Source organism: Engystomops pustulosus, chromosome 7 (assembly GCF_040894005.1).
Source record: "Engystomops pustulosus chromosome 7, aEngPut4.maternal, whole genome shotgun sequence".
Classification (NCBI taxonomy): domain Eukaryota; kingdom Metazoa; phylum Chordata; class Amphibia; order Anura; family Leptodactylidae; genus Engystomops; species Engystomops pustulosus.
The window spans coordinates 47,940,388-48,084,566 of NC_092417.1; the positions used below are offsets into that span (position 1 = coordinate 47,940,388).

Genomic DNA, 144,179 nt, shown 5'->3' on the forward strand with positions numbered 1-144,179 from the left:
TCAAACACCGAAGTGGGACAATTTATTAGGGGTTTGATTAGAATTAGGCAGAGTCTGCTGATTTATTTTTTTTTTACCTTTATTTCTTTTTATAGCTCAAAGTCATCAGGCACAGCACAAAATCCAGTTGTGTGCTGTCAGTGTAGGTTAGAAACTAGCCATAGCAATAGGATAGCATCGTTTTGTTTAAAAAAAAAACACAAAAAAAAAAAATTTGAAGTTTACACTTTAATTTTGAAAATGTTTAACCCCAGGGCTAGGGGTAGAGGACGAGGGCGTGGACGTGGGCGTCCACCTACTGCAGGGGTCAGAGGCCGTGGTCCTGGGCGGGGTGAGACACCACCTGCTGATGAGGGAGCAGGGGAACGCCGCAGAGCTACACTCCCTAGGTTCATCATGTCTCAAGTTACTGGGACTCGTGGTAGAGCACTGTTGAGGCCAGAACAGTGCGAAGAGGTGATGTCGTGGATTGCAGACAATGCTTCTAGCCATTTGTCCACCAGTCAGTCTTCCACGCAGTCCACCCATGTCACCGAAATCAGCACTCCTCCAGCTCCTCCACCTCAGCCTCCTTCCCCCCAGTCTGCCCCCTCCCAGCAAAATTTGGCATTTGAACCGGCATACTCTGAGGAACTGTTTTCTGGACCCTTCCCACAGTCACAAACCACTTGTCCGGTTGCTGCTGAGCAATTTTCCGATGCCCAGGTTTTCCACCGGTCGCAGTCTGTGGCTGATGATGACATTATTGACGTAGTGGAAGAAGTATGTAAAGAGGTGTCGGACGATGAGGAGACACGGTTGTCAGACAGTGGGGAAGTTGTTGTCAGGGCAGGAAGTCCGAGGGGGGAGCAGACTGAGGGATCGGAGGATGATGAGGTGACAGACCCAAGCTGGGTTGATAGGCCGGGTGAACACAGTGCTTCTGAGACGGAGGCGAGTCCTATAGCAGAACAGGTTGGAAGAGGCAGTGGTGGGGCCAGACGGAGAGGCAGGGCCAGAGCTGGTGCATCAGCGCCAAATGTTGCCCGTAGTCAAGCTCCCGTGGCGAGGGCTAGATTTTCAGAAGTCTGTAGGTTCTTTAAAGAAACAACGGATGACCGACGGACTGTGGTGTGCAACCTTTGCCAAACCAGGATCAGCAGGGGTTCCACCACTACTAGCTTAACTACCACCAGTATGCACAGGCACATGAATGCTAAACACCCCACTCAATGGCACCAAGCCCGTTCACCTCCGGCCGGGCACACCACTGCTCCTTCCCCTGTGTCATTTGCTAGTCAGCCCCCTGCCCAGGACCACGGCCCAAACACCTCCCGTGCGAAAACCCCATCTTCGCCTCCACGATCCTCCACAGCATCCACCAGCATTCAGCTCTCCATACCCCAGACGCTGGAGCGCAAAAGGAAGTATAGCACAACCCACCCACACGCCCAAGCCCTCAACGTCCACATCTCCAAGTTGCTTAGCCTGGAGATGCTGCCCTATTGGCTGGTAGAGACCGAGGCCTTTCGAAACCTCATGGCGGCGGCCACCCCTCGGTATTCGGTCCCCAGCCGCCACTACTTTTCCCGATGTGCCGTCCCAGCCCTGCACAAGCACGTGTCAGAGAACATCATCCGTGCCCTGACCAACGCCGTTTCTGACAAGGTCCACCTGACCACGGACACGTGGACGAGTGCTGCTTGGCAGGGCCACTATATATCGCTGACGGCACATTGGGTTAACTTGGTGGAGGCTGGGACCGAGTCTGACCCTGGGGCTTCTCATATACTGCCGACGCCAAGGATTGCGGGGCCTACCTCGGTCCAGGTCTCAAAGGCCTACTATGCCTCCTCCTCCTCCCACCCCTCCTCCACCTCCTCCTCCGAATTACCATCCGTGGGCATGGCGCCATCAGTCGGTAGCTCTAGGCACAGCGGCAGTGCCGTCGCTAAGCGACAGCAGGCGGTGCTCAAACTGCTGAGCCTAGGCAATAAAAGGCACACCGCCCAAGAGCTATTACAGGGCATCACGGCGCAGACTGATCTGTGGCTGGCACCGCTGAACCTGAAGCCAGGCATGGTTGTGTGTGACAACGGCCGTAACCAAGGGGCGGCTCCGCAACTCGGCAGACTGACACGTGCCATTTTGTAAAATAGACATGGTACAGTGTGTGGAGTTATTCAGAAAAAGTGGTCTAGGACGGGAGATTCTCCAACTCTCCCTTAAAAACGCAGTCTATGAACAATGTCCAACAATTGACCACATAAACAGGCTTGATAAACCAGTATTGTCTTTACTTCAAAACTTCTTATTGATACATTATTCTCAGTAGTTTTTCAGTTTGTTCCATAAGCGTTATATATAGCACATTTCTTTAAGTATTGCACATTTCTTTAAATATTTGCTTGCATAGGATAAATTAACCTCAGGGTCAGGTGAGTCACCAATACAATTGTGTAACATTCATAAAGTCCGATAATGCGATACAGATAGTATAATATGGTAAATAAGACTCACATTAATATGATCCCTGGGGCAGAGACACTACCTCACTTGCACGCCGGACAGCGGTCAGGTACGCTCCATGTTAATGACGTTTCGAGGGACACGCCCTCTTCCTCAGACATAGCAAAATCTCATTCGTTGACTCAAGTTATAGTGTCCGTAACCGGAAACTTCTGTGTATACATGATACTCGGTGCAAATATACAATTAAAAACATCATGGGTCGTATCTTACATGCATAGCCTAACTATAAATGTATAAATTTAACAATTATTAGTTCATTTCACAAAAAAATGTTAAAATTACATTCTTCGTTTAACCCTTTAGGGCTTTTAGTCTCCAACCTACATATCCAATACACCTCTCTTTGTAGGAGGCGTTTTTTAACCTGTTCTTTATCGCTCCCAAAAATTTCTTCCAATACTATCCATTTTAATTCTGATATCTGATGTCTCCATTCTTTAAAGTGTCTCGCTACTGTTGTTTCACCGTATTTCCTCATTTCTATTTTTTCTTTCTGCATGTTAGGGTCAGTACCTATCCCTCTATTTTCCTGTTTCCCATATGTTGCTGTCATCATTAGATAGATCTTTAATTGCTTGAAACTCAGCTCAGTCTCAGTAGTAGACTTACTACTACACTGTATTCTAAACCAACAGATAAGAATAACTTGTTGAATAGATTAAGTTTCCACCATCCGGGTACCTTTAAAGGGATCCCGAAGGGCCAATTTTTAAGAACTCGCCGCATTTGTAATGACGATAATGAATATAAATTACACAGCCAAGAGATGGTAGAGAAATTTGTTGAAAAAGGCTACTGTAGAAAAGAAATGATCAAGGTTAGTGAACAGGTGGCACGGGAGGATTGGCATCAACTACGACAACCAAACCCAAATCAGAAGAAAAAAGATAAGGGACATTTATTTGTCCTCTCCTATGATAATCATTCTAATTTAATTAAAAATACTGTCCTCAAGGATTGGGACATGCTTAAATGTGATCCACAATATGGACATATAAGGAAATATAAGGAAAAACCCAAATTTGTAATTAGGAGGGGTAAGTCATTGGCCAATCGGCTAATTCGAGCAGATATAGAAAAAAACAAACCTAACAGACAACAAGTCCTACGAACTAGACTTAATGGGACTCATGCATGTTTGTCGTGTCAGAACTGTAACTCTATTATCAAAGGAGAAAAATTATTACACCCTTTGTATGGTACAAATATAACGATAAAAGGATGGCATTCCTGTAATAGCAAAAATGTAGTTTATGCTTTAAAATGCCCTTGCGGCAAGATGTACGTAGGGCAAACCTCGAGACCAGTTAAGATAAGACTCAATGAACACAGGTCTGCAATTAGAACATATGGGAAACAGGAAAATAGAGGGATAGGTACTGACCCTAACATGCAGAAAGAAAAAATAGAAATGAGGAAATACGGTGAAACAACAGTAGCGAGACACTTTAAAGAATGGAGACATCAGATATCAGAATTAAAATGGATAGTATTGGAAGAAATTTTTAGGAGCGATAAAGAACAGGTTAAAAAACGCCTCCTACAAAGAGAGGTGTATTGGATATGTAGGTTGGAGACTAAAAGCCCTAAAGGGTTAAACGAAGAATGTAATTTTAACATTTTTTTGTGAAATGAACTAATAATTGTTAAATTTATACATTTATAGTTAGGCTATGCATGTAAGATACGACCCATGATGTTTTTAATTGTATATTTGCACCGAGTATCATGTATACACAGAAGTTTCCGATTACGGACACTATAACTTGAGTCAACGAATGAGATTTTGCTATGTCTGAGGAAGAGGGCGTGTCCCTCGAAACGTCATTAACATGGAGCGTACCTGACCGCTGTCCGGCGTGCAAGTAAGGTAGTGTCTCTGCCCCAGGGATCATATTAATGTGAGTCTTATTTACCATATTATACTATCTGTACCGCATTATCGGACTTTATGAATGTTACACAATTGTATTGGTGACTCACCTGACCCTGAGGTTAATTTATCCTATGCAAGCAAATATTTAAAGAAATGTGCAATACTTAAAGAAATGTGCAATATATATACTTATGGAACAAACTGAAAAACTACTGAGAATAATGTATCAATAAGAAGTTTTGAAGTAAAGACAATACTGGTTTATCAAGCCTGTTTATGTGGTCAATTGTTGGACATTGTTCATTGACACATGTGCCATGCCTGGCCCATGTGTTAAATCTCATAGTTCAGCGTTTCCTCAAGACATACCCCAATCTGTCTGATTTGCTCACGAAGGTGCGCCGCATCTGTGCGCATTTCAGGAAGTCCAGCACAGATGCTGCCACTCTCAGGGCAGCGCAGCGCCGCCTCCAACTGCCCGCTCACCGACTGTTGTGCAACGTGCCCACGAGGTGGAATTCAACATTAACCATGTTATCCAGAGTTTACCAGCAGCGCAGAGCGATTGTAGACTGCCAGATGTCAACTTCCACCAGAACTGGTAGTCAGGTCAGTCAGCTTCCTCAAGTCTACAATGAGGAGTGGACGTGGATGTCTGATATCTGTCAGGTGCTGAGTAACTTTGAGGAGTCAACACAGATGGTCAGTGGCGATGCCGCCATCATCAGCCTCACCATCCCGCTGCTTGGCCTGTTGAAAAACTCTCTGGTCAGCATGAAGTCGGAAGCTTTGCGCTCGTCACAAGAGACGGGGGAAGAAGATTCCCTTGTTGATAGCCAAAGCGCCCTTAGGTCTGTTTCTCAGCGCATATCGGAGGAGGTGGAGGAGGATGAGGAGGAAGAGGAGGAGAATGTTGGCGAGACAGAAGAGGGGACCATTGTTCAGTCCTTCACTGTTCAGCGTGTATGGGCAGAAGAAGAGGAGTTGGAGGAGTTGGAGGAGGAGGAAATGGGCAGTCAGGCCAGTGAGGGGAGTGAATTTTTGCGCATTGGGACTCTGGCGCATATGGCAGATTTCATGCTAGGCTGCCTATCCCGTGACCCTCGCGTTCAAAGAATTTATTCCAGCACCGAGCACTGGGTATTCACTCTCCTGGACCCACGGTACAAGCAAAATCTTTCCACTCTCATCCCTGGAGAGGAAAGGAGTGTGAGAATGCATGAATACCAGCAGGCCCTGGTGCACAAGCTGAAACAGTATTTCCCTTCTGACAGCGCTAGCGGCAGAGGGCGTACTTCTGCGGGACAAGTAGCGAGGGAGAGTAGGCGAGCAGGCAGCTTTTCCAGCACTGGCAGGGGTACGCTTTACAAGGCCTTTGCCAGTTTTATGTCACCCCAGCAAGACACTGTCACCTGTCCCCAGTCTCGGCAGAGTAGGGCTGATCTTTACAGAAAGATGGTGAGGGAGTACGTAGCTGACCATACCATCGTCCTAAATGATCACACAGCTCCATACAACTACTGGGTTTCAAAGCTGGACATGTGGCACGAACTGGCGCTGTACGCCTTGGAGGTTCTTGCCTGCCCTGCCGCTAGCGTGTTGTCCGAGCGGGTTTTCAGTGCAGCTGGTGGCATCATCACCGATAAGCGTACACGCCTGTCGACTGACAGCGCTGAAAGGCTGACGTTTATCAAGATGAATAAAGCCTGGATTTCTCCGCATTTTCATTCTCCACCAGGTGAAAGAAGCTCAACCTGAATAATGTATGCACTCCTCCTCCTCATTGTCCTCCTTCTCCTCCTCTTTGTACACTAAAGCATAGGAAACTGGCTATTTTTTGGCTCTGGCTCTAGCTATAGTACTCTATGTATTTAATTTTTCTGGAGGGCCACCTACCCGGTCCTCTGTTTTAAGCAATTTTTGGGAGTGCCACATACAAGCACTCAATCTATTTAATTTTTCTGGAGGACCACCTACCTGCTCCTCTGGTTTGAAAACTTTTTTGGACTGCCACATACAGTCGCTCAATTTATTAAATTTTTCTGGAGGACCACCTACCTGCTCCTCTGGTTTGAAAACTTTTTTGGACTGCCACATACAGGCACTCAATTTATTTAATTTTTCTGGAAGACCACCTACCTGCTCCTCTGGTTTCAAAACTTTTTTGGACTGCAACATACAGGCACTCAATTTATTTAATTTTTCTGGAGGACCACCTACCTGCTCCTCTGGTTTGAAAACTTTTTTGGACTGCCACATACAGGCACTATCCAAATTAAATTGTCTCCATAGCAGCCTCCACATGTCGTCTTTTTAGCTGGCTCCACACGTTGTCTCCATTGCTACCTCCACACGTCATCGCCATAGATGCCTCCAAAAGTCGTCCATATAGCTGCCTCCATACATGGTCTCCTTATCAAACGAACTGTGTCAGGCTGAATTTTGGGTTGTTTTCATGGCTTCCACATCAAACTTGTTAACTTTGTCGTCACCCTGCTGTGTAATCCACAAAATATACTGGCAAACTTTTATCATTTACCGATATTATTTCAGCGCTTCTTGCGCATCTGTTTACATTCCCCTCACCCGCCATATACTAAACTTATAAGAACGCTACTACACTTGATCTTATACAAAAGGTTCTTAGAAGTGCTGTTTGGGGAGTAGCCTAGAGACAGGGGCTTGGATTGGCGAAAGCTCGCCTGGCAGCGGAGCGCCAGCTCCATCTCAAGATCCAACTAACATAGTTTTAACTGCAGCACTAGAGATGAGCGAACACTAAAATGCTCGGGTACTCGTTATTCGAGACGAACTTTTCCCGATGCTCGAGTGCTCGTCTCGAATAACGAACCCCATTGAAGTCAATGGGAGACTCGAGCATTTTTCAAGGGGACCAAGGCTCTGCACAGGGAAGCTTGGCCAAACACCTGGGAACCTCAGAAAAGGATGGAAACACCACGGAAATGGACAGGAAACAGCAGGGGCAGCATGCATGGATGCCTCTGAGGCTGCCTAATCGCACCATTATGCCAAAATTATGGGCAACAGCATGGCCATGACAGAGTGACAGAATGAAGCTAGATAGCATCTAAAACATCCAATAATTGACCCTGACACTATAGGGGACGGCATGCAGAGGCAGCGGCAGCAGGCTAGAGAGTGTCATGGCGACATACCCTAAATGGACTCAGGCTTCAAACCAATGGGTGGCAGAGAGGAACCAAAGGAGGTGAGCAAGAAGCGCTCAAATAATATCGGTACATGATAAAAGTTTGCCAGTATATTTTGTGGATTACACAGCAGGGTGGCGACAAAGTTAACATGGAAGCCATGAAAACAACCCAAAATTCTGCCTGACACAGCTCGTTTGATAAGGGGACCATGTATGGAGGCAGTGAACTAGTAGTAGATTAAAGGTGCTGCAGTTAAAACTATGTTAGTTGGATCTTGGCATGGAGCTGGCGCTCCGCTGCCAGGCGAGCTTTCGCCAATCCAAGCCCCTGTCTATAGGCTACTCCCCAAACAGCACTTCTAAGAACCTTTTGTATAAGATCAAGTGTAGTAGCGTTCTTATAAGTTTGGGATATGGCGGGTGAGGGGAATGTAAACAGATGCGCAAGAAGCGCATGATGCGCATGGAGCTGGCGCCCCGCTGCCAGGCGAGCTTTCGCCAATCCAAGCCCCTGTCTCTAGGCTACTCCCCAAACAGCACTTCTAAGAACCTTCTGTATAAGATCAAGTGTAGTAGCGTTCTTATAAGTTTAGGATATGCCGGGTGAGGGGAATGTAAACAGATGCGCAAGAAGCGCTGAAATAACATCCCTAAATGGTAAAAGTTTGCCAGTATATTTTGTGGATAACACAGCAGGGTGGTAGCAATGGAGACAACGTGTGGAGGCTGCTATGGAGACAATTTAATTTGGATAGTGCCTGTATGTGGCAGTCCCAAACATTTTTCAAACCAGAGGAGCAGGTAGGTGGCCCTCCAGTAAAATGGAATAGATTGAGTGCCTGTATGTGGCAGTCCCAAAAATGTTTCAAACCAGAGGAGCAGGTAGGTGGCCCTGCAGTAAAATGGAATAGATTGAGTGCCTGTATGTGGCAGTCCCAAACATTTTTCAAACCAGAGGAGCAGGTAGGTGGCCCTGCAGTAAAATGGAATAGATTGAGTGCCTGTATGTGGCAGTCCCAAACATTTTTCAAACCAGAGGAGCAGGTAGGTGGCCCTCCAGTAAAATGGAATAGATTGAGTGCCTGTATGTGGCAGTCCCAAAAATGTTTCAAACCAGAGGAGCAGGTAGGTGGCCCTGCAGTAAAATGGAATAGATTGAGTGCCTGTATGTGGCAGTCCCAAAAATTTTTCAAACCAGAGGAGCAGGTAGGTGGCCCTGCAGTAAAATGGAATAGATTGAGTGCCTGTATGTGGCAGTCCCAAACATTTTTCAAACCAGAGGAGCAGGTAGGTGGCCCTCCAGTAAAATGGAATAGATTGAGTGCCTGTATGTGGCAGTCCCAAAAATGTTTCAAACCAGAGGAGCAGGTAGGTGGCCCTGCAGTAAAATGGAATAGATTGAGTGCCTGTATGTGGCAGTCCCAAAAATTTTTCAAACCAGAGGAGCAGGTAGGTGGCCCTGCAGTAAAATGGAATAGATTGAGTGCCTGTATGTGGCAGTCCCAAACATTTTTCAAACCAGAGGAGCAGGTAGGTGGCCCTCCAGTAAAATGGAATAGATTGAGTGCCTGTATGTGGCAGTCTCAAAAATGTTTCAAACCAGAGGAGCAGGTAGGTGGCCCTGCAGTAAAATGGAATAGATTGAGTGCCTGTATGTGGCAGTCCCAAAAATTTTTCAAACCAGAGGAGCAGGTAGGTGGCCCTCCAGTAAAATGGAATAGATTGAGTGCCTGTATGTGGCAGTCCCAAACATTTTTCAAACCAGAGGAGCAGGTAGGTGGCCCTCCAGTAAAATGGAATAGATTGAGTGCCTGTATGTGGCAGTCCCAAACATTTTTTAAAACAGAGGACCGGGTAGATGGCCCTCCAGAAAAATGGAATAGATTGAGTGCCTGTATGTGGCACTCACAAAAATTGTTTCAAACAGAGGACCGGGTAGGTGGCCCTCCAGAAAAATTAAATGCATGAAGTACTATAGCAAGAGCCAGTGGGCCCTGTCAAAAAATAGCCATTTTCCTCTGCTTTACTGTACAAAGAGGAGGAGAAGGAGGAAAATGAGGAGGAGGAGGAGTGGATCAATTATTCAGGTTGAGCTTCCTTCACCTGGTGGAGATTGGAAATTCTGAGAAATCCAGCCTTTATTCATTTTAATAAGCGTCAGCCTGTCAGCGCTGTCAGTCGACAGGCGTGTACGCTTATCGGTGATGATGCCACCAGCTGCACTGAAAACCCGCTCGGACAAGACGCTAGCGGCAGGGCAGGCAAGAACCTCCAAGGCGTACAGCGCCAGTTCGTGCCACATGTCCAGCTTTGAAACCCAGTAGTTGTAGGGAGCTGTGTGATCATTTAGGACGATGGTATGGTCAGCTACGTACTCCCTCACCATCTTTCTGTAAAGATCAGCCCTACTCTGCCGAGACTGGGGACAGGTGACAGTGTCTTGCTGGGGTGACATAAAGCTGGCAAAAGCCTTGTAAAGCGTACCCTTGCCAGTGCTGGACAAGCTGCCTGCTCGCCTACTCTCCCTCGCTACTTGTCCCGCAGAACTACGCACTCTGCCGCTAGCGCTGTCAGAAGGGAAATACTGTTTCAGCTTGTGCACCAGGGCCTGCTGGTATTCATGCATTCTCACACTCCTTTCCTCTGCAGGGATGAGAGTGGAAAGATTTTGCTTGTACCGTGGGTCTACTAGCCTATAGGGCAGCATCTCCAGGCTAAGCAATCTGGAGTTGTGCACATTAAGGGCTTGGGCGTGCGGGTGGGTTGCACTATATTTGCGTTTCCGCTCCAGCGTCTGGGGTATGGAGAGCTGAACACTGGTGGATGCTGTGGAGGATCGTGGAGGCGACGATGGGGTTTTTGTGGCAGGGTCCTGGGCAGGGGGCTGACTAGCAGCTGACACAGGGGAAGGAGCAGTGGTGTGCACGGCCGGAGGTGAACGGGCTTGTTGCCACTGAGTGGGGTGTTTAGCATTCATATGCCTGCGCATACTGGTGGTAGTTAAGCTAGTAGTGGTGGAACCCCTGCTGAGCCTGGTTTGGCAAATGTTGCACACCACAGTCCGTCGGTCATCCGGTGTTTCCTTAAAGAACCTCCAGACTTCTGAAGATCTAGCCCTCGCCGCAAGAGCCCTCGCCACGGGAGCTTCACTAGTTGACACATTTGGCGCTAATGCACCAGCTCTGGCCCTGCCTCTCCGTCTGGCCCCACCACTGCCTCTTCCAACCTGTTCTGGTCGAGGACTCTCCTCCGTCTCAGAAGCACTGTGTTCACCCGGCCTCTCAACCCAGCTTGGGTCTGTCACCTCATCATCCTCCGAGCCCTCAGTCTGCTCCCCCCTCGGACTTCCTGCCCTGACAACAACTTCCCCACTGTCTGACAACCGTGTCTCCTCATCGTCGGACACCTCTTTACACACTTCCACTACGTCAAGAAGGTCATCATCACCCACAGACTGTGACTGGTGGAAAACCTGGGCATCGGAAAATTGCTCAGCAGCAACCGGACAAGTGGTTTGTGACTGTGGGAAGGGTCCAGAAAACAGTTCCTCAGAGTATGCCGGTTCAAATGCCAAATTTTCCTGGGAGGGGGCAGACTGGGGGGGAGGAGGCTGAGGTGCAGGAGCTGGAGGAGTGGCGATTTCGGTGACATGGGTGGACTGCGTGGAAGACTGACTGGTGGTGGACAAATTGCTCGAAGCATTGTCAGCAATCCACGACATCACCTGTTCGCACTGTTCTGGCCTCAACAGTGCTCTACCACGAGTCCCAGTAACTTCAGACATGAACCTAGGGAGTGTAGCTCTGCGGCGTTCCCCTGCTCCCTCATCAGCAGGTGGTGTCTCATCCCGCCCAGGACCACGGCCTCTGACCCCTGCAGTAGTTGGACGCCCACGTCCCCGCCCTCGTCCTCTACCCCTAGCCCTCGGGTTAAACATTTTTAAAATGAGAGTTATAACTTTATTTTTTTTTTTAACTTTTTTTTGTTTTTTTTTGTGTTTTTTGTTTTTTTTTGTGTTTTTTGTTTTTTTTTGAGTTTTTAAAACCAAACAATGCTATCCTATTGCTATGGCTATTTTCTAGCCAAGTATCAAAGCACACTACTATGCCAGATGAGATGACACTGAGTTAGTGCCTAATTGAAATCCAACCTCTACTAAATTTTCCCACTTCGGTCTTTGCTATGGATATGTGCGTCACTAAGCGCAGAACACAGCGGTCGCAAGTCTCACTACAAATTGCTCAGAATTGCCTAGTACATGCACTGCAGAAAGTACAGCCACCAGCAGATCAACCAGAAATCAAATATATAGAACGCTACTGTAGGCGTAAGTAAGCTCTTTGTATTCTCCTATGGCTATTTTCTAGCCAAGTATCAAAGCACACTACTATGCCAGATGAGATGACACTGAGTTAGTGCCTAATTGAAATCCAACCCCTACTAAATTTTCCCACTTCGGTCTTTGCTATGGATATGTGCGTCACTAAGCGCAGAACACAGCGGTCGCAAGTCTCACTACAAATTGCTCAGAATTGGCTAGTACATGCACTGCAGAAAGTACAGCCACCAGCAGATCAACCAGAAATCAAATATATAGAACGCTACTGTAGGCGTAAGTAAGCTCTTTGTATTCTCCTATGGCTATTTTCTAGCCAAGTATCAAAGCACACTACTATGCCAGATGAGATGACACTGAGTTAGTGCCTAATTGAAATCCAACCCCTACTAAATTTTCCCACTTCGGTCTTTGCTATGGATATGTGCGTCACTAAGCGCAGAACACAGCGGTCGCAAGTCTCACTACAAATTGCTCAGAATTGCCTAGTACATGCACTGCAGAAAGTACAGCCACCAGCAGATCAACCAGAAATCAAATATATAGAACGCTACTGTAGGCGTATGTAAGCTCTTTGTATTCTCCTATGGCTATTTTCTAGCCAAGTATCAAAGCACACTACTATGCCAGATGAGATGACACTGAGTTAGTGCCTAATTGAAATCCAACCCCTACTAAATTTTCCCACTTCGGTCTTTGCTATGGATATGTGCGTCACTAAGCGCAGAACACAGCGGTCGCAAGTCTCACTACAAATTGCTCAGAATTGCCTAGTACATGCACTGCAGAAAGTACAGCCACCAGCAGATCAACCAGAAATCAAATATATAGAACGCTACTGTAGGCGTAAGTAAGCTCTTTGTATTCTCCTATGGCTATTTTCTAGCCAAGTATCAAAGCACACTACTATGCCAGATGAGATGACACTGAGTTAGTGCCTAATTGAAATCCAACCCCTACTAAATTTTCCCACTTCGGTCTTTGCTATGGATATGTGCGTCACTAAGCGCAGAACACAGCGGTCGCAAGTCTCACTACAAATTGCTCAGAATTGCCTAGTACATGCACTGCAGAAAGTACAGCCACCAGCAGATCAACCAGAAATCAAATATATAGAACGCTACTGTAGGCGTAAGTAAGCTCTTTGTATTCTCCTATGGCTATTTTCTAGCCAAGTATCAAAGCACACTACTATGCCAGATGAGATGACACTGAGTTAGTGCCTAATTGAAATCCAACCCCTACTAAATTTTCCCACTTCGGTCTTTGCTATGGATATGTGCGTCACTAAGCGCAGAACACAGCGGTCGCAAGTCTCACTACAAATTGCTCAGAATTGCCTAGTACATGCACTGCAGAAAGTACAGCCACCAGCAGATCAACCAGAAATCAAATATATAGAACGCTACTGTAGGCGTAAGTAAGCTCTTTGTATTCTCCTATGGCTATTTTCTAGCCAAGTATCAAAGCACACTACTATGCCAGATGAGATGACACTGAGTTAGTGCCTAATTGAAATCCAACCCCTACTAAATTTTCCCACTTCGGTCTTTGCTATGGATATGTGTGCCACTAAGAGCTAAACACAACGGTAGCAAGTCCCCCTGCTAATTCCTCACAAAATGGTACTAGATGCAAATTAAAATAAAAAAAGTAGAACGTTATTGTAGCCCTAAGAAGGGCTGTTGGGTTCTTTGAGAATCACTCCTGCCTAACAGTAAGCTAATAGAACACCCTAACGCTTTCCCTGACCAGCAGCAGCTCTCTCCCTAGCGGCATCCAGACACAGAATGATCCGAGCAGCGCGGGCAGCGGCTAGTCTATCCCAGGGTCACCTGATCTGGCCAGCCAACCACTGCTATCGACGTGTAAGGGTACCACGTCATGCTGGGTGGAGTGCAGAGTCTCCTGGCTTGTGATTGGCTCTGTTTCTGGCCGCCAAAAAGCAAAACGGCGGGAGCTGCCATTTTCTCGAGCGGGCGAAGTATTCGTCCGAGCAACGAGCAGTTTCGAGTACCCTAATGCTCGACCGAGCATCAAGCTCGGACGAGCATGTTCACTCATCTCTATGCAGCACCTTTAATCTACTACTAGTTCACTGCCTCCATACATCGTCCCCTTATCAAACGAGCTGTGTCAGGCAGAATTTTCAGGTGTTTCACCAGATACATAGTGGAACTTGGCCCATCTGTCGCCGCCATGCTGGAGACCTGAAGTTGCAATCATAGCAGCGCAATATGGATGCCCCATACTGTCGCTCTTAATCATGGAACCATTTCCGTAAAAACAATTAAAAATAGAACCACTATGCTATTCCATTATTCCTAGGTGAAATATTCAAACGACCCGGCCTGCTTTGAAAATTATAATTTTTTCGAAGTAAACGCTTCTGGCCCCCAGGCCCATTTTGGGTGTGGAGGAGCCGAGAGACAGGGGCTTGGACAGGCGAAAGCTCGCCTGGCAGTGGACCGCCAGCTCCATCCCAAGATTAGGCAGCCTCAGAGGCATCCATGCATGCTGCCCCTGCTGTTTCCTGTCCATTTTGCCTCCACGATCCTCCACAGTGTCCACCAATGTCTCATTTCAACTCTCTATACCCCAGACGCTGGAGCACGAGAGGATATGCAACACATCATCCCCTTATCAAACGAGCTGTGTCAGGCAGAATTTTCATGTGTTTCACCAGATACATAGTGGAACTCGGCCCATCTGTCGCCGCCATGCTGGAGACCTGAAGTTGCAATCATAGCAGCGCAATATGAAAGCCCCATACTGTCGCTCTTAATCATGGAAGTCGTCTCCATGGCTGCCTCCACATGTCGTCCCCTTATCAAAAGAGCTGTGTCAGGCTCATTTTTCGGGTGTTTCACCAGATACGTTATGGAACTTGGTCACTATGTCGCCACCATGCTGTGTTATCGACTAAATATACCGTCAAACTTTTGTTCACATAGGAAATCATTTCACCTCCTTTGGTGAAACCTGAGTCCATTTAGGGTATGTCGCCATGACACTCTCTAGCCTGCCACTGCATGCCGTCCCTTATAGTGTCAGGGTCAATTATTGGATGTTTTAGATGCTATCTAGCCTCATTCGGTCACTCTGTCATGGCCATGCTGTTGCCCATAATTTTGGCATAATGGTGCAATTAAGCAGCCTCAGAGGCATCCATGCATGCTGCCCCTGCTGTTTCCTGTCCATTTCCGTGGTGTTTCCATCCTTTTCTGAGGTTCCCAGGTGTTTGGCCAAGCTTCCCTGTGCAGACCCTTGGTCCCCTTGAAAAATGCTTGAGTCTCCCATTGACTTCAATGGGGCTCGTTATTCGAGACGAGCACTCGAGCATCGGGAAAAGTTCGTCTCGAATAACGAGTACCCGAGCATTTTAGTGCTCGCTCATCTCTAATCATAAACTAAAACCTAACTTATGTTTATAATTAGGCGCTGGGTTTAACCCACCAGCACATTTTGCCCCATTGTATTTATTCATCCGTACTAGTATTTATCAGCAATTTATGACTCATACATATACGTCCCCCATACACGGCAATGGACGCACCGTGACATACGAGAGTGATGGAGAAACCATTCCGTAGCCGGGAGGGACCCCTATTTCAGTGACCATTGTGGTCTACACTCTATCTATTATCCTGTGGACCACTTGTTACTTTAGCTTTTTAGCTTTCTTTGGTAAAAGATGCAATTCTTGAGAAAACCAGATGCAACTGGAGGAGATTTATCAAAAGTGTCTGAGAGCAAAACTGTTTTGGTTGCCATGGGCAACTAGAACAGTTCTGCTCTCAGACACTTCTGAGGTATCTCCCCCAGTTAATGTGATTTCATAATGAAAATCTACATGCTTGCCACTGGTGAACCTGTATGCCCTAAAATCAGTTTCTCAGTTTTAATAAAAATAGTATATGTTAGGTGCAGGTTTTTGCGAAATTGCAGATGCCATACCCAGTGCTTCAAGGCCCTTGCATTATAATATTTTCAAGAATACAAGGTGCATAGTGTTTAGTCATTGTTTAACTTTTTCCCAATTTCCCAGCAAGCAAATGAGGCTGACTTTTACATTTTGCAGAAACAAACATGACGACAACAACAAAACCTGGCCATGAACAAGTATGGCAATATGGTTGGAGAATGAAACACCTGAAACACCTGGGTCCTCCAGGTGTCATATCAGCCCCTGAGGCTCCTTTCAGCCCCCATCTGAATGACCTCTCCACCACCTCTAGGCAATACAGTTTGGTTATCAGTTTGTTAATTCACAGTTCAATCTGATGCACATGAGCAGATAGCTCCCACTATCCTGAACAATCAACATGGACTCATGAACTTCTGCGTCAGAGGATTGGAGCAGGTCCATGAGCCATTGGAGTAGTGTCTCACCCACCCTTCAATGAAGTATCAGAGAGGGTATTCAGCGCACCAGGTGATAACATCTAAGCAGATAAGATTGAAAATATTACATGTGTCAAGATAAATCGAACACGGATCCTTTAGGGTTTTCACACACCTCCAGCTGATGCCTATGTATAGCTTCTTCAGTATTTATCTTATAATCTCTCTAATACATTTCTACCCAAAATAATATGTGTTGATTAGACACAATCCTTATCCTAGTGACACATTCCCGCTAATGCCTGCCTGGTCCCATCTTGGTTCCTAGGTTCTCCTCTACATCCTTCCTGGAGGACATTTCTCAGTTTTCAAGAGAAACAAGAAAAAAAACACAAAATTTTACAAGATTGAACCTAAAATTTTATCAATCAAATTTTATCAATTAGGTCCTGATATTGTAGTGAGTGCACAATGCCTTGTGTAGTAATTCTGCCTCATTATCATTTTTGGTAATAATTAGAGATGAGCAGATATGAAATTCCTGTTCAGGTTCGATGCATTGCCGAACAGCCAATCCGGCAAATTATCTACTGGCTACTATGTACAGGTCGCGTGGGGAACAACCAAACCCCGAACCCGAACAGGAAGTTTGGGTCAGCTGATCTCTAGTGATAATGCCAGTGCTGCCCTTAACCTTATTGTGATGATTGACTGGCTGTCCCTCATGTTAAAATTTGTTGTCATAAAAATTCAGTATTTTCTGCATTTTGTAGCTTTTTCATCATTTTAGGTGATCATGCTGGCGCCGCCCCCAACCTACCTGTGCTGTCTTTGTTTCTTCTCAAGTTATGAAGACTATGAAGAAAGAAAGCAAGAGTGGGGGCCACACAAATGGTGGAATTATAAATCAGGACCCTTAAAAGTGTTGGTGTAATGAAAAAGTAGCATAAGTTGGGGAGCTCTAGATAGCGGGAATAGGTCACTAGTGTCTGATCAATGGAGGGGTCAATAACTGATAGGGGTAACGCTACTGAGTGTGGCTACTTAGGCAATGCTTGTATTTGGTCCTGCCAATAAAGCTTCTTTGAATTAGCAGTCAGTGCATAAAGAGATATCGGGATAGAGCAGGGATAGGATTGATTGACATTTGAATTAATAAAATAAAGACTAATGTTTTTTTTTCAGTGTCCGATTTTGAAATTTTTGACTAAAAAAGCATTTGAAATGGGAACCACAAAAAGTGGCATTAAAAGTGTGGATGCTTACATCATAAAGGTATCAGAAAGGATTCGGAAAAATCACACTATTTTTTAAAAAAAAGTGTCGCTTGACACGCACTTACATGCACCAGGAAGAGGATGGTGAACTCCGGTGGACCTTTGCGGACCTCAGCGCAGCAGCGACACCTAGTGGATATCGGGCGCACGACCTTAGTGAATCCCAACAAGCTCCGAATCCTTGTCGGAGAACATGCCGCTGGATCGCGACAGGACCGGGTAAGTAAATGAGCCCCAATATGTTGATGGCCTTGTGTAGAATATGACTAGCGAATTAGCTGAGGGTATAGTGTAATGTATTCTTTGTGACTATTAAAGATTTTTTTTCATAGGTAGGAAAGCTGAATAAACCTGTACCAAAATGTTAAGTTATTTTATTGAAAGAGAATTGTAAGAGAATATTCAAATTGTGGATCTTGCCCACAATTAGGGCATGTTAAGTAAGGTGGTACATTCAGGTGGAAGTTTTTTTTTTTTTTTAAAAACAGATTTGAATTTAACATGGTCCTTTTTTTAATGTAAATTCTTATGTCATGCAGGTATATAGCAGGAAAACTGTCGCTCATAAACATAAGGCATACAACAACAACATTACCATTGTCCATTTTACTGTAAATGTTACTATACTGTTCCTTAAATTTTTATTTTATTAAATATTCCATGCCATGTACTCAGAAGTGGGAAAAAAAATCCAAATGCAATGAAAATGATGAAAAAACGCATTTGAGCCATTTTCTTGTGGGCTTGGATATTACTTCTTTCACTGAGCGCCCCAAATGACATGTCTACTTTATTCTTTGGGTCGGTACGATTAAGGGGATACCAAATTTATAAAGGTTTTATAATGTTTTCATACATTTACAAAAATGAAAATCTCCTGTACAAAAATTATTTTTTTGATTTTGCCAACTTCTGGCGCTAATAACTTTTTTTATACTTTGGTGTACGGAGCTGTGGCTGGTGTCATTTTTTGCGAAATTTGATAATATTTTCAATGATATCATTTTTAGGACTGTATGACCTTTTGATCACTTTTTATAGATTTTTTTATATTTTTTTTCAAAATGGCAAAAAAGTGCCATTTTCGACTTTGGGCGCTATTTTCCGTTACGGGGTTAAACGAAGTGAAAAACCGTTATCATATTTTGATAGATCGGGCATTTTCAGATGTGTTGATACCTGATGTGTTTATGATTTTTACTGTTTTTTTATATTTATGTCAGTTCTAGGGAAAGGGGGGTGATTTGAAATTTTAGGGTTTTTTATTATAATTTTTTTTTTTAACTTTTTTTTATTTTTATTTTTACTATTTTTCAGACTTCCTAGGGTACTTTAACCCTAGGTTGTCTGATCGATCCTATCATATACTGCCATACTACAGTATGGCAGTATATGGGGATTTTCCTCCTCAATTATTACAATGTGCTATCAGCACATTATAATGAAGTGGTTAAAACGAAATAGCCTCAGGTTTTCGTAAGACCCGAGGCTACCATGGAGACGGATCGCCGCTCCCCAATGACGTCACGGGGAGCGGCGATCCCAGGTAAGATGGCGGCGCCCATGCGTTCTAGCACCGATCGCGGGTGTTACCGGTAAGCCTTTGCTGCAATATGCAGCAAAGACTTACCGGCTATGGAGAGGGCTCAGCCCGTGAGCCCTCTCCATGCAGCGCCACCCGACCGCCGCCGTGAATACACGGCGGGCGGTCAATTACCGGCGTATAAGATGACCCCAGACCAGACAGAAGATTTTTCTGTCTTCAAAAGTCGTCTTATACACCGGAATATACGGTAATTATTTTTTTTGTACTGAAGGTTTTAGTTTTTCATATCTATTAACACCTAGTAAAACCTATATAAATTTGGTATCCCTGTGATCATACAGAACCAAAGAATATATTACAGATGTCATTTGGAATGCACAGTGAAAGACGTAAAAAAATCGCAACCAAAATGACACTTGTGAACGCGGCCTCAGGGGCTCTACAAACACATCATGGCACCTGAAAACTATTCTGCCCTACAAAAGCTAAATAGCTCCTTCCTTTCTGCGCCCCGCCATGTGCCCTGACAGTGGGTTACATCCATATGTGGGTTGTCTTCTTACTGTGCAATACATTCGTAGATGCATTTTCTACTTTTATTCCGTTTATGTGGGTAAATATTAGGCCTAAATTAAAGTATTAATGATAAATATTAGTGAATTCTATATCAAACCTTCATTTCATTTGAAGTCCTGTCAAATAATTGTCAAATAAGCGTTAAGAATCTTCCTACTTGCTGTTTTGAATAGTTTGAGGGGTGAAATTTTTAGAATGGGGTGATTTGTGGGGGTTTCTATTAACAGAACTTTCAAAACCGCTATAGAAATGAAATGGTCCCTAAAATAATTGATTCTAAAATTTTCTTGAAAATTTGAGAGAATGCTGTTCAATTTGTGATCTTTCTAGCGTCATAATAAAACAAAAGGACACTTATAGAATGACACCAACACAAAGCCGAGATATGCTAAATTTGGGTAGTAAGACTATCAGTTTGAAAAGCAGAACATTTAGAATTTAGAAAATAGCTTATTTTTTCAAAATGTTTACAAAATTCACCTTTTTTCCCTAAATAAATGCTAAATATATCAACTAAAATGTCCCACTAATTTGAAATACAAAATGTCACAAAAAAACTAACTCAAAAACACCTTCTAAAGTTATTGCCGGATGCTGATTTTGAAAAATAGACCTTGGTCATCAAAGCACAAATGAGCTTTATCACTAAGGGGTTAAATGACAATTACATTACAGTACAATATAGTTACAATACAGTTACGATACAGTTGCACCTTCTCCTCCCCAGACTTTACTCCTCATTCACGGTAATGTAGTCTCTGCACTTTATCACATTGCACTTTACCTGTACCGGACCTTATGTTTATGCTGTACATTTGCATGTTATTTATTATTAATTCCTGGTCCTGGGTATTTTTGCATACTGATTATGTATTTTTTAGAACACTACTTACCTGGCTATAATTTCGTGTGACATCTTTTTTGCCATTCATCATGTGTCTGTTTGGGGAGTTCTTGTGATATGTACCCGCATTTTGGGTTTTTAAGTGTTTTTATGTTATTCTAAATAAAGTTTCATATGTCTTCCATACACATCTCTTTCTTTATTTCTAATGTATTAGTATTCTCCTAGATGTGTGACATACTTTCATTGTTTGTAATTTCCACCCCACCCCTCCTAAAAAAAGTGACAGTTGCACATACATAATACGTCATATACAGACATCACGTTACAATTACAAACAATGTAGCGTTATGAATACGGTTCTGCTTGCTATTGCTTACTTGCTTAATGTTACAGACATTTATGTGTCACATAATAGGGGGAGGACAGAGAAAAGAAAGAACAGCACAACCACACATTTTGGATGAGGGAGGGGAGGTTGTTGGTGGAGGTTGCTGGCACTGGACCTTCAGTGATGTGGTATTCGGTGGTTCGGATACAGGGCTTGCACTCTGAGTTGTTGGTTCAATGAGCGTCTTGACACCCAAAGCAGGTGCTATGTGCTGCTTGGTGTCGGTGCTCTGGTGCATGTCATTGGGCACTCCGATGCAGTCAAGTTCCGGTTCGCTGACCCATCTGGTGCATGTCGATGTGGGAAACCTCTTGGAGCTCAGATAGCACCAGCTGTTGCACTTAGTGTTCTCAGGTTGCTCTGATTGCGCCATTTCAAGTGCTTTAGGTGCTTCTGAGCTTCTGCCTGGGAGCAGGGTTTGGGCCTCACCACATATACTGATGGGGCACTGGTGTGTGGTGTGCACGAAGAGATTCTAGGTGTTGGGAGCAGGACACCTCTGGAGCAGGGGGAGCAACCTCTCCTAAGGACATCAGCACTCAGGGGAACAAAGCATTTTTATTTCTTAATACATAATCTTGATATCTATGATATCACCTGTACTCTTTGATTTACCATACTAGCTTTTGATATCATGTTACCATAAATACCATGGCATGTACAGACAATTTTACAGACATATTTTATATAGTTCTGGGGCCTGGTCCGGGATTCTATTTTAAAAAGTTGAATGGGTTATCTGAGATTGTGAAATTGAAAAACTATGATACGTGGCTGAGGAGGAGGGGGGATAAGAGATGATACTCTCCTCATATGGTAATTCTGTCCACTGATCACTGTAGAAGTCATCAGTGAAGAATTGTTTATGCTACAGCAGGAGTTTCAGGCTGTAGCAGGTGAACGGCTGTTGATGTGATGTTACCACTGGCCTCTGTATACAAACAGAGGAGGGACGGAGGCTGAATGGAAGCAGTAGAGAAGGTAAGTCTCAGCTCTTTATTATTTTCATTATTATATTCCCCCTAGAGCCACATATCAAAAGTTTTTTTTAACCCAGGACAACCCCTTTAATGTAGAGATCCTTTGGTTTCCTTAGGAACATAAGTTTGTACAGTTTGAAAATCCTACATGTACCAAGAAGTGTATACGATGAATAAATATTCCTTAAGATTGGTCTATCATTAAATATATTAAACAACATTTTGGCCATCATTATTTTTGGTTTTAGGGTATGGAATTTTGTTACTGTTTCATGCCATTTTATTTTGTATCTCAAATGTATTTCAATGGAGATACTTAGGTATTGGTGAATTGCTTTTACCAAGATATAAGAGTTAGAATCTTTGAAGCGAGATGAGAACATCCATTCATGTTGAATACATTTCCTTTATTTCTAAGACTATTGGTACAAATTAGCACAAAGTAGTTTGCCCCACAGGAATTAAGCCACTTTTTATCTGTACATAGTAGATGCCATGACTTTTTTTTTAACCTGTTAAAATTACGACCGCTTGTAAAAAGCAACTGCTTAAGAGACCACTCAAAAGGTTAAGTGAAAACAGTTAATTAGGAATTGAGCTGCGAAGGTGATTGCAACAGGATCAACCAGTGTCCAATGATCCTGCCACAACTAATCGCAGCATTAGCAAATAAGGCAATGACTCTTTCTTCACTAGATGACATAATCTCTTTAATTGGTGTCAGGAGGTCTCTTTATAATAGAATCCTGGAAAACACCTACGGACTATAATTTTGCTGGCCCCATTCACCCAACAAATGAAACAAGACTTAACAATGTACCAGGGGCTCATTACAACTCCTTGCCTAAGAAGACAAAGCCTTCTGCATCTCAGCTATTGACACAAGGAATTGTTAATTGTTTGTTCCTAGCTTTAAGTCATGAACTGTTCACCTTTTAAGTAAAACTTGGATAGGTCAAACACAGATAATCCTCTCTGGTAGAACTGTTAGATCTGTCCATACATTGAAAATGACAGAGGATCAGTTGTTATTGCCAAGTGGAGCATAAGAAAGCTGTGTGCTTAGTCTCTAGAAACCATTCAACTTTGTCACTTTTTTGTAGTTTGCTTAAACTAGGGCATACTACCCAGTAGGGCAAGTCGTATAGTATTTAATACTCACAGATCAAATGCATCAGATTTTATTACAAAGAATAATGCATCTAAATTCTAAATATGCACAGACTGAAGCTCTAAATTTGCATATTTTTGCTTCTATAGGCACAAAAGCAAATTTTATAAAATGTAGTTTATCTTTTGAGTTGCCTTGAAATGTAACTTATAATTACAAATATATAAACTTCTATTTTACAAGGAATCCGAAAAGGGATTAAGTGACTGGTTAACCCTGTTTATGCAATATTTACTCGATAAATATTAAGTGTGAAAATGAAAGTAGAAATATTTTTTAATAAAAGGATTTCTAGAGAAAAGCAAACATACAACAGCAATAGAGGTTGTAGTGGAATACCAATGAAGATATAGTAATCTACATAAGGAACTGAAACATGACGCAAATAAATAGTAAAAAATAGGGATATAAGAGTCAGAGACAAAGCACCGTACAGGGTCTACAAGAGGCGCTTCCATTAGCGGTCTATAGACCATACGTGTACAATATTAGTCTATGCATCCTGGAGCAGAAGGACATAATGTACGCTTACTGTGTTGGCCCCACTTTATTTCTTGTTAGAAAGCATTAAGAAACAATACAGAAGTGGCACAGTAGGTGTCAGGAGGGGGGCAGCACCCAGCAGAAGGCTAGGGACAGGTGCTTGATATAGCAGAGCCTGTAGAATTCAGTCAAGTGCTCCATGTTGACATCTGTAGCCGGCAGCTCTCCTGGCTCCTTCATAGCTGCTGTAATGATAATAATAGAGGTCTCTATTATATTGCACATAACAGATTTCACAACACTTTAAAGAGGAAGCAGTAAACAGGAAACATAAGCAACAAGAGGACATTTACGTATTGGCTTATCGTAAGAGTGTAAATGGTATTTTATTCCTCAATAGAGAATTCTGGCCTGTTCCATCTACAGGACATTTGTGAAAGGCTACGATGTCCTGTTGTATCACGATAATATTATTTCCTGTCTTGGTTTGCATGTAGACGATACAGAGCACCAAATCACCTGCATTGAAGTGTAACGTAACATACTGGGGCAGATTTACTATACCTGTCGCGATCCCCGCTGTGCATTGTCCGACAAGGATTCAGGTCTGCCCGATTCACTAAGGTCGTGCGTCCAAGTTCCTTCATGTGTCGCTTCCCCGCTCAGGTCCACCGGAGTTCACCTTCTTCTTCCCGGTGCATGTAAGTGCTTGATCTTGCGACACAATTTAGTTCAGCGGCTTTTCCGAATCAGTCGGGTTGTCCGACGGCACGCCCCCCGATTGGTGTCGCATGCAAGTCGGTGCCAATGCGGCACAATCCGATCTGGGGCAAGCCGGCGCAAAAAGGAAATATATGGGAAACCCGACAGAATCGCCGTCCGCGGACCCTTAGTAAATGTGCCCCACTGTCTACTGACGTCCGCCACTAGGAGGACCTTAGAGGGTAATTGCATACCGTGTTTACAATATATTCAATAAAAGTCCAGTATACAGAGAGTGTTAGTGTCCTGGCAGCCCCAGTGTGTGGCACCTCTTTTAGCTAGAATATACGCAGTTTTTATGTTCAATATACCTAAGAAACAACTATGCCCTTCCAAAGCCACCAGGTGCTAGGCGAATTGTCCCCTACCATTCACCCACTCAATGGACTTAGTGACACTGACTCTCAGGCATTTTAGTGGAAGGCCATGTATAAAGTTTTGGAGAAGTTTTTTTCTCATATTCTCTGAAGTTAAAGGAAATCTACCATTAGATTTCTTCCTTATTAACCATTAACACCATTAATCATCATAGGGTTTGCTGGGCTTTCTTGACATAAATAAATCACAAAAAAGTTGCATTGAGGATTTTTGCAACTTCTCACTGCACAGGACTATTTCCACCAATGCACTATGCAATAGTTGTAATCATAGAACTTCTGCTAGTGCCATCTGTGCAAAACCAGATTCATGTCATGATAAATAAGTCCATATATGTTTATTAGGAGCTGTGCTTCTGTACTTTACTTAGAAAATGAACATTATTAATGATGCACTTGTGACCTGCCTTATTTTGCCTTGTTTCTGCCTTCCCATTTTTTGCTCCCATAACTTTTTTATTTTTCCATGTACAGAGCTTGTTTTCTCTGAAACTGTGAAACAAATTGTACTTTCCAATGTCGGTATTTAATATTCCTAGCCTTGTAGTGGAAAAAAAATTCCCAATGCAATAAAATTGATGCAAAGCCATTTACTTGTGGGCTTTGCTTTTACAACTTTCACTGTGTGCTCCAAATGACATCTCCCCTTTTTTCTTTGGATCAATAGGATCACAAGATACCATATGTATATTGGTTTTATTATGTTTTAAAAGATTTTTAAAAATACATTTTTTGTTTAGCCACTTTGTGATGCCAATAATTTTTAATGCTAGGATGAGCATTGCTATCATATTGGGGGCCGTACAACCTATAGATTACTTATTATTTAATTTTTTATGTACAGGCGGTCCCCTACTTAAGAACACTCGACTTACATACGACTCCTAGTTACAAACGGACCTCTGGATATTGGTAATTTATTGTACTTTAGTCCTAGGCTACAATAATCAGCTATAACAGTTATCACTGGTGTCTACAATGAAGCTTTAGTGTTAATCCTGGTTCTTATGACAACCCAACATTTTTAAAATCCAATTGTCACAGAGACTAAAAAAGTTCTGGCTGGGATTACAATGATAAAATATACAGTTCCGACTTACATACAAATTCAACTTAAGAACAAACTTACAGACCCTATCTTGTATGTAACCCGGGGACTGCCTGTATTGCAAAATGGAGAAAAAGTATCGATTTGGATTTTTGGGCACTATTTTCTGTTATGAGGTTCACCAATAGGAATAATAATTTTAAATTTTTTGATAGATCGGAACTTTTGAGATGTAGCGATACCTAACATGTTTATGATTTTTTTTTCTTTATTTTTATAGAAGTTATTTACTGTTTTTCATGCTCCCATAGGGTACTTTAACCCTATGGGGTCTGATTGCTTCTGCCATATACTGCAATATTAGTTAATAATAGTAAATATTACAATAGATGGCAATTTTTATTTGTTACAGATATATTCAAATGACAGGCTCAAGGAAATGACAAATTCTCAAGGAGACTCTGGGCTAGGGGTGAAGATTCCAACAAAGGTCCAATTTAACAACTTAACACCCACATTAGCCTTGTGAGCACTCTCCATGCTCTCCTTGATGCCCGCTGACATACTATTACAGGCAGTCCCCGGGTTACATACAAGATAAGGTCTGTAGGTTTGTTCTTAAGTTGAGTTTGTATGTAAGTCGGAACTGTATATTTTATCATTGTAATCCCAGCAAGAACTTTTTTGGTCACTGTGACAATTTGATATTAAAAATGTTGGGTTGTCATAAGAATCAAGATTAACAATAAAGCTTCATTACAGATACATGTGATAACTGTTACAGCTGATCAATGTAGCCTAGGACTAAAGTACAGTAAATTACCAATATCCAGAGGTCTGTTTGTAACTAGGGGTCGTATGTAAGTCGAGTGTTCTTAAGTAGGGGACCGCCTGTACAGTGGTTTGCAGAATGTGATTAAGCCTAAACAGGTGTACTTTGAAACACATCTTTCATCAGCCAATGTTGTGCTATGATTCTTTCCATAACTAATGGATTCCACCCTCACTTTTCTACCTTTTAGGGCCTAATTCTGTGTGTTGTATTAATGAAGCCATCTGACTGGTATCAGTGCCTGAGAAGAGTACCCAATTTTGTGGGACCCTGCAAGGATTTTTTAGTATCGTATGATATATATTATAAGGTTGTAAAAAGTCACCAAATTACAAATCTTTTACTGTATGTAAGTAATACAGAAACTAATATATTTTGGTGTTTTTATGTTCTATTTTAGATACATTTCTACACACTTATCTCTGCTGGCATTGTGTTAGTATGACAAGTCTTTATGTTAATTATTTCCATAGTTTAGAGACTTATGTAAAAGGACTTATATACATTTTTAGCATCAAGTATATTCTTAATTTTCCATTTTTAAAAAATTCATCCATTTGATTGTTGAATATTATATGTAAGGTTATGAGTTTACTTAACAATGGCCAGAAATGACGGAAAAAAATTCTTTAAAATGTTTTTAACAAAATATACATAAAAAGTAAATGAAATTTTAGGTTTATTGACAGAAGAAACCCCAAAACATTGGGTGCAGTAGACTCCCAACCAAACAGAAATCATAGGAAACTATGTGAACATATCCACAAAAGATATGAATAACAATAAAATGGAATGTTAATAAGTATCTAAGTATTAGATCTATTTGGGTGGCTATTTTGACATTCTGGAATTGTAGACCTTCTAGTTATTTTTAGATATTTTAGTTATTAGAGATAGTTTAGTTTATTTAGATGTAAGTTACATGTAATTAATCGCTACAGAGTAAGACTTGGATCACACCACGCTCCGTTGAACACGTGCCCCAACTGAATACCTATACTGTTACATCTAGTTTACCATTTTTTCTCATTTTCCAAAAATTTAAACCACATATATATACATTTTTGTTTGCACAAGATCATGCCACTAATTTTCAAGGGTACACGTTTGGCTTTGGTATTATCTATGGACATATATAAATAAAAAGAACACACTTTACACGGTAGGATGTAAATCCATCCATGGGATTCATGTGATTCTCTGTGCTGTTGATTACCCCGATTGCAACTGGCAGCTGCAATGCTATGTGTGCGCAAACTGGCAAAATACGGACTTGTCTGTTGCCCATTGTCGGGGTAATGAATGACTTTATATGTTGCTGTTGGTTTCTTTCTCTCTTTAAACAAGCCTGTTGTAAATGCCTGCTATACAAGTTTTTTCCCTCTATTGCCTTTTCTTGTTTAAGTTCTGGGTAGACAGAGCCAGACATCTTGTTACAAAATGTGTGTTTTCAATGAAAATAAAAAGCACAGTTTTGAGTTTTTTCAATATTTGCCCCTTTTCCCAGCAGGGATGTGCTTTGAGTGCCAGTAGACAAAAAAGTGTGGCTTCAACAAGCAGAATTTAAAAAAGAACATCATTTTCATTATGTAGTCAATCTCAATTACAAGCTAATGTTTTCTCTGTTGAGACTTTTCCCTTTTCATAGCATTGTGCAGGGCTCTTTTGTGGGTTGAGAGAAAGGATCAGTGGTCAATAGGGAGCAGAGTGTTGTGTACAGTGGATTTTTGTATCCTTCAGTCTACTACATAATGCTTTTTGTCAGAAGAACAGCCCAACATCCTGAGCAGATTTGCTGAATTAAACAGCACAGCGGGGATAGGAAACTTGTTGCTAGGTGACTGACAACTGCTGCATGTCCGTGTCTCCATGCCGGAGGTTATTCTGTCCTTTTCTCCACTGCTCAGTCTTGCTTTTTGTATATTTAATCTGTATCTTTAATTAACTCTGTTAATTCCAAGCATCGATTTTTTTCTTTCTGCTAACCAGGATTAAACCATACTGTAGTGCAATGTTTTCCAGAGCATCTGCCCCTATAGTGGTGAGCCAGCAGCGCAATCACGGCTAGTAGAAGTAGTACAGTAAGAAATGGTATCCACCAACATGGGATATAATCTTATGTTGTTGTTTTCCTCTAAACTGGTCTATGGCAATCAGGATTCTGGCTTCAGGAATGCCCAGGCCTAGGTTGTCTCTGTGGTTTAGGTTAAGCTATCTTTAAATGAAATACATTTCCTGGTGGTCCTATTGATGGGAGAAAAGTCGGCAAAGGTCAAAAATAAAGCCCGTCGACTAATTCAATTCATAGCACTGGCAACTAGAATACACATAGCGGCAAAATGGAAATTGTCTGATCTGTTATTTACAGCAATCAAAAATAGAATTAACCTACTGATGATGTTTAAGTGAATCGAGTTGACCAGGACTGAAACCTTCCAGCTGTTTGAAGGGATATGGAACCCTTGGATTGCTGTGCTGGGCGCCCCCAACCTTGAGCAAGCTTTAGTACTGTCACTATAAACATTTATGTGTAACTCCATGGCTCGTATGAGTACTCTACAATGACAAACTTCTTCTCTTACTACAGTTACACAAATCTTGTGTCAAAGCCTTTCTCTATCTCTCCCCCCCCCCCTTGCCGTGTGCCCCTTCCCCCTTATGCCTTATTGCTCAAATGATACAGTAGCTGGCTATGTATCCGATAAGACAGTGTTATACTTGCCCCTGCATGGGACATATGTTTCGCTGGTTCTTTTGTAAGGCGTCTTTGGTTTTTGATCAATAAAATTTTGTTGAAACAAAATTCTATAAATTTGCGATACATTTATATTAAAGGAAATCTGCCATCAAAATCCATAATGATAAAACAGGGCCACTAACTCATAGCTCCAAGCACTGTGACTGTGGTAATCTTCTTATATTTGTTATCCATGGCCACCTTTCTTAAAAAAATCAACTTTTACATTTTTTTTTAAATGATTATAAGGGCTCTGGAGGGGCATTACCAGACCATTGCATGCTACAGCTTTACAGGTTGTTACACTGTCTCACCCTCCACTCCCTCGGGACAGAAAACTCCCTCTGTCTACTGTAATCATTCAATGCGGGAGGGGGAAGTGCTCCTGTAACAGTTTTTGAAGCTCAAGCACCAAGGGGCTTTGCTAATGCTCCCCAGAGCCTGTGTGGCTAATTAGCATAATCTTCATTTTAGAAGGAAGCAGATAATGAATAACAAATTTAAGAAGATTACCACAGTTTGGTAGTATTATTATAACATTGATCTTATTTTGTTTCCCATGGTTGGGTATAGGCCATGGGAAACATGGAATGTTTTTTGATGCAAAAACGGTCACCGCAAGTCTTAAAATTGGCCCAATTGACTTTAATGGGAAATATGCCTATGTATCTGATCACCGTATTTTCACCACACCTTGAACTACATTTTTTAAAATTTTCTTGTGGGCCGATCTCTCCATAGCAGTCTATGGAAGTGCATTTAAAAAAAAAATGTCCAGCGCAGACCGTTTTTCCAGTGGGTTGCCCAGGAGAACAGGCCACGTGGGTGCCGTCCCACCGTATATATTGGCTGCCTAACAACTCTAAAAGGGACTACCAAGTTACCTTGGTGCGCAGAGGTCCTGTTAAATATGCCCCTATGTCATCAGTTACTGTCAGTTTATCGGCCTTTATTTATCATCCGGCTTTCTTTTTTAAACGGATATAAAGAACGGATATGCCGACGGTAGTGTGAACTTAACCTAAGAGAGAGGGGGCTGGCTATATATTGGGGCAGGGGGATGGCTATATACTGTGGCAATGGGCTGGCTATATACTAAGCAGGGCGCTGGCTGTATACTGGGGCAGGGAGCTGGCTATATACCGAGGGCAGGGCTGGATGGCTATATACTAGGGGGGAAATGGGACTGACTAGCTATATATTGGCGGTGACCAATAGATTTTCCACACTAGGCTTATTCTCGAGTCAATAGGTTTTCCCAGTTTTTTGTGGCAAATCACATGTTCATCATGCAAAATATGTCATTGTATGACATGACTTCCTATGTTAACAGCTGACAATTCAAAACATACTATAAACCGGTATACATCTACAGGCATTTGTTTTTCACAACAGAACTAGACCTCCCATTAAGCTTTGTCTGCCATAAGGCATTCTGCTGATTTTGTGAGTTATTGATCATATTTTCTTCATTTCAACTCATCACTTTCAAAAATTCATAACTTTATTATTTTTCCATTTAAAGCACTGTGTGAGGGCTTGTTTTCTGCGTAACAAATTGCACTTCATAGTGACAGTATTAAATATTCTATTGCGTGAACTGGAAGCCCGAAACAAATTCCAAATGCAGTGAAATTTGTGAAAAAATGCATTTGCATAATAACTGTTATTATATTTTAATAAATCGGACATTTGGAGATGTGGCGATACCTAACACGATTTTTACAGTTTATTTATTTTTATATCAGTTCTAGGGAAAGGGGGTGATTTGAATTTTTATGTTTTTTAAATTTATTTTTTAACTTTGTAAAAAAAAATGTATTTACTATTTTTCATACCCCCTAGAGTACTTTAACCCTAGGTTGTGGACTGAGCCTACCATATACTGCCATACTACAGTATGGCAATATATTCAGATTTTCCACATCATCAATTACAATGTGCAAATCGCACATTGTAATATATGGTTTATAATGAGACAGCGTCGGGTCTTTGTGTGACCTGAGGCTGTTACAGCAACAGACCGCCACTCCCCGATGACATCACGGGGAGCAACAATTTTAGCCAACATGGCGGCGCCTATGCACACCGTTTGTGGGTATTACCAGTGGGTGTTTGCTTTAATGGCTTTTTGAATCTAAGGTTTCTAAGGTTTGTATTCAGTGAAGGACAGATAATTGTTTTACTTTATTGCAGCTGATTTCTTGAAGTTAAAATATATTTGCACACATAGTAAAGGACAATGTAATACGAGTACATTTGTGTTAGTATAAAGAACATGTCACATCCAGGCATAAGAACTATCATGAAGATGGAGCTGGCAATGCGATAGGCTCTCTACACTTGTCTTGAAAAAAGATAACTACAGCGGTAGCAGCCATAGCATCTGCTCTGGGGCCCGCAGTTTCAGGGGGCCTCAGGATTAGACCAGCCACACTAGAGAATGGAGGATGTGTACATTTTACAGAATAATATGTATATAACAGTGCACATCTTACACAGTAGACAGCATGAAATCTTGGGTAGGAGGGAATGGTCTAGGGACAGGCCTAGGGATCTCTCATCTCTAATTCCTGACATTTACTTCCCCCATGTGGTCAGCAGCTATTGGGACAGATCTGGGTAAATGTATACATGTATATATCAGTGCATACATTTGTGTGCATGAGTGTATAAATGGGTGAGTATACAAATATGTATACTTTCTGAGGGTGTAAGGGGGCCCTATTCAGAAGTCTGATATGAGGCCCTTTCTCTCCTAATTTTGCCCCTGATCTATACCACTTTCCAGAAGCTTTGCACTTGTTGGCATGACCGCATGCCTTGGTAGCTTTGTGTCCTTTTTTTTTTAATTGACCCCATAGAGGGGTTACAGAGTAGAATTTAAAAAAATGCAGATAATACTGATCTATGTAAAGTAATCAATGTGAAGGATGATAATATGATATTGCAGAGGGATTTGTGGGAGGCAAAGAAATGGCTAAAGAAGTTTATTTTACATAACTGTAAGATTATACACTTATGTATTGAACATTAAACCCTGAAAAAAACTTAATTGGAAAAAGTACTGTGTACAAATATGTGGACCAGGGGCAAAAGGCAATTAGGGAAATGTATGGATTACAATACAAAAACTAGGAGTTAATACTTTCACAAGCTTAAAGAAAACTTGGCACTCCTTATTTGCGTTTTGAAAAAATAGTGAACTTTATTTCACAAGAAAAAATTGTGTGGCAATCCTAATTCATACATGCAACGTTTCGGTCTACATACAGACCTTCGTCAGGCACGGATTGCATGGTATAGTGAATATGGAACAGGTGAAAAGTGATGTGGCGCTGTGGCCGCTCTGGCGCTGGGAGAGATGGCGGATGTGTCCGCCCAGGAGGAAAGCACTTTCCTCCTGGGCGGACACATCCGCCATCTCTCCCAGCGCCAGAGCGGCCACAGCGCCACATCACTTTTCACCTGTTCCATATTCACTATACCATGCAATCCGTGCCTGACGAAGGTCTGTATGTAGACCGAAACGTTGCATGTATGAATTAGGATTGCCACACAATTTTTTCTTGTGAAATAAAGTTCACTATTTTTTCAAAACGCAAATAAGGAGTGCCAAGTTTTCTTTAAGCTTATCGATGGTTTTGTAACCTATTTGAGCACCCGAGAGACTAACCAATTTCCTGAGAGTGACGTGTATTAACTCCGAAATTAATACTTTCACAATACTTATTTATATTTAATACTTACCCACGCTTGTCAGTTTTTATGCTGTGTCCAAACTTTTCAATAAAAATAATTGAAAACACAAAGACTAGGGTTAACTCAGTTTGGGAATAAAAGACATTTATGTTGTTTTCTAATTACAATGTAGAACCTCTAAAATGGACCCAAGGGCTTGGATTGAACTCCTCAGACCAAATGAAATGATTGTAAATAAGTAGCGTTCTTTTCATTATTATTAGCTGCACAATACATTTCATCTCGGAGCACAAATCTTCATTCGATATACTGAAGGCTTGGGTCCCCAGCTATAATATATCGTACAACTAAAAAAATATGATGTGTATGACATATATGGCGCGTGGTGCGGCCACTGTGCAAAACTACGCCAGGTTCGCTGGTCTCTCAAACACAGGCACAGGGCGGGGATTCCCCATTCCCATCCGCCCCTGGCCGCCTGCCCCTCTACGCCTGGTCTATGCCCACATTTGCAATTGTAATTGAAAAGTCTTGCAATTATTTCACTGCTTCTAAACCAGTAAACTGGACTACATGCAGTGATAAATCCCCTCCTATGTTTTAATTCACAATCAGCTCGTCTGGCAACACTTTGAGCATCCGGTGGAGTTCAGTCATTACCCTTGGGTCCATTTCCAGATTTTCTTAGTTCGCGAAACTTAAAAAAAAAACAGCCTCTGTCTGTCCTGCTCTTCATGTTGTTGTGCACGCAGCGCCTCTCTTAATATGCATTCATTTGTTCCTAAAATACTTAAATTGGATTTTGTGCTGTTTCATACTCCCTCTTGTCCTACCTTTCTCTCCAAACTCCTCACCCTCCTCTTTGGGAGAAAGTGAGTTTGTGTTCCAATTCTCATCTATTTCAACACTAATTGCAATGTTTGAAAACTTGAATGGACAACACAGAAATCTTTCTAATGATCCTATTGATGCACACAGTGCTGTGGTCAAGAGAAGGGGGCATCCTATCTGCCTAGAGAAAAGAGTGTTTAAAAAAGTATTCCCGGTTCAGCAAATTAATGTTAGTGTTTGTATGAGGGAAAATGATAGAATTTTTCAATATACTTTCTGTATCAATTCCTCATGGTTTTCTAGAACTCTGCTTGCTGTCATGCTATAGAAAGCTTTTATGTTTACTTTCAATGAACAAAAATCTGACCATGTTCCCACAGGTGCACTGCTCGTTATATCATAGAGAGTAATCAGATGTGTGATATAACAAGCCGTGCACCTGTGTGATTATGGACAGATTTCTGCCCACTGGAAATAAACAATGAAGCTTATAATGACAGCAAGCAGAGATCTAGAAAAACATGGGGAACTGATTTCCAAATTGTACATTTGGGCTCTATACAGTATGAGGGCCACAATAGGGGACATTTGTGGGGGTTACACATTGGCACATAATAGAGTTGTGTTCCAAAATGTGGGGGGTACTATATAGCATGTGGGCCACAAGATAAACATCTACCATCAAAATCAAGCATGATAAACCAGGGACACTTACTCCACACACTGTGATTTTGGCAATCTTATAATATTTGTCATCCATGGACTTCCTCTTACTAAAATCAACGTTTAAAATTATGCTAATGAGTTAGGAGGGTTCTGGGGTGTTACCAGTGCTGTAGCTTCACACTGCGTGCTGAAACTTTCTTTGCTGTGTAATTACGATACATCAGACAGAGGGAGGTGGGATGTGCTTAGGGAGCGGGGGGAAGGGGAGACAGTGTAGCAGCCTGTGAAGTCAGAGCATTTTTTTTCTTTACATAACTTTTTTAGTCTTCCTGTGGGACTTTAATGGACATTTATTTGGCTTACAATATTTATATAATAGAGTAGACTTCCTTAAAAAAAAGAATTATAAACAAAAAGTTCATGGTCTTATGGGCTTCTTTTTTATAGTTCCTGGATACATAAAAAAGAAGCCCATAAGACCATGAACTTTTTGTTAATAATTCTTTTTTTTTAAGGAAATCTAAAGAAGAGTGTAATGCGAAAGATTGAAATACAGTCGTAAAGCAATCAATAACGTCAAGTTACTGCTGGTGGTTCTACAAGCTGTTGTCTCAGATATTGATTTCCTAATCTGGCCTTATATTTGGTAAATTAATATTGACACAATGTAATGTATTATGTGTAATTGTATCATTGGAGGTTATTTGTAACTTATTTTAAGACAGTCTAAGGATCTGATTTTTTTTAAACATGTGCGGTTGTATTCCCTCTTTTTCCTATGACTATTCTTATAAGCACTGACTTCTTGGTTTACATTCTACTCTTCAGTTGTGTCACCGGTGACCATGCCATACATGTGTCGGATTTTGTGGTGTGCCCCGTCCCCGGACCCGCACTTGCCTCTCCCCACTCCTGGTCCCGATCTTCCTCATCCTGGCTCCCGCTCCCGTCCTGGACTAGGCCCATGCGCGGCCCCGCTCTCTAGGGCGCGCGCGCGCAGCAATACTCTGTCATTTAAGGGGCCTTTTATTGGAACCAGCTAATCTGGCGTGCCCTTACAATCCGGCACCTCCCTTGACTCTCTGCCGGATCTTCAAGTCATTCCCTGTAGTGAAAGCCCTTCTGTGTTTCCTAGTGTTCCAGCGTTCCCAGGTTTCCTCCATGTGTCTATTCTCCAGTGTTTCTCCGAGTTCCCGTGTTCCTGTGGCGTTCCTGAGATCCTGCCATCCTGAGGTCCTGCCATCCTGAGGTCCTGCCATCCCGAGGTCCTGCCATCCCGAGGTCCTGCCATCCTGAGGTCCCGCCATCCAGTGGTCCCGCCATCCAGAGGTCCTGCCATCCAGAGGTCCTGCCTACCCAAGGTCCTGCCTACCCTGCTTCCCTACCTTGGCTGCCACCACGGGCCTAGTCATTCCTGTGGAAAGACCTGGTGGCTTCCCGCCGCAGCAAGACCATCACGCATTGCGGCGGGCTCTGGCGAAGACCGGAGCCACTTAGATTCCAGTCCCGGGTTGCGGCTAGTGCCATCATCTCCTGTGGTGGTCCAGGGAGTCCACAAACTTTAGCCCCAAGAGACTCTCCCACACCCCCGTGGGTGACCGGTTGCTGCACATTATGCTGGAAAGTGATTACAAATGCTGTAGATAATTGCAATGTATTCATCTTTTATATTACTATTATAAATTTGTTTACTTTGATCTATTGTATCTTTTATGTGCCAGCACTTTTTGATATTGATAGGTTTATACAATATTTAAACTTCTAATTTTGAGGAAATGGTACAGCTTTTTTTCCCAAATTTAAGCAAATATTATTCAATATGTGCTTATATATAAATTCTCATATGAGCTGTTCATACTATATTTTAATGTTCTTTTAGAATTAGATTATACTTGTTGCTGTTATTTTATGTTAGAATATGTATATTGTTATCCCCTTCAGGCCTCAGCCTATTTTTGCCGCTAGGACAGGGCCACAGTTTTCAAATCTGCCCTGTGTCACTATAAGGCTACATTCACATGACCATAGGGGGAGGCCGGCAATGGGCGCATGGAGAAATATACAGTGCTGCACATGTGCGGCACCGTACCACTCTTTAGACGGGGAAAAGATAGGACATGTCCTATCTTTCCCTGTGTAAATGTGCCGTGCACCACAGATCCCTATGGAGAGGGGAGGGGTCACATATGCCCGCCCGGCCGTAGCCATGTGGGCATACATTCGTGTAAATGCAGCCTAAGTGGTAACAGCTTTGGAACGCTATAAGATATCCAGGAGATTTTGAGATTCTTTTCTCGTGACACATTGTACTTCAAATTAGTTTAAAAATTCGGATGATATCTTTTGTGTTTATTTATGAAAAAAATGGAAATTTGGCAAAAATTTTGAAAAATTCTTTATTTTCAAAGTTCTAAATTCTCTACATTTGAAGCAGATAATAGCACCCAAATGAATTCATCACTTACATTTCCCAAATGTCTGCTTTATGTTGGGATGGTTTTTTAAGATTCCTTATTTTTTTAATAAAATGAGGTTTAGAATTTGGGGGCCATTTTTCACATTTTTGGAAAATCTACAAAATCTGTATTTAGATGGACCTGCTCAACTTTAACCCTTTAAGGACCTCACCTTTTTTGTTTTTTCATTTTTATTTTTACTCCCCACAATAAAAAATCTCTAACTTTTTTTTTACACGTAAAAAGCTCTGTGACAGCTTGTTTTCTGCATAAAAAATTGCACTTCATAGTGATGGTATTTAATATTTCATGGCATGTACTGAGAAGCAGGAAAACAATTCTAAATGCACTGAAATTGGTGAAAAAACACATTTGTGGCGTTTTCTTGTGGGCTTGGAATTTACGACTTTCACTGTGCTGCACAAATGAAATTTCTACTTTATTCTTTGGGTCGGTGTGATCACGGGGATACCAAATTTGTATAGGTTTTATAATGTTTTCATACATTTACAAAAAATTAAAAACTTGTGTAGAAAATGTTTTTTTATTTTGCCATCTTCTGGTGCTAATAACTTTTTTATACTTTGGTGTACGGAGCTGTGGGTGGTGTCATTTTTTGCAACTTCTGATGAAGTTTTCAATTATATCACTTTTAAGACTGTACAACCTTTTGATCACTTTTTATTTATTTCTTTATGTTTTTCAAACTTTGGCCTTTGGGCGCTATTTTCCGTTACGGGGTTAAATTCAGTGAAAAAACGTTATTATATTTTGATTGATCGGGCATTTTCGGATGCGGCGATACCTGATGTGTTTGTGATTTTCACTGTTTATTTATATTTATATCAGTTCTAGGGAAAGGGGGGTGATTTGAATTTTTAGGTTATTTTCAGACTCCCTAGGGTACTTTAACCCTAGGTTGTCTTATTGATCCTATCATATACTGCCATACTACTGTAATGAAAGGGTTAAAATGATACATCCTCATGTCTTTGGAAGATCCGAGGCTATCACGGTGACAGATCACCACTCCCCGAAGACGTTATGGGGAGCGACTATCCTCGGCGAGATGGCGGCACCCATGCGCGGTCTTTTTGAAGACGCCGGCAGCTTTACCGGTGGCGATGTGTTGGTTAACACCGGGTGTTACCGGTAAGTTTTTGATGCGAAATGCAGCAAAGACTTATCGGCTATGGAGAGGGCTCAGCCTGTGAGCCCTCTCCCTGCACCCGCGGCCGATCCGTGATGTGCTATTACGTCACAGGTCGTGAAAGGGTTAAGTTGACTAAGTAATAGCAAGTAAATTACCCCATAATGGAAACTACACCCATCAACATATGAAAAAGCACTTTTAAGAAGTTTATTAATAGGGGTTAAAACAAAATGCAGTTGTGGTCTACAAATTGTAAGGGATTAAATAACAAAAGCCCCCAAAAAATTTGATACCCAATTACTCCTGAGTACACTGATACCCCATATGTGGTGGTAATCTACTGTATGGGCATACGGCCATGGAAGGAGGCGCCAACTACAGCAGATTTGCATTGTCAAATTGTACAGGCTCTAATTTTTTTTCTTTTATTTAATATGGACCCACAGGGGCTTATTTTTTTGTCACATGAGATGCACTATTCTGGTTTATAATTTTGGGGCATCTATAGCTAATTAATAAGTTTTTATTAACTTTTTGTTGGTGGATAAAATGTAAATCCTCAATTTTTTTGTTTAATTTTTTTGGCCTTCACCATACCAACAATATAATATATTGTTTTTATTCTATGGGTTGCCACAATTACGAAAATATCTCATTTATATAGATTTTTTATTTTCTTCCCAATGTTACTGATTAAGGGTTTTATTGCAAGAAGAATTGTTCTTTTTAATGGTCCAATTTTGAGAGAGTAACATTTTTAAAACACTTTTTAGAGCATTTTTTAAAGGGTAATAATTTAAAATGATCTTTGGGGTTTTTTTTACGGGGTTCTCTGTGCAAGTCCAGTAATGATTCTGCTTTATTATACAAATAGTCACAAACGCAGCGATACACAAAAATCCCCACATTTTGTATTTTATTCAATTTTACTGAATAAAAACTAATTTGGAGAAAATCTTGTTCATTTTAGCATCACCATCTTTTCATATGCATAATTTAGCAGTGTAAATGCTCACGCATGCTCAGACACTTTACAGTCAGACCCAGAAGGGATCTGACTGCTTAGGACACTGGGCAGTCACGAGGCACTCGGTAGGCCTCGGGGCTGCCCAGAAGAGGAGCAGATCCCCCAATAAACGACACAGGTGATCCGATCCCTCCATGCTTGACCGCGGCGTATAGGTGGTTTACACTTGCTATCTGAGCCGGGTCCAATCGCAAGTGTCAGAGCACTGTGTCAGCTGTAATGTGTGTAATGTGTGTAATGTCCCCCACACACCGCAATGGGCGCACCGCGCTGTACGGGAGAGGTACGGTGCCGCGCGTGTGTTCCGTAGCCTGTACAAAGGTAGGACATGTGCTATCTTTCGGTGGAATACATCTCCGTGCACGGTGTATTTCTATGCACATCCCCTCGTCTTCTCCCCGGCCCCACCTTGTGCCCGCCATGCTATGGTACGACAGACACACGTGTGTGTGAATTTAGCCTTAGTCATACTCTCTTTCAATAATTTGATTGAATTTTTAGGATTCTATAACAACAATCCAGCACCATGTTATATAGTTATACAGTGGCCTGATTTATTTGCAGGGGTAGCTAGATAATTTAGCAGCTTATGGTGCACACAGGGGCAGGGCCGATTCTAGCATATTTGCTGCCTGAGGCGAATATTAAAATGCTGCCCCCCCCCCCCCCGCTCCCTGTTAAGTAAATCCTTAAACTTTACTAACAACCCTACAGACAGCTCCCTGACACTGTGTGACTGACTACAGGATCTGAGAGGCATTAGTGGAATCTAGTACCTTATAGATGACAATCTCTTCCATCAGGAGGACTTTATTCCGGGTTCTCCAATCCATGACGTATCAAAGGTGAATTCACGGACGGATATCTTCAGCTCCGTGCAGCATCTCCACCCGGCGTCCCTAAAAATACCACAGTCACTTACAGTATGAAGTCTCCTGGATAACACACTGTGCTCCTAAATAATATATACCCCTCACAACACAACTGACCGCACTCTCCCCACATATAACACATCCCTTCAATATCCCTGCTCTCATATATTTAAAGGCCTCGTTATTCACCCCCCAATTAAATTATATACAGCTCCCATATACAGATCCCCTACAGCTTAAATAAAATCTTGCCCCACATATACATCCCCCCAGCTTAGTAATATACTGTACCCCATATACAGTCCCCTCCCAGCTTAGTAATATACTGTATCCCATATACAGCCCCTCAGCTTAGTAATATACTGTACTCCATATACAGCCCGAGCTTAGTAATATACTGTACCCCATATACTGTCCCCCAGCTTAGTAATATACTGTACCCCATATACTGTCCCCCAGCTTAGTAATATACTGTACTCCATATACAGCCCCAGCTTAGTAATATACTGTACTCCATATACAGCCCCAGCTTAGTAATATACTGTATCCCATATACAGCTCCCCAGCTTAGTAATATACTGTATCCCATATACAGCCCCAGCTTAGTAATATACTGTATCCCATATACAGCCCCCCCAGCTTAGTGATATACTGTATCCCATATACAGCCCCAGCTTAGTAATATACTGTATCCCATATACAGCCCCCAGCTTAGTAATATACTGTACCCCATATACATCCCCCCAGCTTAGTAATATACTGTATCCCATATACAGCCCCCCAGTTTAGTAATATACTGTACTCCATATACATCCCCCCAGCTTAGTAATATACTGTACTCCATATACAGCCCCAGCTTAGTAATATACTGTATCCCACATACATCCCCCAGCTTAGTAATATACTGTATCCCATATACAGCCCCCCAGCTTAGTAATATACTGTACCCCATATACAGTCCCCCCCCAGCTTAGTAATATACTGTATCCCATATACATCCCCCCAGCTTAGTAATATACTGTACCCCATATACATCCCCCCAGCTTAGTAATATACTGTACCCCATATACATCCCCCCAGCTTAGTAATATACTGTACCCCATATACAGTCCCCTCCCAGCTTAGTAATATACTGTACCCCATATACAGCCCCCCAGCTTAGTGATATACTGTATCCCATATACAGCCCCCAGCTTAGCAATATACTGTATCCCATATACATCCCCCCAGCTTAGTAATATACTGTATCCCATATACAGCCCCCAGCTTAGTAATATACTGTATCACATATACAGCCCCCAGCTTAGTAATATACTGTATCCCATATACAGCCCCCCAGCTTAGTAATATACTGTATCCCATATACATCCCCCCAGCTTAGTAATATACTGTATCCCATATACAGCCCCCAGCTTAGTAATATACTGTACCCCATATACAGCCCCCAGCTTAGTGATATACTGTACTCCATATACAGCCCCAGCTTAGTAATATACTGTATCCCATATACAGCCCCCAGCTTAGTAATATACTGTATCCCATATACAGCCCCCACCTTAGTAATATACTGTATCCCATATACAGCCCCCAGCTTAGTAATATACTGTGTCCCATATACAGCCCCCTCCCAGCTTAGTGATATACTGTACTCCATATACAGCCCCCAACTTAGTAATATACTGTATCCCATATACAGCCCCCAGCTTAGTAATATACTGTATCACATATACAGCCCCCCAGCTTAGTAATATACTGTATCCCATATACAGCCCCCCAGCTTAGTAATATACTGTATCCCATATACATCCCCCCAGCTTAGTAATATACTGTACCCCATATACAGCCCCCAGCTTAGTAATATACTGTATCACATATACAGCCCCCCAGCTTAGTAATATACTGTATCCCATATACAGCCCCCACCTTAGTAATATACTGTATCCCATATACAGTCCCCAGCTTAGTAATATACTGTGTCCCATATACGGCCCCCTCCCAGCTTAGTGATATACTGTACTCCATATACAGCCCCCAACTTAGTAATATACTGTATCCCATATACAGCCCCCAGCTTAGTAATATACTGTATCACATATACAGCCCCCCAGCTTAGTAATATACTGTATCCCATATACAGCCCCCCAGCTTAGTAATATACTGTATCCCATAAACATCCCCCCAGCTTAGTAATATACTGTATCCCATATACAGCCCCCAGCTTAGTAATATACTGTACCCCATATACAGCCCCCAGCTTAGTGATATACTGTACTCCATATACAGCCCCAGCTTAGTAATATACTGTATCCCATATACAGCCCCCAGCTTAGTAATATACTGTATCCCATATACAGCCCCCAGCTTAGTAATATACTGTATCCCATATACAGCCCCCAGCTTAGTAATATACTGTGTCCCATATACAGCCCCCTCCCAGCTTAGTGATATACTGTACTCCATATACAGCCCCCAACTTAGTAATATACTGTATCCCATATACAGCCCCCAGCTTAGTAATATACTGTATCCCATATACAGCCCCCAGCTTAGTGATATATAATATATAGCATCCCCCCCAGTATAAAATAATTATGGCCCCATATAATATATATAGCATCCCCCCAGTATAAAATAATTATAGCCCCAATCCCCAAATAAAATATAGCATCCCCTCCCCCTAGTATAAAATAATTATGGCCGCAAATGATATATATAGCATCGCCCCCCTAGTATAAAATAATTATGGCCCCAAATAATACATATAGCACCCCCCCCAGTATAAAATAATTATGGCCCCAAATAATATATATAGCATCCCCCCAGTATAAAATAATGATAGCCCCAAATCCCTAAATAAAATATAGCATCCCCTCCCCCTAGTATAAAATAATTATGGCCCCAAATAATACATATAGCACCCCCCCCCCTAGTATAAAATAATTATGGCCCCAAATAATATATATAGCATCCCCCCCCCCCTAGTATAAAATAATTATGGCCCCAAATAATATATATAGCATCCCCCCCCTAGTATAAAATAATTATGGCCCCAAAGCCCCAAATAATATATATAGCATACCCCCCCCCTAGTATAAAATAATTATGGCCCCAAATAATACATATAGCATCCCCCCCCCTAGTATAAGATAATTATGGCCCCAAATAATACATATAGCATCCCCCCCCAGTATAAGATAAGTATGGCCCCAAATAATACATATAGCACCCCCCCCCCTTAGTATAAAATAATTATGGCCCCATATGATATCTATAGCGTCCCCCCCCTCCCCCAGGATTAAACGTTTTCTAGCCCTATATAGTACCCCCCCTCCCAGTATAACATGAAACCTCCCCACATTTAATTAAAGTACATGAAAAATAATAAAATCTTACTCACCTGCAGGCAGCTGCTCCCTCGGCGCGGCTCCGGTCTTCACGCGGCCTTCACTCCGGTCTTCCTGTGTGCCGCGGCTCCGCACAGTGACACAGGCGCATGACGTCATGACGCCTGTGTCACTGCTTAGGACGGAGCGCGCAGCTGCCGGAAAGGCGCTGCGTCGCTCCGCATATAAATCGCGCCTGTGTCTTAAAGAGACAGGCGCGATTTATTTAGCTGGTGGGCGATTCGGGCGTTAATGGACGCCCGAATCGCCCACTTTAGAGCGGCAAATTTCGCCGCCCTTTACAGGGACCCGCATTCTGCCGCCTGAGGCGAGATTTTCATCTCGTCTCATGGCAGATGCGGCCCTGCACAGGGGTGTAACTACAGTGGAAGCAGCCATATCAGTCGCTATGGGGCCCACAGTGTCTGGGGCCCCCGACATCCGACCTGCCACTAAAGAATGGATGTGGACATTGTACAGCATAATATGTATATAAATAAATGCGTGTATCTGTGATGTGTATATGCTGTATGTGTATGCGGTGTATGTTGTGTTTATACTGTATGTGTGTATATATGCTGTATGTCTGTATAAGGCACTATATATGTGTGTATATGTGATGTGTATGTAATCTATATGTGTGTGTATGTGTGTAAGAATGTATAAATGTGTGTGTATGAGTGAAGAACTGTATGTTTATATATATATATAGGTATATAAATGTGTGTGTGTATATATATGAGTGTAATATGTGTATTTTTAAGTAGGAAGGGGGCCCCATGTAGAAGTGTGCTATGGGGCCATGCCTCTCCTAGTTATGCCCCTCTGTGCATATACTCTTAGACTACTGTTGCGTGCACCTAAATGAACTATATGTTTTTTCTCTTTGTTTTTCATTATAAATATTATATATATTCACTACATTGTTAAAAGCTATTCATTTTTTTCTCTTTTGTTGCTTAATAAACCCTTGACATTTATTATATTCTTAGCAACATATTTTTTTTATCCCCATTGTTGGTCTACATATGCATTCATCTGAGATCAACCTCCATCATTAAATTATTTATTGAGAATGTTATTATTTCTGGAAAAATCCATATGGTCAATGAGGTCTAATTGAGATGATGAAGATTTTCAGTAACAAGTATATAATCTAAACCAAATGCTCTCGGAGTATAGATATCCTGTTTTCTAGTCATTGAGAGGGCATAAGAGGGCTGTGATAAGCTGAAAAAAATAATTTTATTGTAATATAACATTACAGATGAAGATAATAGATTTAATTTTACATTGGAGTATTCCCTCATGTCCAACATCCTTGAGATGGGGATTAACATTAATGGCCTAGAATAAAGGTTCAAACCACTTATTTCCTTTAAGACATAGAAATTGGTAAATAATCTTGCTAATCAGTGTGGGTTTATGTGACCCTTTTCTGATCCATCCTATTTGTTCCATTGGTAGCATCCATCCTACAGATTGTTATTATTATTTCTTCTTAAATACAAAAATATAAGAATCGGGAACCACACATGACTTCAAATTTCATCTGGATTCATCATCTTGCTGCCAGTTTTCATGCTTTATTCTGAATAACTGTAGTGAAGAAAGGTGGTTGCATAGCAAACATCATTTGGACCAACCTTTTGAATGTTGATTTTTGTCTGTAATTACTTATGACTGCCCATTTTGGGTTACTCACCATCCCTCCTCTCTGGAGGAAATGTTATCTGAAAAGTCACACCATTACCTGTGTCCTCCCCCACCTACCTACTCTTAAACTTGTAGACTTGCAGTTGCGCTTAGGAAGATGCACTGTGAAGATGGTGGCTCACTGTGCATCTTCCCCAGCTTTTACCCCAAACTTTCACCCCTCATCGGCACTAACTTGGCACTCTCACCCTATCACCCCCCTTCACCACCAAGTGGATCATCAGCAGCTGGAGCTCCATGTCTCACAACTGGGTGCAACAGAGCACCGGAACCTGGCAACCGAGAGCACCAATGTAAGTGATCACAACCAGCGCCTTACCGCAAGTCAGGAGGAACACTGTAATAAGGCTCCAGTGGCAGCCAGCACCAAGCAGCTTAAGTGTGGGTACTTGCCAAAAGTAGAGGCCTAGGCCTCTTGATGTATCCGTCAGGCATCATAGATACCGGGTGAAGCAATGCCAGGTCTGACCTGGCATAGTTTTGCATGAAAACCTTTGTGCACACATGGGGCAGGAACTTCATGCCCGTCTACACCGTGTGCAGGCAGTTGCGATTATATCAGCGCTTCTACTCCAAAAAGTGGCATAGTAGCGTCGATAAATCTCCCCCTATGTTTGTAGGCAACTATGGAACAAGCAACATGTAAGAACAAGCCTCTCATAGTGCACGTATGTAACTGTAATGTTAAGCCTAACCCTTACTGTGAGTAACAATTGCCGATACAATGTACAGAAGAATTTCCTCCCAAGGAAATCAATAAAGTATTATTGTATTGTTCATTTCTAAACTATGGTTACTTATTTAATTCATGAAACATGTTTCTGGCACTGTCTACCACTAACAAATATTGTGTTTATTATTGGGCTTAAAAGTGCACTTGTCCTTTTTAAAGACTGTAAGACTCTAATGAGAAATTTCCTACCATACAAGTCCCTGGAAATAATCAAAGATTAATTTGTTATCACAATCATTCATTCTGTTTGGCACCCAGTAAATATATATTTATAATAATCACGAAAGCGTTAAAAATTCTTATTTCTTTCCTTTTTCTTTTGTATTATTTAATTTAATATATATTACATTTACCAATTATGTCTGGATTGAACGCACACTGACAACCACTTGAGTCTTTTGCTTGAAGTAAAGGTCATGCTAGTAAGCAAACACATTGAATAGGGCATTCTTCTTTCTATAGTCATCGAGATATATACTGTATATGACTCCCATGTACAATTTGTTATAGTGCTGTTTGTATAAAACAATGGGTATAGTTTCTAATACAGTAGAATGCCATGTAATAGTTTTAATGGATTTATCAATTGTTGAACCTGGTATCGCGCAATAGTGAAGACCACAATGACCTTCTGAACATAAAGAACTTAAATCTTCATCAAATAACTTCACTGCGCAGTTCACAGAAACGACCCAGCTCTTCTGACAGCAGTGACCTTTATACAGAGCTCAGTGATTCACTCCCTGTAACAATAATGCTCCTTGTAATAGGATGAAGAAACATCCGCCAGATCCCTATAACCTGCTACAAATCCATATAACCTGACAACAGGTAATCTAATAGATAGAAATCCCGTAGAAAAGTACATACTTACTAACCAATGATGTCAAGGCCAAACTGACATTAATCTGATTTAGATGCTCCCCTATATAGCTCTATGCATATGACCAGTGAAAGGGGTAGGACCTAGTATAACTGATAAACTGGATACATGAGAAAGATTAATAATTGGTATATGTATGTGTTGACAGACCATGCTTTAATCAGTCTGGTGCCTGAATGACCGAATCATAGCCATCATATATTGGCAAATATACACTCAGCAGTTGATTGTTGGCTAAAATGGCTGCTGCACCTCTTTATTTACAGCAGATCAGGGAAATGCTTTACAGCATGTTCAGAAGGAAAGGGGCTGTGACCATCATCTGTTGTCAACACTGTCACACCCTACCCCCTGCTTCCTTAGCACTTTTTCCTTCCCCTTCCCTGTGAATCTGCAGCATTGATGGGCTCTGGTAACTCCCCTTCTGGCTCATTAAAATAATTTTAAAAGTGGTTTTTTAGAAGGAAGGAGGCCATGGATAACAAATATAAGGAGATTACCACAGTTACAGTGACTGGATCTATGAGTAAGTGCCCCTGGTTTATCATGCTTGGTTGCCTATAAATTATTTAGGATCATTACATTGATCATTGTTTAGTACTGACTAAATCACTTTAATCACTTTTACTGCCGTAATAATTTAACAATTTTATTCTTTTTTAAATTTAGAATTTAAAAATAAATAAATCAAGATTGCAGGAATTTTTTTTTTAGAATACAGATTAGGGAATGCAAAATTACTTAAAAACATCACCAAATGTTTAAGACATATATGTAACATAAAATGGTAAATAAAAAAAATTGCACACATTCCCTATAATAATAAAATAATAAAAGTTAAAGATAAACAAGTGCATATCCTTACAAAGCTGTTAGAGAAGCAGTAATCAAGTGGTATCTGTAGAGAAATATCTTCTGTTTTCTTCATCAAAGTGATTATTGATTGGCTTAAGGAAAATCTGGTGACCGACCATATGGGGATCTCTCTTATCCGATTGGATTAGCGCTAGAATCCAACTATCCTTTATCTGAAGGACTTTAGAATCAATACTTTAACAAGGAGATGAGTGCCAGGTCAGAATATTAGCCTGGAAGATTTGTTTGCCATTCTTCCTGTTGCTGTGGGATAACTGTTGCTGAGGAATAAAGGAAAACCCAGCAATTGTCTCTACGGAGGGAGTCAAGATGGAGTTTTTCAGTTTTAATACCACTGAAAAAACAAGGTGGCAAAAACCATCTGCAGGGAAATTTGATTTAGCAAGATGTGTACAAATTGCAAACTGGAATCTATAATTATTGTAAGATTTTACTGTGGACCCAACAACATAATTTATTTTTACATTTAGTTTTAATTAGAACTTTATTGAAAAGCCGAGCAGGACTCCTCCATGAAGAGAGCGTGGATGTTCTTTGTTGTGCTTATTGTTTGTATGTAAACATATGTTGCTATAGGCGGGCCAGAATAGCAGGAACAAATTTCTGATGTGAGAAAAACAGTCTGGGATTACTAATCCCTATTACACAGAGCAGATGTTGATTGTCCTATTAATCAAAGCAAATCATTAGACATTTAATTACACTTTTGAATCTGTCAGTAGCTGTTTAATTGCTTGGTTTATCTCAACTCTTGTTAAGACTGAGGCTGGATGGTGCTGCATTACAGGTTAATTATAATGCCAAAAGTAGCAGTTAGTTTATTAATTAGGACTCTTAGTAATGAGGAATATATTTTACATTCTTGCACACTTTAGGGTTCTTCATGACTTAACCTTAGTGTATCATATTTTTAAAGTATTATATTAATTAAAAAAAAAGTTTTGTGTTCAAAGTTTTGTTCCTAACCCCCTTGTTTCACCATGGCATTTAGTGGGTTAACATTTGTGATCGGGTGTTAACCATGAGTTCTCTCCATTTAGGGTTTAGGCTACATTAACACCTTATTATTTTGACATGTACAGCGAGTACATCAGGGAATCTCCCGATGTGAAAACTGAACATATCCATAAACAAATATAAAATATAAGAAGGAGTCCTCCTTTTGGATTCCGTCTGATAATTATACGTTGCATACAACAGGAAACACAGGACTAAAAAGTGTAGTTGACTGCATTTTTTATACTGCTTCCTGCATTAAGAAAAGTGAGGTCATTATAGCCCATTGGAGATGGATACCACTGAATGGCATCCATCTCCAGCCTCCACATATACTTTCCAAGAGGGGTAAACACGTGGTATGAAAATAGCACAGCAACATGTACAGTATGCATAATTAAAAGGTTAATTACAAAACATAAATTTATTTGTAAACAAATGTCTAGAAAATAAACAAAATAAATAAACAAAAACAGACTTCTACTCCTCCCCATGCCTCCATGGAGCCAGTCAGAAATATACAAGTTCCCGGACCTGCGAGCATGGTCTACTTTTGGTATTGGTGAGTTGCGTGACCTCTACGATAATTCTACATTGTACTCATTTGATCAATTGAATACCTCTAAAGATATCCCACAAGCACAACTTTTTAGATACTTACAACTTAGGCATGCCCTGGAGGTACAATTCCCAGACTCCCCCCCTTCTTATATTTAGCTATCCACTTATTGGGGTGCTTAGATCACAAGGCCCCCGGAGGTAAGCGTCTACACTATATTCCCATCTTATGACTGATAAGGTTGTCGGACAATTCCCCTCCAGCATTAGGAAAATGGAGAACGCTTATACCTACTCTGACAGATGAGACATATGCAGAAGCCTTGGATTCTGCCTTGCATGTGTCTCCAGCAGCTAACAACAAATTAATACAAGTTTTTTTCCTTCATCAATGTTATTTGACCCCTGCTAGATTGTATAGAGTGGGTAGGAAACAAACCCCTGGATGTTCGCAATGCTCTGCGGTATATGCTCTATGGGAACCTGTCACTAGCTGTATTTGTGAAAAATATGGTGACAGGTTCCCTTTAATTTGTTGCCTTTTTCTACACCTGCCTCAAACTTTGTGTTTTGAACTATAAAATGTCATGTTTTTTTCAGTGTCTACTTTTTATATTCAAGAGTGTCATAGTTTTACATATAATTGTCTGAAGTCATCTCAAAATGTTCTCTAAAAATAACTTTAAAATTTACAAATTTAGCCATGTTTATGGATTAGCCAGTAGCTGTCACTCTTCATACGAGGTTATGAGCAAAGCCAGTAACTAGTTTTGATGTTCTGGATGTATTTACTATGCTACCAGCAATCCCTTGTCAAAATAATCACCGCAGCTGACAAAGTAGGCAACACGTAAACGACAGATAACACAGATAAGGTTCTCACAATATGTCAATAGGTAACGCACTGGAATTTGTAGCACCTATATCTACTCCACACATGCACTTTCCATATAATTATTTTATTGTTTGCCCATGGAAGCTTAGGAAAACAAATTCAAAGCGTCTATAATAATATTAGTAAAGCTTTATTTTTATAGCGTAATTGTATTCTGTCACGCTGTACAGATCATGGGGTAGAGATACAAATAAAGAAAAGACTTAACAGAGTAATAACAGTAGTTAGATGAAACAATAGAATTTAGGGCCCTGCTCGCGAGAGCTTACAGTGTATACATGAGGTGATACATTAGGTGACTTGTTAAGCCATTCTTTAAGGGATAAAATAATTAAATAAATAATGCTGAATGAACCAGTCACCAGTGGCTATTGATATTTACAAAAAAAATCCACAGTGCACCGTTCTGTCTATTTTATTTTTTATTTGAGGAGTGTGCTGTGCTCATATGTGTAGGATAATTGATTTTGCACCATCAGTCTCCTGCAGCTATGCTCTGGTTCCTCAGTAGTTAACCCACAGTAATTGACAGTTTTCTCTCCAACCACATTCAGACTATTCTTCTGCATAGTGATTTTTTTACTGTGTTTGCCCACTTTGTTGTGACCTGGCCCTTGAGTCTATTATTCTGTGTTTGTACCGTTATGTCTTCATCTCTGTGTTTTGCAGGTGCAGAAAGGGAATGTCTAATAGTTGGCCCTTACTGCATAGGGTATAGTGAGGCAAGTAGGTAGGGACAGCTGGGAAGGGGGTTTAGTCTCAGGACTCACTATTGGTGTCACCTGTCCATTCCCAGAACCTGCATTACACAAGTATATAGTATCCAAAAAAGTTTGTTGGAACAGCCTTGCCAGAGAGACTTAAGGCGTCCAGATAGCGTAAAAGAGGATTTATTGATAGTAAAATTTGCACATTGATGTGTCTCAATCTTAAAATACACAGCAGCAGATGCATACTGGGGCAGATTTACTTACCCGGTCCATTTGCGATCCTGCGGCGCGTTCTCTGCGGTGGATTCGGGTCCGGCCGGGATTCACTAACGTACTTCCTCCGACATCCACCAGGTGGCGCTGCTGCGCTGAAGTCCGCCGAAATGCGCTCAAGTACACCAGCCTATTCCTGGTGAAGGTAAGTGCAAGCTCCGCAACCCTTTTTGTTTTTTAAATGGGGCGGTTTTTCCGAATCCGTCGGGTTTTCATTCGTCCATGCCCCCGGATTTCTGACGCGTGCATGCCAGCGCCGATGCGCAAAAATCCGATCGCGTGCGCCAAAATCCCGGGGCAATACAGGGAAAATCGGCGCAAATCGTAAATATTCGGGTAACACGTCGGGAAAACGCGAATCGGGCCCTTAGTAAATGACCCCCACTGTGTCTAAATTTAAGGGATACTATTATTAGCACCTGCCCATATATGTAGAATAGAAATAGTAATATGTCTAAAGTAAGGTAGAGCAGTACTGTACTAGGTACAGATATGTAGGATAGGAGTAGTAGTACTGTGATGTGCCCACATAATGTAGTTATACTTTCCTATGTACAAAGGGAAAGAGTCACAAAGGTATATACATATAGAGAGACATAAACAAACAGACCAATAGGCAGACAAAGAGACACACTTATGCTTACCTCACACATGTGCTGTGCCTCCATCATGCAGTGCTGCCATTTTAGGACCTTTGTGGAGGACTGTCACAGGTCCTGGAAGGTGTATGTATACCACCCAATCAATTTTACCAGTGCTTTCAAACCATTTCTCCCATTGTAAGACTTGACAACTGCGGGGAGAATTGTGACTTGGATACTGTAGGGCAGTGATTTTCAACCTGTGTGCCGCGGCACACTAGTGTGCCGCGACACAAGGTTGAGTGTGCCGCGGGGGAAAGTTGCCCGAACTAGGCTGCCCCGGTGTCGAGCTGCCGCCGCGCCCCCGTATTTCTGCCCCATACTTACCTCCAAGTCCCGCGTCGGCGATCCGCCCGTCTTCTGTAGCTCCTGTACCGCGCGGCCCATGTCACGTGACTGACGCGACCTGACGTCAGGTCGCGTAAGTCACGTGACCAGAGGCGCGCGGTGCAGGAGCTACAGAAGGTGAGCGGATCGCCATTAGGAGTGACGGTACGCGGAAGAAGACATCAAGGGTAAGTATATAAGGTTATTATTTGTATAAGGAAGGTAGCAAGGGTTTTTTTTTTTTATTAGTAAAGGTAGGCTGGGGCTTTTTATTTGTTAAGGGGGGCCTCTAGGGCCTTTTAATTAGTAAAGGGGGGCCTCTAGGGCCTTTTAATTAGTAAAGGGGGGCCTCTAGGGCCTTTTAATTAGTAAAGGGGGGCCTCTAGGGCCTTTTAATTAGTAAAGGGGGGGCTCTAGGGCCTTTTAATTAGTAAAGGGGGGGCTCTAGGGCCTTTTAATTAGTAAAGGGGGGCCTCTAGGGCCTTTTAATTAGTAAAGGGGGGCCTCTAGGGCCTTTTAATTAGTAAAGGGGGGCCTCTAGGGCCTTTTAATTAGTAAAGGGGGGCCTCTAGGGCCTTTTAATTAGTAAAGGGGGGGCTCTAGGGCCTTTTAATTAGTAAAGGGGGGGCTCTAGGGCCTTTTAATTAGTAAAGGGGGGCCTCTAGGGCCTATTAATTAGTAAAGAGAGGCCGCTACGGGCTCTTAATTTGTAATGGGAGACCGCTAGGGCCTTTTTATTAGTAAAGGGAGGCTGCTAGGGGCTCTTGATTAGTAAAGGGAGGCCGCCAGGGGCTTTTTATTAGTAAAGGGAGGCAGCTAGGGGCTTTTTATTTGTAAAGGGAGGCCGCCAGGGGCTTTTTATTAGTAAAGGGAGGCCGCCAGGGGCTTTTTATTAGTAAAGGGAGGCAGCTAGGGCCTTTTTATTAGTAAAGGGAGGCAGCTAGGGGCTTTTTATTAGTAAAGGGAGGCCGCCAGGGGCTTTTTATTAGTAAAGGGAGGCCGCCAGGGGCTTTTTATTAGTAAAGGGAGGCCGCCAGGGGCTTTTTATTAGTAAAGGGAGGCCGCCAGGGGCTTTTTATTAGTAAAGGGAGGCAGCTAGGGCCTTTTTATTAGTAAAGGGAGGCAGCTAGGGCCTTTTTATTAGTAAAGGGAGGCAGCTAGGGCCTTTTTATTAGTAAAGGGAGGCAGCTAGGGGCTTTTTATTAGTAAAGGGAGGCATCTAGGGGCTTTTTATTAGTAAAGGGAGGCAGCTAGGGCCTTTTTATTAGTAAAGGGAGGCAGCTAGGGCCTTTTTATTAGTAAAGGGAGGCATCTAGGGGCTTTTTATTAGTAAAGGGAGGCCGCTAGGGGCTTTTTATTAGTAAAGGGAGGCAGCCAGGGGCTTTTTATTAGTAAAGGGAGGCAGCCAGGGGCTTTTTATTAGTAAAGGGAGGCAGCCAGGGGCTTTTTATTAGTAAAGGGAGGCAGCCAGGGGCTTTTTATTAGTAAAGGGAGGCAGCTAGGGGCTTTTTATTAGTAAAGGGAGGCATCTAGGGGCTTTTTATTAGTAAAGGGAGGCAGCCAGGGGCTTTTTATTAGTAAAGGGAGGCAGCCAGGGGCTTTTTATTAGTAAAGGGAGGCAGCCAGGGGCTTTTTATTAGTAAAGGGAGGCAGCCAGGGGCTTTTTATTAGTAAAGGGAGGCAGCCAGGGGCTTTTTATTAGTAAAGGGAGGCAGCCAGGGGCTTTTTATTAGTAAAGGGAGGCAGCCAGGGCCTTTTTATTAGTAAAGGGAGGCAGCTAGGGCCTTTTTATTAGTAAAGGGAGGCCTTTTAGTGTCATTTTGTGCTATTTTGGTTGGTGGTGTGCCCCAGGATTTTCTAAGTATAAAAAGTGTGCCGCGGCTCAAAAAAGGTTGAAAATCACTGCTGTAGGGGACACTGTGACTTAACTACTGTGGGGCAGTGACTTAGCTAAACTGGGAGGCAATGTGAGTTGGCTGCTGTGGGCCAATGGGAGTTGGCTACTGTGGGGGCACTGTGACTATTAGCTACTGTGGGGGCCTGTTCCTATAATTCCTACTGTGAAGCCCCAGTGACTGGTTACTGTGAGGAAATTGTTACTATACTGGCTATTGTTGGTGGGCACTGTGACTAAAGTATAGTGTTTGGGTCACTGTTGACTACTGCTCCTGTATTGGCTACTGTGTAGCCCCAGTGACTATATTGGATACTGTAGTATCCAGTTACTATACTGGCTACACTAGGCGGGCACTGCTACTATATTAGCTACTGTGGGAGAACTGTGAATATGTTGGCCCCTGTAGGGTAACTGTTACCATATTATCTACTGTGGCACCCCAGTGACTTTATTGGCTACTGTGGGGATATTATTAATATACTGGCTGGAGTAGGTTGCGACTGTTACTATATTGACTACTGTGGAGACGCTGTGACTTTATTTTCTCCTGTGGGGAACACTGTTCCTATATTGGCTAGTAACTAGAGATGAGCGAGCACTAAAATGCTCGGGTACTCGTTATTCGAGACAAACTTTTCCCGATGCTCGAGTGCTCGTCTCGAATAACGAGCCCCATTGAAGTCAATGGGAGACTCAAGCATTTTTCAAGGGGACCAAGGCTCTGCACAGGGAAGCTTGGCCAAACACCTGGAAACCTCAGAAAAGGATGGAAACACCACAGAAATGGACAGGAAACAGCAGGGGCAGCATGCATGGATGCCACTGAGGCTGCTTAAACGCACCATTATGCCAAAATTATGGGCAACAGCATGGCCATGACAGAGTGACAGAATGAAGCTAGATAGCATCTAAAACATCCAATAATTGACCCTGACACTATAGGGGACGGTATGCAGAGGCAGCGGCAGCAACGGCAGGCTAGAGAGTGGCATGGCGACATACCCTAAATGGACTCAGGCTTCAAACCAATGGGTGACAGAGAGAAACCAAAGGAGGTGAGCAAGAAGCAGAGGTATAGTAGGCCTTTGAGACCTGGACCGAGGTAGGCCCCGCAATCCTCGGCGTCGGCAGTATATGACCAGCCCCAGGGTCAGACTCGGTCCCAGCCTCCACCAAGTTAAGTGTAGTAGCGTTCTTATAAGTTTGGGATATGGCGGGTGAGGGGAATGTAAACAGATGCGCAAGAAGCGCTGAAATAATATCCATAAATGGTAAAAGTTTGGCAGTATATTTTGTGGATTACACAGCAGTGTAATCAACAGATGCGCAAGAAGCGCTGAAATAATATCGGTTAATCACAAAAGTTTGCCAGTATATTTTGTGGATAACACAGCAGGGTGGCGACAAAGTTACCAACTTTGATGTGGAATCCATGAAAACAACCCAAATTTCTGCCTGACACACCTCGTTTGATAAGGGGACCATGTATGGAGGCAGCTATGTGGACGACTTTTGGAGGTAGCAATGGAGACAACGTGTGGAGGCTGCTATGTAGACAATTTAATTTGGATAGTGCCTGTATGTGGCAGTCCAAAAAAGTTTTCAAACCAGAGGAGCAGGTAGGTGGCCCTCCAGAAAAATTGAATAGATTGAGTGCCTGTATGTGGCAGTCCCAAAAATTGTTTAAAACAGAGGACCGGGTAGGTGGCCCTCCAGAAAAATTAAATGCATAGAGTACTATAGCTAGAGCCAGTGGGCCCTGTCAAAAAATAGCCAGTTTCCTCTGCTTTAGTGTACAAAGAGGAGGAGAAGGAGGACAATGAGGAGGAGGAGTGCATAAATTATTCAGGTTGAGCTTCCTTCACCTGGTGGAGATTGGAAATTATGAGAAATCCAGGCTTTATTCATCTTAATAAGCATCAGCCTGTCAGCGCTGTCAGTCGACAGGCGTGTACGCTTATCGGTGATGATGCCACCAGCTGCACTGAAAACCCGCTCGGACAACACGCTAGCGGCAGGACAGGCAAGAACCTCCAAGGCGTACAGCGCCAGTTCGTGCCACATGTCCAGCTTTGAAACCGAGTAGTTGTAGGGAGCTGGGTGATCATTTAGGACGATGGTATGGTCAGCTACGTACTCCCTCACCATCTTTCTGTAAAGATCAGCCCTACTCTGCCAAGACTGGGGACAGGTGACAGTGTCTTGCTGGGGTGACATAAAGCTGGCAAAAGCCTTGTAAAGCGTACCCTTGCCAGTGCTGGACAAGCTGCCTGCTCGCCTACTCTCCCTCGCTACTTGTCCCGCAGAACTACGCACTCTGCCGCTAGCGCTGTCAGAAGGGAAATACTGTTTCAGCTTGTGCACCAGGGCCTGCTGGTATTCATGCATTCTCACACTCCTTTCCTCTCCAGGGATGAGAGTGGAAAGATTTTGCTTGTACCGTGGGTCCAGGAGAGTGAATACCCAGTAATCGGTGCTGGAATAAATTCTTTGAACGCGAGGGTCACGGGATAGGCAGCCTAGCATGAAATCTGCCATATGCGCCAGAGTACCAACGCGCAAGAATTCACTCCCCTCACTGGCCTGACTGTCCATTTCCTCCTCCTCCAACTCCTCTTCTTCTGCCCATACACGCTGAACAGTGAAGGACTGAACAATGGTCCCCTCTTGTGTCTCGCCAACATTCTCCTCCTCTTCCTCCTCATCCTCATCCACCTCCTCCGATATGCGCTGAGAAACAGACCTGAGGGTGCTTTGGCTATCAACAAGGGAATCTTCTTCCCCCGTCTCTTGTGACGAGCGCAAAGCTTCCGACTTCATGCTGATCAGAGAGTTTTTCAACAGGCCAAGCAGCGGGATGGTGAGGCTGATGATGGCGGCATCGCCACTGACCATCTGTGTTGACTCCTCGAAGTTACTCAGCACCTGACAGATATCAGACATCCACGTCCACTCCTCATTGTAGACTTGAGGAAGCTGACTGACCTGACTACCAGTTCTGGTGGAAGTTGACATCTGGCAGTCTACAATCGCTCTGCGCTGCTGGTAAACTCTGGATAACATGGTTAATGTTGAATTCCACCTCGTGGGCACGTCGCACAACAGTCGGTGAGCGGGCAGTTGGAGGCGGCGCTGCGCTGCCCTGAGAGTGGCAGCATCTGTGCTGGACTTCCTGAAATGCGCACAGATGCGGCGCACCTTCGTGAGCAAATCTGACAGATTGGGGTATGTCTTGAGGAAACGCTGAACTATCAGATTTAACACATGGGCCAGGCATGGCACATGTGTCAGTCTGCAGAGTTGCAGAGCCGCCACCAGGTTACGGCCGTTGTCACACACAACCATGCCTGGCTTCAGGTTCAGCGGTGCCAGCCACAGATCAGTCTGCGCCGTGATGCCCTGTAATAGTTCTTGGGCGGTGTGCCTTTTATCGCCTAGGCTCAGCAGTTTGAGCACCGCCTGCTGTCGCTTAGCGACGGCACTGCTGCTGTGCTTAGAGCTAGCGACTGATGGCGCCATGCCCACGGATGGTAGTTCGGAGGAGGAGGTGGAGGAGGGGTGGGAGGAGGAGGAGGCACAGTAGGCCTTTAAGACCTGGACCGAGGTAGGCCCTGCAATCCTCGGCGTCGGCAGTATATGACTAGCCGCAGGGTCAGACTCGGTCCCAGCCTCCACCAAGTTAACCCAATGTGCCGTCAGCGATATATAGTGGCCCTGCCCGGCAGCACTCGTCCAAGTGTCCGTGGTCAGGTGGACCTTGTCAGAAACGGCGTTGGTCAGGACACGGATGATGTTGTCTGACACGTGCTGGTGCAGGGCTGGGACGGCACATTGGGAAAAGTAGTGGCGGCTGGGGACCGAATACCGAGGGGCGGCTGCCGCCATGAGGTTGCGAAAGGCCTCGGTCTCTACCAGCCTATAGGGCAGCATCTCCAGGCTAAGCAATCTGGAGATGTGGACATTAAGGGCTTGGGCGTGGGGGTGGGTTGCACTATATTTCCCTTTCCGCTCCAGCGTCTGGGGTATGGAGAGCTGAACGCTGGTGGATGCTGTGGAGGATCGTGGAGGCGACGATGGGGTTTTTGGGCCAGGGTCCTGGGCAGGGGGCTGACTATCAGCTGACACAGGGGAAGGAGCAGTGGTGTGCACGGCCGGAGGTGAACGGGCTAGGTGCCACTGAGTGGGGTGTTTAGCATTCATATGCCTGCGCATACTGGTGGTAGTTAAGCTAGTAGTGGTGGAACCCCTGCTGATCCTGGTTTGGCAAAGGTTGCACACCACAGTCCGTCGGTCATCCGGTGTTTCCTTAAAGAACCTCCAGACTTCTGAAAATCTAGCCCTCGCCACGGGAGCTTCACTACGTGACACATTTGGCGCTGATGCACCAGCTCTGGCCCTGCCTCTCCGTCTGGCCCCACCACTGCCTCTTCCAACCTGTTCTGGTCGAGGACTCTCCTCCGTCTCAGAAGCACTGTGTTCACCCGGCCTCTCAACCCAGCTTGGGTCTGTCACCTCATCATCCTCCGATCCCTCAGTCTGCTCCCCCCTCGGACTTCCTGCCCTGACAACAACTTCACCACTGTCTGACAACCGTGTCTCCTCATCGTCGGACACCTCTTTACACACTTCTTCCACTACGTCAAGAAGGTCATCATCACCCACAGACTGCGACTGGTGGAAAACCTGGGCATCGGAAAATTGCTCAGCAGCAACCGGACAAGTGGTTTGTGACTGTGGGAAGGGTCCAGAAAACAGTTCCTCAGAGTATGCCGGTTCAAATGCCAAATTTTCCTGGGAGGGGGCAGACTGGGGGGGAGGAGGCTGAGGTGCAGGAGCTGGAGGAGTGGCGATTTCGGTGACATGGGTGGACTGCGTGGAAGACTGACTGGTGGACAAATTGCTCGAAGCATTGTCGGCAATCCACGACATCACCTGTTCGCACTGTTCTGGCCTCAACAGTGCTCTACCACGAGTCCCAGTAACTTCAGACATGAACCTAGGGAGTGTAGCTCTGCGGCGTTCCCCTGCTCCCTCATCAGCAGGTGGTGTCTCACCCCGCCCAGGACCACGGCCTCTGACCCCTGCAGTAGTTGGACGCCCACGTCCCCGCCCTCGTCCTCTACCCCTAGCCCTCGGGTTAACCATTTTGAAAATGAAAGTTATAACTTAAATTTTTTTTTTTACTTTTTTTTTGTGGTTTTTTTTGTGGGTTTTTTTTGTGTTTTTTAGTTTTTAAAACCAAACGATGCTATCCTATTGCTATGGCTATTTTCTAGCCAAGTATGAAAGCACACTGCTATGCCAGATGAGATGACGCTGAGTTATGAAAAAATAAACGTAAAATAAAAAGTAAAAGGCAGACTGTGCCTAATTGAAATCCAACCCCTAATAAATTGTCCCACTTCGGTCTTTGCGATGGATATGTGCGTCACTAAGCGCTAAACACAACGGTCGCAAGTCTCACTGCAAATTCCTCACAATATGGTAGTAGATGCACTACAGCAAGGCCAGCCACCAGCAGATCAACCAGAAATAAAATATATAACGCTATTGTAGGCCTAAGTAAGCCATTTGGATTCTCCTATGGCTATTTTCTAGCCAAGTATGAAAGCACACTGCTATGCCAGATGAGATGACGCTGAGTTATGAAAAAATAAACGTAAAATAAAAAGTAAATGGCAGACTGTGCCTAATTGAAATCCAACCCCTAATAAATTGTCCCACTTCGGTCTTTGCGATGGATATGTGCGTCACTAAGCGCTAAACACAACGGTCGCAAGTCTCACTGCAAATTCCTCACAATATGGTAGTAGATGCACTACAGCAAGGCCAGCCACCAGCAGATCAACCAGAAATAAAATATATAACGCTATTGTAGGCCTAAGTAAGCCGTTTGGATTCTCCTATGGCTATTTTCTAGCCAAGTATGAAAGCACACAGCTATGCCAGATGAGATGACGCTGAGTTATCAAAAAATAAACGTAAAATAAAAAGATACTGGCAGACTGTGCTTAATTGAAATCAAACCCCTAATAAATTGTCCCACTTTGGTGTTTGAGGTGGATATGTGTGTCACTAAGAGCTAAACACAACGGTAGCAAGTCCCCCTGCAAATTCCTCACAATATGGTACTAGCTGCAAATAAAATCAAAAAATGTATAACGTTATTGTAGCCCTAAGAAGGGCTGTTGGGTTCTTGTAGAATCACTCCTGCCTAACACTATTCTAATAGAACACCCTAACGCTTTCCCTGACCAGCAGCAGCTCTCTCCCTAGCGGCATCCAGACACAGAATGATCCGAGCAGCGCAGGCAGGGGCTAGTCTATTCCAGGGTCACCTGATCTGGCCAGCCAACCACTGCTATCGACGTGTAAGGGTACCACGTCATGCTGGGTGGAGTGCAGAGTCTCCTGGCTTGTGATTGGCTCTGTTTCTGGCCGCCAAAAAGCAAAACGGCGGGAGATGTCATTTTCTCGAGCGGGCGAAGTATTCGTCCGAGCAACGAGCAGTTTCGAGTACGCTAATGCTCGAACGAGCATCAAGCTCGGACGAGTATGTTCGCTCATCTCTACTATTAACCATATTGGCTACTGTGAGGCCCTTGTGACCATATTGGCAATGTTGCTGGATGAATCTGGCATCAAGCCTGATAAAAAGAAGATAAGGAATGAGATCTACTCCAATCAAAAACATAATCACTGGGTCACTATATTTACAGTAAAATGATTGTATTACCACACAATACTGCAGCATCTCCTCTGTGCTGTCACTAATTGTTGTTTTCTTTTGTGTGCAATCCACATGGATACTAATACATGCAGACTAATACTACAAACTATAGCAAGTCAAATTTATCATTCAGCATCAGATTCAGTAGAATTTGTCTAATTCTGCTAGTTTCTGGTCTGTATCTTGGTAAGTTTAGTTCCTGTTCTGTTTCTATAGCAGACTGGATCTGGTAACTGTCTAAGTAGTATGCTTGGTTCTGGTATAATATTTATTTAGAAAGCTTGGTTCAGGTGCTGTATCTGTGGGAGATACAAAGCTTGGTATGGGAACTATATCTATGTAGTAATTCTGGTCCTGGTAACATATCTATGACTACAGACTTTGGGGAAGGCCCCAATCTCTTGCAGGGTGGGGGCACAGAAGTTGCTAGTCAGGGACACTAAATTCTAACTGGAGGTCCTCTGTATAACAAGTATAAAGCATTCAGGAGTAGGACTTTGCTAACAATAAGTTAACTTTCCCATTTTCCTAAGATAAATGAGCTGAAATTTTGTTCTTGTTTTTTTAACAGGAAAACTTTAATTCTATTATTATTTATTTAGTCAATCTGAGCAACCAAATTAGCTTGATTGTTTGTTACTGGTATGTTTCTGTAGAATTTAAATTGGCCTATAAATTTTGGATGACAAGTTTATAAATGAGCAATTCAGTCTCTAATTCACCCGTTTTTGATGTATAATATTCTGACATTTAATCTGTTTTCTTCTAGCATAGGTTTAGTTACACTTGGTGAAAAAATCATGATCATGTAGCAGTTAATCCAATAAATAAAGATGGAGCTCTTCGGGTTGTATCTTGTTGGTTTAAGAGGGAACCAAATCACCTGTTCAGACTCATTAGTGTCTATGTGATTTTAATGACCTACTCAGTAGCAGTAAATGAAAAACTAATCCTTATTTTATTTCATTGGCCGAAGCGGATTAACTAACTCATACTACCCGTGCAATCAACCATGTAGAAGGGAGATTACAATTTCTAATACAGTAAGTCTACACATTTCAATCTGATACTGTAAGTAGCATTTAAGATGTATTTTCCTTGAATGCTTAATCACATTAAAGGAGTATTTGTTTCTCTATTGTAATAGAAAAAAGGGAGATTATAGCACTATAGACTGTAACATATTAATATGTTGAATAAATAAGACATACACACTTTCCATCTAGCTTTCTATTTTTTTTAACCCAATGGAATACACAGATACTGTACTATATCAAATTCGGCACCTACAGTATTTCTCTGTAAAGTAAGAATTCCAAAAAATTCTAGGGGAGAATGCCTTTGCAATATGACATCCAATGGATAATGCCAGAGTTATAATAAAAAAGATACAAAGCTCGAGTTGAAGCCCATAGTTTTGTATGGGTGCAGAATTAGGGCTGTGAACGATTTTCTGTCTTAACGGAGTATACTACAGCTGTGTATGCAAGTTCTTATTTATTTTCCATATTTTTTGTATAATTTATTATTTAAAAGTGCCATATAGGTGGTTATAGTGTCTTCACACAGTGGAGATCAAGGGTTCTGCTGCTCGTCGGACTGTGCGCCTTTTTCGGGGATTACACGGCTTGCACTGGTATTTAACAAGTGTCTGCACTGGGACTTTAGTGCATGCAATCCTTTAGTGCTTCGCTGGTTTCCATGCGACACAATTTAGGGGGTAGTGCCGGAGTGAGCGCAGGATTTAACATTCAAATTGTGCCACAAGCCCAAGCACTTACATGCACCGGGAAGAAGAAGGTGAACACTGTCGGACCTGAGCGGGGAAGCGATATCGCGGCACAGTGCATTATCATCGGACAATGCACTTTAGGTGAACTCCAGCGACCGGGTATGTAAATGTGCCCCAGTAATTGGGTTTTTAAGAACAGTGGTTTCCCCAATTGTAGTAAAAGTGCACCCACCAGACCAGACCCCAGACTTAATAAGAAGTTCAGGAACGGGGCTGGTTTCAGCACAACTTTCCCACTGTGGTTAACACATGTGAGTGATTGTGAGTTAAAAGTCTTTAAAGACCACTTACACAGTCTCTAAAGGCTATTAAATGGCTGTGGCCATGGGCTCACCTGCCGGCAGTGCTGGGCACCGTACATTGTCACTCTGGAGAGGATCATCAATCTACCATGTCATTGGGGGGGGGGGCCCAAAAAATTGTGTCAGGTTAGTGCCAATGCTTCTGCCCATAGTAGTTTAAATCCTGAGAGAATTCAAACAGTTAATACCCATTCGCACGTGTTACTGGTTGTGATTGGACCCAAATAGGATGTTAAAATTCGGGTCCGGCTGAGTTCAGCGGGTCCGCTCATAACTAATTAATGGTAGTGTTGGGGTGTTGTATCTTATAACAAACTACAATATACTGTTGAAATTAGTGCTGTATTTATTACTGTGTCCATCAAAACTGAAGCATATTTATTACATATTTGTTCAGACAGTCTATGACATATGCAAAACTCAGAAAGAACAATTATAAATACAATAACATTTTTGGGGAACCTAAATCTGATATTGCATAAATTGCATTGAAAACTATTTATTAAAGGGAACCTATCAGCAAACTTGACACTGTCCAAGTGAAGACACTCTGCTAAAGGTGAAAACACACTAAATCCAGTGCTTTAATTGGTATAACTGTTAGCCTTATCATTATTAAGAGTTCCCCCAAACACCCTAATGTATACATGCCAACCCTGTGCCTAGGGTCACATGGGCGTCTCCCTGTAGAGGGGGAGTTAAGAAGTTATCTTGTAAGATAACTTTTTCTCGTACACTACCTAGCCCACTGATGTATTTGCTTACACCATGAATATGCCACATTTCATTGTCAAAATTACAGGACACAAGGGGATCCCCCTTGACTCCAGATACTGAATTAACATGCATAAATGGAACAAGCTTAAATGTAAAATACCAACAATAAGGCTATCAGTTATACAAGTTACATTACTACATTCAGTGTATTGTCACTTGCAGCATGGTGCCTTTAGAGGTAAAATATGCAATTTAGAAGAGAAAGGATTTGCATTTAACTACTTATACAGCTGTAAACAAAATAAAATTTCAAGACCTATTTAGAACGAAAATTTAAAACAGATGTACATAAAAAGTTAAGGAACGTTGTAAATGTATGATCCAGATTATTATTTTATTTTGATTTTATCGGTTTATATTATAAATCAAAGCTATACTTACGTTGCAGCTGCTTGTTAGCAGGAACAATTGAAAATAACGTAAGTTTAGGGCAGCAAATAATCCTGGGAGGTTTCAGCTATGAAATTCTGCATAAAAATAGTGGGTCATACTTCAGACAGAATGTTAGGATCAGTACAAAAAGTATTATAATACATTTACAAAGTAGCTCAAGTTTTTAATGGAGATTTTATATTACTGTAACTAATAAATATTTTATATCAGTAGGTTGCTAAATGTTCTTAATAAACAACATAAATTGAGTGATGACTATTAGATGTCTCACAGATATTTAAGTAGAAGAAAAACATGAACCTAAAAAAATGAAAATGAGCTGCTTTCTGTAGATTCAAACTCCATAGAGTTTCTTCCTTCCTGTCCGAACGGTAACATAAAGTTGAAGTCATCTTTGTCATCATCTGAAGCTTGTGAAGACTTTGTGGTAAATAAAAATGGAAATTCTTCATCACCTTCCATATTCTGAAACAGATTTCCTGAAAAAGAGACAAAGATTTTTGGACTGAAAAAACGTAAAATTTAAAATTACCAGCACAGAATTCATAAATGTAGAAAATCACTGTAAGCTTTAGAGGCACTTTACAAAAACGCTAAAACTTAGCTTCAATTTATTGAATGTTAAAGTAAGCTAGCTGGGATAAATAAAAATCACACAAACACAACATTAAATAATAGGGCTAGTGTGGAGACATTTGTCTTTTAAGATTCATTACTCACAGCTCTCTTAATTCTCACACAAGCTGTAGGACTAATTGATAATTCCATGGATGGACTAGTATCTATTTGCTTGTTATATCAAAAGTCTAGCCATGCTCATCCCCATCCAAATTCCTGACTAGTGGTGCTACTACAACTAGACCCTCTGTCCCTTATTCTTTCTGTAACCCTATACGCATTTCACTCTGACCATGAGTTCATCAGGGGTTAAAATAGGTCTAAAGGCAAGCAAGCCCGGCATTATATTATACCCGTGGCGCCACCTGTGTAGCCTGCACAGCCACTCTTGTCCGGGATCTGGTTCTTCACCCGGTCGGGGGGGGGGGGGGAGTTATCCAACACAGAACCCTGGCCTCCGCGTCATCATCCAGAGACAAAGTCACATGAACGGGAGGGCGTATTTGGCAATACAGGCAGCCCCGGGTTACGTACAGGATCGGTTCTGTAGGTTTGTTCTTAAGTTGAATTTGTATGTACGGTAAGTCGAGACTGTATACTTTATAATTGTAAACCCACCCAATTTTTTTTTTTTAATCTCTGTCACAATTGGATTTTATAACTTTTGGCTTGTTACTAGAACCAGGATTAACAATAAAGCTTCATTGCAGACACCTGTGATAACTGTTACAGCTGTTTATTGTAGCCTAGGGCTAAAGTACAGGAACCAACTACCAACTACCAGAAATCCGTTTGTAACTAGGGGTCGTCTGTAAGTCGGGTGTTCTTAAGTAGGGGACTGCCTGTACTGAAGCAACATCTCAACACATCATCCAGGAAGTTAAAGCTTGGGCACAAATGGGTCTTCCAAATGGACACTGACCCACAGCTACTGCCAAACTGGTTACACGGTGGCTTAAGGATAACAAATGTCTTTACAAAACGCTTGACCCAAGTCATGCAGTTTAACGGCAATGTTACGAAATACTATGTGTGTAAACTTTTGCAGAAAGTTATAAAAATACATTTAAAAATTATCTCTCAAATTATTTTGGCAATTGCGAAATATAAATAATTTTGGTAAGCCTAACTGACCTAAAATGGAAAAGGTTTTTTTTTTATTTCATGTGAGACAAAAAGAATTTTTTATATAGAGTATGTTTCAAATTAATATGCCATCCATAGTGTGGTGTAAGGGGAAGTGTGTGCTGTGCATTGCTTGCGCATATAATGATACTAACCAATGTGTTTTGCCGGGGATGTCGGAACAGTATTTGCTGGTGTAAAGCTTTCTTGCTATAATAAAATGGTAGATAATTAATGATAAATTAACAATTAATTAAAATCTATTATTTTACATTTTTGTCTTCAAAAATGCTTGCTTATTTGCACTTGTTTATATGTATATGGTCCACTCTCTTACAAAATACCCACTGTGACACAGAACAGAATGTAAGCTATTTGCACTTTAATGTATTTCCATTATTTCTATCATTGTATTTCAACTTAGACCTCAAATATAAAAGTTTTATTTCCAAAAGTCATAGAGGTTACTCTGATATTTGCTATTATACCATATGGATATGAATGAAATTCATTTTCTGCTCAGGACTCCAGTTAGCCTAGCTGCAGAGGAACATGTGGCTTCTCAGCCTCAAACAGCAGACCCAGGTGTCATTGGTGTGTGAGGAACACTCATGCACTGATGACAAAAGGAAATACTGCCCAAACCGTAAATATGAACAGGAATAGGACCTACTCTGAGTTTTGTGGCTTGAGCAGTTGGCTCACAAATGGGTTGTTGAAACCACAGTTGTATGTATGAGCCTATAAAAATATAGAACAGATTGCAGAGCTTATCCGAACAATGGTTACTACTCTGGAAAAATGGGTGCCATAGAAAGTAAAATTTCCCTTCTACCACTTCCATAGTGTTAGTATGAGATTGATCTGACAGCACAACCACTTTAAAATTAAAGTGCAATATTTTTTCACAATTCAATAGGTTTTTGGATGTAGGGTAACTTAGTATTTTACAATATTACCTTCATACAGCAGTTTCTTTACTATCGTCCTCAGTTTAGACATTTTCTACAGTAGCTGTCTTCTTCGGCTGTGCTGATTATCTCTGTGACTGTAGTCACCAAGTATTTACTCAAGAAACTATACAGATTATAACTGCTGGAGGTAAGAGGCTGCCGATCCCTGCTCACTGTGGAGGGATGGGGTAGGTCATTTGATGATCTCAATATGTAGCTTGTAGAAGATTTGTGTCTGTGAAGAATTTTGAATGCAAAAGTCTCCTGCAAAGAATAGTGAGGTAGAAAGGCTCTCCCGTTTCCCATCAATCCCTCCATCTAAGTCTGTAAGTGTACATAACTTTCTCTGTCTATCTCTGCACCTCAAGCTTTATCATAGACTCTTGACATTTTGGGAGATTTACTATGCCAGTTTTCACTTTAGTGGTCACACAGCGCAGTCTAAACTTCATGTAACTATTTCACTGCTGGTTTCTACTACTTATGCCATGCTCCTTCATGTGAGAAAAGCTGCCAGATGCTTTATGTACACAATATAGATGCTTTATGCATATAATATACAGAGCTCAGTGGATTTACTTGCAGAAATCGCACTGTATCTGCTCAATTACTTCAGTTAATACTCACTGGTATCTTCAAAACAGAAAAATGTCATAATGCTAGAAATAAAAGGGCAAGCAGCACAATCTGAACATCGTTATGTTTGTTTGGTGGGGGAATCACATATGACAATTTGGTAAAACCCATTATGAAATGATAGTTACACTTTACATTTCTTATTATGTTTCATTAAGATGAGCAGTAATTGTAGTTAAGGTCTTATCAAGATGCATATTCATTTTACCTGGTCTGCAAACCTTACTGTTGCAAAAGAGTCAAAACTTTTTAGATTAGGAGTTTTAGGTGTGGAAGTCTTAAAAAGATTTAAACATGGAGATGCTTCTGTGGTTTTGGAAAATCTGCAAAAAATTATAACATAATTTTACAAATTAAAGAAATATATTGATATATCCCATTCTGTTAGTAAAATGTAAATTTTGATAAAAATATTATTTTAAAAAAGTGCTAAATTTACCAAGAATGTGTACTGATAAATTTACCTCAAATATTTGGTTTGCCAACATACATATGGTCATTTAGTTAGTGAGAGGTAATGAGATAATAGTGGATTACAGGATGGAAACCATAGGACAGGCAATGATGATAAAATGAGAGTCTGCTAATTGCCCCCTCCCCCTCTTCCTCATGAGTAATGCATGCCTGAGGGAATCTGACAAACAAATTAGGTCATTGGTGGATTCCCACTATAAAAGCAATACTCACTAAAGGAATTTAATTTGTGCCTAGAAAAAAACAAAAACAGCTATAATCAAACCCACCAGGCTAGTCTGTCTCCTCTTTGTTACGCCCAAAATAGGGTAAGCTCTCAAAGAAGGCTGTCTTACGGACAGTCAGTTTTCATTGAAATCATTGACCTCCATTTGATTTAATTGGGTATTGTGCAATGCTTTGTTTTCCTTTCAGTTGAAAGGACAATGATCGTTTACATTGTAGTTCCACCATTCCTAGCAGCTTATTATAGTCGTGATCAGGAACTTTTTTGATAATTTTCCAGCAGGGAAATGTGCAAGCTGAAATCGGAATATAGACTTTAACCTTTTATCCCTGCAGCTCTTCTCATTTATTGTTCTTTACCCCACTTGTCAAACCTATCATTTTTTATTTTTCAGTTTCCTTGAAGTTATATGAGGGCTTGTTTTCTGTGGAACAATAATACCTATTGGCACCATTTCAGCCTAAATGAGACATCCCCTGTATTCTCTGTGTCAAAACTGATACCAAATTTATATAGCTTTTTTAGGCACCCTAAAATTCAAGCACTTGATCACTCATACAATATACTGAAATGATATGACATGGGGGCGTCAATGGGTCCCGCTGCTATTTAACGGCCAATTTCAAATAAGCTTTTATATGTTGTCCAAGGAGGTCAAACTAAAAATTAAAGAAAGAAAGAAAGAAAGGATATCGGGATAAATTGGAGAATAAACTATCTGAGGGTGACCCCAGGGAAGTTTGGAAAGGTTTGAGAACAATAATGGGATTACCATCTAAAGGGGGGCAAGGTAGACGGAAGTGGTGAGTTAGCAGACGAGTTAAATTGGTTCTAGATTTACATTAGAGGCTGGAGTAGTTTGTGAAACAAATAGTGAGGTCCCTACATCTGGACCAGCCACATTTGGCCCTGATATAAAGCAGGGTAAATATGTGGTAGCAGATTCGGCGAATTGTAAAATTAGTAAAATAAAGGATTTTAAAACAACTGAACAACTGAACAGACTTAAATTGAGAAAGGCATCTGGTCCAGACAATATTTCAGCAAGAGTCCTACAAACATGCAGTTATGAACTAAGCCCGGTGTTTACCAGAATTTTTAATATTAGTCTTGATACTGCCAACGTACCAAAACTCTGGAAGATGACCACCATAGTTCCACTTGGTAAGGTCGCCTTAATGGCACTCATTATGAAAGTCTTTAAAAAGCTTGGTATTATATAGACTGAGTGCAGTTGTTTCCCCACACCTGGACCCGCTCCAGTTTGCTTACCGACCGGGACTACTGTAGGGACGGACGACGCACTGCTCTATTTATTAGAGCGAGTGTATTCTCATCTGGGCACTTTTAGGCAATGCTGTTCGGCTAACGTCTTTTGACTTCAGTAGTGCTTTTAACTGTATTGTGCCAGAGCGCTTAGTTGAGAAATTGGAAAAACTATCCGTGGATCAGAAAACTGGGTGAAGGATTATTTGAAAAACAGACCGCAAAAAGTGAGAGTCAGGGGCCACTGGTCGGGGGAGGTTCACCACTCCTATTTTCTGTATATACGTCAGATTTCCGCAGAAATGATGATCGGTGCTTTGTGCAAAAATACTCAGACGATCCGATTCTTGTAAGACTTATAAAAGATGGTGAAGACATAGGTTATAGAATATCCGTGACAGAATTTTGCGACTGGTGTGCGGTAAATAGTCTGAAATTGAATCAGTCAAAAAACAAAGAAATTGTAGTTGATTTTAAGAGGTAAAGGAAGGACTGGGTTGAACCACTGACTGTAGATGGGGTGGAAATCAAACGTGTGCGGGAGTACAAATATTTAGGCGTAATAATTGATGAAAAATTTAAATGGCAGTCTCAAGTGAACTGTGCATATAGGAAGGCAACGGGTAAGTTGACAGACCAACTTCACCTGTTGTATAATCAACTACAAGGGCAGTGGTAAACTAAATGAAATTAGATAGTTTGACCTGGGATCAAGGTGATGGGGAAGAGAGCCCCGGTGCCCAAGAGAGGAATATAGGGCAGAGGTGCAACGGAAAAAGAAGAAGAGGCGCAACAATCGTGTAAGTATGTTTGGAACAATGATGGAAGTATAAGGAGGGACTCTCACCTTGGTTTAGATGAAATGAGCGTGTAGCAATATAGATGGACGTAGCTGCCGACCTCAAATATCCACGTTCAATGATGGACCAGGACCCATGAACGATGTGTAAATATCCTTTTTGCCCGAAAGAGAGGTTGGGATGGCGCTGCGTATAAATTCCACGCGGAGGTCCAATGTATTAAAGGAATCCGCTTTATTAGTGCAACATAACATAATTTGTTGCACTAATAAAGCGGATTCCTTTAATACATTGGACCTCCGCGTGGAAATTATACGCAGCGCCATCCCAACCTCTCTTTCGGGCAAAAAGGATAAATGAAATTAGATGCAGGGCGGATAGATACAAACAATCAAACTTGCCACATTCTATCTATCTGTCAAACATTAAAAAGGTGGTTTAATCAGATGTATTAGCAGTGGTTAAGATCTAGCTGTTGTATGCGTTAGTATAGGACTGCAGGGTGGGACATGAGTATAGACTACAGTACAGGTTCCGTGATTAGTGATTTTATGTAGAATTTTAATATTTTTAATGTTTTTTACTGTATTGTTCTTCTATGTTGTTGTGTTTGTCAAACAGGTTGTGACATCTTCTTCTCCCCCTTTTCGGGGACAATAAATAATAATAATTATTATTATTATTAACATGTGCTTTTTTCTACTATGAATCAACAATAAATACATGTTTTAAAAAGAACTTACAGTGATAGATTTGTATAAAAATATGTTAGAATATGATTGTACTAGCATCATTTGAAACTGAATACTTTACATACAAGTCCATTGAAGATTTTGAGGGCTTCTGATTTTTCTTTCCTTTGTTAAGTTCACGTTTCTTAATAGATGTATTTGCTGTAACAGACGGCGTGTTAGGTACGATGAATGGTGATGGAACGCTTGGTGATGCAAATACTTCTTTTGGTGGTGTTTCATCCATTCTGCATTCTATGTCTTCAGAACTTACAGAGTTTCCCTACACAATTGAAATAAACATCCAATAAATTGGAAGGTGTTTCAAGCCAACCAAATATGAGCCATCCTTTTTGGCCCGAGGTTGCTCACAAAAATATAGACAACTTCAACGTTCTCAAAGACGTTTTGCAGTCTAACAAGAAAGACCATTTGGGGCAGTGGAACATGTATCGAAAAATAGGGTCATGATCAACTACCTCCTCCTGCTTGTTCCACCAGTGTAGCTCCTCTGCCTGAGTGGTCATATGTACAAGAAAAGTATGCAAATCAGGAGTGCCATCGAAGTTAATTTATGAGTAATTTCTGAGGCCAGTTAGTCTGGGAGAATGGGGCTGCACCAGTGAAATCGAGCATCAGGGGTAGGTTAGTATGCCTAAAGGTAAACCCTACAGGCTTACTCACCGATATTTATAGGTATGTTAATTATTGCTGGAGATTTCAAGTACAGTTTGGTGAACCCCAAATACTTTCACAATGGTAGGAAAATTGGTAACATCATTTCAGCCGTTTTATATATATACAGTGGACAAAAAAATAAGTTGGCATAAATACTTAGCTTTTAAATTGGAGTCAGCCCTTACAGATAGCATTGACTAATGACAAAAGCAAATTTTCACACATAAACACTGTACCTGAGAAAAATAACCTGAATCTTTAGAAGTATCGGGGAAGTCAGTGAATTGTTGTCTTCTGATTTCTGCTCATGAATGAAAAAGAGCAAAAGAAAAATATTTATATTATCTAAAATGGTCACTAACTTTTCAACAATCTTTGTATAAATCTAGATTAAAAGTGACTACCACAAACTTAGCGATACATCTACAGAGCAAAATCCTTCATCTTGCACTTAGACAAATGGCATATGTGAGCTAGCCACAAAAATGTCAGCTCGATTATTGTCCGCCGTAGACATACATTGTGAAAGTCTGAGCTGGGTCACCGCACTGCAAAATATGGAAAAGGTTCTCTCAACCTCCCCCTGAACACTTTGTTCAGCCTGCCATCATAGCAGCTTCATACTGTGGGAGGGGGAAGTGCTGCTGTACAGTGAAAAGGTCTGCAAGCTACAGCATGGAGGGGCTCTGGTAATGTCCCCCATAGCCCTTCCATCTAATTAGCATAATTTTCTAAGTTGATTTTAGAAGGAAGGAGGTCATGGATAACCAATATAAGAAGATTATTGCAGTCACAGCTCCTGGATCTATGGTTAAGTGTCCCTGTTTAATCATGCTTGACTTTCATGGTAGATTTCCTTTAAAAGAGTAGTCATGGATCATTCATTTTTGTAAGTGCCCTAGGTGCAGTAAAAATATCAAACAAATTTTACGTTCTTTGATCCTTACCACCAGTCCAATATGTTCATCTTGTCACCATTTGCCTCTATTGGTGGCGTTGTGTCGACAGTGTGCATCTGCTAAAGCTGGCAGCGATGCCCTGTATACCAACAGGAACAAGCAATGACAGGAGTTGTCAGAGGTAAGGACCGAGGTAAGAAAGTAAGTTGTTTGTAATTTTTCCACCATCAGTATGGTCTTTTAAAAATAACAATTCCAGACAACCCCTTTAAGGAAGTAGAGGGTAGCAGTGTTACAAGCAATTGTTTTTTTATTTATCTTTTTATTGTAGATAAAAATAGGTAAATTAATGTCAAATGTTAATTATACCAATAAATCTAAAATTAATAATTAAATAACTTTGAAATAGGAGCCATTCAGTATGATGGGACTGGAGCATACAGTCAAGAACTGCAACAAATCATGAATGTCAGTTCCATAGAACTTGAATGGAGCAATAAAGTAAGATGAGATATGGGATGGGCATTTTGGCAGTCACATTTAGCTGATAACTTGCTATGACAAGAGTACCCCTTTAAAAAGTCCAAGCACTGTTATGTTCATGTTCAGTTAGTACAATAATCAGAAATGACTTTGATACAGTACCAGTCACATGATACAGTACCAGTCTTACTGTATCAGATTACCAGATTACTGTGAAAATATACAGAGAAACATAAATTGTGTTTAATGTGTACTTACCTGTTTCTTTGATATTCAGCTTTGAATGGATTTTCTTTTGAATGAGACCCAACCTGCAAAAAAATAGTATTTACATAGGAGCATTGCACAGGTGAAATTATAAATTAATTTCTAAAAAAGGGAGTCTCAATTATTTTAAGCCCTTCAGTCATTTCCCATAGTTTTGCTAGAACAATTATGACAAAACTGATTGTTTCCTATGTGGGGTTTCCACACCATTTACAGTGCATCTACATGACAGTATTTTATGGTGTCTTTTTAATTGTTCTGTTTATCTAATTGTCGCTTGGCTTGCATGAAAAGAGTGCAATATGTCTCTGTGGGAGAGTTGTTTGATAACGTGGTTCTGCAATTTTATAGTATTTCATAAGTAAAAAACAGCATTAAACTGTTCTTTTAGATGGCTTTGAATGTCCTGTTACCGTGCATATCTTTTGAAATATGAAAATATGAAATATAAAAATTGTGATTTATATATTGAACAGTAGTCCAATATTCAATACATCTTACTGTCTTTGTTGCATACAATGGGGACAGCCAGTGTCGGACTGGCCCACCAGAGTACCAGAGGATCCTCCGGTGGTCCCTGGCTCAACCCAATACTGAACCCCTGAGGTCAATCAGAAAACACCACAATTTGGAGGCTTCTAGAGTACATTTCCTGGGGAATAATGAAGAGTGGGCCCCCAAATTGATTTTCTCTGGTGGGCCTAAGGAAACCCAGTCCGACACTGGGGACAAGACAAGAGTAATTTAAATTTCACTTCTGCTAAGGTGTGTCAAATTGATCAAACACCGAATGATGTTTAATACACTTACAATGTTTGTAAGACTGTTCTGAAATGGACTCTACTTTCTATGCCTTCTGGTTATTAAATTTAATTGTGAAACAGTTTTTGCTATTGATAAATCTAATATAGAGGAATCCCACCAATCTTTCAAAGAGGGGTATGTGGTTTCACAGATAAGCCTAAAAGTTGGAAAAACATTTGAAACTTAGTGATGCTAGAATTGTGATGTATGGGACTTCATTCATCGGTCCCATTGTGTCTTTGTTGAGGACTGGCAATCTATTATTCTTATGTCCATTTGTGTATATGGGTGTCCACCTTTGGTTACTAATGAACACAACTGGATAACTTAGAATTTGCATACAGCAGAGAAATAGACTCTCTTCCTCAACCTTGGTCCTCTAAGGTCCTCTATTCTCTATGTGTACAGTGTATTCTTTGACAAATTAGTAAAATACTTACCAAATGTACTATTATTACCTGAGCTGACCTTGACATTGCAAATCTGTTGCTGGTGAAAAGCCTTTACTCTTATTATTAATGAAAGGCTCCTAATTAAAAAGGAACATACATAATGTTATAACTTGTCATGCATCCTAGGGATATCCCACAGCCATAGTCAAATGTAGCCTTAAAGCTTAACTAAACTTTTGAAGCATATTTGTTTTATTTCAGAAATGAATAGTACAGGTGATAATAGTAATCTCCATAATATACTTTATTTACAGGGAACCTGTCACCACATTTTCACAAATACAGCTAGTCACAGGTTCCCATAGAGCCCTATTATCTAAAGGGTACCCTTCTTTTAGCTAAAAAATGTTTCCCTTATATCCCTATGAATCAACTTTATATTGTTTTCCCTGGAATCCCTGGCTGACCCCTCCCATGTACTCCCCCCATGTCCCATGCCTCTTCTAAGTATTCAGCACTTCTTGTCACGTGACCAGGATGATGTCATCTTAGGTCCTGTCTACCCCATGTATTTATCTGATCACATTAAATCACTGCATACCACCATGGAAGCATAGGGACAAGCATGCAAAGCCAAAGGACTTCTTTTAAACACCCATAGCCATTCAGTAGCATAATTTTAAAAGTTGGGTTTAGAAGGAAGGTATATCTGTACCAATGTTTTCCTTGGTCTGTGCTGTAAAACTGAGGAGAGAATGAAATTCTTCATGTCTCACCTTCTTTGAGCAGTGTGAACAGTGGTCTAGTTGCTAGGCTTTTGTTCACCACACCGATCTCCTCTATAGCCTGACTCTGGATCAGCAACAGTTCACACTCTATGACTGACAGAACTCTACTCCTATCATGTGAAACTGATAGCACTTAAAAGATTATTTATTCGGTTTGCCTCTTGCCAGGTTAAAGTTTGCTTTACCTGTTTTATTGTCTGTGTGAGTGTTACTCTGTTATCTATACTTCTGGTTATTAAATTTTGGCTCTTGTTTGTAACTATCCCTTTGTATCTGGGATTTTGTGCCTTACATGGAATCTCTGTTATAACCTGGATGGCTGATTACTGTATATACTCGAGTATAAGCCGACCCGAGTATAAGTCAAGACCCCTAATTTTACCACCAAAAACTGGGAAAATCTATTGACTCAAGAATAAGCCGAGGGTGGATTGATCACAGACCCCCCAGTATATTGCCAGTAAGTCTCCAGTAGTGTACAGCCTGCCAGCTCCCAGTAGTATACAGTAAGCCCAGCCTGCCCCCAGTAGTATATAGCTAGCCTGCCCCCAGTAGTATACAGCCAGCCCAGCCTGCCCCCAGTAGTATATAGCCAGCCTGCCCCCAGTAGTATACAGCCAGCCCCCTGTAGTATACAGCCAGCCCAGCCTGCCCCCTGTAGTATATAGCCAGACCAGCCTGTCCCAAGTAGGATACAGCCAGCCACCCACTAGTATACAGCGAGCCCAGCACTAAAAAAAAAAAAACTTATATACTCACCCTCCGGTGGCCCCAATACGCAGCGCTACTCCCACGATGTCCGCACGGGTCCTCTTCTGGCTTCTATCTTCTTCTATCTTCTTCAGTCTTCTGTCCTCCGAAACATCCAGCAGGGGCCGGCAGGCGCATAGTAGGACGTGGCCGCTGCTGACGTCATACTATGCGACGGCCGGGAGAAAAAAATGGCGGCGCCCTGCAGGATGTTACCGAAGAAAGATGACAGAAGATAGAAGAAGATAGAAGACAGAAGCGGACCCGCCCGGACATCGGGGGAGCAGCGCGGACATCGGGGGGAGCAGCGCTGCGCATCGGGGCCACCGGTGGGTGAGTATATAAGTTTTGGCCGGTTTTTTAAATGCTGGTTTGGCTATTGACTCATGTATAAGCTGAGTTGAGGATTTTCAGCACATTTTTTGTGCTGAAAAACTTGGCTTATACACAAGTATATACGGTATTCTTTTGTGTTTTTTGTCCGTTTGTTCTGTTTCCTGTCCCCACTTTGGACACAAAATATTGCTTAGGATACACAGAGACAAGTAGGCAGGGCATGTTGAGGGGATAAAGCTTAGGGCACATTGTCCTGTCTTGTCTGTCCTCCTTCAATCTAAATCCTCCCATTACAGGAGGAAGCCATGAATAACAAGTATAGGAAGATTACCACAGTCAGGTTCTATGTGTCCCTGGTTTATCATGCTTGACTTTGATGGTACATTTTCATTTAAAAATGACATGTAAAAAGTAAAATATATTACAAAAAAATTTTCAAATAAAATATTAAAGACCTGAATTTTCTTTACCAAACACGGAACTTGATTTGAAACAATGCTGTTGTTATTTTGGAGTTCACCAATGTTTTCTTTGTACCCTTTTTCTGTAAGAAAATATAGCAATATTGCTAAGAATACATCAGAACCATCCAAACAACACCTTTTTATCATCAAAATGGTTTATCTGTTTTCCCGCCTTTTTCAGTCCTTGTCAAACTGGAAGTGATCACTTTTTGTTTGTTGTCAAGTAATTGCCGCACACAATGGTAATTGTTTTAAATTTTACTCAATTTTATGTCTTGCAAAATTATGAAGAAGAAAATAGGAAGTCCAGAGCAGCACAAGCCGATAATAGATGGTTAGTTGCAAAATTGTGAGGTATAATATGTTGCTAAGAAGCAACAGTTCCCTTCTAAAGAGCCCTGATAACAGCTGAAGACATAAATAGGATGAAAATCAACCTAATGAAACGTAAAGAGTAGGAGAGTATTAGAAAAATAAGAGAAAGGAGCAGGAAAAGGAGAGAGGGGAAGGGATCCCGCATGGGTGAACCAAGAAACACTACACTGTCGGAAGGAAACAGTGAGCATAATACCAAAGGAAGACCAAATTGTCAAAAAACGTTTTGTGCCTATCATTAAAGATAAAGGTGAGCTCTTCATCAAACAGTTACTAATTTGATCTCTGTTTAGGAAAATGTTAGCGCAAAATTTTCTCCATGTCGCAGTTTTTGGAAACCAAAATAAATAAATAATCTGCAGCAAGGCATGGGGAATAGCAGAAATAATGAATTAATGCATTTATTATATATTGCCAAACAAACAAATATTTTATTAAGTTCATCAATATTAAAAATCCAGAAGAAAATGAGGGGGTTAATTTAAAATATAATACATATATGGGGAAACACATACAGGGGGCAAATCATTCATAGTATAGAAAAAAAATGTGTATATATTCTCAAGGTACAGGCAATCGCCTAATTAAGAACACCCAACAACTCATATTTAATATTTTTGCACATATAAATTTTATATTTAGAGAATACAATGAATACATGATACACCTTTTGTAAGAGGGGGATAAAAAAAATTGACACTTGGTATTATGATTTTTTCATGTTAAAGAGGTTGTATAGATTGAAAGTTACCTTCTCTCACACATTATTCTACATTTTTTTGCCACTTTGGTGCTTATATATTGGTATTCTACATATATTCAGTTTTATTTGGCTCTTTTTATGTATGGTGTGAGGCTGAATGTGTGATATTGATAATAATTTTTATTTTGTTTTTTCTTGTGTTGAGGTCCCCTTGATAGCAATATACTTTTGGAAATGTCACTGTTTTTATTGTATATTATTTATTTATTTATAGTATTGACCTTATTGGGATTCTTTCCATTCTTATTTGTTTCTTCATGATGAAAATATGACTTGATCCTCCTCCACCTTGGTTGACGCGTGCAATGGATCATTCAACGCATGGGTCAACCATGGGTTTACCCGGTCTTTTCCATCAGCCTTACCTTACCTTATTTTCTATGGTGGGTGGAAGTTGGATGCGGGCTGCGGCTGATTTGGCTGCAATTCTGTCCATCCGATCAGCTGATTGGCTGGGCGGGATCATTTGCAGCTTGGCTGTCACATGTCTATGCCACATGTCTGGAGCGTGACAAGTGACTGCAGCTGATCCCGGGTCACCGAGGTGGATGGAGGATGAGCAATGCATATGGTGGTGATTATCTCACCTGTATATTGTAATAAATTACGATTAATTCCCTCTCCATTTGGGACCTATAAGCGAGGAACATATAGTCAGTATGAATTCATGCCTAGACAAAGGCACTGCATTTGCTGAAATGCCCGTCAGGCTTGGGACTCCAGGTAGACATTTAGTATACTGGATTTTTAAATTTTTTTTTTGTGTGTTTAACATTAGAGCTTGGCAAATTTCCAATAGATATATATGGATATTTTGCACATTGGCTATAGCTAACATTACTTCAGTTTAATTGTGACTATGTCAATTTAAGCCTACCATTGTTTAGTCCAGTATACTTTACGAATATATACACATTTTTTCTATACTATGCATATATTGTCCCCTGTATGTGTTATCCCATATATGTACCATATTTTAAATGACCCCCCCTCCCCTTTTGTTCTGGATTTTTAATATTAATGAACTTAATAAAACATTAATTGCTATTAATTTTTTTTGTTTGGCATGAATTATTTGTAGTTTACAATGGTGGTGAGTTTCCTTTACAATTGCTTATTTAGTTATAAATGTATTATATATTGCTCTGAGCAGGACAACCTGAACCACAGTAGAGTATTCAACAAGGGCAGGTGTAACGAGACAATGCCTACTGAGAACTTCAGAATTTCAGTGAGTAAAGAATCCAAAGGGAATGCTTAGCAATAGGATTGATGGGATGGGATAAGAAGGTGGCATAAGAATATGGGTCTAACATGGTTGAAGCTTCAGCTAAGACTTCCAAGGGAAGCCAAAGTAGGGGGTTCCCTGGAGAATACAGAATGGAAAATAAAGCTGGGACACCTGAGCAAAACCTTTGGACCTCCTTTCAATCTTTTGTGATATAACATGGGTCTTTCCACATCATTGTTTTTAACCCCTTCCCGGCGCGTGGGCAAAGGCTTACCGGTAACACCGATCGCGGGTGCTTTCACGTCAATCTTCAAAAAGAAAGCTTTAAAAAAATCTTGCCGGGGATCTTCGCTCCCTAATGACCTCACGGGGAGCGGCGATCCGTTGCCATGACAGCATTGGGTCTCACGAAGTCCCGAAGCTGTCTCATTTTAACGAGTAAAATCCCCATATACTGCCATAATGCAGTATGGCAGTATATGATAGGATCAATCAGACAACCTAGGGTTAAAGTACCATAGGGAGTATGAAAAATATTAAAAGTAAAAATAAAGTTAAAAAAAAACTTTAATAAAAAAATCTAAAAATTCAAATCACCCCCCCTTTCCCTAGAACTGATTTGAATATTAATAAACAGTAAAAATCATAAACACATTAGGTATTGTCACGTTTAAAAATGCCCAATCTATCCAAATATAATAACGTTTTTTCACTGCATTTAACCCTGTAATGGAAAATAGCGTCCAAAGTCGAAAAAGGCATTTTTTGCCATTTTGAAAAATATAAGAAAATTAATAAAAAGTGATCAAAAGGTCGCACAGTCCTAAAAATTATAGCAATGAAAGCGCCATCAAAATTCACAAAAATGACACCACCCACAGCTCTGTACACCAAAGTATGAAAAAGTTATTGGCGCCAGAAGATGGCAAAATCCCCCCAAAAATGTTTGCACAGGAGGTTTTAATTTTTTTAAATGTATGAAACCATTATAAAACCTATACACATTTGGTATCCACATAATTGTAGCGACCCAAAGAATAAAGCAGAGATGTCATTTGGTGCGCACAGTGAAAGCTGTAAAATCCAAGCCCACAAGAAAACGTTGCAAATGTGTTTTTTCACCATTTTCACTGCATTTGGAATTTTTTTCCCACTTCCCAGTACATGGCATGGAATATTAAATACCATCACTACAAAGTGCAATTAGTATGCAGAAAATAAGCCATCACAGAGCTCTTTATGTGGAAAAATAAAAAAGTTATAGATTTTTGAAGGTGGTGAGTGAAAAATGGAAGTGAAAAAACTAAAAAAGGTCAAGTCGTTAAGGGGTTAATATATGGGCAGGGACTTGAACCTGAAGGGTCTCTAAGGACCTAGAGAGGAATAACATTTTTAGGTAATTTACTATCTACAAAATGTAATAATGCCCTCACTGTTCTTACCTTATATGGGCCATAACTAGTAGAGGTTGAACATTGTAGGTATAATAATTCATGTCCTGCATTACATTTTTTAACAATAACTTCGTACAATAACTTCTAATCAGACTTTACAATTTTAAGTGTGATAAAGCCAAAATGATAATAGTAAAAACAATTATACCTGCTGTTCTAAAATGTGAAGTTATTTCTCCAGATGGTCGATTGAACAAGTCCGGGAGGTGAAGCATGTGTGATCGCTTTTCTTTTGATTGGTTCAGTCTTGATTCTTCTTCATCGTGGCTCCTTTTTTAACAAATAAAAATCTTTGTCAAACTATACATAATTTTTTTTAAAAACATACATTTTCTGCATTGATCATTTTGATTTTACTATAAATGTTTACACCTTGCAATATAATGGGTGAAGTTCTTGGATGATGTGAAAAGGATTTTTTTTTAATAAAGAATCACTTACTGACATATCACTCTTTCGCTTTTACCAGATTTGACTTGACATGTATATGGTTATAAATCCCAGTCTAGCTTAGACACAAAGTTAAACCACTGCTTGAAGTGCCATAGTAGTTGTCCTGGTGCTAAAATTCGATGAGGCAAGTATCAGCTTTACCTTCACCTTATTTTAAAGCCCTTTATGATATGGTAAGCCTGCATAAAATTTTAAAATATATTTTTAAAATTCTACTTTTCATAAATGATTATTGAACAGTATAATACATATATTTCATACTTTTCATTGATTAGTCAATATGCCTTAACAGTCTAAAGTGGAAAACCTATTTATATTGTGGATACATATGGATGGAGATTTATCTTCATTTTTCTTTCAAATTTTAGTGCAAAAAAGTCAAACATTTTTGCTTTTTGCACATTTTTCTGTGACTTTTCCATATTTGCAACACAACTCTGTTGGATTTGTTTTATTTATCTAATGAATCTAGCTGTTTAGATTCAGGGTGCGGTCACACATTGCAGTTATAACTGCATCGCAATTAGTTTTGGGGTGGTTTTAGGTGGTATTACTTATTTTAAGTAAAAGACATCAAATCAACAGGTGAATGATATTTGTGGAACAGCTTTCTCCTTCAAAATCTAATTCACCCATTCAGTTCATGTCTTTCACCTGTGAAATTGACAAAACTGCACCAAAAACCACCTCAAAACTAAATGGGGGTCATTTACTAAGGGCCCTATTCGCATTTTCCCGACGTTTTACCCGAATATTTCCAATTTGCGCCGATTTTCCCTGAATTGCCCCGGGATTTTGGCGCACGTGATCGGATTGTGGCGCATCGGCGCTGGCATGCACGTGACGGAAATCGGGGGGTGTGGCCGAACGGTAACCCGACGGATTCGGAAAAACCGCCGCATTTTTTTAAAAAAATTGGTCACACGGGCCATACTCACATGCACCACGATGAAGACGATGAACTCCAAGGCACCTCGGCAGACTTCGGCGCAGCAGCGACACCTGGTGGACATCGGGCGCAGGACCTTCATGAATCGCCGGAAGACCCGAACGCTCGTCAGAGAAGCCACCGCTGGAACGCGAATGGACCGGGTAAGTATCATAGTATCATAGTATATAAGGCTGGAAGGAGACACAAGTCCATCAAGTCCAACCTTTAAGAATTAAATAAATGTTTTATCCCCATAACCCGTGATATTTTTGCTCTCCAGAAAGTCATCCAGGCCTCTCTTGAACATGTGCATAGAGTCCGCCATAACAACCTCCTGCGGCAGAGAGTTCCATAGTCTCACTGCTCTTACAGTAAAGAACCTTTGTCTATGGTGATGGTAGAATCGCCTCTCCTCTAGGCGTAGAGGATGCCCCCTTGTCCTGGTCACAGGCCTAGGTATAAAAAGATCTTTGGAGAGATCATTGTACTGTCCGTTCAGGTATTTGTACATGGTAATGAGGTCTCCCCTCAGTCGTCTTTTTTCTAAACTGAATAATCCCAAATTTTTTAATCTGTCAGTGTATTCTACTTCCCCCATTCCCCTAATAATCCTGGTTGCTCTCCTCTGCACCCGTTCCAGCTCTACTATATCCTTTTTATACACTGGTGCCCAAAACTGTACACAATATTCCATGTGTGGTCTGACCAGGGATTTGTATAAGGGCAAAACTATGCCTTTATCATGAGAATTCCTCTCTTGATACATCCCATTATTTTATTTGCTTTAGCAGCAGTCGCCTGGCTCTGGTCACTAAAATTAAGTTTACCATCCACCAATACCCCCAAGTCCTTTTCAGCTTCAGTTTTACTAAGTAATTGACCGTTTAGAACATAATTATACTTTTTGTTTCCATGGCCCAAAAATAAATGTGCCCCATTGTGATGCAACGTGTGACTGCACCCGAAGGGCTCATTACCATGTCCATTTGCTCACCTGGAGTGGATCTCAGGTAAGCATAGCGCTGGGAGGAGCACACTGATCTGCACCGCAAATAGGACACAGCCGTCTGACGCTGTAGAGGTCTATGGGGGCATGATTTGAGACCAGATCCCGGTCCCCAGTACATGTGAATGAAGTAAGGCCATCTGAAGTTAGTTGTATTGGTATTGGTATTATTTTAGTTGCAAAAAAGTGTGCAAAAGCTTTCCTGGTCTCAGGTGGCAAACTTGGCAGGAAGAAGCAGGACAACCAACTTTGAGATTTTTTTGTGCTAAAATGAGTGACTTTAAAAAAAAAAAGTTGCATCCTCCTTACCAAGCAGCAATTTTGGAATAACAGGCACAGGTGCTACACATTTGTGCTACATTTGTGCAGCAGAAACTTTTGTTTGTGTCGCTATCATTTTTAAGATATTAATACAAGTTTACAGAGGTCATCAGAGGTCAACCAGCTACCCCACCCCCACATCCTCCAAATCAAACAAAACTGGTGCCAATCAATTGTGCTGCATTTATGCTGGTTTGTGCTGCTAAAAATTTTGTTTGTGCTGATTTTGTTTTAAATATATTAACAAAATTGCAAAGGTCAAAAGGTCAACCAGCCCCCCCCCCCCCACACACACATTAACTGAATCAAACAAAACTGGTGTCAAATGTTAGTAATATGTTTGTGCTGGTTTGTGCAGCAAAGATTTTTGTTTGTGCTGCTATCATTTGTAAGGTATGTTTAGGTTTAATAAATGAGTCTCTATATGTCTTTTTGAAATCAAATGGACTGAAAGATGGAAAAAGCTAAATGCAAAGAATGAGCAACTAAGCAAGAAACAATTGCAATATATGAACTTAGGAAAGCTATAGTATACAGAGACGGTACCATCCCATGATAAATGACAAACAATATCTTAAGAAACATCATGTTCTACCAGTCTGCTGTTCCTGACCTTATGGGATGTGCAAGCACAGAACATTCTGCCCTTTATAATATGGGATTCTGGTTCAGGTAAAGTTAATTTATATATTGCCTGAACAGGATGAACCTGTTGCAATTCTTTCTAGTATAACATTTCTGAAGTCATATTGCTAAGTATTCTCCAGATATAGAAAGCACAAAAAGCCCTCAACAAGATCTAATAAGGAAATTGCTGAAGTGATCCAATACAAAGAAAACTATTATTTTCTTCTGTGTCAGATGAATGACATTTCAGCAATCCTCCCAAATACATACTACAGTGTGATTACCAAAATATTAATGGCATAGAAGCAGCAAAGTAAATCGATACTGTATTTATTATTACAAAATTAGAATTTAAAGCTCAATTTTGTAATGCTTATTTGTTGTGAACAAAACAAAAATAATAAATGTGCAGGTAATAATGGGTATTTGTATATTTGTGTATCCTGTGGTTTGGGTCTGAGATTTGTTTTGCTTTTTTTAGCAAAACACTTCAGGTGCTACTTTGAAGCGTATGGTAAAATAAATAATGTCATTTTTGCATTTTTGACCATTGTTTTAATTAAATTCAGCATTCTCTGGATATGCTCTTTTTCAAATAGGGTTATGTGGAGAAACCTTAAATGTGTTTTGCTACTATACATTTTATGGATTAAATATTCAGTGATTAGAAAAATTGTTCCGCTTGAGCCACAATTTATTCATGGGAAAGTGGATGAGGCTGTATGAAAGCAAGTGCTTTGGAATAGATCCCCATATTATAACAGAGTCCAATATTTTGTCATAAAGAAGGGACTGCTTCCCTTGCTATTACCAGCAAGCATGCTCCTCTAATTTCATCACCCCCATTGACTTGAATTGGCAAGTGCTTGTTCAGTCGTGACCACGATCCCATTCACAACTACATGCCAAGATCAGTGAGACTAATCAGGAGCAATCAAGATGTCTGAGGGAAGTCTGGGTGCAGGTAAATGACCAATGTATTGACTGAACTAGTTTAAGGGACCTGTGACTGTAGCATGAATGCATTTAGCTTGTTGTTAAATCTTGAGGCCTTCAGGACCACATCTAGAGTTATTATTTAGGTCCTTGAATAGGTCCATAGCCCTTACTGTGGCCCTTTCCCAAACTGTGCAATAAATACAGGCGGTCCCCTACTTAAGAACACCCGACTTACAGACGACCCCTAGTTACAAACTGACCTCTCGATGTTGGTAATTTACTGTACTTTAGCCCCAGGCTACAATAAACATCTATAACAGTTATCACAGGTGTCTACAATTAAGCTCTATTGTTAATCCTGGTTCTTATGACAATCCAACATTTTTTAAATCCAATTGTCACAGAGACCAAAAAAAATGTGTCTGGGGTTACAATGATAAAATATACAGTTCCGACTTACATAAAAATTCAACTTAAGAACACACCTGCCTGTATATTATGTCTCCTAACTGTTGTGAAGCTATTGTGAGAGTGCGCCAGTAGCAAAGGGGTGATAGGGAGTGGAGGACAATAGGTGATCCCTCTGATGACAACCTTTTGGCTCAAAGGCAACATAAGAGCTAAGCTGCTCCGTACCAGCTTTTCTTCTTTAGGAGTGCAAAGGAGTGCAAAATTACAGTTTTCTCCCCAAAAATTACTAGGGTACCAAGGGGCCACAGCTGGCCTGTTTGCTACTGAAAAAAAAGCTCTGCCACAGCATGAACTTCTTCCAGGTCACTGTATGCCTGAGGGGCAGAGCTGTGAACACCCAATGACACCAGCAAGAAACAGGTTGGCTGTGAAGTTACACTTGGTTACAACAGCTGTTTCTAGTTGGGAAATGCAGTTTATCCACACGTGTACCAGTTTCTCATTGTATATACTTCTCAAAATTTTTGAACACGGTGAATCCCCCATGATTCGAGTGACCATGTATTCACGTATTTAAATTTAAATAGATTTAAATTTAAATTTAAGTAGATAAATAATTTTGATCCTTACTCTTGCTGGAATTCATCTGTGTTATTTCTGCTTCTTTCATTTCTTCCTGTTTGCTTTTCAGATGTATTCTGGGTATGCTGGGAAAAAAATGTTTGACTTTTTGTAACATAATTTTATTTATTTATAACTAAATTTTCTAAACTTTGAATGCAGTTATTAGTGTATATTACATTTACTGCTTTTCTGGAGTCTGGCAACAATTGTATAGTATCGCAGGGAGGCTTATAGTTCCATCCTATGAAGTTGTATTGGTTTCCATTCTATACCCTACACCCATTCTGTATATCAGGACTGAAACCACATTTTAGATTTACTGCCCAATATTTAGTGGCAGGTGTGAAAAATAGAACACCCTTTTTTCAAAGGTAACACAATTATCAATTTGGCTCACATTATATAATAGATTTGGTACATTTTAGGTACATTTAGTTACTTTCATCAATCTGTACACAATAAGGTTTACTTTGTGCCAAATTGTTGCACCCTGTCCATAAAGCCATGGCCTCCTTGTCAAGCGATGTGCACAAAGGGTTATTTATCATTGTTTTTCCTGTAATTTTTTGGCTTAAAAAAGTCTCAAACAAGTCACATTGAGATTTTTTGGGGACTTTTTACTTCTAAAAAGTCTTACAGGGCTATTTCTGCCACTTCATTAATCTGGCATAAACACAGAACTACTGACTACACAGTGCAACACTGTGCACAGCCAGATTCAGCCAGACTGAATTTTGAGAAAATTCTCATAAAAAAGAGGGTCATTTATCCTTGGGACAGTTCTATGTCTATTTTTGAAGCACATTAATTAAAGTGGCCCTTTGACCCCTTAATAAATATATTTAGGATCTACTTTCTGCCTTGGACTTTTTCTCAAAAGGTCCCAAAAAAATCTCAAAATGCATAAAAACTATGAGACTTTTTGCAAAAATCCCAAGTCATGAATCTGGCTTTGCATGGAAAAAACCCAGGAAAATCAATGATAAATAACCAGCATAAGTCACTCTAGTCCCCTGTTGGTGTATATGCTGATCCTTTTTATGCATTTTGAGACTTTTTTGGGACTTTTTGAAAAAAAACCTATACAGCAATTAGAGCAAACAAACATTTATTAAAGGGTTAAAGCCCCATGGGCAACAGAGTTCCACAATCATACATAGAGGTGTTGCAAGGAGCTTGCCAAATGATAAATGATAAACCCTCAAAGTGATAAATAATTCAACTACGATACCAGCAAGAATTGTATTTCGGTATTGAATCAGAAATCTTTGGTTAGTATCTCCTCCCAATATTTGTAATTGCTATTCCATTCAAAAGTACTTACAGATTAGTATAGAGAGGGGACAGGTCATTTACATGGTATAGTCTTTGCCATACATAAAAGAGACTAGGGTACTGTTTTTCACTGTGTTCACACCAAACAGGTTGATTGTTTTTATAGCCTTTGCATAACCCATCTCTTAATGCTATAAAAAATTATGGACATTTACTACCATGCTTGTTACTTTTGTTTTAGGGGTCTGTGCTTAATCATTCATAGTAATTTTTTATCTATGTGGTTACCTCATAAATATACTTTATCTTCTTTTCAAGTTCCTCGATATTTTTCATCATTTCGGTTGTTGTACGCGATGATTGAGAACTCTGATAAATGGTTTCATTGGTGTCTTTTCTTAGGGTTGCACTTACAAGGTAAGTTAAAGTATAACCCACAAAATCCATCACAAGTCAATTATTTCACTAGCTTTAAAACTCAGACATAGTCAATTAAATTTAGGCCTTGTCAGGCTTCTTCGGTAGTGAACCCCCTGGACCACCGCGAAATAGGGAACAGGTTCGGGTTCACAACGGAGAATCCAATCACAAGCATGAGGCACAGGAAACAGCTTTCTCATTGGCAAATAGCACGAAGATCTGGTGGGGGATTCTGGGAGAAGCCGGCTTTTAAAGAATCACGGGAAGTGGCCAGTGCCAATCAGCAATGCACTGGCTGTCTAAATTTGTAAGCGGGGATGCGCGCGCTGGTAAGCCGGGATGGAAGCAGGAACGTGGAGAGGTAAGTGAGACCGGGGAGGGCAGTCACCATAGAAAGGGGCACGGGTGTGCCTGTGACCCGGGATTGGCCCCTCTCCATAGCGATGTATGGCACACAGCGCCGTATACAGGACGGTATAGTGCCGCAAGTGTGCTGCACTGTACTGTTCCCTCACGGCGCCGTGCGCCCATTGCCATCTATGGGAGACATTTATACGCCCCCCCATACAGTCGTTTGAATACAGCCTTACACTCAATTTTACCAAATTTTTTACTACCGTAATTTCATTTAAGCTGCATGTTATTAAGCATCTTAGGCATTTAGCAAATTGGATACAGCCTCAAGCCCCAGTCAACATATGATCCAAATAATGTGGGACCTACAAAAGGAGAGATTAGTCATTATTAGCAATTATATTCAATACAGTATATACTCAAATATAAGCAAAAAATGTGCTGAAAAACCCTAGCTCGGCTTATACTCGAGTCTATATATCAAAAAAAAAAGTTTACTCACCTTCCGACGCCACCCCTGGAGGTCCTCTTCTGTCCAACCAGGACGGCATCTGACATGAGGCGGGATGAGCGGCGGATCGCCAGTAGTACTACCAAAATAAAATCAATTATCTTGATGCCTTTAAGGCATCAATGTAATTGAGAGGCAGAGCGGCGCAGCAAAGACTTGCTTGTGTGCGTCCAGCAAGAGAAGACGAGGAGGAAGTGACAGCAGCTTCCTGCGAGCGATGGGGCTGGAGCCAAAAGGTAAGTTGTAAGTTCTTTTTTTTAATCTTCTACAGGGGTTTGCTATGTGCTGCTAGAGGAGGGGGAGCTGTATACCCTGTGGGGAAGCTGTATAACCTATGGTGGGGGGAGCTGCATACCCTGTGCTGGGGGAACTGTATACCCTGTGCTGGGCGGAGCTGTATACCCTGTGCTGGGGGAGCTGTATACCCTGTGCTGGGGGAAGTGTATACTCAGTGCTGGGGGGAGCTGTATACCCTGTGCTGGGGGGAGCTGTATACACTGTGGTGGGGGGAGCTGTATACCCTTTGCTGGGGGGAGCTGTATACCCTTTGCTGGGGGGAGCTGTATACCCTGTGCTGGTATATATGATAGGTTGTGGGTACTGTACATACTATAAATGACTAAGGGGATTGTATTAAGGATATTTACTTTTTTTTTTGGTGGGGGGAGGCGCGTTTAAATTTTCACCTCAGGCAGCAATAAGGCTAGATACGGCCCTGTGTCCAATGATGTTCCGGCTCCGACTCTCTCTCTCCATGTGCTGCTGTTGCTCGAGCTGTGACGTCAGCAGCACCTCGCTCGAGTGACGGCACCGCGAGAGGGAGCCGAAACTGGAACATCGTTGGACAGAAGAGGACCTCTCGGGGGGGGGCGTCGGAGGTTGAGTACACTTTTTTTTCTTATAGGCTGGGCAGGGGCTGTATACTAGGGGGCAGGGGCTGGCAGGCTGTATACTGGGGGACAGGGGCTGGAAGGCTGCATACTGGGGGACAGAGGCTGGCAGGCCATATACTGGGGGAAAGGGGCTGGCATGCTGTATACTGGGGGACAGGCGCTGGCAGGCTGTATACTGAGGAACAGGGGCTGGCAGGCTGTATACTGGGGGGCATGCACTGGCTGGCAGTATACTGGGTGCAGGCTAGGACCAATCCATTTCCTACCCTCGGCTTATACTCGAGTCAATAGTTTTTTCCAGTTTTTTGTGTTAAAATTAGGTACCTTGGCTCATACTCGGGTCAGCTTATACTCGAGTATATATGGTAATTTAAATACCAGTTTTTATGATCTAGATAGATAAAACAAAGATGATCCCGTACCTGAAATATCTTGAATGATCTTTTGCTTCCTCTTCTGCTGCTCATCATAGTCGGTGATATTGCTCAGAAGACTGTCAAGCTCTTCTTTTATTGCATGATATTTTTTAGCAAATGCAAATCCCTTATACTTTTCCTCATGTTGTTTCAATATCTCTGTACATTTGTTTATGGAATCTTGGTAGTTTTTTCTTTCAAAAAAAGAAAGGTAATGTTTAAGTACAGATTAAAGCTGGTGCATGGTATAGATGGAGGTTCATTTTCTGGAATGTATTTTATTTTATAATATACCCTGGTTAAGAGTGTAAAAATACCTACTGCTTAGAGAAAAAGCAGTACTGTAGTTTAATAAAAATGATTAAGATTTATATAAGTGAAGTACCTTTAATATGTTTTATTGAGGAATAACATAGGACAGAGAGTGCAGTGTAAAAATACCAGGGGTTAACATGCTCTGATTGGAAGCTAGAGCTGTCAGTCAAAGCAAAGAGAAGGGAGAAAGGATCATTAAGTGTAAATGACATAAGGAACTGAACATGACTTACATTCATGTACCTGGAGTTATTAAAACACAGATGGCTCAGGACTAAGAATGTTTGAGCGCTCAAAATAGATCAGCTGGAAACACCCTGTAGTGGGTATGATGTTATAATGTATCAATAAAGATGTGAATTTTAGCCTTGGTGCTCTCTTCTCCTGTTTCAAAATGTTGTATGACTGGGAACCCACAGCATATCAAAGTATTATTATGCCTCCCAGTTGGCTCCACTTGTCGGTCTCCTGATGATGTCTTACTGTGGCTGAGACCATCTTGTCCCCACTCCTTTCCTCTTCGCTAGTTTTAGTTTGTGCTCCGTCCATAGCACTGCGGCTCATCTGCTGGAAAACCCCAAATTCACCCTAGGATTACAATCAAAAGATTTCCGCTGGCGGCTACAAAAGGGCCTACATAGCATTGGTGACTTTTGTGAGAGACTTGTGATAGAGTCAGAATTCTAAAGATTTCATTAAAACCACTCACCTGATGTTTCAATTTATTCCCCATTTGATGACCTTTGTCTACAGGCATCACAAAGTAGACATTCCCTTATCTATCTATTCACACTTGAAAGGGATTTCACAGAAACTGGAATTTCTGTTTGCCTGGGAGAGAGGGCTAGGCAAAACCTATTCTCTGCGGGAATAGCAAAATATGGCGGAGAATACTGCAAGAGTCTCCATCAATATGGCACTGGTAGAAGTTGTAGGGAAATTCTCATTTTGGCAAATTAACCCTTTCAGGACCGCGCCCTTTTTTTCCCATGTTCATTTTTCACTCCTCACAATCAAAAATCTATAAGTTTTTTATTTTTACACGTACAGAGCTGTGTCATGGCGTGTTTTCTGCGTCACAAATTGCACTTCATAGAGATGGTATTTATTATTCCATGCCGTGTACTGGGAAGTGAGAAAATTTTTTTAAATGCAGTGAAAATGGTGAAAAAACACATTTGCGGCGTTTTCTTGTGGGCTTGGATTTTACAGCTTTCACTGTGCACCCCTAATGACAGGTCTACTTTATTCTTTGGGTCGGTGCGATCACAGGGATACCAAATTTGTACAGTCATGGCCAAAAGTTTTGAGAATGACACAAATATTACATTTTCACATAGTATCATAGTATCATAGTATATAAGGCTGGAAGGAGACGCAAGTCCATCAAGTCCAACCTTTAAGAATTAAATAAATGTTTTATCCCCATAACCCATGATATTTTTTCTCTCCAGAAAGTCATCCAGGCTTCTCTTGAACATGTACATAGAGTCCGCCATAACAACCTCCTGCGGCAGAGAGTTCCATAGTCTCACTGCTCGTACAGTAAAGAACCTTTGTCTATGTTGATGGTAGAATCGCCTGTCCTCTAGGCGTAGAGGATGTCCCCTTGTCCTGGTCACAGGCCGAGGTATAAAAAGATCTTTGGAGAGATCCTTGTACTGTCCGTTCAGGTATTTGTACATTGTAATGAGGTCTCCCCTCAGTCGTCTTTTTTCTAAACTGAATAATCCCAAATTTTTTAATCTGTCAGTGTATTCTAATCCCCCCATTCCCCTAATAATAATCCTGGTTGCTCTCCTCTGCACCCGTTCCAGCTCTACTATATCCTTTTTATACACTGGTGCCCAAAACTGTACACAATATTCCATGTGTGGTCTGACCAGGGATTTGTATAAGGGCAAAACTATGTCTTTATCATGAGAATCTATTCCTCTCTTGATACATCCCATTATTTTATTTGCTTTAGCAGCAGCCGCCTGGCTCTGGTCACTAAAATTAAGTTTACCATCCACCAATACCCCCAAGTCCTTTTCAGCTTCAGTTTTACTAAGTAATTGACCGTTTAGAACATAATTATACTTTTTGTTTCCATGGCCCAAGTGCATAACTTTACATTTATCTACATTAAACCTCATCAACCATTTCTCTGCCCATTCCTCAAGCTTCCACAAATCCCTCTGTAATGCTAAACTATCAACATCAGTATTTATTACTTTACACAGCTTAGTATCATCTGCAAATATTGAAACTTGACTGTGTAAACCCACTACAAGGTCATTAATAAAAATATTAAAAAGAAGTGGCCCCAATACTGACCCCTGCGGCACTCCACTGGTAACATCAACCCAATCTGAGAATGTGCCATTAATGACCACCCTCTGTTTTCTATCACTAAGCCAATTACTTACCCAAATACACAGATTTTCTCCTATTCCCAGCAGTCTCATTTTATATACCAACCTTTTATGTGGCACGGTGTCAAATGCCTTTGAGAAGTCCAGATATACAACATCCACAGCGTCCCCCAGATCCAGTCTTGAACTTACCTCCTCGTAGAAACCAATCAGATTAGTCTGACAGGACCGATCTCTCATAATCTCATGATCTGTTGCCCTCTGGTTTTTATGTGTGTTTGTCAGATGTTTCTATCACATACAGAAATACAAGAGCAATCATATTATGAGTAACAAAAGCTTTTATTGACAGTTAGAATGAGTTACTGCAGCAAGTCAATATTTGCAGTGTTGACCCTTCTTCTTCAGGACCTCTGCAATTCTACCTGGCATCTCTCAATCAACTTCTTGACCAAATCCTGACTGATAGCCGTCTATTCTTGCACAATCAATGCTTGCATTTTGTCATAATTTGTTGGTTTTTGTTTGTCCACCCGTCTCTTGATGATTGACCACAAGTTCTCAATGGGATTAAGATCTGGGGAGTTTCCAGGCCATGGACCCAAAATCTCTATGTTTTGTTCCCTCGCTATTTAGTTATCACCTTTGCTTTATGGCAAGGTGCTCCATCATGCTGGAAAAGTCATTGTTGATCACCAAACTGCTCTTGGACGGTTGGGAGAAGTTGCTCTTGGAGGACATTCTGGTCCCATTCTTTATTCATGGATGTGTTTTTAGGCAAGACTGTGAGAGAGCCGATTCCCTTGGCTGAGAAGCCGCCCCACACATGAATGGTTGCAGGATGCTTTACAGTTGTCATGAGACAAGACTGGTGGTATCGCTCACCTTGTCTTCTCCCAGCAAGCTGTTTTCCAGATGTTCCAAACAATCGGAAAGGATTTTCATCAGAGAAAATGACTTTCCCCCAGTCCTCAGCAGTTCAATCCCTGTACCTTTTGCAGAATATCAGTCTGTCCCTGATGTTCTTTCTGGAGAGAAGTGGCTTCTTTGCTGCCCTCCTTGACACCAGGCCTTTCTCCAAGAGTCTCCGCAGTCTCACAGTGCGTGCAGATGCATTCACACCTGCCTGCTGCCATTCCTGAGCAAGCTCTGCACTGCTGGTAGCCCCATCCCGAAGCTGAAACACTTTTAAGAGATGGTCCTGGCGCTTGCTGGTGCTTCTTGGGCGACCTGTGGCAACAATGGAACCTCTCTCCTTGAATTCCTTGATGATGCAATAGATTGTTGACTGAGGTGCAATCTTTCTACCTTCGATACTCTTCCCTGTTAGGCCAGTTTTGTGCAGTGCAATGATGACTGCACATGTTTCTTTAGAGATAACCATGGTTAACAGAAGAGAAACAAAGAAGCCAAGCACCAGCCTCCTTTTAAAGTGTCCAGTGGTGTGATTCTTACTTAATCATGACAGATTGATCTCCAGCCCTGTCCTCACCAACACCCACACCTGTGTTTGTGTAAGTGTTTTGGAAATTTACTGTAATTGGAAAAAAATCTGTTCTGCATAATAAACAGATGATCTCAGATTGTATTGCTTTCCAGCAGAACCCTCATATATGCATCTGATTGATGTCCGAGTTTCAATAGAAAGAGTTTAGAATCCATCTTTACAATTCAGAGCTTTGTTCAGCGTCATCTGAATTCCAACAGAAAATCCAACTGTTCATACAGTTGGTACAGAAAGTATTCAGACCCATTTACATTGTTCACTCTTTGTTTCATTGAAGCCAATTGGTAAGATAAAATAGTTATTTTTTATATTCATTAATGTATACTCTGAACCCCATCTTAACAGAAAAAAAGGTAAATGTAGATATTTTTGTCAATCAAGAAAAACTGAAATATCACATGGTCATAAGTATTCAGACCCTTTGCCGTGACACTTAGGCCCCTTCCACACTTACGTTGCAGATCAAGTCAGAGTCTGATCAGAGTCTGATCAGGGTTTGGTCAGTGAAAAACTGACATTTGACATCAGAGTTCAATCTGTTTTCAGTCAGTTTGTTCAGTGTCTCAGTTTTTCATGCGCATTTTCAATGCATTTTCAATGCAATCGCAATGCGTTTTTCACGTGCGGATAACGTGCGTGAAAAGGACACAGGACTGGGGTCTATCTTTTCTATGGCAACTGATGCGTGAAAAAAGCATTGTACTTTCATGTGTCTCAGAGTGCAATGCGTTTTTGATGCGTCTCCATAGACTTGTATGGTGCGTTTTTCACGCACGTCACTTGCAAAAGGAGAGCATACTGAGATTTAAACAGCATTTTAAAAAACACGCGTGTGTGCATGAAAAAATTGCATGTCTGAAAAAGCCCATTGATTACAGTGGGTCAGAGTGCAATGCAAGTTCTGCACGTCAAAAGCACGCTCAGAACATGCGTGTGAAAAACGAAAGTGTAGAAGGGGCCTTTTATTTCACTTACTTGCTGTCTTTTTCCTTCTTATCCTCCTTGCAATGATCTTACTCCTTCATCTGGAGATCAGCTGTGTTTAATCTAACTGAATGGACTTGATTAGGAAAGGCGCACACCTGTCTATATAAGACCTCAAAGCTAACAGTGCATGTCAGAGCACATGAGAATCATGAGGTCTAAGGAACTGCCCACGGAGCTCATAAACAGAATTGAGGCAAGGTACAAATCTGTCCATGGTTACATAAGACTTGCAGCACTCAAGTTTCCAAAGAGCACAGTGGCCTCTTCCAGAGTCCTCTGGACCTCAGACCAATACATATGACCAATTGATATTTCAGTTTTTCTTGTTTAATAAATTAGCAATAATATCTACATTTCTGGGGTGTATTCTGTCAAGATTGGGTGAAAAGTGTATATTGATGAGCAAAAAAAACTTTTTTGATCTTACCAATTGGCTGCAATGAAATAAAGAGTGAAAAATTACTGAATACTTTCCGTACCCACCATATACTTCTAGATGAAATTAGAGTCTGGGCCTATAAGTGCCACTTTGATTCTCTACAACTAAGAGGCTGCATTATATCTTAATACAGCTGAGATATGTTAACATTTTTATTAGTCAGAGTCCATCCTGCAGTGAATCCCCTTACATAGAAATCCCAATGTTTTTAAAAGTTTTCAAAAAGTCTTTTAAAAGTTATTTTTTTTCTAATTCAATGTTTTACCCTTGCCTGAACATATTTGCGAGTATACTCCACAATTGCTACACACTCCGCGGTTATTATTTTTAGGATCAATCTCTGTTTTGCAAAAGTTGATTGCAAATGTTAAGAGTTCAATAATGTTGTAGGCCACTCAAAGAAAAAAATACATTTTCCATAATAAATCCAGCCTCTCTTGGGATTCAATTTCCCTTTCACTTGAAAAAGTATGTACCATACTGAAGAGGCTCCTGAGTGGTTTGCATCAATTCCTCTACCACAATCAACCTCCTGAGACTCACCCAGCCCATGCCAAAAAAAGCTAGTTTGAAATTGCTCAGTATTATATATTTTATAGAGTGCAAAGGCATATATCTGAAATTGATGAAAACACAAAAAAAAATTCTATGTACTGTGTTTTGAAACCTAAATGTTAAAAGATATCAAACATTATATATATATATATACAGTATCAAAATCGTGTTAACATTCAAAACCAATATTAATGATATGTAATATGTTAAGTATATAACAGTATAACATTAATATGTTTTGATTCAATTCTGCTGGGTGAGCCACTCTACTACATGTATAAATCTTTATAATGCTACACATGGACTCAGTAGGTAAGGGGGTCCCCTGTCACCTTAAATCCACATTATTTTGTCTATTGGATTGTATGTTCATACCTTAACTAAGTTAACAAGTGCTTATAGATTATGACCATATGATAAAAGGATAACCGTTGAGTACGAATCATATATATATATATTTCTGCAATGAAATGGGTGGTTCTGGTGCTCAGTCGGACCGTACTCCACATTTAATATGTGGTCCACCAAAACAAAGTGGTGCATTCTTTTGGAGCAGTGCAGAGTGCACCAGATTCATGGAGAATGAGCGCTAGAAATCCTGAATTAGGCGCACCCTGCACACTTACAGTTTGCACTGTTCTTAGAAAATGTGGGCCAAGAAAAGTGAAGCCACAGTTAACATGTTTATTTAATGAGCGTCAATGGCAGGTATATACAACTGGACAGTTTAATATGTCGGTGGCATACATAAGTTATGAACTGATGCTATGTTACATACTTATCATTTTCTGTTGTATTTATTGCATTTTCCAACTGGCTTTGAAGAAATTTCTTTTCTCGTTCTAACACAGCTGATGTTGCCGAGCACCTAAGACAACAAGATACCAAAAAGTCAACTTCATAATTGAATTTACTAAGAATTTTCTTACTGGTGGCTTCATGGTTGTCAGGGTTTTGACATTGGAGTACTAGGTTATGATTCAAGCAAAGCAAGTAGCATAAAAGTTCACCGAATAATCTCATCTATTGCTTATAGCACAATTTACCTAATCTGGCCCAGAAATAGCTGAGGGATATGTTTGGCAAACATCAGCAGCTTTCATAAAATTTAATGTAATGGCGGATGCATGCTCAGCCAGCCGCCCCCCACATTAGTGAGAATGAGATGCCCCTTCTCCTAATTACTTGGGGGGGGGGTCTCATTATCAGTGGGCGCCCCAGATATCGGACCGCAAAGATTAGGAAGTCATTCCCTTTGCTGTGGGACAACAGTGAACAGTGAATAATGTATGGCATGTATTAAGGGGTAAAATGTTTAATAGTGCTAATACTTACATCACAAGGCTATCTGTGTTTCTATTATATTTTTGTAAATCCCAAATATTTTCATCACTTAAGCTTATATCCTTTTTTAAAGCTAGAATTTGTTGTTCTTCACATGAGATTTTGTCTACATATCCTGTAATGAAATATTAGGCAATATAAAACTGCATTATGAAAATGTAGCATCTATACATAGAGTATTTACAATCAAAATGTCTGTGAAAATATTGGGTTGAGAATATGTAAGTGAAAGACAGATTTGTAGGGAAATATTGAGAATGGATATTCTCAGTCTTATCATCTCATTTAATGTTTTAGCTTTAGTTTGTGTCCTTGAATAAACACTACATTATTTTGTGTTCAGCTGTACATCACAGAATGGTAGATATGCCTGAATGTAAAGTGTCCAGTTCAGATTTCTGTAATATCAACCACCTGTGTAGTAAAGTTAGCACTTTAGTGTTAGAAGCTGTGATCTGTTAAAAGCTTTTAATTCTTGCTGTTATTAAGCTAGGCTAAAATCCCACAGTAAGTACCAAGGCAGATTTGTGATTTATACACTCACCGGCCACTTTATTAGGTACACCATGCTAGTAACGGGTTGGACCCCCTTTTGCCTTCAGAACTGCCTCAATTCTTCGTGGCATAGATTCAACAAGGTGCTGGAAGCATTCCTCACAGAGATTTTGGTCCATATTTGTCGGCTGCACATCCATGATGCGAATCTCCCGTTCCACCACATCCCAAAGATGCTCTATTGGATTGAGATCTGGTGACTGTGGAGGCCATTTGAGTACAGTGAACTCATTGTCATGTTCAAGAAACCAGTCTGAGATGATTCCAGCTTTATGATATGGCGCATTATCCTGCTGAAAGTAGCCATCAGATGTTGGGTACATTGTGGTCATAAAGGGATGGACATGGTCAGCAACAATACTCAGGTAGGCTGTGGCGTTGCAACGATGCTCAATTGGTACCAAGGGGCCCAAATAGTGCCAAGAAAATATTCCCCACACCATGACACCACCACCACCAGCCTGAACCGTTGATACAAGGCAGGATGGATCCATGCTTTCATGTTGTTGACGCCAAATTCTGACCCTACCATCCGAATGTCGCAGCAGAAATCGAGACTCATCAGACCAGGCAACGTTTTTCCAATCTTCTACTGTCCAATTTCGATGAGCTTTTGCAAATTGTAGCCTCAGTTTTCTGTTCTTAGCTGAAAGGAGTGGTACCCGGTGTGGTCTTCTGCTGCTGTAGCCCATCTGCCTCAAAGTTCGATGTACTGTGCGTTCAGAGATGCTCTTCTGCCTACCTTGGTTGTAACGGGTGGCGATTTGAGTCACTGTTGCCTTTCTATCAGCTCGAACCAGTCTGCCCATTCTCCTCTGACCTGGCATCAACAAGGCATTTCCGTCCACAGAACTGCCGCTCACTGGATGTTTTTTCTTTTTCGGACCATTCTCTGTAAACCCTAGAGATGGTTGTGCGTGAAAATCCCAGTAGATCAGCAGTTTCTGAAATACTCTGACCAGCCCTTCTGACACAAAAAACCATGCCACGTTCAAAGGCACTCAAATCACCTTTCTTCCCCATACTGATGCTCGGTTTGAACTGCAGGAGATTGTCTTGACCATGTCTACATGCCTAAATGCACTGAGTTGCCGCCATGTGATTGGCTGATTAGAGATTAAGTGTTAACGAGCAGTTGGACAGGTGTACCTAATAAAGTGGCCGGTGAGTGTATATCGGTATTAGATTTATGTTATAATATTAGGAAAATCATAGCTACATGGTGCTGTATCAAGTCTAGCAAAAAATGTAATGCCATACAAGCAACATACAAAACAGACACAACATACACATCATTGGCACACCATAAGCATCATACACATTAGAGGTACGCTGAAAACCGCATACACATCAGAGGGACACTACTTACATCATACACATCAGTGAAACATCACAAACATCATATAACAAATAACAAACATAAACATTAGAGGCAAATACACAGGTACAAAGATACACTACAAAAATCATATACATCAGCGACACACCTAAAACATAGTACATATCAGAGACACACCACAAACATCATATACATCATAGAAAAACCACAAACATCATGCACATCAGAGGCACACTAAAAACATTGTACATACACATTAGATAAATGACACATGTACTTTAGGAAAGTCCAGCACACAATCTGGACATTGAGATTTAGGATTTCTGGCACACATTCTTCATTAATCTGGCGCTCCCTGCACTGCCTCAACAGAGTGCATCAACTTTTTTTGTGCACCTTTAACATAGCGTGCAATACACTTCAATCGGACTTTGCATGATAAATGTGGTGCACAGTCCAACTGAGCACCTGAGCCCCCTAATATGTATTGCACGATGACGAGCGCAGCTGCACCTACAAAGGGTCACGTGTGACACAATTGTGGTGCAGGCACTTCTTAAATACCTGTGCAAGCAGTTCGCACCAAAAAACGTGCAAAGTCCGACAGAAAACTGGTGCACGGCCCTTAGTAAACATGCCTCATTATTCACTCGCAACACATAGAACCAGATACATGCTATAATGCATTTCAGAAGGGCCCCGTTCCCCTCTGGGACCCCGCAACTACACAGGTTAAATAAGTTGTATAATAGATAGATAGATAGATAGATAGATAGATAGATAGATAGCATGGATATATAAAATTTGCTATTTAGTATTTTTTTAGACTTACGCTGGATGAGCTTCTTGGTATTTCTTCTATTTTGAGTCTCTTGGTCATTCTGAAAGACTAAAGATTGCAGTGTATTGGTATATTTGTATTGTACTTATAAGTATGGTCATAAAACATAGGAGGAAACATAGCTGTGCACACATAATACATACCGAGTTCCAGAAGGACCTTATCAAAATTGCTAAAATCCACTTCATTCATTTTGTATAATGAAAAGACTAAATTAAGCAATAAATGACATCAAGGCCCCTGCAAAGAATATCAAAATACACATGTAGTAAAGTAGTAACAGAACAAATGGTGTGAAATATAATTCTCATGTTTCTCAATTGAAGAATGAAATACTATCATGCACATAGTCATCGGAGCTTTGTACAATACACGGTTTGCAATGCTAAGGTTAAATGCAACAAAGAGGTAGTTTCCAAAGCCTCTAGTGATTAATGCCTCCCATAACAGTTAGTATCAACATTTACCTTGTTCAGAGTAACTGAGGCATTAAATAACATCAACTGCTGATTCATAAAAGAATTGTCCATGCTGTGGACAAGTCCCTTAGCAATGTGCTTAAAGGAAAAATCTTACAGCTTACCCAATGAACCATAATAATTGGTCTAAAGTCTCAAATTTAGAAGAGAATTTCCAAACCTGTACATCTGACAACACTGGGCTGCGCAGAAGACTAAGGCCTTGTTTACACACTGGGACTTCTGCAGACACTGCAGGCTAGATCACATAGTGTTTTTAACACCAATTCTTGTTAAAAAAAAAAAAAAAACACCTTACAGTCAATGACTATTTTTGTAGCACGAATAATTTGTGTGTTGGTTCCACAAGGAAACTCCCAATGATAAAAGAGGCTGAAACTCTATGGACAAAATCTGCTCTAAACAGTTTGATTTTCTGTAAGGGAAACATCCACGCCTGATTTAGGCTTAAATAAACTGGGAAAAATTAATTATTTTTGGGTGCTAGTTGGGTTTTTTGGCGTCCGATTTTAGCAGTGATTTTCACTGTGATGTTATATTGTGTGCCCCGCTCCTATCCTGTACCTATATTATGCCCCCTTGGACACAGACCCACCTCTTATAATGCCCCATTTCACTCAGATTGTCCCCCTTTTTTCCCTTTTCTGTATTTTCTCTTTACTACACCCCCCTCCCTATAAGGACAGGTCACAGAAAATCGGTCATTATCAGGAAGGGTCTAGAGAAAAAGAGATATAACAACACCATCTTTTCTATAGCCCCCAATATATGGTTATTATTGGCTTTGGCTGCGGCACAAGACCTGTTCATGGAGCACCCCGACCTGAGCCACATAAAATTGGGGGAGATTTTATCACAAGTTTCTGAGGTAAAACTGCGCTAGTTGCTAGTTGGAAACCAATGAGAGCTCAGCTTTAATTTTATAAACAGCTGTGGGAAAATAAAAGCCGAGCTCTGATTGGTTGCCATGGACAACTAGAACAGTCCTGCTCTCAGACACTTCTGATAAATCTCCCCCAATAACTTGATTATTTACCTTTCCCCCGGCCAGTGGTTGATGACTGCTGCTATAGAGCCCAAGATGGGTATGTCACAAGTACTGTTCCCCCTTCAGCTTCTAAATGTGACTCATCTCAGCAACAAAAAGTGACTCTTCACTACTCATTTACACATGACTTTGAAGCCAGTTTTTTAAGTTTGGTAAACTGGTGATTTTAAACATCAAAGAGGGGAAGGCTAGAAAGAATATTTAATACCCTTCTAAAGGGGGTTATGCCAACTTTGCCAGGCCCAAATGCCATCTGCTCTGGAAAAAATGTACTCAAACATTTCCCCTTTTATCCTAATTCACACCCTGCTTAGTAGAGGGGGACATGGAATAGAAAATAGAGGGGAAGATGGTCTGGGCCAATTAACTGCAAATGGCAGAATAAATTAATGGAAAATTTGGTGGATAAGGCTTGAAAAAGTGGAAAGGAAAGCGATGTCAATGAATGAAAATATTATTTTTATGGTTACCTTCAATGATTCCCAGAAGTTCCTATAAAGGATAAAAAGATTATTAATGAATATATGTACATATCATGTACAGTCACAACCTATATAACTTCTCCTCACAATAAGTACATGCAATGTGTGTACCACATCAGAAAACTTAACAACCCAAAATGGCTGCCCCAGGGGCTCATATTATTTGTGCTTATATATTGCATTATCTCATATTACATACATTTTACTTCATAGTTATGTAGAGGAGAGGAGAAGGAGGACTGCCCAGTGATTCCCCTGAGGTACCCAGAAAAGGCGGGAAAACTGAGAGGCAGCAAATGGTTCATTAATGCTGACAGAAAAAGCTCCCTCTAGTGTCCATTATTAGAACTACAATAACAAGCAATCCACATTAGGACTGCAGAAAAGCAATTTATGAAACAAAACCCAACCTTGTGGCGCCAATACAAATTATACATTAGGTTCACCCAGCTGGTGCTCACAATACATGCAGATGTGCCATCCAGAATAGATGGAATATACTTAAAAATGGCCATAATAGGGTATAAATTCCAGACAACTATTATCTACCTGTAAAATGGGATTTCTTAACCAATTTGAAGAAATATTCTTGTACTGGTTAAAGCAATTCTCAAAACATATTGGAAAATATGGCTTTCATTGGTAATATGACAATATGGTTGTTATAAATCAAAGGAGGGGGAAGAAAAATGGCACACTCTCTCGCTGCCTTATAATAAATCACCCCCTGTGTCTCAGAGAAAATGGTGCAGGGATTATATATATATTAATGTATTCTATAGTGTAGAATAAAATGGTCTAATAGAGAGTATAATAGAAAATGCCTCGCAGATAAGGTTTTACGGAGGAAACCAATGGCAGGTAGCAAACAGTGATGTCAATGAATAAGCAATGTATTTTCATTTACGCTTTTATAAACCAGAAATGTGATAGATTATCCAAAGTTTTCACAACTGCTTTTATACATCATAGTATCATAGTATATAAGGCCGGAAAAAGGCGCAAGTCCATCAAGTCCAACCTTTAAGAATTAAATAAATGTTTTATCCCCATAACCTGTGCTATTTTTTCTCTCCAGAAAGGCATCCAGGCATCTCTTGAACATGTACATAGAGTCCGCCATAACAACCTCCTGCGGCAGAGAGTTCCATAGTCTCACTGCTCTTACAGTAAAAGTTGCCTGCTTCATTCAAGAGTTCTCTGGTTTTTCTGCACTAAAAAACACATTTGCTTTGATATCAATAGGATCTAGTCTTCATATTCCTTCTTTAGATCCAGAACCTGAATATCCAAGCAGCCAAGTCACCTCTTTACTGCAGTTGTGAAATGATCTGGCACATTACAAACATTTATACTTCTGGCAATCCTTAGCTATGTAGGTTAAGTACAGATGACTATATTCTATGGTCTAAGTGGTCCTATATGATGTTCCTTCTAATGATATATTTATTTATTGGTATCTACTGGTAATGCTATATGTTGTTATATGCAGGGGCGTACCAAGCCTGTCCGCTCCCTTAAGCGAGCCATAGAAAGAAGCCCCCCGCCCATATATGATATATTGCAGGGAATGTCAAGACCAGATCCATCATATTGGTTTGATGTAAAAATAAAGCAATGCAAAATGCATACAGCTTGCCGTCATGTAGTATAAGATAGATAAAGCATATCGTACCGCCATGTAGTATAAAATGCATACAGCATACCGCCATGCAGTATAAAATGCATACAGCATATCGCCTGTAGTATAAAATTCATACAACATATCGCCTGTAGTATAACATACATACAGCATATCGCCTGTAGTATAAAATGCATACAGCATATCGCCTGTAGTATAAAATGCATACAGCATATCGCCTGTAGTATAAAATGCATACAGCATATTGCCTGTAGTATAAAATGCATACAGCATATCGCCTGTAGTATAAAATGCATACAGAGTGCCGCCATGTAGTATAAAATACATACAGCATATCGCCTGTAGTATAAAATGCATACAGCATATCGCCTGTAGTATAAAATGCATACAGCATATCGCCTGTAGTATAAAATACATATAGCATATCGCCTGTAGTATAAAATGCATACAGCATATCGCCTGTAGTATAAAATGCATACAGCATATCGCCTGTAGTATAAAATGCATACAGCATATCGCATGTAGTATAAAATGCATATAGCATATCGCCTGTAGTATAAAATGCATACAGCATATCGCCTGTAGTATAAAATGCATACAGCATATCGCCTGTAGTATAAAATGCATATAGCATATCGCCTGTAGTATAAAATGCATACAGCATATCGCCTGTAGTATAAAATGCATACAGCATATTGCCTGTAGTATAAAATGCATACAGAATATCACCATGTAGAATAAAATGCATACACCGTATCGCCATGTAGTATAAAATGCATACAGCGTACCACCATGTAGTATAAAATGCATACAGAATATCGCCATGTAGTATAAAATGCATACAGCGTGCCACCATCTAGTAGAGAATGCATACAGCGTACAGCCATGTAGTATAAAATGCATACAGCGTACTGCCATGTAGTATAAAATGCATAGTTCCCCCCATGTAGTATAAAATGCATACAGCGTGCCACCATGAAGTACAAAATAGAAGTCCTGATAAATATCACAAATACTCCATATACATACAGCATATATATACATATACAAATAGTAAATACAGCATATACACACACTGCACATATATACACACACACACATACACACGCATATACATATATACACACACACATACACACGGATATACATATATACACACACACATACACACGCATATACATATATACACACACACATACGCATATACATATATACACACACATACACACGCATATACATATATACACACACACATACACACGCATATACATATATACACACACACATACACATATACATATATACACACACATATACACACGCATATACATATATACACACACACATACACACGCATATACATATATACACACACACACACACACACACATATATACACACACATATACACACACACACACACATATATATATATATATATATATACATATATATTTATATATGCAAAGATAAATACCTTTCTTTTACGGTTTTGGGGTCTTTTCTGCCTTACAGCGGGCGGTTTCAGGCCGGGAGTGAGGGTTGGAGGTGGGGGAGAGTCGGGACCGTGAGCGGGGGAGGGGGGGTCGGAGCCAGATGCGAGGGTTTGGGGGGGGGGGGGTTTGAGAGCCAGGACCGCGGGAGCGTGGTCGTAACTGGGAGCTTGGGGGGAGTGCAGCCGGCTACGGGATCGGAGCTGAGAGCGGACCGGGGGGGGGGGGGGCGCTGGTGTCGGTCGGCGTCGAGACCAGCGGGGGGAGCGGTGGAGTGTGGGGGGCAGGAGAAGAGGTATGCGGGAGCGTAATTGTGCGGGGGCGGGAGTGTCCTGTTCTGCCCTGAGGTTCCTAATTGGTGGATGTCTGAAACTCCATCCAGGGTGGAAGTTAACTTATACTCCCTTTGTCTGAAGTTCCAGAGTCTTCTGTGAGTGCTGAGGAACAGCACACATCAATCTACATGACCTGCAGACTAGCAGCCTGCTGCTGTCTCATCTGAGGGCATTCATCAGGCCTGCAGGACTCTACCTTACAGAGCCTACCCTAACCTTTCTACCCAAGCAGCCACTATCTTCTCCAACCCCAAGTTCCTGAATCTGGGCTGTGAGCTGTTTCCAGAGTGCATCCAACCAACTTCCTCAGATGTTGGCAGCTAAGACCACTACCTAAGCATGTTACCATTGCTGCGTTGAAGTCTTGGAATAAAGAGACTGTAAGTTTGATATTCCCCATCTTGTCTCCACGTGTGATTCCTGGCTGCCATTAACGTTATAGGCCTCCCCTCTACCATCTACCAGAGGATCCGAACATCATGCATACACCAGGGTACTTCAGGGGAAAACTTAAATCTTCTTGTGGCCTCCCCCTCTTCTTGAAAGCCCCGTAATAGACAAGACCTGTTCCACCTGGACAATGCCACTGTGACCAGTCTGGTGCTAGTTTGCATTAAAGCAAGCCGCTCAGGTACCTGGGGAATCCAGCTGTCCCCACACCATTAGGTCAGGCCCTGGTGGGAGAATGTTACAGTCACACACTGCTATAACATTGCAGGGTAATCACGGTGACCTGTGGGATTCTAATGCAGTTGTAGGTCACTTTTATTGGCACAGCAGACCTCATAGATCTAAACAGAGTAATAATTCTGAGTGAATCAAGAGATTGTCCATCTGAGCCTGAAAAGACAGCCTATGGTGTACGCCATTTTGTGAATTCTGTAGTAGAAAGTGAATAAAAGATGTCTCTGCCTTCTTCTGTAGCATGTTGTTACCCTACATGGTGAATAACGCTATTTCATATCTGTGGTTAGTATGCAGAATCCATTGTTTTTAATGTGTTTATTCCCAAATGTGTGCAACATGCACCATTTTACATCTATTGAAGTCAATAGGAAGGATGTATCATTGCAGATATGTCCCTTTTTTTACTCAAAATGCTTCATAATTGTATCTTCTGAATTGCACCAACATTTGTGCAGTGTATTACACCAACTTTACTCAAAGACCATGCTGGTCCTAAGAGCTTTTGGCTATTTGGTAAATATAACTGTATTGCTAACTTTTAATTGCAGGTCGGACTGAAATAATATATGACAATTTGGGACAATGAATTTTCTCTTTTCAGTTTCGTATTTTCTTGCAATCTGAAAACTTACTTGAACCATGTTTACTTGAGATCTGGCTGAGATTCTCAGTGTGTCTTTTTTATTACATCACTTTATGTTATTGTATCATAGTATCATAGTGGAAAAAGACACAAGTCCATCAAGACGAACCTTTAAGAATTAAAGGTGTAGAGGATGCCCCTTGTCCTGGTCACAGGGAGACCCTATAAAAAGATCTTTGGAGAGAACCTGGTACTTCCTGTTCAGTTATTTGTACATTGTAATGAGGTCTCCCCTCAACCATATTTTTTCTAAACCGAATAACCCCAAGTTTTGTAATCTGTCAGTGTATTCTAATCCCCCCATTTCCCTAATTATCTTGGTTGCTCTCCTCTGCACCCGTTCCAGTTCTACTATGTACTATTTATACTCTTGTGCCCAAAACTGCACACAATATTCCATTTGTGGTCTGACCAGGGATTTGTATAAGGGCAAAACTATGTCTTTATCATGAGAACCTATTCCTCTCTTGATATATCCCATAGTTGTATTTGCTTTAGCTGCAGCCACTTGGCTCTAGTCCCTAAAATTAAGTTTACCATCCACCAATACCCCCAAGTCTTTTTCAGATACAGTTTTACCAATGTCTTGACTGTTTAGTACATAATTTTTCTTTTTGTTTCCATGGCCCAAGTGCATAAATTTACATTTATCTACATTAAACCTCATCAACCATTTCTCTGCCCACTCCTCAAGCTTCCATAAGTTCCTCTGTAATGCTATGATATCAGCTTCAGTATTAATTACTTTACACAGCTTAGTATCATCTGCAAATATTGAAACTTGACCAAACCCTCTAATAAAAATATTAAAAAGAGTACTGATCCCTGTGGAACTCCACTGGTAACATCAACCCAATCTGAGAATGTGCCATTAATGATGACCCTCTGTTTTCTATCCATAAGCCAATTGCTTACCCAATTATACAGATTTTCCCCCAAGTCACAGCAGTCTCATTTTATGTACCAACCTTTTATGTGGCACCTACCGCAAATGCCTTGGAAAATTCCAGATATGCCACATCCACAGCCTCCCCCATGTTGGGTCTGGAACTTACCTCCTTATAGAAGCCTATCACTTGAGTCTGACAGGACCAATCACCATGCTGATACTTGGTTGTAAGGTTATACTCCAGAATAGCATCTCTTACAAACCTCTCAAATATTTTCCCCACAACAGAAGTTAGACTTACAGGTCTGTAGTTTCCAGGATCATTTTTGATCCTTTTTTGTACATTGGCACCCCATTTGCTATGCATCAGTCCTGTGTAACAGAACCAGTCCTCAAGGAATCTTCAAATATTAAGTACATAGTTCATGCAGTACCCGGGGTTGTATACCATTTGGGCCCGGTTATTTGTCTATCTTAGTGGTTGCGAGGTGGCGCCGCACATCTTCCTGGGTTAAACTGTTTACATTCCAAAGATAATTTACATTATTCCTCATGTTTTCCACCATGACAGTTGAGAATGCAACATTCAATAGATTGTCCCCTTTCTCATCTCCCTCCACCATGACCCCCAGATTATTCATCAGAGGGCCCACACTCTCTGTTTTTAGTTTGTTATCATTTATATACTTGAAAAATAATTTGGGATTTCTTTTACTTTCATTGGAAATATTTCTTTCAGTCTCTCTTTTTGCTGGCTATATCTGATTTTTACAGGATTTATTTTTCTCTCTATAATCTTGTAACGTCTCATCGCTACCTTCATGTTTTAGCACCTTAAATGCCTTATCTTTCTCACTAATTGCTCTCCTTACAGCACATTGTGAAAATGTTCCATTTTTTGGGTGCTTTTGTTTTTGAGAACATTGTTCCAGTTAATGCCTATAAGGTCCTCCCTTAGCTACCGAAAATTTGCCCTCTTAAAGTTTACAGTGTTCGTTGCCCCTCTACTAACCATCTTAGTGAAAGAGTAATTGTCTTTTGTTGTTCATAAAAACCTGCTACCTTTGAAGGAGCTGCTCCCCAGTTTATATCAGGATAATTGAAGTCCCCCATAGTGAGGACTTCACCATGCTTGGAAATCGCATCCATTTGACTTGTCAGCAGTTCCTCTGCTGCCTCCATTATATTTTATCTTAGTTTGTAGTAGGAATTGTAGAGATATTTACATTGGTTGTTGTGTTTTTGCTTGCTGTTGTTCCAAATTTCTCTCGCTTTTCCTTTAATGAGGCTTCATAGTAGGATGGGTCTATTTGAGAAATCTATCGGCATATTTACAAAGGGCTGTGCGCCAGTTTTCTGTCAGACTTTGTATGTTCTTTCTAGTGTAAACTGCTTGCACAAGTATTTAAGTGTCTGCACCACAAATGTGTCGCCTGCAACCATTTTGTGGCACTGCTGCACTAGTCATCATGCAACACAAGTTAGGGGGAGCTCTGGTGCTCACTCGGACCGTGTGCCAGATTGAACATGCAAGTCTGACAGAAGTGTGTCGTATACCCCATGTTAAAGATGGACCAGAAAAAGTTGTGCACTCTGTCGGGCCAGTTAAGTTTGCACCAGATTCATAAAGAACATCGGCCAGACATCATGAATATGGCGCCCGCTGCATTATACACAGGCAAGCCACACTTATTGCAGTTTGCACTAATCTTAGTAAATGTTCCCCAATGTATTCATATTAAAGCTAATCCACTACAGACCTTAACACCTCATTCACCAAATTTAAACCACATTCACAGAGGTTTTGAAACCATAATTTGGGGGTTTGTTCCTCTGTCCTGGGCGGTGGAAAGTATGTCCTGGCTTCAACTCCATCTACATCACCACATCACCAGTGCTGTAGCTTTGTGCAGTAGAGGCTGGCAGGTGCAATGTGATGATGTCAGAGCAGGCAAAGGTGAGAAACTATTGTTTTGTAGCTTGTGGAGCTACAAAACAATATGAGGCGGCACAGTGCCACAATTTGAGGGGGGTCAAAATTTAAGATAGAGGGGAGTGGTACAAAAAAACAGGCCATTGGGAGTGAGGGAGAAAGGATAACTAAAAGGAATACTAACTATAAGTGAGGATCAAATGTTAAGGGGGGAAACAGAAAAGAGGGTATAAAAAGTGGTGGGCTACATGGAATTATCAACCAATGGGGGCTACATAAAGGGGGGGTATTATAAGTGCAGACTAAAATTAAAGGGGTATTATATGTGAGCCTACTACAGGAAGGAGGGGGGTTATATGTTGGTGGTCCACTGGAAGTATTATATATGGGGGGAACTATACAGTTTCAGATAGATAACACCAGGACAGGAGGCATTACACAGTAGGGGCCATATGAAATGGAAAAAAAAATATGTGGGGGCCTCCAAGGGTGGCATTATACAGTGTGGGGTCATCAAGGTGAGAATTGCACTGTGAGAGAATAGTAGTGGGGGAAGTAATGGGCTTTGAAAAATGCCCCATCTTTTGTCCCTATGTCTATGTTGCAAATGCTGGGAGTTATGTCATCCTTGCAAGTGTTACATTAGATGTTTTTGTTTTGGAAATTAATTTGATCAAAAACGCAAAATGTATTACATAGCCACAGACACCCATGTAAATACACACACAGTAAATAGGTTATAAAAAATATTTGTTGGTCCTCTACAGCTGTCCAATGGATGTGCCCTCTCCTCGGTTGTCTTACACAGGAATATCTTCTTGCAAAGGACAGAATAAGAATTTTTTTAAACGTTGCCTTTTTAACCCAGGTGTAAGTGCAGCATCAACCATAAGGAAATAATAAGTAAATCACCAGGGCTGGATAGCAGATATCCCTGGGTAGTGCAAACATTTTGCAACAACAAAGCAGAAGATCAAAATTAGGTCTCTCATTCTGGTAGGTGTGGGGCTGCTTACTACTATATGTGCTTCATTGGAACGGGATGTATCATTGGGAATACAAACAGTACAATTACAAAACACCTTCATGCTTCTTTAGCATGATGTCATGTAACTTGCAATTAAAGTGTTTCTACATTTTGACTGATTTTTATATGGTGCCAAAGAAAAAGTGGAAATTATGTTGCTTATTTTTCTCTGTTTCAATGTGTTTATTAAAGGGGTTTTAAAATTTTAATCCGCTAGTGATGCTAATTCAATAAAGCTCCTATCACTCAAGGAGGGCCAGTGCAAAATTCCACTTCATGATCCATCTAGTGGTGTTAGCTGACAGTGTGGTTATATTATTAAGGTACAGGTTTATATACACTGTCATTTAGCTCCTGAATATTGTACTAGCATCTGACACATAGAAAGAGAGATGAGACAGATCAGAGATAATGAGATCAATGAGATGCCTATTACAAACAATGACAACCAGCTCTCCTACATCTCTGCTATTCCAACAACACCCTGCTACATCTACTGTGCCGTCCTCCCCCACCCCCAGATAAAGAACTAATCTGTCTGTAGCTTTACACTCCTCACTCTGCCGCTGGCAGGACGTCAGTGTCTGTGTATCAGTGTGAGCTCCGTCCTGGAATGGGAGGGGCTAGAGGCAGGAAGCAGAGAGACAGAAATCTCAGCTCCACGGCCATCAGACAGAAAACCAAGATGGCTTACCTGACCCTAAGTCAGAAGTTACAGGGTCGTGTCTAGGGCCAACTGAAAATGTGTGCACCAGGACTGATAGAGAAGGGTTGAACTTATATCTGTGAAATGCTGTATTGTTAATAATAGTTAATTAGAGAATGTGTTATTCTGTTATCCTGAGTACATTTAAGAAACTTGTCATCATTGAAATACCCCTTTTAGAGTTTACAAATATTTATAAAATACCAGTACAAATGCTTTCTACACAACCACAAGACAAAGAAATTAACAAAACAATGCCAGCGGTAAATTAAAGGGTATAGTAAGTTAAGTTATTTTTACTTCACCAGGTCTGGCTGACCCTCTACAAGATTGAGTCTATCACTAACCTCCCCTTTGCCAGTTACCCTGTGAATTTATCTCTATTATTTATTATTCAAGGACCCTTCCAAGAAACCCTTCCTGTTCTCTCTATGAAAAAATCTATGACAATGCCAGATTTATTCTAGGTGTATTGGATTGTACGCTAAAACCTGTGTGCCACTCTGAATGTTTAAATGTCTTCTCATACAGAATCATACAGACGCCCAAAGTTTCTATTTAAGATTTTCTAATTTATTATTGAACTACAGATAATGTATATAGCTTAAGAGGGTGTAGCCCTCCTAGGTACTAAGCTTGGTTTCAATTTGGTCATACTTCTGAAGTTGCACAGTAGGTATAAACAATAAATAACATCTTATGTGATATATATACACACAGTTACTACTGTACATGGTGGTAGACAAAGGAAGTACAAGAGAAGCCTCTTCAAGATCTTTGAAGATGTGTTCTCTCTTTCAGGTCATTACAAACTTAACTCCTTGTATAACTTCACATAGAAAATATTCATATCCATAACATAGGATTGATACAGCTGGTGCCCAATGTTCCCTTTTGACTGACAATAGGATCTTTCAAGTTACTTTGGAAGGAAATGTAGTACTCATACCCAACTCCATTTTCACATCAGAAAATCAGTGGCCACATATTGAGAATCCATAAAAATGACCAAGGTAACAATTATATGGCATGCTTCACATACACTATTTGTAAAGCCACATGCTATTGTTGTTCTCCATCTGTTCTAAATGTATATAGAAAATGATGGCGTCACCATGCAGTCTCCTATTCACCTCAGTCATATTGACCTCAGTGTTGAGAACCCAAGTTCCTTATGAGTGCACTTGGGTAAGGAGGCAAGATTCTCGATATTGAATGCCTCTGCTTCTATTGAGTTCTGAGTGGGTTATTGACCACCTGGTCAAGCATTTTGCATTATTATAAGATACTTGAGGATAGCACCTTTCCTTTTTGTAACTTTTGGCTTCATCTAACTAGGTCTTTTCCTGTTGCTGTCATTTGATGGATGCGCTATCTGAAGCTATCAGATCTCATGGACAGCTCCCAGTGCTGTTCTTGTTGCCTTCTTTCCACTGTGATATGTTTTTGCTACTCCTCCGCCTATAATGAAATATGAACTGAATGGATGCTACCTAGAGCGAAAGCTAAAGGTGAAGCTTAGTTACTGAATCAACAGTGGAAAAACATTAGCTTTTAATATATTTATACACTGATTTCCTAGTTTGATGTTGGTAAAAGTCTATCACATGGCATGACTTATCTATGTAGCCTGCTTTTTTTATAAACTTTATTATTAACAACCACACAAACAAACTGTATGCACGTGGTAGCCACTAAAATGATTAATTTTGCTTACTTTCCAATGAAAATGTCATCTGTTCTCAGTCCAATAGAATGAAATTGGGGGGGGGGCACTTATTACCATAACTCCTATTCACTTTTTGACCAGGCAAACCTAAGATTGACCGAAGTCGTAGACTCGACTCCAGATAGCATAAGACACTAAAAAAAAAATCTGTAACATACCGGGCAGGAAGTTCTTAGGCAAAAAATGTGATCTGTCATGTGATAAAATGAAATCATATAAATAGGGACGCCTCAATATCACATATCTGCAAAGCATGGTCAGTCATATGACTTAGGCAAAATCATGGTCTTTTTTTCAAGTGCTGTAGAGGAAAAGCGCTCCAATAAAACTTTTTGAAACTGTATGAAATATCCTATAAACTAAAATATCTACATAGTAACAGGAAAACCGACAGAACCACAGACAAAGGAAGACAAACAAGTAGATATATAGAAATGCTGCAAAAGTAGGTCAGATAATTAAAAATTAAAGAATACACATTCCCAACAGACAGCCTCATACATACACATATATTTTGGCTCCATACAACCTCTTGGTTGTGCTAAACTATTATACTCCTAAATGTAGTGAAGTCTCCATAATTCTGTAGTAAATGACTGCAATGATATAACCCCTGTGTACACTCTATTGTGTGCAAGAGGAATGCAATGAGTTTCGTAAATGCACCTGTTCTCAAGTGATACTTGAACTATACCGTATATTAAATATCAATGTAATTATCAGAATTATTGGAATTTATGTTTTCTAGAACCTACAGTTATGAATGCTATAAGGCAACACCTCCATATCATTACCATATAACACATTAACCTTTTAGATTATACAAAGGCCAGCGTTGTGTCAACTTAATACATCATCTGTGAATGCTTCACTGCTGTCGTAAATATTAGCAACCCACTGATTTTTATCACATAGTGGACTACATGTGTTCTGCAACATGAACATCTATTGTAAGAAGCCAGAACAAGAGATTTGATTTAAAGACTCTCTGACCCTGTCCCTGGACATTTCAAGGATCAAGCCGGTAGTTCACACCCTTGAAGTAGCTGTTAGCACAGATTCCCTGAATGCTATGTATACAAGACGCTAGTATTGTTTTGTAACGCTGGCCGGTATGTCATAAGACACTTATGATATAGGACAATGCCATTTTATTTCCCTATATAGTTGTACTTCTTGTCCAATCATTTTATTTAATTCACCTTCTTAAGTGATCTCTAATCTTACAAGTTTCTCTCTTGTCTTGCGGTATTTTCTTTAGCATTCATTGACCTGCGCATTGATGCATCCATTAGCATTCACTAATAAAATATATTTATTATATTTCATAAAAAGCATGTCTGGCATATTAAACACATGAGGATTAAAGGTTCCCTTTTTGGAATTTTAAAAGCACAAGAATGCATTATTATTAGAACATTCTCAGTCTGCATTGAAAGCATTCACCATTTACCAGGAAAGGGGCAAGCTTTAGCTCATTTAATACATGCCTTGTATTGAGTTAGGGAATGCATTAGGGATAGTATTAACACCCTTAGAAAAAGTCAGGGCTGTTTTACGCAAGAAAAAAAGGGGCCAGGTGTACATCTAACAAAAGAAAAGAAATTATCTGGCTATTCAGACTAATAATGATCGAGGATTTGTGCTTCTGTTCTGCATACAATATGATAATAAAAATTATAATTTGGCTTGCATATCTATTTAATGATGTTAACTATGTTCACTCCCCATATAAAAGAAACACTTGTTAGTATTTGTTCTATGGGGAATGAACAGAAGTTGAAGTCAATTCTCATTGCAGAGCCTGACAATAGAAACATACAACTCATAATTATGATGCTTACCTGTCTTAGAAGCTGGAATAAAATTAGGGTTGACATATTACTACGGATGTGGTACAGTTTTTCAGGATATGTTACAGAAATTGAGGAGAGTAATTGATACCAGGACTGATCCCACTGCTTCATGATGCATTGGTTGTGATGCTGGATCTCATTTTGTGCAGAAAAATGCTCCACTGTAAAAAGTGCACAAAGTAGTACTGAACTCGGATATGTGACTGTCTTCATATAACTGATATAGTCATTAGTAAATGACAGTACATATGGTTTTAAGTAAGTAAACATAATAAACTAAAATATGCCCTATAGAACAACAACATCAGGTGTATAACAACCCTTTTTCAATTACATTATGTCATTTTTAACAATTAGGCCACAATACAGGCCAAAAATACAGTGTGTGAAAAAATATGCACCTTTTATTGTTGCTTCCACAGGAATTAAGAGAAAAAGTAGCAACTAGGTGCTGCTAATGAAATGCCCATAAATATTTGATCATAAGCAAGTATGACCACCTCTATAAAAGCAGTTATTTTGGCCACTTGCTGACCTATAGCGTTAAGGGACATCTACCATCAGATTTCCTGATGGCAAATGATTTATACTCACCTCCCTGTCCTGTCCCCCTGTAGTGTGATGGTGTAAATAGGAATGGCAACAAAGGTCTTTAAAATATTCAAATGAGTCTGAGACGCACCGCCCACACTCGGAGCAGAGAGCCGGTGATGTCACCTAACTCTCTGGAAATCTTGCATATACAATGTTGCTTGCACAGCCAACTGATGTGTAAAGCATCCTGCAACCATTCATGTGTGGGGCGGCTTCTCAGCCAAGGGAATCGGCTCTCTCACAGTCCTGCCTAAAAACACATCCATGAATAAAGAATGGTACCAGAATGTCCTCCAAGAGCAACTTCTCCCAACCGTCCAAGAGCAGTTTGGTGATGAACAATGCCTTTTCCAGCATGATGGCACACCTTGCCATAAAGCAAAGGTGATAACTAAATGGCTCAGGGAACAAAACATAGAGATTTTGGGTCCATGGCCTGGAAACTCCCCAGATCTTAATCCCATTGAGAACTTGTGGTCAATCATCAAGAGACGGGTGGACAAACAAAAACCAACAAATTGTGAAAAAATGCAAGCATTGATTGTGCAAGAATGGACGGCTATCAGTCAGGATTTGGTCCAGAAGTTGATTGAGAGCTGCCAGGGAGAATTGCAGAGGTCCTGAAGAAGAAGGGGCAAATATTGACTTGCTTCAGTAACTCATTCTAACTGTCAATAAAAGCTTTTGTTACTCATGATATGATTGCACTTGTGAAATAAATGTAAAAAGAGCACAGTGTCCCGGCACCATACGACCAAACACTCCTTCTCCGGTCTACACGGGTGAGGATCTTGGCAGGTGAGGTGAGCCTAATAGCACAGTCTGATAGGTGGTGCTCAGCTGAAGTAGCATAGCAACATAAATCGATAAATAAAACGAAGACGAAGCGGCACTCACCGGTGGCGTGCAGAAAATCCTTTATTAGCGGTGTGTACAGAGGCAGTACGGGGCCAGGCGACGGGCCGTTTCGCGCTATTCTAGCGCATCATCAAGCCGAATGACGTCGTCTCACCACACCGCGCACAATATATGCGTCGGAGCCGGTGGGCGGCGTCATGGCAGCAACAACAATGCAATAAGAACGTGACAGTGCAGTTTAAAAAACACTAAGTAATACATTTAAAAACACAGGCAGAATCTGCCAAATCAAGGAAATGCTTAGAATCGTGTAAAGAGCATATCAGATCATATCTATACATTGAGAGAAACAAACAAGCGGTAGTATGACAGTAGAACTGATAGAAAAAAGAGTACATGACACTAAATGAACCAAGTGAAAGAAGGATGAGACTTACAGAAAGACGCTAAAGTCGTTCCTGTCATTCATCCCCAGGGCACCGGTGGCATCGAACTGGATTATATATCTAGTCTCCTGTCTAAGCAGTCGTTTATTTCTATCGCCCCCTAGAGGGTCAGCTTTAACATGCTCAATGCCAGCAAACATCAATACCCTTGGGTCTCCCCCGTGCTGCTTCCTCACATGTTCAATTAGCCGGGGGCAACCCTCCCCCGTGCTGATCGATTTGTAATGTTCCCTAAACCTCACATACAATTTACGTATAGTCTTTCCAATATAGAAAAATTTACAGGGGCAGAAAATAATGTATACTACAAATGTGGATTTGCAGGAAATAAAATTTCTAACTCTGTGTGTGACTCCTCCGAGACAAATAACCTTGAGTTGGCTATTATGATCGCAAAATCTACAAGAACCACACCTGAAGTTGCCCACAGGAACACTTTTCTCTAACCAAGTTTTGTCATGTGAAGAAAATTGACTGTGTACAAGCGTTTTACGTATCGTGGGGCACCGTCTAAAGGCCACACAAGGACGTTCGTTGGTAACCTCCTCAAGTTGGGGGTCCTGTTTCAGGATGCCCCAATTTTTAGTAATGGCCTGACGTATCGCTGCTTCGCATGGGCTAAATTCAAAAGAGAAAGTGAATCTCTTACCTCTATTTACCTCCCCTCTGTCTCTATAATCCCTAGCACTGTATTTGGCTCTCTTCCTAGTATTAACACCTAACAACTCCTTCTGAGACATAGTTAAAACCTTCCTGTAGGCTTCGGCAATAATATCATTGGGGTAGCCTCTTGCCACCAACCTGTCTCCCAATTCCCTGGCCTGCTGGCCAAATAAGGTATCATCACTATTGATGCGTCTAAGACGTAAGAATTGTGCGTAGGGCAGTCCCTTTTTTGTGTGGGATGGGTGATAGCTGTTGAAATGAAGGAGGGAGTTCGTGGCTGTCTCTTTTCTGAAAGCCGAGGTATGCAGTTCGCCTTGCGTCTCAAAAACCTTAACATCTAAAAATTCGAGGACTTTATCACCGTAAACTGCAGTGAAGTGCATGTTCATCTGGTTGTTGGTGTTAAGGTAATCCACAAAATCAAAAAACGCCAAACGAGTGCCCTCCCACACAATGAATATATCGTCCACGTAACGGTGGAAAGCCTTGATGCTTGAGGCAAAGGGATTGTCCAGAGAGTAGACCAGGCGGTTCTCGACAAACGCGAGAAATAGGTTGGCAAAAGTACAGGCAACGGGAGTGCCCATAGCTGTGCCCACTCTCTGGACAAACCAGTGACCATCAAACAAAAAGGCATTGTGGGATAGGACAAACTGGAGACCCTCGCAGACAAACTCTACAAAGGGGGGGCTTTTGTTGGCATTAACCAGGAGGTGGTGGATGCACTGAACACCTAAGTCCTGCGGGATGCGAGTGTATAGACTCTCAACGTCAATGGACGCTAAGGTATAACTGTCTTTCCAACATATGTCCCTTACCACTTTCAGAAAGGAATTCGTGTCCTTCAAGTAGGATGGTATGTCAGTAAGAGTAGGACGTAAGAGCCAGTCAAGGTATTGTGACAGAGGTTCGGTGAGGGAACCAATTCCTGCCACGATGGGGCGGCCAGGGGGATTATCTAACGATTTGTGTACCTTGGGTAAAAAGTACCATACAGGGTACCTTGGATTAGCAGGTAGTAGTTTGATGGCAGTTTGTTCAGATATAACCCCTCTTTCAACATTTTTCCTCAAGAAGGAACGCAGGAGGGTTTGGTACTTCAAGGTGGGGTTGGAACCTAATGGGGTGTAGGTGGTAGTGTCCCTTAATTGTCTATCTGCCTCCCTCTTATAATATTCCTTGGTCATAATGACCACGTTGCCCCCCTTACGTAAATTGTATGTGAGGTTTAGGGAACATTACAAATCGATCAGCACGGGGGAGGGTTGCCCCCGGCTAATTGAACATGTGAGGAAGCAGCACGGGGGAGACCCAAGGGTATTGATGTTTGCTGGCATTGAGCATGTTAAAGCTGACCCTCTAGGGGGCGATAGAAATAAACTACTGCTTAGACAGGAGACTAGATATATAATCCAGTTCGATGCCACCGGTGCCCTGGGGATGAATGACAGGAACGACTTTAGCGTCTTTCTGTAAGTCTCGTCCTTCTTTCACTTGGTTCATTTAGTGTCATGTACTCTTTTTTCTATCAGTTCTACTGTCATACTACCGCTTGTTTGTTTCTCTCAATGTATAGATATGATCTGATATGCTCTTTACACGATTCTAAGCATTTCCTTGATTTGGCAGATTCTGCCTGTGTTTTTAAATGTATTACTTAGTGTTTTTTAAACTGCACTGTCACGTTCTTATTGCATTGTTGTTGTTGCCATGACGCCGCCCGCCGGCTCCGACGCATATATTGTGCGCGGCGCGGTGAGACGACGTCATTCGGCTTGATGATGCGCTACAATAGCGCGAAACGGCCCGTCGCCTGGCCCCGTACTGCCTCTGTACACACCGCTAATAAAGGATTTTCTGCACGCCACCGGTGAGTGCCGCTTCGTCTTCCTTTTATTTATCGATTTATGATTGTACTTGTATTTCTGTATGTGATAAAACATCTGACAAACACACATAAAAACCAGAGGGCAACAGATCATGTGAAAATATAATATTTGTGTCATTCTCAAAACTTATGGCCATGACTGTAGAGCCTTGGCATGTTAAATGTTTAAGTTCATGACACATAGGGTCATATTTACTTACCCGGTCCCTCGGAGTTCCCTAAAATCGTGCTCCCGATATCCTGCATGTGTCGCTTCTCTGTTCCGATCCACCGGAGTTCACCATCTTCTTTCCATTGTTTGTAAGTGCATTGGTTGCGACACAATTTTAATCTTAAATCCCATGCTCAGTCGGATCCGTCCAATGGCCCAATCCCCCTCCCCCCCTCCGATTTCTGTGGCGCAACACAATCCCCTACTAAATCCCTGTCCCAGCGACGCAATCCCCAAAAACCATGAACAGTCCGACGGAAATGCGATCCGCGGACCCTTAGTAAATGAGCCCCATAGAATTAGATAATGACTTGAGAAGTTATGGCTTGTTTGGAAGGGAATCAAGGAGAAAGGCTTCTTGTTGCTGACAACAATGTATACCTACATGCAGAACAAGTAAAAAATCCAAAAAAACTTTCAACAATGAATAAATCACAAATTATAAATTTTATTGATAATTCACAAAAATAACACATGTAAGATCAAGATGACTTAAAAACAACCCATAAAAGCAGTCCCTGGTTTGACAAAAAGTACATCACTACTCCTGATACAATAATCACATAATATAATGCATACACACAGAAAAAGAGAAACAATACATGTGTACCGTACTGAACGGTTCAATTATTATCATATGCAAGGTATAAGCTACATAGTGCAAATGGTCATGAGTAAAAGTGCTAGGTGCATAATTAAATAAGGACATACAATTTTATTAATAATACTGACACCAGTACCCTGTGTACAACAATAGCCTCTCTAAATAAGATCCCGGTTAAGACAATACCAATCTGTAAAAGAACAGAATGTAAAGTACACAGTGCTATAAAGTCCATATATACCTTCTGGGCTGCATCATAATAAGGGGAAATGGCGATGTACCACTGAACCCTGACGGGCGTTTCGCGGTTGCTTCTACAGGGGGTAATGATATCCTGCATGTGTCGCTTCCCCGCTCAGGTCCACCGGAGTTCACTATCTTCTTCCCGGTGTTTGTAAGTGCATTGGTTGCGACACAATTTGAATCTTAAATCCCGCGTTCAGTCCGAATCAGTCGGATCGTCCGGCGGTCCGTGCCCCTCGATTTTTGTCGCATTAACGCCCTGCGGTGCTGCGGCAAAATCTGATCGCGTGCAACACAATCCCCTGCTAAATCCCTGTCCCAGCGCCGCAGTCCCCAAAAACCATGAACAGTGCAATGGAAATGTGATTCGCTGACCATTAATAAATAACCCCCATAGAATAAGAGAACGACTGAGAATTTATGGCTTGTTTGGAAGGGAATCAAGGAGAAAGTCTTCTTGTTGCTGACAGATACCATAATGTTACAATGTTGGTTTCTCAGGGTGTAGGGTCAGAGCTCAGGAACTATCTATATACAGAGGGTATATTCTTTATATACAGCGGGTGTCTACTATATTGCAGAGCAGCCATCCACCACTAGCAGTCGTAATTGGTGATAGCATTGATCGCAGTTCTTATCCTGTTAGATACACAGCAAGTCATCAGTGGAAGCATATGGGACCCTCTCAAGCCTCCAAGCCGTGTTCTCCGTTGAGGATTTGGGTCTTCCGGCGATTCACTAAGGTAATGCACCCAATGTCCACCAGGTGTCGCTGCTGCGCTGAAACCTGCTGGAGTTCACTGTCCTATGTTGGGTGCAGGTAAGCGCGTGTCAAGCGACAATTCAGCAGTTTTTCCAAATCTGTTGGGTTTTCTGACGGCCACGCCCCCCCCCCCATTTCCGTCACGTGCATGTCCACCAGGTGTCGCTGCTGCACTGAAGCCTGCTGGAGTTCACCGTCCTATGTTGGGTGCAGGTATGCGCGTGTCAAGCGACAATTCTGCGGTTTTTCCAAATCTGTTGGGTTTTCCGACGGCCACACCCCCCCCCCATTTCCGTCACGTGCATGCCGGCGCCGATGCACCACTATCCAATTGTGTGCGCCAAAAACCCGAGGCAATTCGGCACAAATCTGGAAATTTCAGGAAACCCAACGAAAAATAGCGATTCGGGCCCTTAGTAAATGACCCCCAATGTGTATGAGTGTATTTCCCAGGGTTCAAACACCCTAGGATCCCCCTTTTTAAAGTTAGTTTGAAAAATATATGTATATATATATATATATATATATATATATATATATATTATATATATAGTGAAAAACAGGAAACTTCAGACAGACTTGTGGTCAAAGCCAAATACGGTAGAACAGTCATTTACAGATTGATAGTCCAACTCAGCATAAAATTAACCAAAATGTCCCTAGTTTAAGGGGTAGCAGTACAAAATGAACAGTCCAATAATGGTTCTCACCAAACTTTTGTGGCTTCTACTTCCACTGTGTAAGTCCAGACTTTGAGGGTGTGCGACCACACGTTCAGTTTTTCAGATGCAGTTTTTGATGTCCAAACCAGGAGTGGAGTGATAGTAGTAGGAGGAGCAGCTTTCCATTATTTGTCTCAACCCATTATCATCCACACCTACTTTTGGCTTCAAAAACTGCATCTGAAAAACTGGACGCACCATCAACTGCAGTTAGTCTTGTCTCTAGATCAGCACACAGCAACTCTTGCCTCTGTTAATTCGTTCCTCATCAATAAGCACCACCTACAGCTTAACCAGGCATGTAACACATGTAACAGGGAAAGCTGCAATCAAGGCACAATCAAGGCAGGACTCCTGCAACATCTAAATCCTGGAGCTATAGACCAGTTAACAAAAACATAGCCCCTATAACACGGAGACCAGGTACCTTACAGGGACATACTGCCCATCTACCATTCTACCAAGTGATGGTTTACAATATATATTTGAGTCATAGGCCCTTTCCCTAGAACAAATATGAAAATAAATAAACATATTCGGCATGGGGGACTGTATTAGGTGACGTCTGTTAAGGCCAGCATTTCTTAAGTCAGTCTTGATACCACCTTGCCCTGATGCTGTGTACACCTAATTTATAATGAGTCATAGGTAGGCCAACATGGGACTGTAGCCAATTGTATTCATGTGGCGGAAGTCAATTTTCTCACCTTTTTCAAAAAAGGGGTGTAGTGAGGGCAGCAAAAAACACACACTTTTGTCAATACTATTGACAATACTAATGTGAGACTTTGTCAATACTATTTCTTTAGCATTGAGTCAATAAACCATGAACTCTTCTGCATACCAGAGTATTCTGAGGCCATCTATCCAATAGCTACAGCTGGGTCATGCATTGGAGTAATAATGTGAAACAGTCGCCAAAAAATATACAACATTACTTGGTTTCAAATACCAAGTCAAAGTGCAGAACTCAATCTCATTGAAAATTTTAAGAAACCTGTGCATAAACAATGACCCACAAACCTCAAAGAACAGAAAGAACATATTAAAGAAGAATAGAGGAAATAATCTCATACAGAGCAATGCAAGATTCTAGTAGTCCGACACAAAATAATTATTTTAAGTTATTGCTGTGAAATATGGCTGCTCTTGATTCCTGATGGGCACTTAATTTTTTAAACATGAATTTTCTATTTTTGCTTCATTCTTGGTATTGAATACTGAATCTGTTGAATTTGTTTTATGAGTTTATCTGTGGTTGTATATACCTCCTTTTAATACCCTATAACAGTGGCAGCAAACCTATTGCACGGGGTGTGGAGGTGGCACTCAGAGCCCTCTCTGTGGGCACCCAGGCCATCACCCCAGCACAGAGTTTGCCAGACAAGACTTATGGCATCCAGGCTGCCCAGGACGTGCTGTGCTGCTTGCTATAAGGGGTTTTTCAAAGGTTAAAAAAACAGCACCAATTGAATTGAACTATCAACGGTAATATGGTAGTATATGGTAGGATCAATCAGACAACCTAGGGTTAAAGTACCCCAGGAGGTCTGAAAAATTGTAAATAATAATAATAATTACATTTTTTTTGAAAAACTAAAAATTCTAATCACCCCATTTTCCCTAGAATTGATATAAATATAAAAAAACAGTAAAAATCATAAACATTTAAGGTAACGCCACATCCCGAAATGTCCGATTAATCGAAATATAATTACAGTTATTCCCAACGTTTAACCACGTAATGGAAAATAGCACTGCTTTGCCATTTTAAAAAATATAAAAAAATTAAATAAAAAGTGATCAAAAGGCCATACAGTCCTTAAAAGAATAGCATTGAAAACGTCATCAAACGTTGCAAACAATGACACCACACACAGCTCCGTACACCAAAGTATGGAAAAGTTATTGGCTCCAAAAATGGCAAAATGAAGAACTTCTTTTTTTGTACAGGAGGTTTTAATTTTTGTAAATGTATGAAAACATTATAAAACCTATATAAATTTGGTTTCCCCGTGATTGCACGGACCCAAAGAAAGGAGACATGTCATTTGGGGCACACAGTGAAAGCTGTAAAATCCAAGCCCACAATAAATGGAGCATTTTTTTCACCAATTTCACTGCAATTATTTTTCTCGCTTTCCAGTACAGGGCATGGAATATTAAATACCGTCACTATGAAGTGCAGTTTGTTATGCAGGAAACAAGTACTCGGAAAATTCAGAGCAGAACAATTTATTAGAGACTCCGCTTGGGCGTCAACTCAACTGCTTATGGACCTTGCAGCTCCTTGTCCATTGGACGAGTAAAAAGCCCAACAACTACATCACTACCTGACCTCCCTACCTCCTTGCTCACAATTCTGTAGTAGTGAGACTTCCTTTGAATGCTTTTGCTCCAGTACGGGGATCCTACGCCACACATTTTCCTCTGCATACTCATGCCTACTGTTCACTGAGTGTTAGCCATGACTAAGAGCATGTGAACACACTCAAAACGCATAGGCTGGAACCATAGACAGCATAGACGCAGAGCTTTGAATTATGTGATTCCTTACCATATGCGCTGGATTGCTATTTTTAATGGATTTAAGCCTACTGTCCACCCCTGACAACTCTAGCCATCAGTACTTGACACAGTGGGAAACTTATTTGAATATTTCTCTAACAGATGATCAAAGGACTTGGATCTTTGAGCTATGTCACAGTTCTTCACTTAGTTCTCGCTATCAGGAAGAGGGGTAACCAACCAGGCTGCATACCATCTTCCCACAAATCCCCACTACATGATGGAAATATGTACAGGATGAGGGGACCTTCTTCCACATGTTCTGAGCATGCTGGATTCTTATCCTATTTTGGCAGGAACTACAACGTCTCATCTCCTTGATTTGTGGAGATTCAATAAGACTAGATCCTCTCCACCACGATGTTATCTCAACATACAAACGTTCTCTGCTGCAATTCTTAATTATTGCTGTCCAAGCTTGTATCCCGATACTGTGGAAAAAGACTACTCCATTGACGACTGCCATGTGGATCAATAAGGTAAGTGATATTATGCACATGGAGCATCTCACATCCTCCCTCCATGGTACATGTGGCAAGTTTCACAAAACCTGGCTACCGTGGTTTCTCTTTCAGTGGTTTTCCGAGTATAGGCAAGCTCTTTGAGACGTGGAGGGGGCCTGTACCCCTTTCCAGGCACTTCCCCCGGTCTGGACACAATTGATCAGGTATTGATGGCCTTCAAGTGCACTTCAGATGCAGCCCCCTTCTTCCTCTGCATCATTTATGTTTCTATCCCCACCTATAAAGCCCCATTTTATGTTGCCACCTCCTTCTAATGCCCCCTTTTCAGGACCCACACAGACACACATGTTTATTGCCCTCTCTTTGTAGCTCCCAAACTTATGCCCCCTTTTCGTTCCACCTCCACTTACAATAACCCATTTATAATTCCACTATTTGTGGAATTCAAAACATACATGGGCAAGGTCTGCAAATTGTCTGCAATTCTATATTTAGAAAAATTAAAGCTGTTTACTTTATAGATCTTTTCCTAAATCTTCCCTTGTAATTTTTGGGTCTGCCAATATATGTTGCTCCAGAAATGGCACAGCAAGAATTATTCATATATCCATGCAGACTCCCAAATCAGACTCCCAAAAAGATTACTAAATTTATCTTACTCTTGTTCATCCCTGGACAACAAGTAACAACAAATAGTGCAATATAAATAAAGATTACTGTTATTAGTCTAAACTTGTTTAAGTGGCATAGTGGGACTAAAAATACATTTCATATCTACTGAAGAATAGTATCAATTAAAAGTACAACTGGTCCCACAAAAGACAAGCCCTCACATCATACGCATAACATCCGTTTTTGCAGATCCCCAAAAAGCATATCTTTTCCTGATGCAATATATTAGGAAATGCCAAAGCTGGAAGTCCAAAGCTGCATTCACAATTTTTCTGGCTTCAGAGCTGAAATCTTACAGGATCCATTGCGCCCTCCATGTAAGTTCATAGTCTGCGTTTGTTATTTGCATTCCATACAAACTGCAAACCATACAAACCATGTTTATGAAATGCAAAATCTGAATGGGATTTCCAGAAAAGTGTCTGCCAATGCAGTACAGGAGCTGTTCTGCACAGGAGCTGGGTACAGGAGCTGTTCTGCAGGCAATGATAGCACAAACAAGCTGTGTGGATTCAGCAGAATTTCAGACATATCATCAATGCAACAGTATTTTAGAGTCCAACTTTTAAAGGGGTCAACTAGAAGTTGAAAGATGTTGAAATGATAGGTTTTATTTTTCTTCTGTCTTATCTTATGCCACCTATATAGTTCAATCCTTGACTTTAAATCAGGAATAATGTAAATGAGTGAAAAAAACATTGACTATATGCTATTATGACCATATGAGCTACATAACCTGCTTCTATATAGGCATGTTTGCATCACTAGCATTTGGTGAAAGATTCACAGTATGTTTCCTGGGTTACAATTTATTATAATGTGAAATATTGTAGGCATAATGCTGTTATCTCATTTGGATTCGGAACAATGACGAATGGGTGCTTGTTACATCTTTTTCCTCAAGTAGTTTCCAAAATAAACATTTTCATAGTGTGCTTATGAGAACTGAATCTTATACATATCATTGCAGATAAATGCAAGAACAAATATATTTGTAGAATTATGCACAAATTAGATGTCATTTTGCATGTGCATTTCACGACCATAGACTCGTTATAGTCCAGAGCACAGCACCATTTTAAGTAAGGCACTTGGATGCATAAAAGTGTGTGTATAGGTTTTTTTGTGCTCAATGTAAAATAAACTTTCTTTATTATATTTTAGTTTTCTTGAAAAGATAGGATGCATATTTACAAATTGAAAGCAAAATACTTCAGGAACTATCCAAAACCAACTGGAGGGTTTCGTTTTGGTTCTGAGATTGGGAAGCACTTTCTTCACAGACTTGTATAGCTTACCATATATATATAGAAGCTGAGTAATGTGTGAGACCCTATAAGTATCCACACATAGTGGAGCAGCAAAGACACTAATTCCTTGCACAGCAGGTAAGCAAATCTAGACAACCCGTGGCCATTATATGGAATTGCAGCCTTGCCTTTGTACCTACTGTTTCAACGCCTATGATTATGTACATCGATCTGGTAAAAAAAACATTTCCAAAAAGTATCATCACAACATTGTTTTTTAAAACTTTGCTATCAACATAAAATTGGCATAAATGTTCATAAAATATAGAATTAAACCTCTGCCCATACAGCTAGGAAATGGCATATACCCTAGTTTACATCTGTAAATACAAAGAGAAATAAGGGTGAACTGTAATATTTTTTTAATTTTCATTATTGCATAAAAGTGAAACATCCTGTCTAGAAATATTAGTTTACTGTTATAGTACAGGAATTTTCTGCAGAAAGCACCTCTTTTTTATATAAACTACTATCAGTAAGTAATACTGAGCTGCTTAGGCTTTGTGCAAGGGTCATGGAGCAACACAAAACGCAATAAAAGTAATAGCTCATTCTTGCAGCAGATGTATACTCTACCATTTCACAAGAATAAATCACTATTTTTAAGGTGTATTAGATCCTTCCAACAATCGTTATCTAAATATGTATTGTATGTAATCAGGTCACCCTATACATTTGGGAGGTGGGGGGGGGGGGGGGTATATCACAATTATGGGGCCTGCGTTGTACATGTCATTTTTTTTACAGATATGTATGAGGACCATAGTGGCATCCGATATTTAATAAAAAATGCTAAAAATGTATTTTTCCAATACTTATAATTGGGGTTTGTGTTAAAATCAGCTTTGAAAATACACAATACAATCGCCACAGATATACAGGTATCAGTATCTGCACTTGTAAACCATATTAAAATATAGCACAACTAAAATTATTTTATACCATAAAATGATGACGACATTTTTAGCTACGTAGGATGATGCAACAGTAAGGCTAGATATATATAAATTATATTTAAGCTATACATTTATACAACAATGTTATACAGTTATACATCAAGTAATCGCCAGAGAATTAAATTGCATAAATTTGAATATTACTATATTACTTTGTTATTATGTATATATATATATATATATATATATATATATATATATATATATTTATATATATAGGTATATTTTTATATACAAACATAACTAAGGTTTTATTATCATGGACAATCCTAACAAATATATAAATACCCCACAACTAATAAATAGATACATGTAGTAAAAGGGAATTTCAATGCTCTAAACCCAGTGCCTTATCGCAGCCCATTAGCGGGGAGATTCCTGACTCAATATTTGATCATAAATCCTGCTAGGATCTAGTGGTTCTGCTGTCTGATTCTATGAAAATGAGCAGTATTGAAAGCCTTCTCATCCCGCTAGCTGCGAGCCTCCCATAAATGATGTAAATGGCTTGGAGGGTTTTTTTCAAGTGAACTGCGTGGATCTGTGAAAATAATATCAGGGTTTTCCGTCAGAATGAGCTTAGCACTGTACTGAGGCGTATCCTAATCCGACCCGACACCTCCAACCATCTGCGGTATCTATCTGCCTTCTTATTTACCAAATCTTCACGAGCAAAAGACAAATTGTTCTTGATACTAAATAAAAGACGCTTGCATACCTCACTGCTAATGCTGCCTCCATCCACAGAGAGAAAGAGAGGGAGGGGGTGGATGATTCCCTTCATATCTTCTGTATCAGCAATTGTTCTATCTTTATAGGAGAAAAAAACGCCAGATCTGAAGAATATTCTATGACAGAATGCAATGGAAATAGCAAGAATCCGAATGCATATCAGGATGGAAATAATAATAATAGTAATAGACTGAGATCCCTCCCTTTGCTTTTGTAGGTTGGAGAGAGATGCTTCTATATTTGTTACATCTCTTAACCATATACAAGACTTGTCTTGACATAATCTTAGCAATTGCATTGAGAAGGACAACACAAAGACTGCTCTACTGGGAACCGAACAAAAAAATATTCCCTCCTGCTCTTATAATAATCTGATGTCTTATTATAGATGTCACCTTCATCGTCACATGGCTGGATAATGCCCTTTATTTACGCAGAAATGGCTAACATCCCTTGCATTTTATGCTAACTCAATTATCCAGCTTTGATTTTTAACCCTTCGGTGCCAGTCTGGAAGTGATGGAAGGGTTAAAGGGTTTGATTTCTGCCTGCTCTCTTCTCTGTATGGTGACCTACAAATGACTTCTCACCCTCTGCAGCTCTTCTCAGATTGTGCTGTGCCCCATGCAGCCGACAAGCCACATTTTTTTTAACATAGGACTGAGAATATTTTTACATGTCAACTCATAACCATGAACAATGGTCCATTTAACCCTTACAAGTCCCCTATAGCTATATGCAGGGCTTCAGTAGTTGTTTATTAGCATTCCAGTCCATATAGCACATTGCACTGACATCCATAGCATCCTCCTCTGTCTGTACCCTGCATGAGGATTTATTACAGGGGATTTTCATTTGTACAGTCACCTTTCTAATTGGATGCCTCTGATGGGAGATGCTCTAGGTGTTTTGTCTCATTTTATTTCTATGTGCAATGTGTGTGTTGGGTCACAGAGAGGATGCAGGCAGCATGGATGTGATGTGCAGTCCCTGTGCACTGGGAGGTGCTGAAACATCTCCCTCTTTGATTGGCAAAGGCTGACACTGATTGACAAGAAGCCATGGTAACCCAGCAGCCAATCTGCCAAGTCCAATAGAAAATCGTTTGTTGGCTCAGGGCAGCTTCTTCCCTTTATCAGCAGATCGGCTGTGATACCTTAGCTTGGCTCTTGGAGTTAGCAAGTGCATCCAAGAGATCATCGTCTCAGAAGGAGGCTGCGCCTTCTGCATCTTGTGTCGCATCTGCTGGACTCTGCCACAAAATCCTGTCGGTGTTTGCAACAAAAAGGAAAAAAAAAAACTTCAATGTTTCAGCTGCCTATTTTGAACTTCAGCCCCCAGCAGGTCGCTGGGGTGTGTGAGACCCTGGAGGAGAGCGGGGATATCGAGCGATTGGGTCGTTTTCTCTGGTCGTTGCCTGTAGCTCCTGCAGCTTGCGAGGCCCTTAATAAAAATGAGTCTGTGCTCCGTGCCAGGGCCATCGTGGCTTTCCACACGGGCAACTTCAGAGAACTCTATCACATTTTGGAAAACCACAAATTCACCAAGGATTCCCACACTAAATTGCAAGCACTGTGGTTGGAAGCTCATTACCAGGAAGCTGAGAAACTAAGGGGGAGACCCTTAGGGCCAGTAGACAAGTACAGAGTAAGGAAGAAGTTCCCTCTGCCCAGAACTATTTGGGATGGGGAGCAGAAGACTCACTGCTTTAAAGAACGAACACGGCATTTGCTTAGGGAATGGTATCTACAAGACCCTTACCCTAACCCCAGCAAAAAGAGAGAACTGGCCCAAGCAACCGGACTTACCCCAACACAAGTAGGGAATTGGTTCAAAAACCGGAGGCAAAGAGACCGAGCAGCAGCAGCCAAGAACAGGTATGAGCTCAGCAGCACACATCTAGACACCTGTATGTTGTGTATTAATGTCACTGTAACTATTCTTCTATAGACAACCCCTCCTTCAAAAATTCATTAGAGCAAAATATAATAATTAATTTTTTATAAAATATTCTCACCCTATCTACTAAATTATCTTTGCACAGTAAGGTGTTAGTATTGATCAGTGCGCTTTGTGCTCGTGTTTAGAAATAACATTTATATAGCATCAGTAATGTTACTACAATATCAAGATCATTATTTTCTTAAACCAAATATAAGGGCATTTTCTTATCAGATAGTTCAATGTAATTTTGATAATTCAGTTAAAAAATACATAGGTATAGATGTCACCTTGATTTTATCGCTATTGTTTATAGGGTTTTTTTTGTTATTTTTTGTGCCATAGCGATTTGCATGTGAGTACATGCGATAAATATTGAATACCGGATAATAGATGTATATCATATAGAATTATAGAATTGAGAAATGTAGATTATAGATAAAATATCGTTAGAGGGGTGGTAACAAAGATTAATAATAAATAGATAGATAATATATAGTTAGATGGGTGTTAACATAGATTAACATATAATTAATATTATGAACAAGATGATAGATAAATAGATTTCTTAAAATAATTTACAGTAATCCTATTTGAAAATCTTCTCAAAGAATGCAGAAGCAGCTATGTACATATACAGTGTATATAGTATAAATATATAACTAGATACACATTACATGTACAGTATGTATAGTATGTATATAACTAGATACACATTACATATACAGTATGTATAGTATGTATATAACTAGGCACACATTACACATGCAGTATGTATATAACTAGACACACATTACATATACAGTATGTAAAGTATGTATATAACTAGATACACATTACATGTACAGGATGTATAGTATTGATATAACTAGGCACACATTACACATACAGTATGTATATAAATAGACACACATTACACATACAGTATACATAGTATGTAAATAACTAAACAAACATTACATATACATTATGTATAGTATGTATATAACTAGACACACATTACACATACAGTATGTATAGTATGTATATAACTAGACACACATTACATATACAGTATGTATAGTATACATATATGGGTCACTGGTGTCTACGTAAGCTCTTGATGAGTGATCTGTATGCAGAACTGGTCAATGACACTGCATGCATTTCTCTGGGGGATTTTGCCCCACTTCTGGCTCTATGCATAGTAAACTATTAGACCTGGAGGAAATGTAAAATGTTGGACCATCTCCTTATGCACATCATATGCACCTTATGTGATCCAAGTGTTAAAACCAAGACAAAGCTCATTGTTATTAATTGATATACTGAATGATCACCTTAACATGTTGAGGTGTACATGGTGTGGCTATCATTGACCAGTACTAGGAGACTTTGAATGTGTTCTCTGTGGCTTATGGTGACTGTCCCTTCTTGTTGTGTTTTGTCAGGCTGCAGCAGCAGGTCCTGTCCCAGGGATCTGGACGCTCATTGGGCCCAGACGAGAGAGGAGAACAGTTGGGCTCAGCCTCCAGTCCTGCAGCTAGCCTGTCCAGCAAAGCGGCCACCTCTGCCATTTCCATCACATCCAGCGACAGTGAATGTGACATCTGACCTATGGGGCATATACTTAACACAGCAAAAACCAGGAGATCAAACTCAGAACAGTGCCTGACTAAGCAAAACAGCCTGGCCACAGGGACAACACACCAGGGAGTGCTCATCCTCATGTCACATTACTGCTGAGAAGGAAGACTGTAAGGCTCTAGCACCTTTGTTTTGGGGACCTCTAATGCCAAGTGTCTGAGCGCCTGCCCTGTATACATCCTGTGGGTATTTCATGTTGGAAAAAAAAAGACGCTGTTATATTATTTTTTTTCTTTGTTTTTATATATTATATGATGATGACTTATTTAAAGGATTGCCAATGTTAGACCTCCTTTGCTTGTCTGTATGTGCGCAGGTGACTTGTAGACGCATGTGCACCACGTCTATGGATCCAATGAAGAAGCTAAAATAAAATATGTGCTGACAAGTCTTTCCAATTTTTAGAGCATTATTTCTAAAATTTTCCGAAACATTTTTATGAAGGCTTTGATTTCTATTGTCTGCCAGTGGCTGATTACTAAACATTTACAACATGACCTTTATAGCTATTAGTTATGTTACTTTTTTTTTTTTTTTTGCACCAAGTCATTTCTCTATAATTTTTCCCTTGCATATTTCTACTATAGCAATAGAAATAATTGAAATGACAAGAAATGGATTAGATTACACCTGGAAATGATAAGGTTAGTTTAGTTTACGTTCTAATCCATATTAATAATAGAATAATAACAATAAAAATATAAATAATAATAATTATAATAATAATAATAAAAAAATGCTACTAATATTAAAAATAATAGTCATCATAATCCTAAAAATAATTATATCTTGATCTATTTTTTAAACAAATTTTAAATATTGAATGAGGATTTTTGGAGGGGCACAAAAATAATGATAAAAATAATAATGCACTTTTACATACACTGGATGTAATAAACCTGTGATATTATATTATAATTTATATTAATATTATTATACTCTTCCTCATCTTATTATATTATTATATAATATTACTTGATATAATTATTATTATTATTGTTATTATTATTTTAGCACTATTCTTTGTCTTACAATTCTGCCATCCAAGCTGGCGTAGATCAAATACCCTGTGGTCATTCTTTAATTATAATAGTGAAAATCCAGCTCTTCCATGCTGTGTTTGTAAATGATGTGCCATTTTTTATCATTATTCATATATCATCTTGATAACAAAAGTTTCTTTATCTTTTTCTATATCATGTTCTTTGTAATTGGGCCATAGATACACATAGATTCTTTGTAGTTAAGGTCTCACTTTGCAAGGGCTGAATATTTTAATTTTTATCCATGTCAATTTCAGTTTTGAATTCTATTATTTCTTAGATATTAGCATTGCTATTCATATGGTTATTATTTTATTGTACATTCTTCATTTTGGGCTGTGCATTTTTCTGAGCCATGTATATAATACTTATTAATCCTCAGTGTATAATATTTCTTGTAGGTGTAGGTTGTGCCATGTGTGTCTCTGGATGCAGGAATGCTTAGTCAGACGGAAAGACAAAGAGAATATACATCATTCAGTGTGGGATTCCTGCTTTCTGCATGACCACATTCCTACAACTGTTTACATGGCTGCATCATATGTAAGACCAATGTCAAAAAAATCCATACTCAGATGGGGTCTTCAACCTTCTATGAATGTTGTCATTAACAATATTTAAAGACTTGGCATGGGGCATCTGAGAAACAGCAGAAATATACAAAACCTATTGTTCCCTCAGGATGGAAATTAGGTCTAGATTTATTGTTGTATATACAAGAATCTAAACACTCATAAATCTAATCATTTTTCACATTATTTGATCCATACATTGTCCTATTGTTGTAGATAAGCAGGAATATGCCTGTTGACAGTAAACAGTTCTGCAAATAGCCCAATGGTCCTCCCAAAGAGCATTGTGCACCCATTGTGAGTGTGTGTCTTTTAAACAAAAAAAGAAAAAAATATTGTGTCAAAAGTAATGTGAACAAGAGTGTAGGGAGGGAGAGTTTCCCCCTCTATTCAGCTTGTAACATGGTGGAATATTTCCGTTTCTATTCAATGCTGGGGCAGATCTGGGCAGACATGAATGGGACGTCTTGTAAGCAGGTCTATGAGGCTGTCAAACTGCTCAGGGTAATAAGCGCTAATGATGGGGTTTGGAGTCCTCTTCTGGACAAAAGGGGGCTCAGAGTGTTTTGTGAGTCTGAATGGCTAATAAGTTTTCAGGGGAAAATGAGTTAGCTGTCAACAGATTGATTTAGCCAAAGCGAAAAAAAGAGAAAAGGCAGTGTTACAGGTTGGGACCAGCCTGGACTTATGGCAGCTGGGGACAGCAGAGCCCCTTCTCCTACACAAGTGTAAAGTGCATTCAATGTGCAAGGCTACAAGAGTACAGCTCCCTGTACACACAGCCCAGCCTGAATAATGCACAGGGAAGCGATTAGAGATTTGTGTTCCCCTTTCTGCCAAACACTTCAACTGAGGACATCACTAATTACCTGTAAATGTATGAAACTCTATAGGAGAGGGCTGGGGGGGGGGAGTTAATAGCTCATTTAGAAACATTCATAATAAAGTGCCTCTTCTTACAATGTACACTGCTTTCTCCCAGATTAAAATATTTGTATTTTATTTTACATACCTACAAGTCTGTCTTTCTGTTCCATCTATATCTATGTCTTTTTTTTAATGAATGTCTCATCTATTTATCCATCTATATTACATTCGATGTATATATCTATGGATGGATGAATATCTCCTCTATCTATCCATCCAACAATCCATTAATCTTTCTATTCCATATTTATGAATGGACCAACATATGATTTAATCAGTGTTTATCTGCCTATCTATCTTTCTATTTATTTCTTATTTATCTATGGATGGATAAATGTATCATTTTTTATCCATATCTATTTAGTCTATCTAAGATAGTCTATAGATATCTTAGATAGGTTATCCATCTTTCTATTCATATCTATCTATAGATATATCAAAGTCTCCACTTAATCAACATCTCTCCATCCATCTATATTTCTTTTCCATATCTATCTATGGATGGATCGGTATCTCATGTTTATCTATGTCTGTCTGTATATCTATCTATCTACCAAGCTTTCTCTAGGATATACTGATCTTTTCTATTAATTTGCCTATCCCAAACTGTTTTCTATCTCAAACTGGGATACGGGGTGAGGGATGGGGGACATGGGGTGCAGAATGATGGGAAGGTGTGGGGTGCGAGGTTGTGGTCTATCTATCTATCTATCTATCTATCTATCTATCTATCTATCTATCTATCTATCATTTATCTATCTGTCTGTCTATCTATCTATCTATCTATCTATCTATCTATCTATCTATCTATCTATCATCTATCTATCTATCTATCTATCTATCTATCTATCTATCTATCTATCCCAAATCTATCTATTCATTCTTTGTTACAGCGCAAGGTTAAGGCTGAATAATGCACAGGGAAGCGATTAGAGGTTTGTGTTCCCCTTTCTGCCAAACACTTCAACTGAGGACATCACTAATTACCTGTAAATGTAGGAAACTATAGGAGAGGGCTGTGGGGAGGTTAATAGCTCATTTAGGAACATTCATAATAAAGTGCCGCTTTCATGAATACTCACTGTTTTCTCTCAGATTAAAATTCAAATATTAAAATATTTAGTTTTACTGCATTTCCGCCACTGGTATGTGTGCATTGACATATTTTATTTATGTTTTGATTTTTTTTAGGGGGGAATTTTGTCAATCAGCTGGCCATTTATACTGAGACATCTGTTAAGCCTTAATAAATCTGCAGATGATTTGGATCTTAAAAAATGGAGCTTTTAATTTTGGACCATTGAGGCATCCAATTAACTGCCTGGAAGGATCAGGCCTCCGTTTGCTTTCACCCAGTAGCCACTCACCATAAACACATTAGATACACTTTGTGGATTCTGCTGTGTTAATGGATTAGGCCTCACCTGTTTGTAATCTTTCAAAGCAATACAGTAAATGGGGGAAAAATATATGCCCTGACCTGCACTAATAAGAAGATAAACCTTCATTGTGCTGCCTCTGCCCGGGTCTAAATGATTAGTTTAGGTGGGATTTACTGCACAAATTACGCACCTGATGTTTAGAAGGGGATACACTGGGGCTGACTGTATATATAGTCTATCTATCTATCTATCTATCTATCTATCTATCTATCTATCTATCTATCTATCTATCTATGTATTCTTATGTCTATAGGTCTATCTATCCATCGCCTCGCTTTCTAGCTATCTATTTATCTCTTTTCTTTAAATCTATTCTTCTATCCATAGGCCTCTCTATCGATTTTTCTGTCCATCTATCTATTCATCTATCTTTCACTATTCAACATCTATCTATCTATCTATCTATCTATCTATCTATCTATCTAACTCTTATCTATGTATTATCTATCTATCTTTCTATTAATCATCATCTATGTATCCATCCTTCTTTATGTATATATATGTGATCTATCTATCTATCTATCTATCTATCTATCTATCTATCTATCTATCTAATAAAAAGAAAAACGGCAGCAATGTTGTGAACAAACAAACGTGTTTATTCCACCTCCAGCAACGTTTCGGCTGTTAACTTAGCCTTTGTCAAGCCAAATCTATCTATCTATCTATCTATCTATCTATCTATCTATCTATCTATCTATCTATCCATTACCTATTTATCTATTTATCATTTTTCTATCAATTTATCCTTCTATCTATTGGACTTTCTAATATCTATCTTTCTGTCTATGTATGTATGTATGTATGTATGTATGTATGTATGTATCTATCTATCTATCTATCTATCTATCTATCTATCTATCTATGTATCTATCTATCTATCTATCTCATATCTATCTATCTATCTATCTATCTATCTATCTATCTATCTATCTATCGATCTATCTATCTATCTCTATGTATCCAACTTATATCAATGTTAAATCAATTGATATCATCTATCTATCTATCTATCTATCTATCTATCTATCTATCTATCACACATACAAGTAGCTACATTTGTAAATCCCTTACAGCGATTGTATTTTGTACGAGTCTACTGGATTTATTTAGACTGTCAGCTTAAAAGGTATCTATCTATTTATCATCTATCTATCTATCTATCTATCTATCTATCTATCTATTTATCTATATGTGTATTCCATATTTCTCTATCTCTGGGCACTTTAAATTGATCAGGAGACAGACACCTTACTAGATTGCTGCATTATTTAGATTGTATCATACCAGTCCATATGTAGTTCTAATTCTTCATTCAGACGACTTTGTGTAACTGTTGCTTTACACAGATTTTATTTTCTGACATGTTGGTCTTTTCTCTGTGACTTGTTGGGTTTAACCTGTACATGGCCATGTGTGTCTGGTTACAGTTACATTGATCAGTAACCTAAACCTCAATCCTGTTACAGCGGTCATTGCATCTACATCTCAGTAATCGGAATTGTCTGTCTATGCCACTTCTTCAGGACTGGTAAACCGAAAAAGCTCACCATGGGCTGTATATCAAGAGCTATGGAAGGATGTGACTGAATCTGAAGCACTGCTCTAAATAAAATATATATGTAGTAGAAATAATCCCAATGACATATGTTTTTTTTTCTTTAAAGTCTGAATTCACTATGATATATGTTGAAACAATTCCAAGACTAACCTTTGAGAAAAGTAGCAACAAGCTGGCAAATTATCTGTGTTTATGGGTGAAGGTTTTTAAATCCCTTATCCCACTATGAATTGGTTATAATGTTAAAAGATTAACTCTTTTTACTGCATTTAGATATGATTAGATGTTTGATCTCTGTCATCCAGCTCTCTGTTTGCCCTATCTTATCTATTTACTTCCATATATCTATCTATCTATCTATCTATCTATCTATCTATCTATCTATCTATCTATTTTTCATAATCTATCGAGCCACCCCTGTAGCTATATAGTATCTATCTATCTATCTATCTATCTATCTATCTATCTATCTATCTATCTATCTGGAGGTTTTCATAATGTAGAAGTTTCATGTGGAAGAAGTGACTTAATCCCTACAAATTCATCTCAAACCTAACAAATCAATTCATCACTGAATCTAAACTTTTTTTTAATGTATTTAAGTTGTGTTTGATAATTAACTATACACATTAAAATTTTTCCCTGTGGGCATTGTTGATACCTATTTTTATGGAATTGTTTCATATAAATGATGTCTAAACATTGCAATGAGACCTATGTACACATGGTTCCTCAATGTGATCTCTCATGTATGTGATGCAGATATTGCTATTAACCTTCTTTGGCTGTAATGTCAGTATCTCTTTCCTTGTAGAAGAACCCTGTGTGCCCTGACAACTAAGTTGATCTGCTCCCCAGCTGACAGCTCCTTTCTGCCTCATTTCATTTGCTCAATCTGAATTTGGTGATCCAGTCAATCTTTGTCACAGCCTGTGACACCTCCTTAACTATTATAACAACCTTTCCCCCTTATAATGGTATAAAACAATGCCAAGCCTGCTTCCTGGGCACAAAAGACCAGGGCCCATCTTGAGTTAATGATAGAAACATTTTAACACAGGTGACAAAACATTTTCATGACTAAATAAAGGCTAATGGAGCTCATTTGGGTCTGAATTTACCCCTTTTCTGATTGAATTGAAGGATATTCAAAGTGTTTTTTTGTTTAAACCTGGAAGCTAATACAATACATTTTATTTATTTTTCACTATTGCTATTTATTTTCTTATGAGCATCTGCTACATAATTGCAAAACAGAATTAGAACATTCTATGTAGATGAAAATATAAATACAATAATAATATAAATACAATTGGCAATACACATTTAAGTCTAGAAGTTTCAGAAAATAATAACAAATTAGCAGGGGCAGGACAAGCTTTGTTGGTGCCCATGTAGACCTGAATGTCTAAAAATCAGCATTGTCCTTTTTGGCAAGAACATTTTTTATTTAATGTTAAGGACCAAGCCAGGAAAGATTTTCATGACCACATATTTTTAGCATTAGGGTATAGTGCTTAAATGGCCGTAACTTTTTATTTGGTCTGCTAACTTTTTTTTTTTTGTTATATATAGGACTCTAGTTTTAGACACAAACTGAGTCATTTATTGTGGCCTTTAAAACAGAAAACCGGCAATATTTTTTTTCCTTTCCTTGCCTCTTGCGCCTGAATTTATCAAGTGTTGGCGTCACAATATTGGTGTTTTTGGACACTCTCGACCCCTTCTGTCTTAGGGCGTAAAATTTTGGCGACGCTTCTGAATCCCCCAGTTTTCTGGAGCTGAAATTTTTTTCCGACATGTTTTTGATGCAATTTAGAGCCCAACTAAAATCCCTTGTGCCACAAACTTATATCGCACTGAAAAATATAGCATGGTTCCAGCTCCACCCTGCGCCAAAATTAATAAATTAATACATTTTTTGTTATACAACAGAAGTCATTTATCATTGCCTTTCGAGTGAAAAACTGGCAGATTTTCTTTTTCCCTTACTGTGTATTTCTGAAGTGCGGATGGCACAATTTTCATGGTTCTGTTTTTGAGCTCAAAATTGTATTGTCGCTTGTGAATCCGACAATATTCTGGTGCTTCTATTTTTCTGACTGTTTTAGTGGCACATTTTTTTAATGCACACATAAAGCAGCTAACAGCTGTCCTAGGGATTTCTATTTTATCTTCATGAATAGGCAGACAGTTCTTTACCATATTGCTTTGTGCCCCTAAAGCCTTAAACACTTTCGCCACAAAATAACATCCCACTAAATATTATAGCACGTTTTCAGCGCCACCCTGCACCCAAATTAATGAATGCGTGCACTTTATACTTTAATACTATGAAACCTGTCAATAACATGACCGCTGCGTCCAGTAGAGGCAGTGGCTCTTCGTGAGGACGACAGAAGATAGATGCAATAAACTTCTGACTGCAGGTGACCTGACCTGTGCAGGTGTTGGAGAAAACCGCAGAAGCATGGAAAGATGTCGCTGCATAGTTAGGACAAAAAAGACAGTGGGCGCATTTATTATTGACTTTATAGCAGAAAACTGTCTTTTTTTGTTGGCTTCCTGCTCCTGTGGTGCCTTATTTATAAAGTGTCTGTGCCTCAATATTTGTCCTTTGCTGACATTCACGCCTTTTCTTTTTTTGGGTGAACAATTTGGATGCAAATTTGAAATCCCTAAACTTTTACTGTCTTTCTAACTTCCCAACACAATCTTTGGTCCACGCTTTGAGCTGCAAAAAGTTATGGAGTTCTATTTCACCATCATGAATGTGGAGACAGTTCTAAACATCCCAGTTTAAATTATAGCACAATGTGTACACCTATAAAAACAAAGACCCAACACCAATATGGATACATGTCCCCCTCTGAGTAGTTGTTGAGTTAAGTTGTGTCGCTTCTCAAAATTGTTCCTACTGATGATGGGAAACACGGTTCTGGAAACGTAAGGCTAGTAGTACAAGGCACATATGCATGGATTAGTAACATTTATTTGTGGTCTGTACTTTTGTTGCATACCGTGTCCCTGCATGAGTATCTCCATTGTATACAGTTATCTTTAGGGAGCAGTTCAACGGTGTGGTAAATGCTTACTGCCATAGCCCCACCTACCTGAGGCCTTGATGGTCACACGATTTTGAAGGTATACTCAATCAGTCTTATATTGATAATACAAGTCTGGTCTTACGCCTGAAGCACACAACCATGGTCCGTCTGTGAAAAATGGATGGTCGGATGTCCATCAAAGGGATATATGATGCAAGGAGTCCATTCTTACCCGATAAACAGAAGCACTGCACTTTAATCATGATCCATGATCTTGTGCCCCCGACTCCAATGAAACCTAAGGCCAGTGTGAATAAAACTTTGTTGGAATTGGATTATTTGGGCTCATCAGCTAAATTGATTTTAATGTCCCACCCTACATCAACCCCCCCCCCAAAACTAGATCACAGAAGCCTTAGAATTAGGTTGTCTGTTACTGCACTTCTGGGATCTGATACTAGCTAAGGGCCAGGGTCCTGGGTCTGTTATTTTGATTTGCCAATCAGACACTGCCTATGATTACTTTTGGGGCAATGCAGGTACATTCTTTTATCCATTTCTATAGAGGGTAAGACGATGTTCTTTTGTTTAAATTTATTGTAATGTCTTAATCTGGGATAACATTCTATTTAAAAGTTAGAGGGTAACTGATGGCACCATCTGTTCATTTTGTTTTTTAGTGGAAATTCTACATACCATAAACACATGTGGCATTAATGCTGAATATTGTTTTACTTGTTGTGGTGCAGTACATGAAACAGCCATGAAAAATGTGTTAATTATCTCTGGCCGGTCAAATGTCAACTTCATCTCATCTTAAACCTTAAAGGGAATTCCAGCCACTGACATAAAAAATGTAAGCATTTCTTTATCCACAGATTAGAGGAAACCTTGCTGATCCACGGGGGTCCCAGTGTTGTCGCTCCATTCTTTTGAAGGGTACAACTAACACCTATTCACATGATCAGTGGGGGGGGGTGTCTCACCACTACCAATCAGCAGGTTTGCGGCTATGCTGTGGATAGGACTTGATGTCACTGGACAACCCCTTTAAAGTATAGCCTTATTCATACATCAGTAATGTGGCCAGTGGGGTTCAGTTATAATGTGATTATGTGCTATAACCAGAAGTAGAGACTACATAGAGATAAAGTATTATTTTCCCTTATGAAGTTAAATATTCATAAAATTGAACCATGGGACATTTGTGTCCTATAGTAATGGCTCTGTGAACATAGTATTGCTGTGTTTAGTATAAGATGCTTTACTTTTACTTTCTTAGGTTCTGTTAACATCTTTTTTCCCCCCCTTTCTGTAGAGGTATATAATGAGAGTATTCATTGATGTCTGTGTACCTCAGATGGAAGGCTGCAAAGGAATATACAAAAGGAATGAATTGGCAGAAATTGCATCTTGTCTTCCAAAAAATGCCAAACAAAAATGCTGTGTATGTTTTGTCATCATGTCCTTCTGTCCAGGAGAGGGAAGCAAAATATATAGGGGGTCATTTATCAATTTGGGTTCAGGGTGGCATTGGAAATGTGCTATATTTTTCAGTGTGACATAAAGTGACACTGGCCTGGTATAAGCCAGAATAAGGCTATGTTCACACAACCATTTAAACCTCTGTTCCTTACGTCTGTTAAAAAATAAGGACCAGAGGTTTAACATATCAAATTAAAACCTCATTGACATCAAAGTAAATTTTATGTCATCCATTATGTTCCATTCCATAGGCAGGTATCCGTTATTCATGCGTTTTTTGGAAGAAGAAAATTACGGAGGCTGCGGTTTAAAAAATTGCATGGATAACAGATGTCGCCAAACTGAATGGATTAAAACGGATTACATAAAACTTACATTGATGTCAATTGATGTCAACTTGTATGTTAAAGAAAAGGAACGGAGATTTGAACGGTAGTGTGAACTCAGCCTAACACTCATTTGACAAATATCATGTACAGTGTATATAGTGATCTACTGATACATCTCCCAGTTTTCTAAAAATATTGCTTTACAGGGTGTGAATAGAGTCTCTTATTTAATTCTCTTTATTGGTTGCCATGGGTAGAGTTTTAGTGTTCTTGAAATGATAAAACAATAAGACAATAAATGGGACCCAATGAGAGTTCCTATAGGTTCCAATAGGTCCTGAAATCACAGATTGAAAGCAGGCAGAAGGGACGCATCCTCAATTCCCCAAGAAGCTTGATTGTAGTACCATGTGTAGGGAGTGAATTCTGGACTTGTAGGGGCTATAATATTCATACAACCCAGGGCCCATGGCAGGGTTTCAAAGGGGTTTTCCCACGAAAAGAATTTAGGCCCTATCCACGTGGCAATTTCCGTCAGTTTCATAGAGATTAATGGAGCAGAACTTTCATGTGCGGCCCTTTTACAAGCCCTTTTTAGAAACCCCAATTTAGAAACCTATCGACTACATTTGCCACATACAATTCCTCCAGCCCTCTGCTGTTTTTAGTTTCAATAATTGCAAACGAATCAACTATTACTGAACACAAAGCACATATATTTAATGTTCCAGTTTGCTTCATGTAACTATACATTGCCAATATATTTTCTGTAAGCAACATTCAACCTCTGCATTTTGACTTCTCCATGACATTCATCCATAGCAATGGCCTCTGCTATTCCATTCTTAAATCTCAGTATTTGTAGAGCAGCACTTTTCCATACCCTTCAAATTGCTTAAAAATTAAAGGAATTAATATTAAAGGGGGTATCCTGGATTTTTAAAAAAATGTTACCAACTGCTTGGAGGGGCTATAAAAACAATAAATCACTTATGTTCACCTCCTCCGTCACTCAGAGGTGTGCAGCCTATCACTGCCAGGTCTCCTTTTGTTTAATGAGGCCAGTGGTGCCATCCCGATTACTGCCATGTGCCTGATACAGCTTGAGTTTCAGTGTGTAGCAGGTAAGTCAGACAGCTGGCAGTGACAGACTGCACACCGGTTAACGGGAGTGATGGAGGAGCCGAGTATAGGTAGTTCGTTGTTTTTATAGTCACACCAAGCCATTGATAACATTTTTAACCTCCCAGATAACCCATTTAATCCCTTTGCGCACTACAACATACTAGAACCTTGTGGTGATGCGGATGGGGGTGTACAGAGAGAGCTCATGGGCTTGTGGGTTGTGACAGTTAATCGACCACGGCACCTAACAGTGCTGCTGGTGGGCTCTGCCATCTAGGATGACTGATCGGCACCCCCCTGTGAAATCATTGGAGGGCACCGATCATTGGCATGGCAGCCATACAGTCATAGAGACTTGTGGGCCTGCCATGGATACTGATCACTAATAGCCTGCCGATGTCAAGCAATTAGAGATCAGCAGTAAAATTTCAATGTACAGTATATTGTATGAGAGATCACACCCACCAGAGTAAAAGTAAGAAAAAATATTAAAAAATCTTTGCATTGATGAACATTTGAATAAAAAATTATCAAACTGTCATATAGGTCCCGAATTGATATACCGTATATACTCGAGTATAAGCCGACCCGAGTATAAGCCGAGACCCCTAATTTTACCACTGAAAACTGGGAAAACCTATTGACTCGAG

The 144,179-nt window shown here is 40.5% G+C and overlaps 2 protein-coding genes across 5 annotated transcripts; one reads left to right on the forward strand and one right to left on the reverse strand.

Annotated features, from left to right (window-relative positions):
* Positions 1–63,005: 63,005 nt before the first annotated feature.
* C7H14orf39 (chromosome 7 C14orf39 homolog) lies at positions 63,006–102,078 on the reverse strand. Of its 4 annotated transcripts, none has more exons than XM_072115806.1 (19): positions 101,994–102,077; positions 101,783–101,804; positions 99,929–100,025; positions 99,777–99,833; positions 97,042–97,165; positions 96,485–96,574; positions 89,553–89,740; positions 88,049–88,091; positions 87,241–87,361; positions 85,684–85,760; positions 80,514–80,635; positions 76,549–76,622; positions 74,271–74,341; positions 73,000–73,052; positions 71,596–71,660; positions 70,768–70,964; positions 67,393–67,507; positions 65,751–65,805; positions 63,006–64,331 (listed from the first exon to the last, which is right to left on the reverse strand). In XM_072115806.1, the coding sequence occupies exons 3-19, from the start codon at positions 99,975–99,977 to the stop codon at positions 64,153–64,155; spliced, it is 1,680 nt and encodes a 559-aa protein (XP_071971907.1). In that variant the 5' UTR covers positions 99,978–100,025; positions 101,783–101,804; positions 101,994–102,077; the 3' UTR covers positions 63,006–64,152. The 4 variants fall into 4 exon arrangements, with proteins under 4 accessions (XP_071971907.1, XP_071971905.1, XP_071971908.1 ...); XM_072115804.1 differs by having other exon boundaries at positions 76,534–76,622; XM_072115807.1 differs by lacking the exon at positions 67,393–67,507 and having other exon boundaries at positions 76,534–76,622; positions 101,994–102,078.
* A 26,801-nt stretch (positions 102,079–128,879) lies between these two features.
* Positions 128,880–132,391, forward strand: SIX6 (SIX homeobox 6). Its single transcript, XM_072115809.1, has 2 exons — positions 128,880–130,308; positions 131,803–132,391. The coding sequence occupies exons 1-2, from the start codon at positions 129,737–129,739 to the stop codon at positions 131,963–131,965; spliced, it is 735 nt and encodes a 244-aa protein (XP_071971910.1). The 5' UTR covers positions 128,880–129,736; the 3' UTR covers positions 131,966–132,391.
* The last annotated feature ends 11,788 nt before the right edge of the window (positions 132,392–144,179 follow it).

Coding starts and splice junctions, on each gene's coding strand:
- C7H14orf39 (XM_072115804.1), bottom strand. CDS start 99,977: ATGAATGAAGTGGATTTTAGCAATTTTGATAAGGTCCTTCTGGAACTC. Junction 88,092..89,552: donor GATCATTCAAGATATTTCAG/GTACGGGATCAT, acceptor CTCCTTTTGTAG/GTCCCACATTATTTGGATCA. Junction 64,332..65,750: donor ATCCCCGGCAAAACACATTG/GTTAGTATCATT, acceptor TCTCTTTTTCAG/GAAATCTGTTTCAGAATATG.
- SIX6 (XM_072115809.1), top strand. CDS start 129,737: ATGTTTCAGCTGCCTATTTTGAACTTCAGCCCCCAGCAGGTCGCTGGG. Junction 130,309..131,802: donor GCAGCAGCAGCCAAGAACAG/GTATGAGCTCAG, acceptor GTGTTTTGTCAG/GCTGCAGCAGCAGGTCCTGT.